The sequence below is a fragment of the Pseudochaenichthys georgianus genome, chromosome 17, assembly GCF_902827115.2.
Source record: "Pseudochaenichthys georgianus chromosome 17, fPseGeo1.2, whole genome shotgun sequence".
Taxonomy (NCBI): Eukaryota; Metazoa; Chordata; class Actinopteri; order Perciformes; family Channichthyidae; genus Pseudochaenichthys; species Pseudochaenichthys georgianus.
In genome coordinates, this window is record NC_047519.1 from 41,048,391 (window position 1) to 41,178,319 (window position 129,929).

The following is a 129,929-nucleotide window of genomic DNA, read 5'->3' on the forward strand; positions in this document are numbered from 1 at the left end:
CACTTTGAGCATCATTTATCCATCAAAAAGTACAATTATTAAATAACTTTAAATAATTATTTTCCCCAACACACTATGTTTAGATCAGATATGTGGGCAGGCAGTCAAGCAACGTCTAAAAGAACCTCAACCCCAAGTGAGCTTGTAGTCTTAATGTTAGCGTGTGTGCTAGCTGTAAACACAGTCGGATGGGGGACCAAAACATCCCTGTTTTCCGGGCAGAGTCCCTGTTTCCGGTGGCCGGTACCCGGTTGAAACACCCGAAAATGTTCTCGTTTTTGAACGTGCGTTAAAAAAAATAGAGCGAGGTGAAATCAAATGTTATATGTCAGTAAAAACAGAGTAACAGTGTTTCTGTTTCTTCTTCTTCTTCTTCTTCTTCTTCTTCTTCTTCTTCAATGGCGAATCGCTTCCACTTGGAGCATATATCGCCACCTACTGTTGATTTATTAAATGTTTATATTAAATGCTTGTCCTCAGATCAGTGTTTTTGAGGAACTTGAAAATCAGCTTGTTTACTTCATTTCTTGATTTACTTTCGTATATTGACTTGAAATCCATGTCCTTGATGTTATGTTGTTCCAGTGCAGTTTTCAGAATGAGTCTTTGTCTGTTATAATCCAGGCAGCTAAAAAATACATGATGTAATTTTTCTCCCCAATTTTCGGCGCCCCCGATGGCTTGATGCCCTTAGCATTTGCCTATACTGCCTATGCCAAGGGCCGGCCCTGGTGAAAACAATATGACAACAAAAAATAAGACAGACAACTACAGATAGCACCACACATGATGGTTACTTGTTATTATTTAGGGCTGCCTGTATGGATCAGGTTTTTGTCAAAGCGAGCCCTTTCACTATAGTAATAATATGTTATGTATTATATCAACCGTATTGGTACAATGAGCGACATCTAGTGACGGATTTTGGAACATTAATTTGATATTTCTCATGGCAGTTAGACTCCAGAGACAAACCAAGGCAAGGCAATTTTATTTATATAGCACTTTTCAGCACGTGGCGATTCAAAGTGCTTTACAGATTAAAAGCAAAATACATTTAAGAACAAATACAGCATGAATACATTATTAAAAAGGCATTTCAAAACAGGCATAATAAGCAAAGGTAATAAAATAATTTAAATAAATAAACACAGCAGGTACAGAATACATGACTAAAAAGGCATAGGCTACTGTAGTGTGAGTATGGGCAGCTCAATTGAAAGCAGCGGCAAATAGGTGCGTTTTTAGTCGGGATTTTAAAATAGGAAGTGTTTCGGTGGACGTGCACGATTTGGGCAGTTTGTTCCAAATTGTTGGGGCATAATAACTCAAAGCTGCTTTTCCATGTTTAGTGGTTATTCTCGGAACAGAGAGCAGACCCGACCAGGGGACTTTATTTTTATGTTGAATCTGTGTCTGTCCATTTGGTGCAGTATTTGATCCAATATCACATTTGGTTTATATATTAGTCACTTTCTTATGGAATGCCAGGTTTCAGGCCTTGATTTGAACATTCAATCCTGAAAATAAAAAATGAACCAGATTAATGTTTATTTAATCCTGACCTGACTAGAGGTAAGTAAATCTGTATAGGAAGAGGAGTTAAGGGATAGAGGAGAAAAGGTTATGGTATAATTACAGAGCCTGTCAATTTATGAATTGAGGAAATCAAAGTTAGTCTGTTAACCAAAGTGCAGCCATCTAATAATGTACTATCTATTATTAAAGACCAGAGGAAAAGAACGGAATGAGAGGGGTCAATCCGGAATAAAAATAAAGAAGCAAAGAGATTGTAGAGCAGTGAGAAGGAAAAAAGCTTGGTGTGTCAATTCATTACATTGCCAGTATTTTTCGTTGTTGTGAAAAAAAATAGTCCCCCTCGGATTTTTTAACAGCCCCCTCAGTCATTTCATCCTGGAGCCGGGCCTGCTTTGGATGCATTACATTTAGCTGACTTACAAAAAGTGCATTTAACCCCTAAGGAACAAACTCAAAAAGCAAGAATCCTGCAGGTACTTTTCCTATTTATAAAGGACAAATGTTATTAATTATAGCAGTGGTTCCCAACATGGGGGGCGGGGGGGGACGCCAAATATCACAGGGGGGACGCCAAAGAGCCTCGTCTCTACATTACAATAAAAAAAAAAAAAAATGGACTAATTAATTTTAATAAAAATTCAAGTTAGTATTAAAGGCATAACAAGACAGAAATGTATAATTCTTTTTTTTTTTAATAGAAATGTTTCTTCTGTCCGTAAAGTGTCCAAACCAGGCTTGTCTGGATAAGCGCATGTTTTAAACATAGTCATTGTCCATGCCGGTTTCAGGTGGATTATTTGTCACAGTTGCTCCGATCAGATCGGTCTCCTCCATTTTGTAGATTATTTACGACTTTTGAATCCACAAACACATCGGCAAAATCCGGCTTACTTTTTAACAGTTTAATCCCGTTGGGAATTGTTTCCACTTCCGCCGTCCTTTAATTTCTTCATACAGCGGGAATCCAAATGAATGAATCCTGAGTCCGATAACCATCAAAGTCACTCCAATAGTGCTCCTTAATTACGCTTTCATCCTCCTTTAACAAAACACTTCACATTCATCCAGTTTGTGGCAGCAGTTGCAGCATTTGTGAGACGTTTAAACTTTAATTACCGCTGTTGGTATTTATAAATGCTTTTCATTAACTTGTTTACCTTTTGAATGTGGTGACAGATTAGTTTTTGTATGTGTTTATATATTTGCAGAAGGTGTTTTACATGTACACAGAGATTGTTGATCTTTTCACACAAATAATATTGAGAAAAATGTACCTCCATAAGGAGAGGCAAGGGAGAGCAGGCGGAGTTTTTAAATTGGTTGCAATCCTCATTATCACCACTAGATGTCAAATCCCACAGAACGCTCCTTTAAAACAGCTTCATATTTCACACATTAAAGGCCCCCTATTATACTGTTTTTCATCAATATATTACAGGTCTCAGATATATACAGAACCTGTCTCTCCCCCAGTTTCCACCGGGTCCATCTGCGCCGCGTTACGGCTGCGCTGCGTTACGGCTGCGCTGCGTTACGGCTGCGCTGCGTTACGGCTGCGCTGCGTTACGGCTGCGGCGCGGCGGTCGTAAGGATCGCGGCCACTCTAGTCAATGCGTGCTATTCCACCACACGCACCGTGTTACGGCTCACACGCGTCCCAGATGCGGCTCGGCACAGCACTTCTCTAAAATTAGGATGAATCCTAATTGTTGCCGCTGCGCAGCCGTAACATAAGGTCGGGCAGGCAGCCCCCCCTCGCAGGAAGTGGAAAGGTGAGCATCCGGGCCAGGCCCATCCCCCACATATACTAATTTAGCAGACCCCCCTCCTTCATCACAACACCTCCACTACGATACGCACAATGGACGACGAGGTTTTCATCATGGAAGTGGACTATTACAATTACGATACGATACGATACGATATACTTTATTGTCCCCGTAAGGAAATTTGTTCTGGACTCCGTCCTGCAGTTCCGCGTACATGTACATATACAAACATAGTGGACATTAAGAGACATACACATATCATCAGTCAAACACCGTTTGAACAAACACAATACACAGACACACATACGGACAATGGCGACCTATTGCACAACACTCAGGGCCAACATTTAAAAAGTACATTTCATTACATTTGACTACATTTCATTTCATGTGAATGTTAAGAAGCAGGTAGGAATGAGTGCTTCAGCCTGCTCTTGGGAACCCTGAAGTTAGGAGCTGGAATCCTGGGTGCAGTATGTGGGTGGGATCAGACAGCATTTTGTTTGCCTGTCTGATAATGGACTGCTCGTATATGTTTTGGAGAGATGGGTGTTTTTTAACCCCCATAATTGTCATAGCAGTCTGTACCAGGCGAGCAATCTGTGACTTTGACTGCACTGTCAAGTTACCATACCAGGCAGTAATACCATACCTAATGATGCTCTCCAACACTGCATGATAGAACAGTAACATGAATTTCTGGTCGACTCCGAAAGCCCGGACGCAGAAAGTACAATCGCTGTTGAAGTCTAGAGCACAGACCTTGAACATGCGCCTTCCAGCTGAGTGTATTATCTAGATCAGGCGTGTCAAACTCAAGGCCCGGGGGCCAAATCCGGCCCGCGACTTAATTTCATGCGGCCCCTCAAGAGATTGCAAAGAATATAATATGTTTATTATACGGTTACATGCCGATTTACAGAAGCACATTGCCCATAAACTACATTTATCTCAAATTTGACTTTTTTCTCAGAATTTGACTTTTTTTCTCAGAATTAGATTTTTTTTAAATCATTTTGTGACATTCTCAATGAAGAGACTTGCAATGATTTGCCCTAGACTTCTGCTTTTAAACGTAGTTAATTATGAAGTTATTACCCTATCCGATAATAATCCAATGCAGAGGAAATAATGTCATATAACACATTATTTTATATATATTAAATATTTATATAGGGCCTATGTATTTTTATATAGTCTTAAAGTTACAACCGGCCCTTTGAGTGAAACCATAATGCTGATGTGGCCCGTGAAGAAATTGAGTTTGACAACCCTGATCTAGATGGACACCAAGGTACTTATAGGAGCTGAGTTATGGGTTCATTGTGGATAACCACCGGCTTAAGGTCACCCACTGCCTTTGGGTCCCACACCATCTCCTCAGTCTTCTTCACATTCAGCACTAGATGGTTAAAATCACACCACTGCACAAATCTCTCTATTTCAGAGTGATAAGCAGATGAAGGATGGCTGTGTCATCTGAGAATTTGATGATATAATTCTCTCCTAAATTATTATTAACTGTGTCTGTAGACTACAACACAACAAAATAGGACATTTATAACAACAATAAACACAATTTAAACAGACACACAAATAAAACATTTAACTACGTAGCCTACTTACTTTCTAGTACAAATGTCCAGGATGCCCGAATCAATAACAAAACTGCGAGCCTGCATGCACGACGCTACGCTTCTGAAACGCTTCTGGGACGCGTCCGGTGGGTTATGGCGCTAGAGGAGGTCGGGCCATGACGCGGCGCAGACGGACCCAGTGGAAACTGGGGCTCTGATTGGCTGAAACACCAAACAGATCATTGCAGCATCCCATAATCCTCTCTGTTTCAGCCCTGTTTCAAAAGTGCTGATTCTCTGTCTGTTACTTTAGATCAGTGGTCACCAACCAGTTGATCGTGAGTGAGTGTGGTGCGGGTAGATCGTGCACCGTTAAAAAAAAAATGTTTTAAAAAGAAAGAAAAGTAAAAAACATAATAACAATGTTTTCTTTTTTAATAACGTTTTTAGATCATCCCCCGTTAGCAGGTGCCACTTGATTGACGTATCTTTGAGACATTCCTTGTCACTCCAGAAAATAATAGACTGACTTCAAGTGATGCTGCATATTTTTGAACTCACTGCACTTATGGTAGATACCAACTACAACCAAATGAACATATTTACCGTGATTTAATTGTAATACACGTTTCAAAATGATGCCAGAATGACTTGATACCGGTTAGTAGAAACCACAAATGAATGCTTTGACAAGTGTGCAGACAGACGGCAGGCGAAACACCTTTTGAAATGCGTGTTTTCTGAATGGAGATCGGATCGATCAGGCTAAACCAGTGTTTCTCAAACTTTTTCATACCAAGGACCACTTAACCAATAAAAAAATACCCCCGGACCACCTAACTCCAAATATCCAAAAACACATCATTTTTTACAAATCGCCTGAAAATGGTACAAACAAGTGGCCACATGTGTGATGAAGGTGTTTATCTAGGCTATATCATGCAATCGAAAGTGAAACTTAAGCTCGCTCCATTGCGGAGATATTCCCGCGAGAGTGCGGAAAACTTTAATGTATTTATTTATTTCAAATGTGAAATTGTACCAATATACTCACGGACCACTAGGGGGCGCTCACGGACCGCGGACCACACTTTGGCTAAACTAACGTTGTTGCTGCTCCGTCCACACTCACAACAACATGATACAGACACAGATACAACAGCGACTGTATTCACCATGACACAGACAGTCTGTGTTTTGACATTATTACATGTGCATTTCTAGATGTAGGAATGGAAACGTTTGCTTAACTTATTTAGTCCTGACTTAATTGCTTCGTATAGTAAGTAGTGATTTCATTCATTCATGGTTTTTAAAGGGGGTTGTATCCTAAATGAACCTCTCCTAGTGAGAAAGCAGCAGTACAACTTGTATATGTTGCTGTGTGTCCTTTTTATCATATTATTACAATTACATGAGTAGAGAGGAGTCAAGGCATCAGGTGTCATCAATCATCCTTTCCTTAGCGCCATCTTTTGAAATCAATGTCAGTAAAATAGGATTTGGAGCATCAGCTGTTCGTTGCTTTTTGATTCCGCCACATTTTATGATCTCTGTCGATGAGAAAAGTGTTTATGACAATTTATAGCCCCATATTTACTCCTAATTTAATTCACAAAGGCTTCGGATGTGATGAAGGCTAACGGATATCCAGCTGTGTCCTCGCAGCTCTTCCTGCAGACCTCCAACAGAAGCCAGTTAAATATAGGCTGTTTTATTCATTTATGCTGAAACATCTTTAAAATAAAAAGTGCTTGTGTTGGTAGAGAAGTTAGTAAAGTAATGAATCTAGTTTAATCTCCTGAAACTCTTTTTTCATAAGAACCAGCTTGTTTCCTTCTGTTTGCTCGCTTGCGAACATAATATGTATAATTTGTAAAGGTCAGTGTTGCTTTTTAACGAGCCACCAGTGTATACTTGAAACAAGAAAATCCATGTTATGATTCATTTCTTTGATACTTAACGGTACAGTAAATGCCCCTATTTGTATTTTGCAGATACAATTTGGATTATTTGTATATTTGGACTAAATTGCATTTGTGGTAACGTTCAAATATCGACCTAGAAGACGCATGTGACACAATTATGTAATGTCTCCCAGACTATTGGAACAACATTCAAATCGATGTTATTTTATATAACCGTGGAGGCGTGTGGCGCGTGCGGATCAGGGGAGCACAGGTTCAAACCCCACTGCAGGCAGCATGTCGTTGTGTCCCTGAGACCCTTCACCCTAAATTGCTCCTGTGGGGATTGTCCACAGTATTGAGTATAGATAGATAGAACTTTATTTGTCATTGTACAAGTACAACAAAATTATAACAGACTCAAGGTGCCAACACGCAACAACAAGACAATATAAAAACAACGAGACACTATAAAAACAATAAATGGGACTTAAAAAAAGGGAATATGTACATACATAAATAATAGAACAATTAAAATTGCACGATTCCCCTCGTATTACACGGAAGGTTTATGTAAGTCGCTTTGGATAAAAGTGTCTAACATGTAATGTAATAATTTTAAAGATCCGAACCATCTACTTCATCAGCTGACATGATTAATCCTGAGGGAACATCCACTGAGACTTCTGTGCATCTCCTGTTGCATTTATAATTCAATTATGTTGACTTTAATAATAATAATAAACAATAATGTGATTTATATAGCGTATTTCCTGGTGCGCTTAACTTTGCAATAGTTCATTGCTTCTCAACTTTAAAGGGCACCGATTGTGCAAAATCCAATTGTTCATGTATTTTATACATAAATAATATAATCATATGGCGCATGTATAAATAGATGTTCTTTAAGCATAACGGAAGTCTTTAATGATTGAAAAGCTATTGGGCACGAGTCCTGGAGAAACTAAAGAAGTGTCTCTAACTGTGAACGTTTCTCTAAGGTCGTAGTGGACCTACTTTCTTGCTAAAATGTGGTTTAATGTATTGAGTGTGACCTTTGTGTTTTCCGGCAGCCTCCTCCTCCCTCAGCCTCCTCTCACACTCGGCCTCGTCTCGCTCCACCTCCAGCAGGAAGTTACAGGTGGGATGTCGTCCATCAACCTGCAGAAGAAGAGAGGGAAATGTATCACTCGTCCCCGGCTTGAGCTTCAGTCCCAGGATCCATGTATCTGTGATCCTCTCCAGAAGGGAAGTAGTCCTCACATACAGAGCATCAACTAGTTCCTGAGCAGAGTCCTTCACATGCTGACTACAGGGGGGGAAAGTGGCCCGGAGATTAATTGACAGAAAGTATGTTACTTAACAAAAAACCTATGCATTTTATGTTATTTTGGACCATTATTCATATAGTAATCACATTACCTGAACCCTTGAGTTGCAGAGAGCAACATAGTTACAGCATATATTTAGTGATTTTAATGTTAACAGATCTTTGATGCAATAACATTTGGACCCAATTTGCCTGACTTGACACATGGAATAAAACATGGGCGTACTAGGAAGCATCCTCAATGTGGGTGAGACAATTTAACAGGGGGTGTGGGCAGGTGGTGGACCTCACCTCCTCTAGGGGGGTCCGGGGGCATGCTCGCCCAGGAAGATTTTTTTTTTAAATGTTGAAGTGAAATGCATCAATCTGGTGCACTTTGAGAGCAACATTAGGGACTAAATCTATGGATACATCTCTCAACACCCATATGAACAGATTTACTTTTTCTTTCAACATTTATTTGAACAGCAAGTGGAGGCAAAAGTGACTGCACCCAAAACAATAAACCTGCTAGCTAACTAGCCTAAAGTCAGTAGCAGAATGTGGGCAACACGTTCTTCTCCACAACCGCTCGACCTATGAGTCAGACGTCACTTCCCCCTTTTCTATCCTACGGGTACAGCCACTCCCCCTGAACCCTGTTTCCCTGCCAACCCCCCCCCCCCTCCCTTATGCAAGCCTGATGTGTGAAAGTGAAACTATCTGATAGATAGAACATAGGTAGCCGTAGCCTATCAAAACGGCCCAGCCCAGTGGGGTGTGGGCCACACCCCTCCAGGAAGTGGCCGGAACACTGACAAATGTGGGCCGGTACAGCACCGGCCCACCGGGAACACTCCCGGTATTCCCAATAGCCAGTCCTCCCCTGCTGATATACAAGAGAGGGAGTTACACAGTCACAAGATGGAGGAATACTGGTTCTTGTAGGTAATCATACCCTAACAGGTAATCCTGTCATGTAAAACGTTTTTTCTCAAAAAATAGTTTTTTCTCAAAATGTTGGCTTTTTTCAGTAAATCTCAAAATTCTGACTTTTTCTCAAAATCTCCAAAATCTGACTTTTTCTGAATACTTAAAATGTTTATAATCACTCGTCACCGGCTTGAGCCTCAGTCTCAAGATCCACGTATCTGTGACCCTCTCCAGAATGGAAGTAGTCATCACATACAGAGCATCCACTAGTTCCTGAGCAGTGTCCTTCACATGCTGATATCCAGGAGAGGGAGTCACACAGTCACACAGTCACAAGATGGAGGAATAGAAAGCAGTATCAATGTTTACTTCAGATCAGCTCCACGTCAGAAATGAGCATGCTTGATGTCTCTCTCCATAGAGGCTGAGTCATCATGTTCATCACATAGCTATCACCTGCCTCAAACAGGATGCTCTTCTAGGTCATCACACATCCTGTCAGGTTCACAGCTGCAGTTGGGATGCCTTTGTTATCATGTTACTCTGATATTGGAAGAGGACACTCAGTATTTTCCCAACAAGAAGAGAGGGAAATATCCGGGTCAATCTGCATGAAGTCAGGTTTATTGCTAAATTTCATTCATAACTTAAACACTCGCTGTAATCCAGCGATAACATAATGTAATGATTCATCATGCATATATTGTAAAATACACATTTCTACATGTGCATCGTTGTTATATATTGTTAAGTGGAACACATGGTACGTTAAATTATTGTATTAATATCAATATTGCTATTCTATCCTTTTATTGCCTTATTCTTATGTTTATTAAAATAGTTCAACTGTATTTAATCCTAATATAATGGAGCAAAAACAACGTGTGAACGTATTAGCTGTCCTTTAATTAACTTGAACCGCTTTAAAACACAGATTGAATCTATTTCAAAATATATTTTTGTATTAATAAAATACAATATTATAACTAATAACCAGATTAAATACACAGACATCTCACCAACTCCATTTCCTGCATAAACACTTTTGAATTAATGTGTTGATTGATACTCCTTTATCATTCAATGAAAGCAATGATCAGTATTTTTTCTTGCAAAAAACATGGAACATTATTTGATATTTTTGTGGAAATTAGCTAAAATAACCCCTTATTTGTCTGTAATCAACACAACAGGGGTCTTAACATACATGGTCCCGTAAAGCAAACATCTCATGAACCTCCCCACTCAGTCCCTCCAGACCCTTGTGTAGAAGTCCAAGGCAAGGCACGGTCAAAGTTATCCCTAGCCATATGAACTTTGACCCTAGGAGATAGAGGACAGAGGTGAAGAGGCTAGGGCTCCTCAATTAATCGTATTCTAATCGCAATTACGATTATGGCTTGCAACGATTACGAAAACAACGTAATCGAAATTAAAAAAAAAAAAATGTATTACTTTTTTTTTTTTTTAAATAAAATTTTTTTTGTAAATGGATAATCGTTTTTATCGTGATATCAATTATTGACCCAAATAATCGAGATTATGATTTTTGCCATAATCGAGCGGCCCTAGAAGAGGCACCACGTGTCTACGTCGCTGCAATCCCTTAGGGCAGGGGTGTCAAACTCCCGGGGGGCCAAATCCGGCCCCGCAAGAGCTTGCAAAGATTATAATAAGTTTATTATACCGGTTACGTTCCGCTTTACAGAAGCAGGTTGCCCATAAACTACATGTCCCACAATGCATCTCGTTTTGTGTCATGCGCACTGAAGAGACTTCTGCTTTCAGACGTAGTTAATTACTAAGTTATTATCCTATCCGATACTAATCCAATTCAGAGGCAATAATGTAATATACGTGTAATTAGCTAAAGTGTTGTTCTTTATTGTTATCAGACAATGATACTACAGATTATTCAATTATTATTTAAATATTTCGTTTAGTTATTGCATTCATTTGTATAGTACTGTATCATGTCTGTATCATCTTTTGTTTCATTTGTATTTTCTTTGGTTTTACACGCTCGAAAAAAATAAATAAACTAAACTAAACTACAGGGTTACATATATAAAAGTGCTCTCTCTCTCTCTCTCTCTCTCTCTCTCTCTCTCTCTCTCTCTCTCTCTCTCTCTCTCTCTCTCTCTCTCTCTCTCTCTCTCTCTCTCTCTCTCTCTCTCTCTCTCTCTCTCTCTCTCTCTCTCTCTCTCTCTCTCTCTACTTAGAGGCTTCTACATACTCTACTATATTGTCCATTACACTCATCTTTCGCTCTTTGAAGTAAAAGACATTGTCCTGTCACCTGTCTCAGAGCTGTGTGTGTGTCCCAGCCAATATTTTCATTTCATGCTAAAGAGCTTCTGTGTCACCCAACATAAAATCTGTTTCTTAGATTGTGTATTGGATATTTTCTTTAACTTCTTATATTTAAATGAATACTTTAGTTATTATTATTTTGTATCTCTTTATCTTTCATTTAATCCATTCTAAAATGGAGGAACTGTCAGGAAACCAAATGTCCTCCAGGATAAATATTTTTTTCTGATTCCTATATTTACTTATTTTTTTATTATTCTTATATATTTCTTTTTTGTATTTAATTTAGATTGTTTATGTTCGTACCACCAGCTACCAAAGCTAATTCTTTGTATGTGTAAACGTGCCTGGCAGTACCGTGATTCTGATATACAACATGATACCTTCAGCTAATGTCTGATGCAGAGTTGTTTCCTTGCATGTTATCCTGCTGCGTTTCATTGGCCGGCCCCCGTCACTGGATTACATATTACAGCAGAAAGTGAACTGGGATCAGGCCTGCAGAAGCTCCAGCATCACATCCAACACATAACATCTGTGTTTAGTGCCAGGACGAAACAAATGGAGTTTAAAACCGGTCACAGACATCGAGACACACCAGATACCTGCCGCCGTCTTCCTGCAGAATCCCAACATCCTACTCGTTAAAAGTCCAATGCGTTCTTCTCAGATGTACAGCACATGTACGGTCACATCCAACCTGTTTTATCGGGGATGACAAACCTCTCTGCCATATATCATACGTCATTATACACAACTCGGGAAATAAATCCTTGACATTGTCGAGGAAATAAATCCGTATTCTTCACTTTGGATGAAAACACAACTCGCCTTCAGGGAAAATGTGGCATCAATCGTCAAGGAAGAGGCGAGTGTATTTGTTTGACAGATCCCTAAAGCAAGGACTTCCCATAAAAGAGTCATTGTGTGAGCTGTGTGTGTGTGTGTGTGTGTGTGTGTGTGTGTGTGTGTGTGTGTGTGTGTGTGTGTGTGTGTGTGTGTGTGTGTGTGTGTGTGTGTGTGTGTGTGTGTGTGTGTGTGTGTGTGTGTCTATCAAATTATAGGGATGCTGTAAATGTGGTGTCCTGATTTCTTTCATCACAATAACGCTGCAGGGGATTCAGAGCGACACGAAGCTCCACTTCTTCAAACAAGCTCTCATTGTGCTTCACTTTTATAAATACACTCGAGGAAGTTCTGTGGCAACTAAATGTTTTTGCTACTGAAAGAAAGTCTTCTGTCGGGTTGACAACTTGTTATTCCAGGGACAGCTGGAGGCGTCTTGTCTTCAGCGTGTCCTTTCTTCACATGTTTGTGATTGTGCAGGAAAATATTTCAATTTGGACTCAAGGATGAACTTCTAAAGTCGCTGTGACCTCACCGCGACTTTGGTCACATCTTATTATTTATATGCTACTATTTTTGTCTTGTCTATTTTTCAGTTTTGCTAGACTTTTGCATATTGTAGTAATGTGTCAATGTCCGTTCTGATTGGTGTCCAGTAATTGGTGTCCAGTAATTGCTGATAAAGGATAGCGATTAAATGGGCTGTAATTATATTCATACAGCACTTTATCAGGACTCCTCAAAGCGCATTTGTTTTGCAGGAATGCATTGTGGGAAATTCAAAACATTTGACACAAACCTCCAATTAGACTCAAGAAAGTAAAACATGCCTTTGGTCATACCTTATAATGTATATGCTGCTTTGTTGTCTGTTTTTAGTTATTTATTGTTTTTGTTTACTTACTTTGTGCTTGTTTTGTCTATTTTTCTGTTCTGGTAGACTTTTACATATTTTAGTAATGAGTCAATGTCAATTCTGATTGGCCGCAGGATAACGATTAAATGGTCTGGAATTATATTCATACAGCAGTTTATCAGGTCTTTGCGACTCCTCCATGTACACGAGTCATCACCCAAAGCCCATTCATACAGAGCAATGTAACACTTGCTCAAGTAGGTTAACATCACACACACACACACACACACACACACACACACACACACACACACACACACACACCGATGGCCGTGCCATTCGGAGCAACTCGGGATTACGTATCTTGCCAAAGGACATGTTGACGGCTGGGATTGAACCCAAAACTTACACATATACTATCAAAGTACATTTACTGTTTGTCAACCGTACGCAATGTTATTGACTTGAATATTGCTAGCATACCGTTCATTTTCAGGCTCTTAGCTGAGCGGACAAAGGTATTTACTAGAGTAGTAAATAACGTTTCCATTCCACATTAACTTCATGGCAATGTTCCAGGTATTAGTCCAGCCCTCAGGTGTCACCAGGGACAATTTACCTACACATTATATTATGATGGGAAAATGCATGAAAATATAAATAAATGTATTTTTTTCTTTGCAAAATGATATCTGTGGGATAACGCCTGCTGAGACGGCCGTTATCAGGACAAAATGGATGATGTGGGAGGCAGAACAAAACTGAAAGTAACTGGTTTTGACTAGATTTAATGTTCTCCCCAACAATGATTGGTGCTACACTTTGGGTCTTTTCATGGGATTTATTGACAAAACCCCACCAGAACATGGTTTTGGACAATAAGCAGTGTCCTTCCCATTTAGGTCTATTTACTTGATGCATTTATATATATATATATATATATATATATATATAAATGTTATTCATTGGGATAAACCCCTTGAGATGCACCATCTCGTTTTCATAAACCTACATTCAAACCCAGAGTAAGAGAACCACAACTCCACGGATAGCTGTTAATATATCTAGCGCCTCCATTATACTCTGAGCTGCTGTGTGTACAATAGACGCGAGCATTTCGTCTCATTGTGTAAATATTCACGCTCTCGGCACAAAAGCAACTGTTGGTAAGAAAGGCACACGAGGAAACAGCGCTGTGCTTAATCATAATGGGTTATGCCTCGCTGCTTGCTGTGGCCCAAATAAAAAGACAAAACAGCTTTCCGAAATATCCTCCCTTTGAGAGAAAAGGAACCCATTGTCTCACTAACGTAAACAATATATGGGAGACTTCTGTTGTTGGATTGAAAAAACAAGAAGAGTACAGTACATGTTTGTATAGCTTTATACAGATTGATGCTGAGGTTTAGTATATCTGAGATGAACTTGATTCAATTATTTTATTTAAGTCATTTGTGGATTAGCTTGTAAAGGTACGGAGCCCCCCTAGGTGAAGTCATGTGACCGTGTAGTTCCTCTATAGCCCAACATTAGCCGCCTTTAGCTTAGCGGTGTTGAGGTGACGTCATGTGACCGTGTTCACAATAGCATCAATGAATAACTGCCTACCAATGTATCTGGTACATTTAACAACCTTGTGCTTTGTAGTTGTGGTGTCAAACTGCTGCCACAAGAAATACTGTCCATCCTATTCTACAAATGTATATTTGTTGTAGCAAGAGAAGATGTAAGACTGCTGTTTGGACATCAGTTGTGTTTGGGCAGACATCATAATTTAAAAGCCTATAAATTGGGGAGAGTAGCAGAGATACAAGTTGGTTACATAAATGATTAGGGATGCACGATATTGGTTTTTTGAAACCGATACCGATAACTTCCTGCTTCTCAAGACCGATACCCGATAATAATATAATATATATATATATATATATATTAAATGTACCTGTAGTTGTTTTTTTTTACCCAAAAAATATATTTTATATTATCGGGGCTATTAATACTTTTATCGGGTTTATCGGGATGACGTCATAATTCCTAATATCGGATTATCGTGCACCTCTATAAATGATGTCTATTTTGATAAATGTAAGCTTACAGGAGTATTTCAGTCGTGCTTTAGATCTCTTTCCCTTGTTGTCGTTTCTTGTCAAAGAAGCCTGTGTGGGTTAAATCACTTTTGCAACGATTCCTCGCATTTTAACGACAACGCTAACATCTAGTCCTCTGTTTGACAGAATTGCTGCCTGACTTCACCGCGAGCATTATAGTGTAGGTGTGTAGATTTTATGTAAATCAAAGCTTTTTGTTATTCCCTCTGGAGGTGGAAATACCTGCTCTCATCTCCATCAGCCCTGCCAGTCCTCCGTGTGGGCGCTCTTTATGATGTAATGCCACCGATTCTGGGGTTTAGACAAAAGGTAACAAACAACCCAATGACTCGGTTCTAGGTTTCAGTTATCTTTCACATGTTGTTAATTAAGACCCTGGAGAAAGTTATTCCAAGGTGTTCTTTTAGTTCTGATCTGGTTCTTGTTAACATCGTCTTGTTAAAATGAACAAGGAACTGTTGACATGAAGTCAAATGGACCAACAGGTAACACATTAATTGAATAGTACTGTTAAAGTCATCCTGCACACACGAGGGATTTCATTGAAATCCTTACTCATATATTTGGTTGTATAATTGTGTTGTTGAGCCACGGTGCTTTTTTAAAAGCTCCCAACATTTTGTCAAGATAGAAATGTTATAAGTGGTGTAAATAAATATGTATGTAAGATCATCTGGTAATCCCATTAGAGTCTTGTCCCTTTTCAATTTGACCTGTTCTAGTGAGTTGTTCCTATAAAGTTAATTCTAACATATTGTTTGCATAACAATTCTTGTTCAGCTGTGGTTTTACTCCCTTGTTAGTGCTAGTTCCAAAAAAAAACAAGAAGGTGATACAGAAACACAAAACCTAAGGCTTCAATATACAGAACAACTCAAACCAATGGTCGACGTTCTGGCGAAGAAGTCGACCTCTGACATACCGTCTAAAATAAAAAATATGTTATCTGTTTTATCATTCCTTTAGTAACATACTGAACATATGAGTCCAGTGATTCATTTCCAGTGAGGAGTACTGAGAACGGGCAGAAAGCGTTGTCCCAAGGTGCATCACCTAAAGCTCAATATCAGCAAAAACAGCATGAAACACAAAGTTGTCGTCAGTAGTAACAGTAGGCTAGGCAACGCTTCAAATATGGATGTTGCTGCAAAAAACCTACAAATTCTAAAACGTGGATGCTTCACGAACATTTTCTATGTGTGTCATGGTGGGGATCCAAGATAAGAGACACCGATTCAGTGTGCTGTCAAATGTGAAGGATACCACAATCACTCCAGCTGTGATGGGGTTGAATTGAGGTCAGGAAAGTGTTTCAGCCGAGCATTGAGATGTCAGAGCAAATATTTATCTTTGACCTTTTGGATATAAAATGTCATCATGTTTGTCTATTAGACATTCTGTCATATGAATACTTGAGTTATGGCCGACATTGTATGTTTCCGACCACCCAGAGACAGACCTCTTCCTCTCTCACGAGAATGTTTTGACCTTTCCATCAAGACATGTTCATCACTGCATCAAGACATGTTCATCACTGCATCAAGACATGTTCATCACTGCATCAAGACATGTTCATCACTGGCTGGAGAGGTGTCAAATCTGACCGTTCCCCCTCGTTACAGCACTGTGGGCCGTCTTAATCATGCCTCTCGGAAAGAAACTAGACTCCATCTCACACGCTTCTTGCAAGGATTTAGGCTACAAAGACATCCCATTAGAAATTAATGAATGCAATGTCAAGCAATTAAAATATGCTAATGACACGTCCTTTAACATGAATAATAATGTCTTTCATGTTTGCTCAGGTTTCAAAGCTTCAACTGTGGTGTAAGGTCAAATCAGCGCTGGACAAACACTTTGAATTCCCTAATTTGCAGACATTTTAACCACTTTTAATAAAACCTGTGAAGTCACCTTGACGAAGACTAACGTTGTGTCTCTATTTGTGTACTCGTGTATTTAAATTTGCTGTTTTGTGCGTTATAATGCGAAATATGCGAAGTATGATTTCTTGGATGCTGCAGTCATAACATCAACGTTTGGAAAGCCGGACACCTCTCACACTCAAAAAACGCCATCTTTGCTACGTAGTAATAATAATGGCAACGTTAATGTAATTAGAAGATTAGCCGTTAAGGTTCCTCCGGTGAACACAACAGTATACAAAGACAAATACCTGTGGATCTTGTTCACTATTTATTTAGGTAACATACTGTACCACTATACTAGAGTCAAAAACACACTGCGGTTGATTTTATATGCGGCCGTTTGAGACACTACTACACGGCCACATTTTACGCAACTACATAAATCAGTGACCACCAACTAGCGGCCCGCGAGCCACATCCGGCCCGCCAGACATTCTCATCCGGCCCGCACGACGGGGGTGACTGTGGCATTAGCTGAGTGGTTACTGCGTTCGCCTCCCACCCATTCTTTTTTTTTGTACAACGTCGTGAGTAAGGTGCAGTACCGGAGTCCAACAGAGAGGCAGGAGCTGCGGGACAGTAGCCTAGAAGCAGGGTTGGGTTGTAACCTAGACTGGTTGTAACGGAATACATGTAACGGCGTTACGCAGAATATAAAAAAATCAAGTAGGCTAACTGTATTCAGCTGGCGTTACATTTCAAAAACGAGTAATCTGATTACAGTTACTTTCATAAACCTGAAGTGAATACATTTTGGAATACTTATTGGAGTTATTGGTGGAAAAGTTTCCTCACAAAATGTAATATTCATTACCGGCAGAACTGTGAGCGTGTCTGTGAGGCCCCGCCCCCGCACGCAGTGAGAGAGAGAGATGCAGCGTGTCTGTGAGGCCCCGCCCCCGCACGCAGTGAGAGAGAGAGAGATGCAGCGTGTCTGTGAGGCCCCGCCCCCGCACGCAGTGAGAGAGAGAGAGATGCAGCGTGTCTGTGAGGCCCCGCCCCCGCACGCAGATGAGAGAGAGAGATCTCTTTTAAAATATATTGAAAGTTAGAAACGGAGATGGTTGGATAAAATGTGCAAGATAACGTTTATGTAGCATTTCTTTATTGTTGAAATTATGACATTTCATAACGGGATGAAATCAAAGTGAAAGGCCTGCTGCTGCTGAATGCATGGGGCAAGTGACTGGAACAAGTTTTAAAAGTTATTACATCGTTTCAGATAATAAATTAAAGGTCCGCAGTACCTGAGCGTGCTCCACTAGCATTGTGGACTATATAAAAATCACTGGCCCACGATAGTGTCTATTGGATACATTTTGGCCCTTGGACAAATGTAGTTGGTGATCCCTGACATAAGTGTTTAAATTGTTATATGCCATTTAGTTTGTGTTGTGTGTTTTGTGTATTCACTTGGTAAGCATTTTACTAAAGGAAGTATTCAAATTGAGACAGCACAAAATTATTAATGTAGTATGATAGTGTTTCCAATAACAAGTCTGAAGGGGCTTGCAGTAAGTCTTGACGTTTTATAAAAGTGAATGTCAGCCAGATAGAGAGCATCCTTGTGTTCAATATCTCTGTCTGCGATGGACACTTGACTGTAATAAATAGAAACCCTGTAAATCATTAATGATATAGCTCAGTTTGGTTTGCTCTCCTCAGGGCAACAGTACATAATACCACTGGCAAAGAAAAAGGTCATTTATCCCATGTGCAATTACTGCGGTCGATGTATGACATCTGTCTTTGATATGAGAGTGTAGGCTTTGAAAGGAATTGGACACAGGGTAAACTGACGAGGAACAAGATTTCCATTCAGAGATAAGCCGGTGAGTTTCTTTGGTTTCTTTTCTCATTATATCTCTCATTTCAATGGGCTTGGCTTTGATGTCTTCTTACATGGATTTTCTTTAGTTAGTGCGGGGCTATTTGAGTTGCTTCTTTATATGTTTAAAGGTGGGGTAGGTAAGTTTCAGAAACCGGCTCGAGATACACTTTAAGTTATATTCCATGGAATGCTCTTAACATCCCGATAGCAATGAATATCTGAAGTGCTTTGACAAAAAATCCATAAAAAAATGTCATCTGTCGAAGCCGTAATACTGTAAAAAGTACAACCAATCGATTGGATGGCCTACCTGCCTGTCAGCCTTCCATCGGGGCACACACTTATCTCGTGCCCTCATTGGTCATGTGCACGTTCGTGTGTGTTGGGGGAGGGGCTCTGTGAGGAAGTGGCAGATTTTCTCCGGTTGTGTATTTTCAAATTCTAGCGATCTCGAGCCGGTTTCTCAAACTTACCTACCCCACCTTTAAGTCCGTCTAGAGATGTCCCGATCCCATCACGTGATCAGGGATCGGAGCCGATCACGTGATTTTCAAAAGATCGGAATCGGGAGAAATTTTTTTTGTTTTTATAGAAAATGTTTTTTTAAAGTAGACTCTACATACTGATAAACACCTGAACATCAGCAGCAGAGGACTCTTTAAAGTAGACACTACATACTGATATACACCTGAACATCAGCAGGAGAGGACTCTTTAAAGTAGACACTACATACTGATATACACCTGAACATCAGCAGGAGAGGACTCTTTAAAGTAGACACTACATACTGATATACACCTGAACATCAGCAGGAGAGGACTCTTTAAAGTAGACACTACATACTGATAAACACCTGAACATCAGTAGCAGAGGACTCTTCAGAGTCTTATTGTGAGTCGTTTTGAGTAAAAGCATCAGCTAAATGTAATGTAATCGCTTCTTATCCCGGGTGTAAATATCATCTAACTTAAAGTAAATATTTTTTATGAAGCTATTCTCCTATCTAATATTTGTTTAGAATTTATTTTGAATCTGGACTTGAGACCCCAAGAATCCAAATGAAACTGTGAGATCCCCACATCTAACACAGACCTGTTGTGGTGTGAATGTGCTATACATCGTCTGTTGATAGATTATAAGTGGATTCTCTTTCTGCAAATCCAATGATGACGTGTTGTTTAATCATATCATGTATTATAAAATCACTCATGAACTACATCGGGATGTTCCAGCTTCTATTCTTAGCCCGGTTCTTTTTGGGAAGAGCTTTCTTCCGGCATCAAATATTTACACCAAACTCCACTGACTTTATGGTGGTCTTCATTGTCAGAATACAGCAAATAAAGGAACATTTAAATAAAGTATTTTTGAAAGAAAGCATCTGTCCAAGTTATAGCTGAAATGATTTAATGTACACATCAAAATGTTTCCTTGTGCAGTGCCATTCAGCAAAAGACAGACTTTAACTGTTACTGCACTATTATGCTTTTTGGGATTCAAAACACAGCCGGTCAGCTAACCAATCAGAGCAGACTGGATTCTGGCTTCAGACAGAGGGTGAACAGAGGTGCTGCAGCACAGGCTGTGTGAGAGAAATAAAGAGCTTTGTGAACATTAAAGCATGGAGACCTGAAGTACAGACACTACATACTGATATACACCTGAACATCAGCAGGAGAGGACTCTTTAAAGTAGAGACGCTACATACTGATACACACCTGAACATCAGCAGGAGAGGACTCTTTAAAGTAGAGACACTACATACTGATATACACCTGAACATCAGCAGGAGAGGACTCTTTAAAGTAGAGACACTATATACTGATATACACCTGAACATCAGCAGGAGAGGACTCTTTAAAGTAGAGACACTACATACTGATATACACCTGAACATCAGCAGGAGAGGACTCTTTAAAGTAGAGACACTACATACTGATATACACCTGAACATCAGCAGGAGAGGACTCTTTAAAGTAGAGACACTACATACTGATATACACCTGAACATCAGCAGGAGAGGACTCTTTAAAGTAGAGACACTAAATACTGATAAACACCTGAACATCAGCAGGAGAGGACTCTTTAAAGTAGAGACACTAAATACTGATAAACACCTGAACATCAGCAGGAGAGGACTCTTTAAAGTAGAGACACTACATACTGATATACACCTGAACATCAGCAGGAGAGGACTCTTTAAAGTAGATACACTACATACTGATATACACCTGAACATCAGCAGGAGAGGACTCTTTAAAGTAGTGACACTACATACTGATTTACACCTGAACATCAGCAGGAGAGGACTCTTTAAAGTAGAGACACCACTAAATACTGATATACACCTGAACATCAGCAGGAGAGGACTCTTTAAAGTAGAGACACTACATACTGATATACACCTGAACATCAGCAGGAGAGGACACTTTAAAGTAGAGACACTAAATACTGATATACACCTGAACATCAGCAGGAGAGGACTCTTTAAAGTAGAGACACTACATACTGATATACAGCTGAAATTAAGCAGGAGAGGACTCTTTAAAGTAGAGACACTAAATACTGATATACACCTGAACATCAGCAGGAGGGGACTCTTTAAATTAGAGACACTAAATACTGATATACACCTGAACATCAGCAGGAGAGGACTCTTTAAAGTAGAGACACTACATACTGATATACACCTGGACATCAGCAGGAGAGGACTCTTTAAAGTAGAGACACTACATACTGATATACACCTGAACATCAGCTGGAGAGGACTCTTTAAAGTAGAGACACTACATACTGATATACACCTGAACATCAGCTGGAGAGGACTCTTTAAAGTAGAGACACTACATACTGATATACACCTGGACATCAGCAGGAGAGGACACTTTAAAGTAGAGACACTACATACTGATTTACACCTGAACATCAGCAGGAGAGGACTCTTTAAAGTAGAGACACCACTAAATACTGATATACACCTGAACATCAGCAGGAGAGGACTCTTTAAAGTAGAGACACTACATACTGATATACACCTGAACATCAGCAGGAGAGGACTCTTTAAAGTAGAGACACTACATACTGATATACACCTGAAATTAAGCAGGAGAGGACTCTTTAAAGTAGAGACACTAAATACTGATATACACCTGAACATCAGCAGGAGGGGACTCTTTAAAGTAGAGACACTACATACTGATATACACCTGAACATCAGCAGGAGAGGACTCTTTAAAGTAGAGACACTAAATACTGATATACACCTGAACATCAGCAGGAGAGGACTCTTTAAAGTAGAGACATTACATACGGATATACACCTGAACACCAGCAGGAGAGGACTCTTTAAAGTAGAGACACTACATACTGACATACACTTGAACATTAGCAGGAGAGGACTCTTTAAAGTAGAGACACTACATACTGATATACACCTGAACATCAGCAGGAGAGGACTCTTTAAAGTAGAGACACTACATACTGATATACACCTGAACATCAGCAGGAGAGGACTCTTTAAAGTAGAGACACTACATACTGATAAACACCTGAACATCAGCAGGAGAGGACTCTTTAAAGTAGTGACACTACATACTGATTTACACCTGAACATCAGCAGGAGATGACTCTTTAAAGTAGAGACACCACTAAATACTGATATACACCTGAACATCAGCAGGAGAGGACTCTTTAAAGTAGAGACACTACATACTGATATACACCTGAACATCAGCAGGAGAGGACACTTTAAAGTAGAGACACTAAATACTGATATACACCTGAACATCAGCAGGAGAGGACTCTTTAAAGTAGAGACACTACATACTGATATACAGCTGAAATTAAGCAGGAGAGGACTCTTTAAAGTAGAGACACTAAATACTGATATACACCTGAACATCAGCAGGAGGGGACTCTTTAAATTAGAGACACTAAATACTGATATACACCTGAACATCAGCAGGAGAGGACTCTTTAAAGTAGAGACACTACATACTGATATACACCTGGACATCAGCAGGAGAGGACTCTTTAAAGTAGAGACACTACATACTGATATACACCTGAACATCAGCTGGAGAGGACTCTTTAAAGTAGAGACACTACATACTGATATACACCTGAACATCAGCTGGAGAGGACTCTTTAAAGTAGAGACACTACATACTGATATACACCTGGACATCAGCAGGAGAGGACACTTTAAAGTAGAGACACTACATACTGATTTACACCTGAACATCAGCAGGAGAGGACTCTTTAAAGTAGAGACACCACTAAATACTGATATACACCTGAACATCAGCAGGAGAGGACTCTTTAAAGTAGAGACACTACATACTGATATACACCTGAACATCAGCAGGAGAGGCCTCTTTAAAGTAGAGACACTACATACTGATATACACCTGAAATTAAGCAGGAGAGGACTCTTTAAAGTAGAGACACTAAATACTGATATACACCTGAACATCAGCAGGAGGGGACTCTTTAAAGTAGAGACACTACATACTGATATACACCTGAACATCAGCAGGAGAGGACTCTTTAAAGTAGAGACACTAAATACTGATATACACCTGAACATCAGCAGGAGAGGACTCTTTAAAGTAGAGACATTATATACGGATATACACCTGAACACCAGCAGGAGAGGACTCTTTAAAGTAGAGACACTACATACTGACATACACTTGAACATTAGCAGGAGAGGACTCTTTAAAGTAGAGACACTACATACTGATATACACCTGAACATCAGCAGGAGAGGACTCTTTAAAGTAGAGACACTACATACTGATATACACCTGAACATCAGCAGGAGAGGACTCTTTAAAGTAGAGACACTACATACTGATATACACCTGGACATCAGCAGGAGAGGATACTTTAAAGTAGAGACACTACATACTGATTTACACCTGAACATCAGCAGGAGAGGACTCTTTAAAGTAGAGACACCACTAAATACTGATATACACCTGAACATCAGCAGGAGAGGACTCTTTAAAGTAGAGACACTACATACTGATATACACCTGAACATCAGCAGGAGAGGACTCTTTAAAGTAGAGACACTACATACTGATATACACCTGAAATTAAGCAGGAGAGGACTCTTTAAAGTAGAGACACTAAATACTGATATACACCTGAACATCAGCAGGAGGGGACTCTTTAAAGTAGAGACACTACATACTGATATACACCTGAACATCAGCAGGAGAGGACTCTTTAAAGTAGAGACACTAAATACTGATATACACCTGAACATCAGCAGGAGAGGACTCTTTAAAGTAGAGACATTACATACGGATATACACCTGAACACCAGCAGGAGAGGACTCTTTAAAGTAGAGACACTACATACTGACATACACTTGAACATTAGCAGGAGAGGACTCTTTAAAGTAGAGACACTACATACTGATATACACCTGAACATCAGCAGGAGAGGACTCTTTAAAGTAGAGACACTACATACTGATATACACCTGAACATCAGCAGGAGAGGACTCTTTAAAGTAGAGACACTACATACTGATAAACACCTGAACATCAGCAGGAGAGGACTCTTTAAAGTAGAGACACTACATACTGATATACACCTGAACATCAGCAGGAGAGGACTCTTTAAAGTAGAGACACTACATACTGATAAACACCTGAACATCAGCAGGAGAGGACTCTTTAAAGTAGAGACACTACATACTGATATACACCTGAACATCAGCAGGAGAGGACTCTTTAAAGTAGAGACACTACATACTGATAAACACCTGAACATCAGCAGGAGAGGACTCTTTAAAGTAGAGACACTACATACTGATAAACACCTGAACATCAGCAGGAGAGGACTCTTTAAAGTAGAGACACTACATACTGATAAACACCTGAACATCAGCAGGAGAGGACTCTTTAAAGTAGACACTACATACTGATATACACCTGAACATCAGTAGCAGAGGACTCTTCAGAGTCTTATTGTGAGTCGTTTTGAGTAAAAGCATCAGCTAAATGTAATGTAATCGCTTCTTATCCCGGGTGTAAATATCATCTAACTTAAAGTAAATATTTTTTATGAAGCTATTCTCCTATCTAATATTTGTTTAGAATTTATTTTGAATCTGGACTTGAGACCCCAAGAATCCAAATGAAACTGTGAGATCCCCACATCTAACACAGACCTGTTGTGGTGTGAATGTGCTATACATCGTCTGTTGATAGATTATAAGTGGATTCTCTTTCTGCAAATCCAATGATGACGTGTTGTTTAATCATATCATGTATTATAAAATCACTCATGAACTACATCGGGATGTTCCAGCTTCTATTCTTAGCCCGGTTCTTTTTGGGAAGAGCTTTCTTCCGGCATCAAATATTTACACCAAACTCCACTGACTTTATGGTGGTCTTCATTGTCAGAATACAGCAAATAAAGGAACATTTAAATAAAGTATTTTTGAAAGAAAGCATCTGTCCAAGTTATAGCTGAACTGATTTAATGTACACATCAAAATGTTTCCTTGTGCAGTGCCATTCAGCAAAAGACAGACTTTAACTGTTACTGCACTATTATGCTTTTTGGGATTCAAAACACAGCCGGTCAGCTAACCAATCAGAGCAGACTGGATTCTGGCTTCAGACAGAGGGTGAACAGAGGTGCTGCAGCACTGGCTGTGTGAGAGAAATAAAGAGCTTTGTGAACATTAAAGCATGGAGACCTGAAGTACAGACACTACATACTGATATACACCTGAACATCAGCAGGAGAGGACTCTTTAAAGTAGAGACACTACATACTGATATGAACCTGAACATCAGCAGGAGAGGACTCTTTAAAGTAGAGACACTACACACTGATATCCACCTGAACATCAGCAGGAGAGGACTCTTTAAAGTAGAGACACTACATACTGATATACACCTGAACATCAGCAGGAGAGGACTCTTTAAAGTACATACACTACATACTGATATACACCTGAACATCAGCAGGAGAGGACTCTTTAAAGTAGAGACACTACATAATGATATACACCTGAACATCAGCAGGAGAGGACTCTTTAAAGTAGAGACACTACATAATGATATACACCTGAACATCAGCAGGAGAGGACTCTTTAAAGTAGAGACACTACATACTGATATACACCTGATTAGTGCTGCGTACCGGTACGCCGAACCGGTACTGGACTTGTAAAAAGTTTCGGTTCAAGTCCGGTTAAAACCGGAACGTCAGGAACCGGTACTTGGACTCGCAAAAAAACTAGCACTTACGTATATTCTGGTGTCTGTGGTTATTTAAACATTCCCTGATAAACGTTATTCAGCGTCAATAAATGAGTGCTAATCCCAGTGTACAACATCACATGTCATTTCACCTTCGACTCACGGTTTGAAAACGTAGCATTTCGCCACATGCTAATGCTAACCGGAAGTGAATAATTTTCAGAATAAAAGTAGTAAGTAAATAGTGTGAACTTCCGTTTTTTTCAGAATAAAACTGATTTAAATTAAATAGTGTATTTAATTCAAAATTACGCCATATCAACATTGATTTTAATTTCTAACAGTATGTATGTACATCACTATGTATGTAGTATGTACTGTATAATGTACACATGTAGAGTTGTAGAAAAGACATGGTGTACAGACAGTACAGAACAGTACACTCTGATTGTACAGTCACTACAGTGTAGCCTATACTGTATAGTAGGTGTGTAACAGTGTAATGCGTATAGTCTACTCTACACTCTACCTTTCAGCAACGTTTTATGGATTTAGGTTCAGTCAGCTCAGGGACTGTTTGGTTACTTTAGTTTGGTAAATGAAATAAATGTTTGAACTTTGTAGTAGTTCACTGTAGTTGCTGTCATAAGTCATTTGTAGACTAAGTGGCAAAAAGTGTTTTTTTTACATTTGTACTTTGTAGAGAAATGTAGACACGAGTTGGAAGGGAGCACAATAAATCTGACGAGTTTGAATTTGAGTCGATTATGAGTTAATTTTCAATTGATAATTAGCTCACAATAAGTTCACTTTAGTTACTCACACAACTTGACACAAGCCATGGGTTCAGGTCCGGACTTATAAGTCCGGACCTGAACCTGAACCTCTGGACTTGAGTCCGGACCTGAACCTGAATGTGAGTCCAGGTATGCAGCACTACACCTGATATACACCACATTTGCATTTCTCTGAGTTTCTATCTTTATTGTTTATTGCACTTATCGCAAGTTGCTTTGAGTAAAAGAATCAGCTAAATGTAATGTAATCTCTGTTCTTATCTCGACCAACCGTACCTCATTTCTTCTTCAAATTAAGTAAATAAATAAATATGTTGTATGATATCCTCCATTGTTTTATGTTGTTTTATGTTTCATGTGGAACCTAATTGCTGCAGGTCTCCCATGAAGAACAGATCCATGACCTCAATGGGACCAATCCTTAAACCCCCCCATGTGTTTTGGGTGATGTGAACATTTTGACAGCCCGGTCTGCTTTCAGTCAGAGGAGGATTCTGGGAAGAGGATCAGCACTGGGATAACAGCCTGAAGACGGCTAAACATGAACAGACCGCAGCGAGATTATTCCCACTAATTATCTTCATTACTGATACAAGAAATGTTTTCGGACAACATCAACTGCACTGATGTTTCATCCCTACAGAAACAAACCATTTCATTACGGATTCATCAGCTAATTATTCTGGAGTGTGCATTTCATCAGTATGTTGGTAAAAAAAATGGTTTTCAGAGCCCAAGAAGATGTGCACAGTTTGCTTTCTGTCATTTCAAATCACAAATATATTTAGTTTATGATCTCATAGGAGGGAAAGAGGCAACAAAACCTCACATTTTTCGAAGCTGGAATAGGGAAAATGTTGGCTATTAGTATTCACTTAACCCCCTGAGCCTGTTTTTCAGGTCTCAGGCTCGAAAATGACATTCCCAGAACAAATGACTATATCTTCAGATTGAACAACACAAATTATAGTGTCCGTCCAAAAAAAAAAACATTACTTATAGTGTAAACCACCCTTCAATGATGGGATCGGAGACTAAAAGCTTTAGGAATCCAAACTATAAACATATAATAACTACCCTGTATCAAGATTGATGCAAAAAAAGTTACATTTGACCTTTTTAGAGAGGTTTAGAACGAACTAGCCATCAAAAAATGTGCTTGGTAATTTCTATTTTTAACATAAATGCTAGGATTTCCTATATAAAGCCGGAGGTCTGTGAATGATTGCACTTGCAGTATTAACAATCGTAATCACAATTCACACTTCAATTTATTAGAGATGAAACAACCAGTCCATAATTGAGTATTCCACAGAATAAATAATTGCTAACACTTTTCATTATAATATGATGTAAGCCATTGCATTTTCTCAAATGTAAATGTATAGTATGACAGTAAATTGGTTATCTTTTGACTAAGGCTGGACTTTATGATTCATAGTTACGTTTTTAAAATGTCAGATAATAGTAAACATATATATATTATAATTCTAAACTATAAATACAAAGCCAAAGTGACATTGAGAATTCAGGTGTGGTCTGAAAGATAATAAAAAAGGCAAAGCTGACAAGTTAGGATTTATTGGCTGATCTAAAAACAAATAAATAAATACATAATACAACCAAATCACAAACATACCTTATAGGACTTAAAATACAAATAAACGACCCTAAAGTAGGACAACTCCACACATGTCCATATAATGAAAATATTATGAGCAATATAAATGTGATATTTCACCATTAGTAATGATGAAAATAACAATGTCAAATGTATCTTTCATTGTTGTCATCCAGGTGTGCAATTGAAATTAGTATCTGTGATTTACATTGTCAAGGTAGAAACCACAAATTAATAGTCAGCATAATTTCTGCTTGATATGAAATCGTCTGCATTAAAACATCCCTGTAAGTAAGTGCAGATAAAAGACTCACCATGAGCAGAAACGTGGAGAAACACAAGGTGACAAAAAGCAAACTTTTCATGTTTCCTCCTCAGGTAGAATCCTCTCACGCAGGTAATAAATCTAATCAGGAGTCCGGACTTCATTTCAAATCCACTTTAGACTTCTCCATCCCGACAACAAGGCCAGAAAACTGTTATAATTCCATGAAAGTGCAGAAAAAACGGATGAAATGCATGAGAATCCAGTGATGGTGTGTATCCCCCCTGTTTCCCTCCACTGAGTTACCGTGCAGAGAGAGATCAGTGACCTGCAGACAAGTCTCCAACGATGAATACAGAGACTTCCGGTGCTGTATTTCAAAATAAAACCTTCATTTACCTTCACTTCCGGAATTCCCCCCGCCATATTTGTTCTGGTTTACGATGGCATTTTGATTGTCATGATACAACGACAGATATTTGGAAAATACTTATAGTTGCTATTTGTGTTTGTTATCCTTTTTTCCCCTGAAACCCTTACATGTATCTTGTAAGCCTACATCCTGCATAAATAGAGACGAGATGGTATTTGTTTTTGTTCTTATTTTGGCTAGGCTATTCTTTTCTTTCTTCAGCCTAATAAAACTTAAGTACGATTTTGATGTATTGTTTCCATACCACATTTTGGAAGCAAACATTGTACTTTCTACAGTAATATTGTACTTTTACTCTACTATTAAAAATGTCACTATTGTGGTGACCACTCATTAATACACTGGGGATCATAATTCACACATGGAACTACAGTTGGGGTTTTGTTTCCACACGGACATGTTAGGTGTTGTCTATATATGTTGTGTGCCCTCCTGGCTTCTCTCTCTTGTCGACCCGGGCTGCGACCCGACAACATGTCCTTTTCTGCTCCTCATTAAAGTTCCCTTTTGCACCTTCGATGCACCGCCTCTGACTCCATATCTCTCGGCACTACACTATACAATTAATAAAGTTTCTTCATATTTACATATTTCATTCAATGCTTTGAACATTACCTAATCATTAATATTCCTTGTTCTTTTATCTTACAAAAGACATTCTTCATGGTTACAATACTGAACTGCAGTGACCCGTCCTAAAACCCGGAAGTAAGTTAGCATTTTTACCACTTCCGGTTCCTTCGACAAAAAGCAAAGCAATTTCTCCATAGGGTTTTGGAAAATAGCTCCAAATAAGGTCTGTGTTTGACACAAATTGAAGAGACAGATCACGTTTTGTTCTACAACATTAAATCCATCAGCAGGTGATTTTTGAAGAGTTGACGATGGTTGTTACCGAGTGGCTGAATAGGACTACAGAAGTTGTCGAGGCCATTTTACGTCACTACACGGAACACGTAAACACTCCCGCTAAGTTTGGTTGCCCTGTTCTGCTTGAAAGCAAGTCCCTGCCTCCTGCAGACTGTTCAAACAAAAGCTTCAACTTGTACCATTTACAATCTGTATGTTTGAATATGGATCTTAAGTTGGCGTGACATTTTGCTTCTGGCGACTAGAGTTATGATTCGAAAATTAGACATGTGGATATTATCCGGCTGAACAAAACGTGATCCGTCTCTTAAATGTGTCTCAACCACAGACCTTATTTCAAGCTATTTTCCAAAATCCTATGGAGAAATTGCATTGCATTTTTGTCGAAGGAACTGGAAGGAGTTTACTTCCAGGTTTTAGGATGCGTCACTGCGGTTCTCTATAGCCGTTAAATAGGCCCTATTATGCTTTGTGGGATTTTCCCTTTTCTGTAATGTGTCATATGGATTTCTGTGCATGTCAATGGTCTGCAAAGGATCCCTTTGTTCCCTCCAGATGGAATTTTCTTTCTCTTTTTGAACATGAAAGCATGGAGACATGTCCCAGAAGAGGCACTAAATACAAATATGAACCTGAAAATGAGCAGAATGTGGCCTCTTTAATTGGCCCATGATGCTTACCACCTGCAGTTCACAGTTTATCCACTTCTTTATTACCAAAAGACTACAGACGGCAGCGATCCAGAACTCTTTTCATCCCTGCCAAATCATTTCTGTGCGGACTATCAGAGCCAAACAGAAGCCCTGTGTTAGATGTGTTCCCACAATACACTGAGAGGGGGGGGATAACAGGGAGCTGGGGTTTGTTTGTCTACATCCAACTGTGAAGTCTGGATCCAAACACTCACTCACCCCACAACAACCCTGTTACCTTGGGTAACCCATAACGCTAACTCTAAATACATTTGAAATGATTTCACTTTTTGGTTAGACATTTGAAGAAAAAATGGTGTGATACGCAGTTATTGTGCCTATTCTTTTCTTTCTTTAAAAGAGGATAAAACCATTTTGGACGAATATGAATTTGTCGAAATAGTTTCCAAATTTGCATATTAAGCAAATGGGATTGTATGTGATGTTAAATGGAGTTCATGTGGAAGCCATGGAAGTACATTTATTGAACAAATATATCATATTTTTTGTTGTATTGAGTTTGCTTCTTCATTTCATAATATGGTGGAGGAAAATGTTGATATATTCATATCATTTCATGTTTTCCCTCGTCATTATACTTTTGTGGTTCCTAAATTGCATTATTTGTATTCCACATTTGACATTTGCAGCATGAAAAGTGTTAAGTGCGAAGGCTAAATGCTAACGAATATGGATTAAAGGAGACTTTTTGGTAGCAATAGTGTATGTGCATTAAAAAGCCATCCTAATCTGGTTAATGTTCCCTTCAAATAGCAGGAAAATATGGTGCCCTTGGCTTTAGACCAGGTTTTTTTTGGTTACTGGTGATCAAGCTAGCAATATGCAAAAAGACTGCCTGAACATATCTCATTTTAACATCAACACTACCATGTGCACATACATGGGCACAAATATATATACAGTGATACTTACACAATGTTGGCACTTAGTGTTAAAAGGACAAATGCGTCATTCTGAAACTAGCTTTGACTGCTGTACTGCGCGGATGTGAGAAAGGGCGCTCTAACATAAATAAATATCCACTTCAATGAGTCTTTCAGATTTACAGCTCGATTATGAAAGTCTTTCTTTGAAATCTAGTAAAGTCGGGGAAACACACAGTTTATCAGCTAAAGTCACCTAAGATCCGAGTGGAAACTTTATGATTCAGTAGGAGCTCTCAGGACATTAATACATGCTCCCGTCTCTTTTTATAAATGCACATATCTCAGTACATGGTTTCTGTCCTGGCAGCTACCAGCTGTGGGTGAAAGTATCAACAAGGCATTAATATGAGCAGACAGAAAACATAAAGCAGTCCCAGTACTTTATGACTTGTGTATAAACCCAGATTTAAACAGTGTGATGTGTTAAAAAAAAAAATTAAACATAGTAAACCCTGAGCCAGATAAGGGCAATAACTTATCTTTAAGTTTCTCAACTCTTATTTATTTCTTATTTATGATTTTTTGTTGGCTAATTTTTTATTCCTGGGGAAAATTGGGTTTGCGAAAGTTGCTTCATTTAAGAAAAATAAATATTTTAATTTTCTTTTGAAAAAGGTGTACAAAAAATTCAAAAAAGTATAAAAGATTACAAATAAATATAAATAAAAAAGATAAAACATAACAAATATTTTTACATATTATATAAACATAAAAAGTGAAAGATACGCTTATTTAATAAATATATTTATATTTACATAAGACGTTTACAATTGTACACATTGCAATACAAATATATAACTCAAATAAACTTTAAGGACATTTATTTTTCCTCAAATGGTCTAATGAATTTAAATTCAATTCAAAGTGGCTGTATTGGTAAACATTTCAAGAAAATGTTTTGCTAAAGCATCGGAGTACACAACACTTTTTTTCCCTGTGTCTCGGTACCCACATGCATTAACACTGATTGGACATTCATGCTAAATTAATGTTTTGTTAGTTTTGAAGTGGTTTCTGGGGAGCTCTGTAAAGAGGAAGGGCGTTGTTAGTTCCAGTCATTTCCCTTATAAGGTTTTCTGTTGCTTGTCATTTTTTTCTTTTTAAATTATTGTTTTGCTCAGATTTTAATGTATTCACCTCCTGGAAAAATACACTGTAGTGAACAGCTTAACAAATGCGAGATAAAAATAAAAGTTTTTATATTTTAAAAATTGCTCACATTTCAGTTTCGAGTTGGAAAAGAAAATTAAATTGGTACCTAATTATCCTTTTTGCTGAGTTGAGTTTCTTGCAGTATACTATGTGGAGATTTACTTTCCAGTTAATTAAGTGTGATAATGCATCCATGTAACTCATTGATTATTTGTGTCGTGCCTAGAATACTCCTTAACGGCACTCCACCATGAACAAGGTATGCAAATGTATCTTTCAATAAACAATTACATTACATTACATGCTACTTGTTAGACGCTTTTATCCAAAGCGACAAAGCGACTTACATACTAAATACTCAATACATCAACTGTCTCTGCAGACTCCGCCCTTTTCTCCAGAATGTATTTTATAGTCTTGATGTGGATTCAGGGCCGTTTCTAGCTTTTTGGGGGCCCTATGCAAGATGATGTTTGGGGGCCCTAATTTTGACAGTTTTTTAACTACAATGCCCCCCATTGATTCCGAAGCCTTTAAGATGATCTGTGGAGATGCATCACTCTTTTACACTTTAATAGGAAAACAGACTAATTTCACGAAAACCAAGCAATTGCAAATGACAAAAAAGTATATTAAAAAGGTAAACAATACGGCTCCTCTATGTCAATAAATGCAAGAGATGCAGCATTTTCTCAACCATGTTTAATTTACATTTTTCATCTTTCTCAGATTTGGACTTTATTACCCCAAAAACCCAAGCCACAGCTTTGCTACCATTGCAGTTCAGTCATGTTTATATTCATACATTGGATTTGTAAGCATATAATGCTTCACCGAACACACAGTGGCGACTGGTCATTTGGGGCACAGCCCCACCTAGTGTCAGCAGAAAGTATTACAAATAATGATTACAAAAAAATGCAAAAAATAAATAACAAAATATATAAAATATATTTTAAGATCATGTTTAATCATCTGATTCGTCTGTACATTGCTGTTTTAGTCTGTGTTTCTTCTAATTAATCATTAATAATTCCTTACATTTATTATAGCGCTTTTTCAATGACTCAAAGCGCTTTACATAGTGTCTACAGTGTGTGCCTATTGAGCTGTTTAGAGCCATGCAGTGGCGTTTTCTCCTGGAGGCCAAGGGAAGCCAGGCTTCCCCTGTTTTTTCGGATTGTAGTTATAATGTTAATAAATAAATAAAAACCCTTCGTTTAGTTTCGGAAATTCTTTGTTGTGTGTTGCGGCCCGTCTCTCCCCCATTCTCATTGAGTGTTTTACAAAGAGTGAAACAGCGCCCCTCTATATGTTATGGTGAAACAGTAGATTGCACTCTCTGTTGCGAGAGGAGGCCAGCCGAATCTGGCTTCCCTTGGTGAAAACAAATGGAGGGATTGACCAATCAGACAAGGCTCACGTCATGCCCCTGCCAACCTGTGATTAGTCAGGGCCATGCCAAGGGAAGCCAGAGGCGGCTGGCTTCCCTTGCCTCACAATCCAATCAAATCGCATCAACTTAGTGTTGCAGTGACGAGTCCTAAAACCCGGAAGTAAGCTGCGCTCGGTTTCCCTCGACAGAAAGCAATGGGATTTCTCCATAGGATTTTGGAAAATAGCTCGAAATAAGGTCAGTGGAAAACGAACCTGTTAGATAAATGCACGTTTTGTTCAGCCGGATAATATCCACATGTCTACCCTACTTTTATTATTTTCGAATCTTAAATTAAATTGATAGAAGATAGATAGCGCCACTGCACCACTCTCATCGCCGTTAGAAAGTAGCAAGCAAGTGCAATTATGGAGGGTGGAGATTTGGAGTATTTAATCAAAAATAATTGTACTAAACTTCCGCTACAGCAGCAACTAAAAATAAAATCTGATGACAGGCCAATGCCCAAACTGGAGCTGTGTACAGCGAGGAAAAAAGGAGTGAATCTAACGTAAAACGTTAAAGGTCTCCTGATTTAGTTTGTGAATGAATGCTTATTAGAGTTTCGTCTGGAGAGTGCGTGCGGACCTGTCGATTAGATAACAGGCGTGTGTAAGTCCTGCATCTGTATGATACAAATGTGTGTAAAATGATACAGGGTGCTGTAATCACTCATCTGGTTACGTTATTACATTGACTACCAACACACCCCCGACCCAAAAGAAAGGACGTATTATTGGCTTCCGCTAATTTTCTCCCCACGCCACGCTACTGGAGCCATGTGGGACAAAACCTTATTCTGACCCTCACTGTCTAAGTGAACGGTGACTATAAAAACTACACTACTCATGCTCAGAGTATTGTCCTATTTAATGTGTGTGGCAAAAAAATAATGACCATAGGGGCACTGAGCTGCCATCCCCATCATACGTCATCTCACATAATTCAGAGCTGATTGGCTGTAAGTACATGTGCCGCGAAAAGTGTGGTGTCTGAAGAGGAGGAGAGACTCGTCCTAAAACCAGGAAGTAAGCTGCGCATGGCTTCCCTCCAAAGCAATGAGATTTCTCCATAGGATTTTAGAAAATAGCTCCAAATAAGATCTGTGGGAAACGTACCTGTTAGATAAATGCACGTGTTGTTCAGCCGGATAATATCCACATGTCTACCCTACTTTTATAATTTTCTAATCATAAATCTATCGATTATATTTATGATAGACTTTTGAAACTACAAGAAGATAAGGAGGACTGTTACAAAAAAGTAATAGAGATTTTTGGATAGGAAGGATGGACTTCATCTTCAAGTCAAGGTAAGACCGCAATTTTATTGAAAATGGGATCTTACTAAGAGAGAACAATTCAATATTTAAATTATAAAATTACATTTTTTGGGTATCCTTTTGTTGAACTGTCTGTTTAAAATTAATCGAAGCATCAGACAAAAAAAGCTTTTTAAAATAATATTATATTTTGATTTAGGTCAAAATATTTGTAAACCTGAAGAGTCAGAGTCAGTGCCTCACCAGCCATGAACCTCACTGCAGAAGCTTATATATAGACATCTACGTTTGTTGTGCCCCACCACTTTTTGTACATATAGAAACGCCACTGCGAACACAGGAGGGGGGCTTGGCTGTTTACAAATAAAGATGGCTCGTTTTAATTCTCCCCAAATATATTGAGGCTGAACCTGAACTTTGAATTCTCTGCTCCCATCATAATCTTGGCGATCTTGTTAAAATTGTGAATGCAGAATTAAAAATACTATGTAACTGGTTTGCAGTTAATAAATTATCCCTTAAAGTGGCCAAAACAAATGACATTATTCAATACAAAGTCTGAGAGTAGAAATGACTGCATTATACGGATTTGCAATACAGAGATAGAAAAAGTTGGTGCATGTACATTTTTAGGACTGCTTGTTCACGAAAAACTCAATTGGAAGCACCATAATCTATGTACAGATTAAACTGTCAAAAAAAATAGGTATTTTGTATCATACTAAGAATATTCTTGAAGAAAAGATACTCTTTATAACAGTCTATTTCTCCCTTACCTTTACTACTGCTCCGAAATATGGGGAAACACGTAGCCTACTCAACAAATCTACAAAAAATAATAACATCCCAAAAATTACGAATAGCCTGTGGTGTTGGTAAATATGAACAGACAACTCCCATATTTTATAAAAACTCAATCTATTAAAATGTGTTGACATAGTACAGCTTAAAACAGTACTGATTATGCACAACATTTTCCATAACAAAATGCCTAATAACATTCAAAAGCAGTTCCAAACCACAGCGTGAACATATGAATGTAAAAAAGTCACTTGAAAATAAGTGTTCACAATGTTTATATGCAATTATGCATATATTATTATTATTATTATTATTCATTTGCCAAGTACCTATCTATATATTTATATATAGTATTTTAATATATGCATTTATTGTTTTCCTGCCCTAACTTTTATTTAATTTGTTCTCCTGTTTTCTTTATTTCTTTGTACTCCTTCATTTCTATACATTTTTGACGCAATAATGCCGCTGTATTAGGATGATGCACGGGAGGGCTACTTTCCACAAGCTATGGTTCAGCCCTCCCGCTTCTACTAATTTTGTTCATCTTTGTGTGTATGAATTAAACTTTTTTTGTTTTTTGGATGAATAAAAAAAAAAAAATACTTTCAGCTTGGGGGCCCCCTAGTGGCCGCGGGGGCCCTATGCACCCGCATAGTCTGCATATAGGAAGAAACGGCCCTGTGTGGATTTATACTCTACAAACACTACCATGACATCTAGTGGGTAATCACGCTCTGTGCAAATTCTGCTCAAAAACTCCTCATTTACAGTCCACTTCAAGATGGTATCTTTTAATTTTACATAGAAAATTAGAGTAGGCTGTCTAATTTATACCGTAAACTAATGAGGTCAATAGTAGGCTAGTGTAAGCTCCCACATTACAGGCAGATAGGATGAAATGGTCAAAGGTCGACTCAAATGCTTGTATCCCTGATGGCATGTGTAAGGGCAGGGTTGCCAACTTTGGGTACCTGGCTGGAGTGAGATTTTGATATCATGGGTTTAATTACACATATGCGCACTAAATGACTGCTATCGTGTCAGCAGCGGGACCTTAGCATACAGGATATAGGATATATATACAATATATACAAATACACAAAATTGGACACAGACTATAAAGGGCACAAAGTTTCATTCACTAATGAAAGTCAAACACATGTTTGTTTCCACTGTTTTATTGTGTGCCTGTCGCGATAAGCAATTAATTGACTTATCGTACGATAAATAAAAATGAACTCGATACATTTCCATTTCCATGAGGATGTGACTAGCAGTTCGAAAGGATGTACTTCAATTATTATTATATATTATCATTATGTCAGGGGTCTAAAATGGTCATACAACGGTGCCGACAATATTGTTGTTTATCGCAATAATTTCCTGGAAAATGTATCCAACAAAATTAATTATCGTGAGAGGCCTATACATGAAACACACACACAAACAAATCTACAGACTTACTCCAAACTGCCAAACATATTAATTAACACACTCTATTTTGGCCTAGTAGAACAATAAGCAGCAGACTTTTACTTTGTTATCATTTCTACTGGATCTTAGATCTTCGCTTGCGCAATACGGGTCGGCAGTTGCCAGAGAGTATTTTTGTTGGGTAATCTATGGTAGGGCTAACCCATACAGTGGTGGGGTGAAGTCAGTATTTGCAATGTAATTACATACACGCTCCCCTTGACAGTGAAACGCCACGCGTGAAGTTTAGATTATTTCCCTGTCTCAATCCAAATTGAACTGTATGAAATAAAAAGGCACATTTGTCTTGTAGTAAATAAAAAGGGCAACCTGGAGCCAATCCTGCAATTTACCCACAGGTGAAAGAGCTGACATGCTGAAAGCCCAACCCCTGCAGGGGGGTCTGGGGGGATTCTCCCCCAGGAGATTTTTTGAAATACTAACATAAAATACACATTCTGGTACTCTCTTGAGAAGAAAAATAAATACATCTATTACTACACGACATATTTAAACAAATGAATGCCATTTTAGTTTTGTGTTACTTTGTTCTGAAAGCTGAACCTGCTGCTCCCCACAGAGAGAAGAGGGAAGAAGCTGTGTTAATTACTTTACATTGTGGATAAGGGTTGATAGCCCCCATTGTTTTGTGTGTCAAAATGAAAGACAGCCCACACACCTATCAATCATCAAACCGTGGGGTCTTATTTCATTACGTGTTGATTTCTAGCAACACGTAATCTTGTATCGATGTATAGATGTACTACAGCAAAAGTATTCTCCGTCGGGACTTCCTGCAACAACACCACGCCGTTATCTTGATTCTGATTGGCCAGAAGACATTATCAAAGATGTTCTATTGAGAAGACGATCACTACCTGACAAAAGTTTTCAAAACCGTTTCTAGTCTTCGGTATTCTTGTTTTTGGCGTGAGAATAGTTTGGGCAGAGTGAGAGCGTGAGATTGAGGGTGACAGCGTGTGTCACACGCCAGATGCGTGAGAGTTGGCAACCCTGTGTAAGGGATTGCTAAAGTGTGGTGGGAAAATAGTTGAAGCCTCACTAGTTGTATATTTTGACCACACCACAAACAGTTTTGCATATAATATTAATATCTGAGATATAAAAATAAGTATAGAAAGATCAATCAGGGAAACATCTTAAATAATACTCGTGGTTAGTAGTAGCCTATCGCACGGGCTGATTCCTGTAGCATTTAATTCAGATTTTATATATTTAAATTGGACTACTTTTAAGACAATAGTCCTACCAATAATTGTATTATTGTTCTACAAATTATGTGTAGGCTATAGGGAGTGGGAACAAGGCAACTGAACCAGCAGTAGAGGATCAATTAAATCCGAAATATAGCTAAAATAACATATTTACTGATACCTGACCCCTTAAATGCATTTTATAATTTGTGGGACCTTGAAGGCCTATTATTTTTGTCAAAATATAAAAATGTTAGACCATTGAGACAACTTTGTGTGTTCGGATGTTCGGATCCAAAAGAAAACCAACACAAATAAAAAACTATGGACATCCTACTATTAGGCCTATAATAAAACCACTTGTTGGACTTGATATTAACTATATTTAGGCTATTTAAAAAATAAAATGTTTTGAAACAAGGAGAGTTTGGATTTGTTATTTGAATAAGGACAGTTTGGTCTTGGATGTGTTTTGGGAGAGATTTTAAGAATACATCTAGGTCTAGGTATAACAACATATCGTCAAATGTGGACTAAATTGACCTTACAACTACGAAGACTGCTCAAATATCGTATTTGTGAAACTTTGACAGTTGGAGAAGAAGCACCATTTTCCCTCCACAAGATGGCGCCCAGGTCCGCCGTTATGTTTGTGTTTTGAAGCTCCCTCCCTGTCTGAGGCTGACCTTCTTCCCGCGATGACAGTTTCCTGCAGGCTGTCCGCCTCAGAGCGAGATGTGCTGAAGGGGAAGACGGGGTTATCTGAGTTAAAGCTGCTCGGCATGATGTGGACTTGAGAGGAGGAGTGATTTTTTACTTTATTTTTTAAAGGGAAGGACGAATGTCGATACTGGTGAGTGTGTTGTTTGATAAATAAGTAGTTTTTTTTTCCGGCTAGTGTTTGGTTTACGCAGCTCCGATACGTGTCACTTTGCGGACATAACGTCACGAAAAACTCGCTTCAAAAAATTGGGGAATTAAGAGATAATTTGCTTTATTTATAATTCTACGCACTGTAGGCAAACACGTATACACAATTTAGATTTAGTAGAATGTCATATTGTATTCGGCATATATTTAATCTAGCAAAACACAATATATTTCAGTAAAACATGTACTTTAGTTAACAAATGTACACTTTACGTTGCAGTGTGTTTTGATGGCAGAAGATTGCGGAGGCAGATGTTGAAGCACTTTTAAAAGTCAAAATCTTACAGAAAATAAATTGTGTAGGTGTATTACGTTAATGCCGAATTAAAAACGATTGTTTAACATTACGAATGATATATTACGTTCTCACTTTTGAAGTAGCTACTGCTGACTTTTTCCACAGGTAACACAAATGTGCTAATATTGCAATGGAGTTTCGTATGACGTCCTCCCAGACAAGAAGGTAGACAGTGGAATAACATGTATTAATATGCCATTTGGAAATGTTTTGGAGACTAAAAGAGTATTATTTTAATGCCGTTAGGTAATATTCGGCTCTAATGTGGGTGTTGTGTAGTCAACTTTTTACTGCATAGGCTACTTGTTGAAGGGGAGTTACTGTAACATGGAGCCTTAATCTGGGTTAGGCCCGATATCTATTGTAGCCTTTTTAATATACCAATCATTTAAATACTGTTAAATTGTATTTTCGGAACCTATAACATCTTTGGTTCACAGGAAGTGAAATATTGTATACATTCACCCCCTGGTGTGCTGTCCATACACTTCTCATCAGTATTTGCACTAATCAAATATCCAGTTAGTAAAACACAGCATCTCAATGGTACATTTATGAGCCTCAACAGTTGGCATGTTTTATTCTGTCATGCTTAATGTTGTTTTATTCCTTAGGGTATAACTACAGCATGACTGTCGTCATTTTCTGACCTTTGGAGAGAGATATCGTGCATCCTGACCAAAAGTCAAAGACAACTTTATTGTCAATTTCTCCGAGTGTGCTACAGACAGAGAAATCCAATGGCGCTTGTTACCGTCCCAAAGAATACGAATATATACACATACATACAGACCTGAACACCCAATCTAATATATACATATATATGGACACATAATTAAGAGGTATACAATAAAAAATGAATGCGTGTTGTCTACAAATGATGCTTTGACTTTGTAGGTTTCTTACAAGATTCAAAGATTCAAGATTCAAAGGTTTTATTGTCATATGCACAAAGCTACAGTGTAGAAATGGCAATGAAATTCTTCTGACCTGAGCTCCTCCAACAATGCAACATATATAATAAAATACAAAATAAAAAGTAGTGCAAAAAGTCTATATACATGTAAATAGAATATGATATGTACAAGAACAGAATATGAAATAAAATAATGTAAATTAAGACAAAATTAAATACAGTTTATTGCGTGAATAACTATTTAAATAGATAAATAAATTGCATGACAAACAGGAATGTTTATCGGGGCACTTAGCAGAGCTCAGGTGTTTTGCAGACTGTATAACTTTTCGTGTTTTTAAAATGTCGTTCCAGTGGTGAAATGACTAACAGGATGGAGGGTTCTTCAGCCCCAGGAGCCAAGGCGAACGGACCCATTGCAGCGCCCAGCAACCCAACAAGCTCCAAAATCGGTCCGCCACTGTCCCCAGAAGACCTGGACGACGGGCCTCAGTCTTCTCTGACTGATGTCACCCAAATGTGGATTACATTCGTCAAGACTTTCGCCATCATCTTGCCCATCTACGTCATGGGATACTTTGAGTTCAGCTTTAGTTGGGTTCTGATTGGACTCGCCATGTTGTTCTATTGGAGGAAACACCATGGCACTAAGGACTACAGGATAAACCGAGCCTTAGCATACCTGGACCATGAGGATAAAGTATTGAAGCAGAGTGTGCCTACTTCGGATCTACCACCATGGGTAAGTCTTCCAGTGTTGTTACAGGAGTTTCAGGCTTCACCCCTCACTTGGGCGTTCTTCCACCCTGCATGATGGGGATGTCAACATTGAGTGTTCGCCTGCCAAACTGGCTGATAGGGATAACCTGCCACAACCAAAATTAAACTAGTTAGTCTTAACTCAAATGAAATACGTGTATTTTTCTCTTAGGGAAAACCTTGGATAGCACTATCCTACTTTCTTAGTTTGAGAAAAACAGATTTCTTTAGTATGTTTCCACATTTAAAGAAATCAAAGGACGAGACAAGTACCTTGTCATTTCCTTGTTTGGGTTTGTTAGCCTTTCGAAACTCTTGCGTGTGATGTGTTGAAACTGGATTATTTAGCTGGACTTAATTAAACTCATGAGACTTGTTGTTGACTAACACTCAGCTACAAACATTTTGTTGGTGAAAAAGCAGTTTTTGGGGGAATTAAGCTGGCAACAAATAGAGAATAATTAACAGTTTTTGGCAGTTGGCTACTCCCGAATGGCCAGCAATATGAAACGATAAATTAACAACTCAATTTCTTGTCTTTGGATAATATTTCCTGGTGTTCAACCTACAAAGACCAATATGTTGGCAATCAGGGATACAAACATGCATCATTCATCTCTGATTTCATTTGAATCTACAGGACCAACCAAATGTGGTTGGTCCTTAATGATGGTCTCATTAATAGCCTCCGTAAAGGTCACCCATTTTGCACACAAGCGCCCCATCAGTTCTATGAACTAATCCTTTTTTTGCATTTCCATCGTCAGAGGCACCCGAAGGTGTTGTGAGTCTTCAATGAATAATTAACACATGGCCTCACATGGCACCATAGGGTGCCCGACGCTGGCACTGGTAAAATCAGGAGAGCCAGGAAACCTGTTTTTTAAATGTTCACTTTCCGTGTTCTTCCCCCTTGGCGTGGTTCCCTGTGACACATTTAGAAAGCTGTGTGAAAGAATAGGAGGTCGACTTGCTTCACGGCTACAACATAGCTGCCGTTCTCCGTCTCAACATGTGCAAGCTCATCCTGCAAAAAATGTTAGTTCCCAAAGTGCAAGAAGGAATGGAGAGGAGTCACAGTGAGCCACTAACATTTGCTTGCCAGAGCTTACTTTGCAAATTATCTCTTTCGGGCCGTGTTGGCTGAGAGTACAATGTTTTTCCGAAAGCCTTTTTTTTTTTTAGAGCATGGCAATAGATAGAAGACAGTAATTGTTCCATTTATGATTTTTCAAGCCTCGTTTCAAGCCCCCCTCCTGTGTTCGCAGTGGCGTTTCTATATGTACAAAAAGTGGTGGGGCACAAAAAACGTAGATGTCTATATATAAGCTTCTGCAGTGAGGTTCATGGCAGGTGAGGCACTGACTCTGACTCTTCAGGTTTACAAATATTTTGACCTAAATCAAAATATAATATTATTTTAAAAAGCTTTTTTTGTCTGATGCTTCGATTAATTTGAAACAGACAGTTCAACAAAAGGATACCCAAAAAATGTAATTTTATCATTTAAATATTGAATTGTTCTCTCTTCGTAAGATCCTATTTTCAATAAAATTGCGGTCTTACCTTGACTTGAAGATGAAGTCCATTTGCCTATCCTTCTGGACAAAAATCTCTATTACTTTTTTGTAAAAGTCCTCCTTATCTTCTTGTAGTTTCAAAAGTCTATACAATTATAAAAGTAGGGTAGACATGTGGATATTATCTGAACAAAAGGTGCATTTATCTAACAGGTACATTTCCCACAGATCTTATTTGAAGCTATTTTCTAAAATCCTATGGAGAAATCTCATTGCTTTTTTGTGGAGGGAAGCCATGCGCAGCTTACTTCCTGGTTTTAGGACGCGTCTCTCCTCCTCTTCACACACCACACTTTTCGCGGCACACGTACTGACAGCCAATCAGCTCTGAATTATGTGAGATGACGTATGGTGGGGATGGCAGCTCAGTGCCCCTATGGTCATTATTTTTTTTGCCACACACATTAAATAGGACAATACTCTGAGCATGCGCAGTGTAGTTTTTATAGTCACCGTTCACTTAGACAGTGAGGGTCAGGATCGGGTTTTGTCCCACATGGCTCCAGTAGCGTGGCGTGGGGAGAAAATTAGGGGAAGCCAATAATATGTCCTTTCTTTTGGGTCGGGGGTGTGTTGGTGGTCAATGTAATAACGTAACCAGATGAGTGATTACAGCACCCGGTATCATTTTACACACATTTGTATCATACAGATGCAGGACTTACACACGCCTGTTATCTAACCGACATGTCCGCACGCACTCTCCAGACGAAACTCTAATAAGCATTCATTCACAAACTAAATCAGGAGACCTTTAACGTTTTACGTCCGATTCGCTCCTTTTTTCCTCGCTGTACACAGCTCCAATTTGGGCATCGGCCTGTCATCGGATTGTATTTGTTGTTGCTGCTGTAGCGGAAGTTTAGTACAATTATGTTTGATTAAATACTCCAAATCTCCACCCTCCATAATTGCTCTTGCTTCAGTTGCTTGCTACTTTCTGACGGCGGTGAGAGTGGTGCAGTGACGCTATCGATCTTCTATCGATTACATTTATGATTCGAAAATTATAAAAGTAGGGTAGACATGTGGATATTATCCGACTGAACAAAACGTGCATTTATCTAACGGGTTCGTTTTCTACTGACCTTATTTCGAGCTATTTTCCATAATCCTATGGAGAAATCCCATTGCTTTCTGTCGAGGGAAACCGAGAGCAGCTTACTTCCGGGTTTTAGGACTCGTCACTGCAACACTAAGTTGATGCGATTTGATTGTGAGGCAAGGGAAGCCAGCCGCCTCTGGCTTCCCTTGGCATGGCCCTGACTAATCACAGGTTGGCAGGGGCATCACGTGGGCCTCATCTGATTGGTCAATCCCTCCATTTTTTTCACCAAGGGAAGCCAGTTTCGTCTGGCCTCCTCTCGCAGCAGAGAGTGCAATCTACTGTTTCACCATAACATATAGAGGGGTGCTGTTTCACTATTTGTAAAATACTCAATGAGAATGGGGGAGAGACGGCCGGCAGCAACACACAGCAAAGAATTTCCCAAACTAAACGAAGTGTTTTTATTTATTTATTAAAATTATAACTACAATCCGAAAAAACAGGGGAAGCCTGGCTTCCCTTGGCCTCCAGGAGAAAACGCCACTGGTTAAATACGCATAACACTTAAGTAGTTTTCAAATTGTGTTATTCTGTAGGGCCATAAAGTCAAATTGACCTGACCAATCTCTGATCTTCCTTTTTCGAGTGAAGGCCAGACGATAACACAGAATTCAGGACAAATTGTTTTCATTTTGATCCTATCTCTGCATGCATGATAGAAAACGTAATATTGTGTATTTTACCTTTACAAAACCAATGGTCTGATTGGATATTAGAGCTTTTCGCTGCACACATTTGCATTTTGAAAAAAGGCCGATATCTTTAGGACTGCAAATATTTGTTTTAGCAAATGTAATGGAACAGTTTAATCAACATAATAAAGCCGCTATTAAGTACCGGTATATGGATTTTGTTATTACTACTCTAAAAACAAGTTTATTTATATACAAGTATTATGTTGACCTTGGTACCATAATCCGTTATTTGTAAAAGTGGCACCTTTTTAAAAGCAGTAAATTGGAGCATTTTAAAGTGACCTTACTTTCCCAGTTAGTCTTAGTTTTCCTTTTGACTATTGCTGGTGTTGGTCCATATTAATTTAATAGTGTCAACAATTATGTCACAAAATGTGTAGTTGAACATCAACTACCAACAACTCACACCATCATATTTTATGTGGTCTATTTTGTAATTGTAATTATGAAGCGTTTCATACCAGACCCTTTCAGTGACTGGAGAGATTTAGACTTTAGTAATAAAGAGGTTCCCACTCTGCCATAACATTTTTAGTTTATGGCTGATGATGCTGGAAAAACTGTGGGAGGCTGAGTGGATGGCAGGCTGCCAGCAGGACTCCAACCCAGCCACAAAGCATCCCATCAACACATCCATTATCACACAGACCTTGAGAAACACAGGGCTCAGCAATAGAGTGGTGCAGTGATGATGTGTTTTTGTAGGCTGACCATAACACAAGGGCTCCCTCCATTAAAACACAATGGGATTTTCCATTGGGTTTTTGAATATATGTTTCTGATACTGATATGTTTTGTTCAGCAGGATAATCTCCACATATTAACACCACTTTGTAATTGTTGAAGTGTAAATGCAATCTCCAGAAATAAAATGCTAAACTTGGCTATAAACAAACAATACATCACGGTCACATGACACATCACCACTGCTTACCTTAAGGCGGATAATGTTCGGCGTGATGACGTTTAGTCTTTGTTTTTTCCATTGATTTTCGATAAAATTGCAGAATATAAGGTCTGTGTCCAAAAAAACGTTTATGATGCTTACACGTTTTGTTCAGCAGGATAATCTCCAAATATTAACACCACATTATGATTTCTGAAGTAAAAAGCTAACGTTATGCTATAAAGGAACTACAGCACGGTCGCATGACTTCACGTCACCACCGCTAAGCTAAAGGCGGCTAATGTTGGGCTATAAAGGAACTACAGCACGGTCACATGACTTCACATCACCACCGCTAAGCTAAAGGTGGCTAACGTTATGCTATAAAGGAACTACAGCACGGTCGCATGACTTCACGTCACCACCGCTAAGCTAAAGGTGGCTAATGTTGGGCTTTAAAGGAACTACAGTACGGTCACATGACTTCACGTCACCACCGCTAAGCTAAAGGTGGCTAATGTTGGGCTATAAAGGAACTACAGCACGGTCACATGACTTCACATCACCACCGCTAAGCTAAAGGTGGCTAATGTTGGGCTATAAAGGAACTACAGCACGGTCACATGACTTCACGTCACCACCGCTAAGCTAAAGGTGGCTAATGTTGGGCTATAAAGGAACTACAGCACGGTCACATGACTTCACATCACCACCGCTAAGCTAAAGGTGGCTAATGTTGGGCTATAAAGGAACTACAGCACGGTCACATGACTTCACGTCACCACCGCTAAGCTAAAGGTGGCTAATGTTGGGCTTGATGACGTTTAGTTGACTAATTTAGACACTTGTTAGCAACCGCTGTTTTAAATTTCACCAGTGGGGTTTTTACTGATGTATTTTAGAACAAAAACATTAAATTCTCTTCGGCTTATATTAACCACAGACCTTATTTAAGTCATCTTACCATTTCGAGGGAACTTGTAAGTGCTTAAATGCTGACTAATTTCTAGGTTTAGGACTCATTCCTGCACCAATCTAAAGCCTGGGCTCAATAGAAAACGATCAGCTATGTTTTTGTCTACAAAGTAGAATAAGGAAGAGACAGAGTGTTGGTAGAGCAGCTGTCTTTTTTGTTGTTTTATGAGTCAGCTAGCTTATCTTTTAGTCAAACATGTTTTAACCCACATCACCGTGACCAATGACGTTTGAATGTAAACCCAACAATGGTGATCGACAGCTCGTTGTTTTTGCCTGATTAAAGGGAAACTGACACACAAGCGAGTGAAAGTACGTCTGAAGGATTAACGTGTCCTACTGATTACCCATCAGCTGTGAACTTTGACCCCTGAAAGACACTCAGACGCCGTCAATCTGTCATTAATACAGTAGAAGATACTCTATCTTTTTCACCTCTGTCACACTGACCTCAGAACCCAACGATTAGAAGCAATAGAAGTCCTTGAGTCAGCGTGAAATAATCGTAGTTCGGAGCCAGTTTGTGTTACTGGCAGATTCCTCGTTGGTAAAATTAGGAAAATTATGTCAACAAATACTTTCAAATTGCAACTTCCCAGTGTGCAGGTTGAAGTCTTTAAGTTCCTTTTTTGTCCAATACTCCGAAATTCTCGCATTTCCAACAAAACATTTCCATTTTAATCTAATTTAATGTGACTAATTCCATCCAATCTAGAACACTTTCTCTAACTGTTCTGCCCTGAAGTTCTCTAAACTGAAGGTCCCTATGCATTTCTCATTTGTGGTTAATGTCCTGCCAAAGTGGCTGTTCATACTTTAGTAATCTGCTTAAACAAAAGAGCTTTTCATTGTCATTTCTAAGGATTATATAAAGACTAACGCCCCGATACCAAGAGGCATTTTCAATGGAGTGAGGTAATTGTTACCTCCTTAGGCTTTGTGTCATCAAGGCTATGAAATCACAGAAAATAGTAATCTAGTAATTTCCAGGGCCCAATTTTAAACATTTAAAAACATAGTCTGAGTGTGTACAACAACACTCTACACTTTCATGAGTAAATACAAGATATATTTGAATTATTTTACTTTTGACACGAGTTTTCAGCTGCAAATGTTTCTGCCAAATGAATACAATTTGATTCGTAATTGGTAATTTGTTTCTACCGTCTTTCTCTTTGTTTGTTTTCTAATAGATGCAACATTTCTATTTTCCTATCATGCAATTCAAGCCAGTTGTGGAAGGTTTTGTTCCCACAACAATCTCCCACTTTACCCTCATTGCGATATTCGAGTGAACGACTTTTTGATCCATATTATCGTTGAAAAATGGGGATATTTAGCAAACAAGGATTCCGTAGATCCGTAGAAAAGTAGATTACTTTTTTTTAAATGCAGAGAATAAGGCAAATTCAATTTAGATATTGCACTAGCCCACTATTCGAATTTGATAACATTTTGATTAACCGCGCGGCTCTACCAACAACTTAATTTATTTAGGGGTGCCAGTGAATTTTAATGTCCTTTTTTAAACCTCTTTATTTCCACCCCAGTTGCACACGCAATGAAAACAATGCAATACGCTGAATAGAGCCACCTACTCACTCTGTATGTTAAGTCAACAACACTGATGATCCCTGAATTATGGACTTTTGGTGGAGAGGCAGACTTCTTCTTCTTCTTCTTCTTCTTCTTCTTCTTCTTCTTCTTCTTCTTCTTCTTCTTCTTCTTCTTCTTCTTCTTCTTCTTCTTCTTCTTCTTCTTCTTCTTCTTCTTCTTCTTCTTCTTCTTCTTCTTCTTCTCGCTCTTTCAGGAAATATGCAGAGAATGAGTCAGTGTGGGCAGCAGCTCAGAGTCAACAAGCTGAGAATGCCTGAGGTAATGGTGCAGTTTTATCGCTGCTGTCCGACACAAGCAGCGTCTATAAAGGCTTTATTTCGGTTGTTGTTGCCCCGCTGGTGTTCAGGAGTATTTAAAGTTATATTGCAGAGTCTAAACGGGGACTGTGGCAACCATGGGTCAGGAACATCACTGGACACACGGAGAAACATATTATGCAAATGTATCTACTTTAAAGAGTCCTCTCCTGCTGATGTTCAGGTGTATATCAGTATGTAGTGTCTCTACTTAAAGAGTCCTCTCCTGCTGATGTTCAGGTGTATATCAGTATGTAGTGTCTCTACTTTAAAGAGTCCTCTCCTGCTGATGTTCAGGTGTATATCAGTATGTAGTGTCTCTACTTTAAAGAGTCCTCTCCTGCTGATGTTCAGGTGTATATCAGTATGTAGTGTCTCTACTTTAAAGAGTCCTCTCCTGCTGATGTTCAGGTGTATATCAGTATGTAGTGTCTCTACTTTAAAGAGTCCTCTCCTGCTGATATTCAGGTGTATATCAGTATGTAGTGTCTCTACTTTAAAGAGTCCTCTCCTGCTGATGTTCAGATGTATATCAGTATGTAGTGTCTCTACTTTAAAGAGTCCTCTCCTGCTGATGTTCAGGTGTATATCAGTATGTAGTGTCTCTACTTTAAAGAGTCCTCTCCTGCTGATGTTCAGGTGTATATCAGTATGTCGTGTCTCTACTTTAAAGAGTCCTCTCCTGCTGATGTTCAGGTGTATATCAGTATGTAGTGTCTCTACTTTAAAGAGTCCTCTCCTGCTGATGTTATCACATTTAACTTAATCAGATTAAGTAGAAATAGAGCGAAGGTGAATCGGGTGAAACCAAAACAAACAGAAGTCGTCACTGTTATGCCTTATAGATACTGTCTTTTTTCATTTGGCTCGGCTCTCTTAAAGCGCCGGCTGTTTCGGCTCTTCATGTTTCCACAGTTTACCACGGAGCCTCAGTTTCGCCGCTGCGAGGCTCCGGCGCTCGCAGCTCACGCGCATGCTCCACTAGCACCACTCATCGCGTCCAAATCGCGCATGTTCCGTGTTGTCCTGTAGCAGGCACCGCCGATGTCGGGGAAATGATCTTCAATACTCCGAAAATAATCCCAACAGACTCCTTTGCCCCTCCAACAGAGGGATCTCCTTTTTCCTTATTGTTATTTCAAGCGATAAAAACTCTCAATCTTCTCTCGAATTATTAATATTTTTGGACGCCCTCGGCTCGAGTTCAGGGCGTCCCGAGCTGAATAAGGGCGTCAAATGACGGCAAGACGCCCCCCTGGCTGAAACGCTGGTTGGTGGTCAAAACACTGATCAATGGCTGCTTCATTGATAACAATATTAACACCAATAAGTCGTTATTATTAAAGATATATCAACTAATCTAGAGATTATAGTGATTATGTCAACTCGTTAGAAAACAGCCTTAAATAATCCAAGTTTCCCAAAGTAGTATGTTTTCTTGATAATTAATAGTTAAGCCAAATACATAATTTAAACACTAGGTGATCCACTAATTCACCAATTAAAGATAATATAATAAAATAAATCTAAATTATGTACATACTGTAGCATTTAGAAAGATTTGACTGATGACTTATTTAAAGCAAATGTACTCCAGAAATTCAATTTTTGCTTTTTTTAATCGTTTAATCTGTATGTGTTGAATAGCCTTTTTGTAAGTCCCTTTTTAGATACAAGCATCAGCTTAATACATATCATGTAATCTAATATAAACTGCAGAACAAAGCAGTGTGAAATCTGTGTGTGTGATGATGTTAGTTTCTAGGTTTGGCACCCTTCAGATGAGTTATGCCAGTGTGTGTAACTATGCATAAAAACAATGTAGTTGCAACCAGTCCGACTCTTCCTTCTGCCTTTTGAATATCCTCCTCCTCCTCCTCCTCCTCCTCCTCTTCCTCCTCCTCCTCCTCCTCCGCTCTCGGATGGGTGGGGTTTCTTCTTCTGATGTGCCAAAGGGCTGGGCTCTGCTCCACACTGGAGAATGGAAACAATGTGGAGAAACAGAACAAGCCTTGTGCTGCTCTGCCCTGCTTTCACCTCCAGTCTGTGAATGGTTTCAATGGGTTTTCTCTTAAAACACTCGCCTCCAACACATTGGATTTAAAACAGTTCTCAAGGTTAACGTGTGGGGGCGTTTCAATCTAATGTGTGGGTACACTAGATCGTTGCCCTTTTCACACTACGAATAAGGAGGAAAAGGCATATTTTAGCTACAATCTTGACGTTAAATGAATATAATAACCATGGTATCCCCCCCAAACTGCCTTCAATGAAAGTCACTCCTTGTACTCAATGTTTTAAAGTAAATCCAATGTTTAGATCCAAAACCTCCAAAGACATTTCTATTTTCGAAACAGAACAAGCCCCCTGCTTTCACCTCCAGTCTGTGAATGGTTTTAATGGTTTTTCTCTTAAAACACTCGCCTCCAACACATTGGATTTAAAACCGTTGTTAAGGTTAAAGTGTTGGGGCGTTTGAATCCACATTTGTTGTCACTACAAATGAGGATAAAAAGGCTTATTCTAGCTCCAATCTTGACTTAAAAATCCATGTAATAATAACCCCCAAAGTGCCTTACATGTACGTCACTTCTAATTAGGGTTGGGTATCGTTTGAATTTCCACGATTCCGATTCCGATTCTACTTTTCGATTCCGGTTCTTAACGGTTCTCGATTCCGATTCTTTGAGGGGCAGGGTAAAAAAATGATACATGCTTCTTCCACCAAAAAAATTACATTTATTCGAGAAACTTTTACACAGGTTAGTTTAAAGTAATATTCACATTAATCAGTCTGTTTATATTCACTGCTATGTAACTTTAACCTGAGAACCCCTGAAGCTACAACAGTTCAACTTTTAAAAACAGTTCTTGTTGAGAAAAACAAGCATATCTGCCTCTCAGGCATACCGGGAAGAAATGTTTGAACATTTTGAAGTAAAATGCTTCAATCTGGTGCACACGCAGAATTACTAGAGACTAGATCTAGGGGGTACAACTCCAAACACCCATATGAAAAAGATCGGTTTACATTTGAATAATTAAATAACAAATAGCCTACATGTAATGCATTTTATTTTTGTTGTTCATTCATATCTTATTTTACTATTTTATTTATGCATATTTTTTTATCTCTCCAGTTTAAAACGATATGTCTGGTTTACTGTCCTATAGTTTACATTGGAATGATTTCAAACCTGTTTTATCCCAATAATTATAAAGGAGTGCCTTGGAAATATGTGTTTACATAAATTGTGATCAAAACGTTTGAGACCCACTGAGATAACTTAGACTAAAGTGAACTATCTAAACACTGAGAGTCCTTTACCTCACTGAGCTGAAGTTATCAGCCTCAGTCTGACTGGAGAGGACTCTCCCTCCACATCATTGTAGAAACATCTTCTTCTTCCGTAAGAGCAGCTAGCACCAGATGCTAATAACAACAGCGCCGGTTCCAGTGCACCCTCGTGAGCTGCGGTTGCCAGATAAGCCAACATCCCCCATTTTAATCACTTGCAGCGCCCATCGTACAGGGCAAATGAAAAGTGTAACCGGGATGAAAAGGGTGTTACATTTACTTAATTATGAATGTTGTTACATCAAGGCCGAAAATTAGGATGAGCACCAACGGTCAAAACATTTATTTTTTCTCCCAGAGCTGTCAGCGCAGCGCCTCCACAGATCTGGCGCCCTAGGCGAACATTTATAATGCCAGTGCGACAGGCCGGCCCTGGTCTCAGGTTACACTGTAGGAAATGTAGATATAACGCTACATTTCCCGCCCCGCTGCAGTCATGCAGTAGGCTACGGAGAGCGGCGAGAAACATTTCCTCAGGAATCGAAAAGCGGAACCGAAATTCACATTTCTAAATGATACCGTTGGAATCGAAATGTTGGAACCGGTTCCGAACCGGAACCGGTTCTCGGTACCCAACCCTACTTCTAATACTCAATGTTTGAAATAGAAATCCAATGTTCTGACGCAGAGACGAGACATTTCTACTTCATGCACTTACAGCTGGAGCAACTAGTTGTTCTCTCTCCACTCCTTCCTATTGAAAGGCTTTGCATGTTTTAGTAAATGCATTGTAAAATGTTAATACCTGTAAAGCAGGAACTGGCAGAAGACACAGGAAGAAGTCACTTAAAACATAGCAGTCTCCCTCATCTTAAATGTATACATCGTTAAGGAAAACCTTTTACTTTTAGGTTTAAAAAGAGACATGTTAGGCCGACCTCAAATGTAAATATCTTCCCAGTTTACTGCAAGATGTAAGATATCAAATAAAAAGCTATGTTTAACCCTAACCCTGATTTTGCACCCGTGATGGAAACTGTTTCCCAAAACGTAAAAACTGGAGAATGTGGAGGAAACTTCTGTTGCAATGGAGAGCCAGGACTCAGATACCCCTTTCACACCAACGCGGTTCCAGGGCCGGTTCGGAGCTGGAGCTTGAAAAGCACCGGTTTTTCCTGTTCTCACCGCAGCGGAATCCGGTTCGTTTCAAGCACCAAAAAGTTGTCGGTCGAGAAAGAAAGCAGGGGCGAGATCAACCTCTAACAATAACAAAAAGCCTAACCCTGTGTAATGTAGTTTTTATGGGCAATAATTTAAGCTTTGTTAGTTCCAGGTTTAATATGTGCAAGAAGTTCATTTCAATACGTTTTGCAATAAACTTTGAACCAGTCCGGCCCTCGACTAGTACCCATTTTTTAATTTTGGCCCACTGTGTAATAACTTTTTAATGTAGCATGTAACGACTGTAAAGTTGGTAGTAAAGTCGTCCCATTTCTTCCATTTCGTTGCGACAGAGCAAAACCAGTAGCGCTTCAATACAATCGGCCATTGTTGTTGTCGATGTGAGGGATTTCCGCGCGGTTTGGCTTTATGAAGCAGGCATGCAACCGGTTACGTCATGACGAAAACGATGACGCAATGACGCAGCACCAGTCGGGCTCTGAGCGGTGTGAACAGAACGGGAGCTGAACCGAAGAACCGGTTCTGAACCAGAAAAGCTCTAGCAAGGAGCTAGAACGGGAAAAGCCTTGGTGTGAAAGGGGTAAGAGAGACACGAGGAGAGCTGGAGCTTGACGGCAAACACTGATGGTTTATTTTGAGTTTCGGCCGGAGAATTGACAAAACATGTGGTGTGTCACGAGTTGACACAGCGGTTGCCAAACCAATTCTGAATAACTCGTTCTGTAGCTCGAGGTTTTAACTAGTTCAGAGTTTAATAATCAACATTCTTTTATTAACAATTATGGACCCTGAATCGAACTAGAGCTCTCGTCCATAGGAAAGAATGTGCGCCAGGTAACCTTCGTCCCTGAACAGTGAACTACCTCATGGCGGCTTGTGCTCCGTCTGGCAACAACAATGCGCCCAAGCTGCTGCTCCTTAAGAGAGATAGCAGCGATACCCCAGGCCGTAGACCTATGCCATTGGAAAGGAGACAGTGAGAGGAGAACATGATGAACTGTGTCGAAGGTTGGATACCTAAGCAAATTATTCCCTAACAGAGAACATTTCCAGCTTGGGGATATTGATTTAGAGAATCTTAAAAACTTTAATTTGGCTTAAGATACTCTGTTTTCAGCACTTATAAAGAAGCACTTCTGGCTGATAAGGGAACAAGATGCCGCCCATGCATTCCACCAGAATAAGCAGTTTGCACGATGATCGATGATACCTTTCTCTCGCCAAGAATTCTTGGAGAGAATCCTGCTGTAAATGAGTATGCTTATATTTTACGCTGACAAGCCACATTGACTGTTGTCAACGTTTAAAAAATAAGATTGCATAATTCCTCTGCATGTCACAACAGCACCTCGTTCTGCAGTCATTTTAGTTCCAGGAAAAGACAGTCAAATTAGAAAGATTTAGGAGGGTTCTATGTGAAATATATTGCTTTATTCTTGAACTACTTCGTTCCTACTCTCACATATGGTCATGAAAGATGACGGAAAGAACGAGATCAAGGATACAAGGGGCCAATAATGGGTTTCCTTTTCCTGGCTGGAATCCCTCTTAGGGATAAGTTAAGAAGTACAGTCATCCAGGAGGGTAGAAAGAAGCCAGTTGAGTTGGTAAGGATGCCACCTGGCCGCGTCTATTGTTTTCCAACACAGTTGAGATTTAACCACGCCCACTTATGCGTCATAAGATCTAGTAATTTCTAGGGTCAAGTGTTAGACATAGGCACACTAGATGTATGAAGGTAATGAACTGTCCCTGCTTACAAGGTTGAATTCATATCAGTTATACTCTAGCTTGGGAGAAAATAAAACCCATTTGGGGGTGACTTGAATTTTGAATTGAGCCGTCCCTTAAGTTATAGATACTATCTCTTTACAGTATCTAGAGATACTCGCCGGCAGTACACTTTCCGTCACAGGAACGCGATTTACTGGCAGCGAAAATAATCCCACCAGACTCCTTTGCCCCTCCAACAGAGGGATGTCCTTGTCCTTTTTCCTTTTCGTCATTTCAAGTAGGGGTGGGCGATATGACGATATATATCGTCGTGACGATATTAGGTCTCCACGATATGCTTTTTCAGAGATATCGTATCTATCGTGATAAAAAAAAAAAAAAAACTATAAAAAAAAAAAACTTTTCCCTTCAGTTATGCTAAAGTCTTTTATTGCACTTCAGGTCTAAAGTTTACATTTTAATTGTTTGGCACTGACTTTTCCTCATTGATGTGTTATGTTTTACTTAGTTATGGTTTACCCTCCTTTTCATGTTTATTGATGTTCACTGCTAGTGCTACCTCAGAAAGTTCATTTTTATACTGAGAAACATGAAGTCATATCAAAATGTTGAATTGTTCATTTCTGAAATAAAACCGGCTTGAAATGCTATTTTGGTCTGTTACTCCTTTTTGTTTTAGTTTCTGTTACCTTGTAGGTGCTTGTTCTGTTAAGTAACTTGAAAAATAACCATAATAACAGACATGAAAAAATATCGTGATATATATCGTCTATCGTGATACTGCTTGAAAAATATCCTGATAATATATTTTTCAATATCGCCCACCCCTAATTTCAAGCTATAAAAACTCGATCTTCTCTCGAATAATTATTTTTTTTGGACGCCCTCGGCTCGAGTTCAGGGCGTCCCGAGCTGAATAAGGGCGTTGAATTCTCCGACAGTGTTGGGAAGTAATAAAGTACATTTACATTTACTATAATATTCATAATAATAGATTACATTTTGATATTGCCTTTCGAGAGACCCCAGGCGGCTTCACATGATGTAAGGACAGACAAAAAAAACAAACAAGTAGTACTTATGTACAAATACTTTATTCTACGGTGAATTATTATTAAAAGATGAATAACTTTTACTCGGCTCAGCGTAAATAAGATCTTCTTTCACATTATGGATATTACTTTATAATGCCTGCTAAGTTTAGTTGTTTTTCTACCATTTAATTGGCAAAACTGTGCCTGAACGTCGTCTAAATTAGGACGTCAATAACATGAAAGCAAAGGTATGCGGGGAGGCGTTCCAGTTATCTAATCGCTTTTGCGAGCCATACAATGAATTGAAAACAAACATATTGCTTTATAATTAGTCCCTGTTTAACAATTGATGATGAGTTTTGTTTCTGCCTGTTAAAAGGTAAGAAATCTGCTTAAACATGAATCCACATTAGGGTATCGGTGAGATATATCAGCAAAGGTCCGCAGGAAGGAGTTGAAGTCATCGAAATAATCACGTGTGAAGGCTCGACAATGACTCTTAATCTATAAAACATCTCGTCGTGTCTTTGAACCCTCAGCACAATAGACTCCACCGATTCCTCTCATATCTCTTTCTCTCTAAATATAGACGTCAGTGCGGAGCAGCCCTCTCGTCACTGAGCTCTCCGGTTTCTGCACCTTTCAGCGCCTTCTGCAGTTTGAAGAGACGCTAATCGAGCACGTGTTCTGTTTGTTGTTGTTGTTGCCGAGTTGGATTCTTATTCGACACGCATTATAGCTGTACAATCTTTAATTTGCCGGTTTAAAACAATAAATTCCAGCAATTCGAAACATAATTATCTACGCTGTCCACACCCTTCTCTCTCTCCCACACACATGCATTGTTTTTGGGGGTGTGTCTGCAAAGGGAGGATAGGATTTCCAAACAGCTGTGACACAGTTGGAGTGTGTGTCCTTCCTTTAAACACACACATGTAACCTAAAGGGTGGGACGGGCTGTGTTTCCGGAAATGTCTTTCGTCGTTCAGCATTCCCATTTGTTATACGATATCCTCGGTCCATTGGATCGCATGGAAAAATAGCTGAGTGTTCAACAGTACGGGCAGAAATGGATACATATATCTCTGCGCAACAGTTCAATCATATTAGAAACGATTTGTGATGATTGGAAACAGAAATGGGAAGCGTAGCGTCAACAGGTGTGCAGATTTAAATACTAACAGGTTCCTGTTTTCGTGTCAGGTGCACAGAAATGTCACTAACAAGCTGGACTAAACAGGAAAGAAAGGTAGGGTTAGCACTGTTGCTAACCATCGGGGAATAATAGGTAAACAGATCAAGCCCGGTGACTTTGTTGTGTACCAATAATGAGTTACTGACAGAAAGGAAAGTCTTAAAAAATGCCATTCTTCTCTTCACTTTTCTTTGTATCTAAATGATAGATTAGGTGTCTGAATAAAGCTGTTTCCAACTCTTGTAAAAACACCAATAAAGCAGATAATTATACACTTAAAAAAAACGTTGTGTAAACATACTAAAAAAGGGAAACGCATGGTAGTACAGGTGACACTATTTGTGCCGGATCCATCACAGTATTTGACACTCTTACTCGATGCTGCCTTGAATATCTGCGGACTACATTTCTTCTTGAGACATCCTCACAGTACAGACTGTTAGTGTTGTCACGATACCAACATTTTGGTTTCGATGCCAAGTCAAGAATTGCGATTCCGATTCTTTTTCGATACTTTTCTAAAAAAAGGGAAACAGTCTTAAATGTAATTATTGTGCTTTATTTCACACCAGAACCATAACACACACTTTTAAACAATGAGAACAATAAACAAAATAAATGACAAGAATTTGTATTAAATAAAAGTAAGCATCATCTCAAACAACTTTTTTGTTTTATAAAATATAATTTTCGTACCGTTTTTAACGGCAAGGTATCGCGGTACCTTTCAAGTATCGGTACACCGTGCAACACTAGTACAGACTGAGGAGATGATCAGTGTCTCGGTTTCACAGGAAATGTTGTTGAAGCTAAAGCGCAGGCATGACTGACTTTTAAACCTCCTGGTCCTTCTTCACTCTGCACAAAAAATGACGTGGCATTGTTGCTCTTAAATGAAAGAAATGCTCCAAGTGTTTTTCTAAGGAAATGTTTCCTCACGTAAAAAAAGCTATTTTTTTAAACATGTTTTGATCTCCCTGAGACGGAGGACATAGTTCCTCTGCAGCTGCTTGTTTCATTGCATTAGTCACTCTTTCCTCCGTTTACGTGTTTTCCAACCCATTTGCTCTGTTTTTACAATGTTGAGCACGGCAGCACCGAAACATGAGTCATTCCTGCATCACTGGGAAAACCAGGAAACAGAAATCAACAGAATATTTGACAAATGATGTCGTCTGTGTGCATTTAAATCGTAGTTTTAACTCTTTCCTTCCCGTCTCTTTTCCAGGTCCATTATCCAGATGTGGAAAGAGTGGAGTGGCTGAATAAGGTACACACACACACACACACACACACACACACACACACACACACACACACACACACACACACACACACACACACACACACACACACACACACACACACACACACACACACACACACACACACACACACACACACACACACACACACACACACATACATACATACATACATACATACATACATACATACATACATACATACATACATATATACACACACACTGCTTCACTCTTACTGTACTTGTTCACAGACACGTCCGCCTCATAATGTCAGTGATGTGTTTTAAAACACGCCATTCCACCTTAAGTTCACATATATGCTAACTAGGCCACACACACACACACACACACACACACACACACACACACACACACACACACACACACACACACACACACACACACACACACACACACACACACACACACACACACACACACACACACACACACACACACACACACACACACACACACACACACACACACACACACACACACACACACACACACACACACACACACACACACTCTCTCTCTCTCTTTGCTCTCGCCCACTGGTTTGCTCTTCATTCGGCCTGTTAGCCTGTTAGCTAGCACACAGGTATATAAATAGGCTCTGGATCTGGAGCTCTGCTAGACCCTGAACCAGATCTAACATTCCCCAAAGAGAGAGAGGCCTGCACTTCCTCACATAATGCCCTACATTCCAACCTGCCTGTCAAAAATGCTGCAGTAGGAATCGAGAAATCATTAAAACTGAAAATGTAAAAGTTAGTAAACCCGTACTGTGGGAACATTTGAAAAGCAGAACAGTGTCAGGTCAATTCACACCAGATCTCTTCACTTTATATGTAATATATAGATACATTATATCCTGCACAATAATCAAGAAGTCGCCTACATCATAACTGTTGTTCTTTTCCGCGTTCCCTCACATGATGTGGTAAAGGAACGAGGCTGGGCGACTTGAATGACTTAGTTCAAGGTCAAAGAAAGGTTGTGTTTCTTGCAAAGTGAACAAATTATATTTGTATATGTCCTTATTTGTACAGTGCTTTAGCCATGCTGCATGTCATTATGCTAAAACAGCGATTTGAATTGAGAGGAAAGGGAGTGCTGAAGAAGCACTTAGTGTACATGTCCAGGTGCACTTCCAGTCAGAAGCTAACGGTGTTGACGAACAGGAAAACGCTTTTTTAATATCCGAATCGGACAAAGTGCTCTTCAGGTTTACGGTTGTTTAAAAACAGAGTCTGATTTTAAGGGGCAATAATTAAAGATTTATGCTCCTCTAAAGCAAAGGGTGTTTCTGCGTGGAGGTGATGACTCCTCTTCCTTTCTTCCTGCTTATCTACTGAAGTTGAAGTGAGCCAACGTGAGGGATTTAAAGCCTGATCATTTGTTAAATCGGCTTATTGCAAATTAATTACAATTGAAATGTGTGTGTAGCTGGCGGAGAGAGAGTCTAACTACAGCTGCACAAAAAGATCAATGAAAAGTGATAAAACAACAAATACACAATCAATCTAAATCAGAATATTTAATTTATCTCGGGGTAAATTGGGTTTCTTGACAGTTGCTCCATTTAAGAATCAAATGGGACGAAAAATGTATGAAATAAAATATAAATATTTATAAATACATGGCAAGTTCAACTAAGAATGTGAAATAAAATACAATGGAATACATATATGTATATAAACATAAGAAAATAAGGTACAATGTCTTTATAAAAGAGATCGTAAGAGAACAATATTTACATAAAAATGACAATACATATATTCAATCAAATACAATCGAATACAAATATTTATAAAAATGACAATATTTAGTATTTAAATGACAATAAATACAGTGTTGTGTTCGTAGTATTTATATATGAATGCTGAATTACAGTCAACACAATATTATCATATTTGTATTATAGAAACATATTATTAATACTCCTAACTGCAACACCCCTATTGGCAACTAAACAAAGTTACAATCATTATATTTAATAACAATTTATTTGCAAGTTGTCCCTTTTTTGGGAGACATTTGACGTTTAAAGGAATGAGGTTTCCCCCAGGACTAAAGCACCAAAACAAAACCACAAACAATGCTCGTGTTCAGTCGGATCTCCCGTCCCTTTTTTCCTGAACAGCTGAGAGCCACTCCTCAGACATCAAGTAAAGCGACGATCGGCTCTGAGAACATTCCTGCTCTCACACATTCCCGTTGTCTCGACTGTAAGAGTTCCTCCTCTCGGTCACTGAGCGGCAGAGGATGTCTTTGAGATCGAATGTGGCCTTGGCTGCGGTAACAGATACGTGACTAACTCCCATTGTATTACTATAAAACTCTCCTTGCAAGATATACTGTGTGAGAAAGTTTGTAGTGATTTTACATCGGTTACTATTCCACAAGTCCATCCAAATGTGTCCTCACTTGTCTATTTAGGCTGCGGCCACACGCGGACGAAAACGGCTAAACGCATAGGATTAACGCAAACGCAATCGCAAACGGCTTCCGTCCACACGCAATAATTATCCGGATAGTGTCTGCCCACACGAGACCGCTCCGTTTAGCTCCAACCGCTGGAGAAGCTGCAGTACATGCAGGAGCCTCTACGTGGCGCTGTAACTTCCTCCACAAAGGGCAGCGAAGAAGCATGGTTGTCATGGTTGCCCTTCTGTTTATTCTCCGCGGTGGGGGCCGAGGGAACCGGGCAGAGTTTTTCGCCAGTCAACGTGTATTAAAGTTTAAATCTTCCGGACACAATTATAAAAGTGCCGGTCAAAGGTCTTCTTTGTTATTTATTGAGCTTTAAAACAAATGAATAACGACTCTATATATTATAATAATAAAATACACGGAGCCTCTCTTTTTCCTCCCTCTCTTCGGACAGCGTCAGTGTCTGTCTCATGCTGCAGCTGATCCAGTAATGAGTGGCCCGGCCTACAGTAAAAATAAACATATTTATAACTAGTTTAGTTTGAGAGGTAATTAAAATAGCTAAGGGCGATGATCTGACTTGAAGTGTGTGTTTTGCTGCAGCGGGAGGAGCTGCAGGTGAGCAGAGCTGCGTGTCTCCGTCCTGTCAGATTAGACTTCACTCGCGTTTAGGTCCATATCGAGAGAAAGATAAATAATCTGAATTCAGTGTGCAGTTTACTTTGACGCGGCGAAACACTTCAGCAATGGCGCGGGGTAAGCGGAGGTGAGCAGAAGAGGTGGGGAGAGGCGGGGCTATTGCGCAATCACTATCAGTGTTCGGAAATGTTCGGATAGGCGTACACACGGAGCCGTTTGACCCCCCAGAGAGTTGCGTATGCCGTTCTATCCACCTTGGGACCCGTTATCGTTTCCTCAGTCGTTTAGTGCCGTATTCGGTCGTCCTCGTGTGGCCGAATGGTCTATATGACACTAAACAGTAATGCAAACGGCCGTTTTTGTCCTCGTGTGGCTGCAGCCTTACTGTTTCTCATTCGAACCCCATTCCTATATTGCAACATACTTTGGGATTTTAGCCTTTGCACACCATTTACATGCACCAAAACATACATTACATGTTAGACGCGTTTATCCAAAGCGACTTACATATTCAATACTGTGGGCAATCCCCACAGGAGCAATTTGGGGTGAAGTGTCCCAGGGACACAACGACATGCTGACTGCAGTGGGGTTTGAACCTGTGCCCTGACCCCAACACCAACGCACTAGTCCACTGCGCCACACGCCTCCGACACATAACACACTACAGGAAAGGGAAATAAACGCATAATAGGAACCCTTTGAAAGAAAGGAATTCTTACTTGGGTTGAAGTTAAGCGTGGGCAATGTATGAATAAAACATATTGATATCGTGATGTGAGACTAGATATCGCATAGATTTAAGATAAAGAAAGTATTGCATATGTTTATTTTCTTGGCTTTAAAGGCTGCTTTACAGGAAGTGATTGTCAATTTCTAAACTTAACCGACTTGTTCTATTATTATTTGCCTTTATCTGCTAAGCTAATGTCTTTAAATAACTTTTGATTAATTATCATAAATCCACTCACATATGTTGTGAAAGCCCCAATATTCAACCTTACAATATCGATATTGAGGCGTTTCATTTGAAATTGTGATTATTCTCCATATTGCCCAGACCCTAAATGAAGCGTGTAGGAAAAAAAATGGTGTTGAAAAATTATTTTATAAACACTGACAATGACACCAAGAATGTGAAATCCACAACATGTCTCCAGCTGTGCATCCACCATGTTGGATTTAGAGCTGATTAATTATTAATTTCTTCCTCTCTCTTTCTTCTTCAGACGGTGAAGCAGATGTGGCCGTTCATCAGCCAGTTTGTGGACAAGCTATTCAGAGAGACCATCGAGCCGGCAGTGAAGGCCGCAAACCCTCACCTCAGCTCCTTCTGCTTTACCAAGATCGACCTGGGCGACAAGGTGACACTGAGACAACGTTTACCACAATATAATACAGAGGTTCAGGGTTGTTAGCATCTCAAGGGCTTCCTTTACAAAAGTCAATGGGATGTGTCCTTTAGATTTTGGATTATTGCAGAAAATAATCTCTGTGGCAAACACACATTTATTTACGAGCTATGTTCAGCAAGATAATCTCCACATATTAACACCAATTTATGACGTAAGAAGTAAATGTTGGGCTATAAAGGAACTACATCACGGTCACATGACTTCACGTCACCACCGCTAAGCTAAAGGCGGCTAATGTTGGGCTATAAAGGAACTACAGCACGGTCACATGACTTCACGTCACCACCGCTAAGCTAAAGGTGGCTAATGTTGGGCTATAAAGGAACTACAGCACGGTCACATGACTTCACGTCAACACCGCTAAGCTAAAGGTGGCTAATGTTGGGCTATAAAGGAACTACAGCACGGTCACATGACTTCACGTCACCACCGCTAAGCTAAATGTGGCTATTGTTGGGCGTGATGACGTTTAGTCGTCTCATTTAGACACTTGTTAGAAACCGCTGTTTTTAAATGAACTAGTATGGTATTTACTGACGTATTTTATGTCTTAGAACAAAATGTTAAAGTTCCTCACGGTTTAACCACATACTAAACCATTATTTACTCTTTACATTATTATTTACATTTCAGACTAGAGTTAACAAACCGGTATTTTCTTTGAGATGTACTCACTTTGAGACGTTTTTATCTGTGTTTCTGCAGCCGCTAAGAGTGAACGGGGTGAAGGTTTACACAGAGAATGTGGACAAGAGGCAGGTCATCATGGATCTGCAGATCAGGTACACACACACACACACACACACACACACACACACACACACACACACACACACACACACACACACACACACACACACACACACACACACACACACACACACACACACACACACACACACACACACACACACACACACACACACACACACACACACACACACACTTACCAAACCCAAATACATTTTATTTTGTAAAGGATAAGGCTTCTGATATTCCATATTTTACCCATTGTCAACAATCCCCATGAAAAGAAAAATAACAACAATGTATCAGCAAAGTAGTGCAAATATTCTCTTTACTCTTATTTACATTTCATTTAATTTAGCTGACGCTTTTATCCAAAGCGACTTACAATGACCAATCACAGGGACATTCTCCCTGGAGTAACTCAGGGCTAAGTGCCTTGCTCAAGGGCGCACTAGCGGTGGTGTTCCAGGCGGAATTTGAACTCACAACCTTTCCGATCTTCAGCCCACCTCACTATCCATTAGACTTCCACTACTAGTTACCATTTAAATGACAAATTGTTGTACCTTAAAGGTGGGGTAGGTAAGTTTCAGAAACCGGCTCGAGATACACTTTTTGTTATATTCCATGGAATGCTCTTAACATCCCGATAGCAATGAATATCTGAAGTGCTTTGACAACAAATCCATAAAAAAATGTCGTCTGTAGAAGCCGTAATACTGTAAAAAGTACAACGATGGCCTACCTGCCTGTCAGCCTTCCGTCGGGGCACAAACTTTCCTCGTGCCCTCATTGGTCATGTGCGCGTTCGTGTGTGTTGGGGGAGGGGCTCTGTGAGGAAGTGGCAGATTTTCTCCGGTTGTGTATTTTCAAATTCTAGCGATCTCGAGCCGGTTTCTCAAACTTACCTACCCCACCTTTAAGCCGTTTATGTATATATTTGCTTTGTTTTGGTCTTTGTTTAGGATATGTTGACACTGAAGCTTTAGATTACTACGGAGGAGGATTAGGGTCGCTTTAATCTAAACAAATCTTCACTTTTGTTCAGAATTTGTCCTCCTTTTGAATCGTCTTCCGTAGAAAAACACTCAAACATGTTTCTGCTTCAGTTTATCAAGAAAAAATGCAAACCATTAAGACATGAATGTACAATTCACATTTGTATTTCCTTCTTCCTTCCCTCACAAATACCATCATTGAATCTATTTTTAATCTTTCCAGTTTTGTGGGGAATACAGAGATTGACGTGGACATCAAGAAGTACTACTGCAGAGCGGGAATCAAGAGTATTCAGGTAGGACTGCAGCCGGGAATAGATCATGTGAAGTGCTATTAAAAAAAAAAAAAAAAAAATGTCAATGCCAGGTCCGGCAGTGGCTCAGTCAGTAGGGGCTCGGACTGTGACCCGACCTAAAAATTGAGTGTGGACTGCTACTTGGAGAGGTCCCAGAGGTCCCAGTTCACCTCCTGCCCTGCTGTGGTGCCCTTGAGCAAGGCACCGGACACCCCACTCCCCCCCCCACTCCCATTGCTCCCCGGGCGCTGTGCAATAGCTGCCCACTGCTCCTAGTGCTAGACTCCTGGTGCTAGGATGCGTTAAAAGCAGAGAACACATGTCCTGTGTGCTGAGTGCTCTGCCTGGTGACCATTACAGAGGGGTTCATCCCAGTTCTTCTTCTAATTCATGACAGAATACAAATGATCCCACCAGGAAGAGGGAGGTCACGTCCTGTTCCTGTTGTGTAACGACATTTACAAAGTGTTCAAACTATTAGACGATCATCAAAATAAGACAAATAATTCACTTTTTTCCTGTTTTTAATCATTTTAAATGCAATTAATTTGGTCTTTAGGGTTGTTGTTTGTTAGAGAACACACACAGCAACCAGTAGGATCCCTGCACTTGTAATCGACTTTTTTAAAACTATTTTAAATGAACAATCAATAAATCAGAGGAACAATCAACTGATTACGTGATGATGAAAATATTCCTTGGTTGCAGCCGTAGTCAGATTTGTATTTGTGGAATAATTTCTTTAATGCCAATTACAGAGGCATCACACTACTCAGCCTCCCCGGGAAAGTTTACTCCAAGGTACTCGAAAGGAGGGTCAGGCCGATTGTCGAACCTCAGATTGAGGAGGAACAATGCGGATTCCGTCCTGGTCGTGGAACGACGGATCAGCTTTTTACTCTCGCAAGGATCCTGGAGGGGGCCTGGGAGTACGCTTATCCGGTCTACATGTGTTTTGTGGACTTGGAGAAGGCGTATGACCGGGTTCCCAGGGAGTTACTGTGGGAGGTGCTGCGGGAGTATGGGGTGCGGGGGTCTCTACTCAGGGCCATCCAATCTCTGTACTCCCAAAGCGAGAGCTGTGTCCGGGTCCTCGGCAGTAAGTCGGACCCATTTCCGGTGAGGGTTGGCCTCCGCCAGGGCTGCGCTTTGTCACCAATCCTGTTTGTAATATACATGGATCGGATTTCGAGGCGTAGTCGTGGGGGAGGGGGTCTGCAGTTCGGTGGACTAAGGATTGCACCACTGCTTTTTGCAGATGATGTGGTTCTGATGGCTTCATCGGTCTGCGACCTTCAGCACTCACTGGATCGGTTCGCAACCGAGTGTGAAGCGGCTGGGATGAGGATCAGCACCTCCAAATCTGAGGCCATGGTTCTCAGCAGGAAACTGATGGACTCTCCACTCCAAGTAGGGAATGAGTCCTTACCCCAAGTGAAGGAGTTCAAGTATCTCGGGGTCTTGTTCTCGAGTGAGGGAACAATGGAGCGTGAGATGGGCCGGAGAATCGGAGCAGCGGGAGCGGTACTGCAGTCGCTTTACCGCACCGTTGTGACGAAAAGGGAGCTGAGCCAGAAGGCAAAGCTCTCTGTCTACCGGGCTATTTGGGTTCCTCCCCTCACCTATGGTCATGAAGGATGGGTCATGACCCAAAGAACGAGATCGCGGATACAAGCGGCCGAGATGGGTTTTCTCTGCAGGGTGGCTGGCGTCTCCCTTAGAGATAAGGTGAGAAGTTCGGTCATCAGGGAGGGACTCGGAGTTGAGCCGCTCCTCCTTCGCGTCGAAAGGAGCCAGTTGAGGTGGATCGGGCACCTAGTTAGGATGCCACCTGGGCGCCTCCCTAGGGAGGTGTTCCAGGCACGTCCAGCTGGGAAGAGACCGAGGGGTAGACCTAGGACCAGGTGGAGGGATTATATCTCTTCGCTGGCCTGGGAGCGCCTTGGGACCCCCCAGTCAGAGCTGGTTGATGAGGGGAAAGGAACGTTTGGGACTTTCTGCTGGAACTGTTACCCCCGCGACCCGACCACGGATAAGAGGAGAAGATGGATGGATGGATGGAATAATTTCTTTAACATAAAATACAATAGAATAAAGAAAACTAGTAAAGTAATACTCAAAGTAATTCAGTTTGCATGCTTCTAAACTTGAACTGCACATGCATATGTATTTATGAGGCTAAATAGGTAAAGAAATGGACGGACATTCAGACTGGTTTTCCATATAATGATAAAGACAATTATCTAATTATCAATTCTAAGTTGCCTGATACTGGACAGCTTAGAAATAACAACAATCCAGCCATTAAAACAAACAAAAACACTGAATAAATTAACATATTATCCAAAAATGACCGCCTGCTGCTTCCCCTCCTCGTCTCCTCTCTCCTCGGCTCCCCTCCTCGGCTCCTCCTCTCGCATCTCCTGTGAGTGGGACTAAAACACGAGGATAGGAGTCGAGGAGGGGAAATCCCAGAAATGAGATGCGGCCTAAGACTGCGATATAATGTTTATGTAGCAATAATACATACGACATATATGTTTTAAATGTCTCCAGTACCGATAAAAAAGACCGATAACGTTGGAGCTTAACGGCGCGTAAAACACACGTGATGACGTCACCAACGAATCGACGACTCAATTAGTTGGCAATTAATTTGGTCATCGATTTAGTCGATTAGTTGTTGCACCCCTAAGTAGTAATATAATACAGTTTATTTGTATAGCGCTTTTCCCGGTGCTCAAAGAGCAGCTGCGTGTGTGTAAACCGCCCCGCCCCCTCGCACACAGACGGGGAGAGATCTCTCGTCTGGATTGGAAAGATCGAAAATACTAAATAATCATAGACGCAGATGCGTATTAGAACCGGAGTTGGCGACACTAAAACTGCAATATAACGTTTATGTAGCAATAATACATTTTTTACATGTCTCCAGTACCGATAAAAAGGCCGCTAACGTCGGAGCTTAACGGTACCACGGTCTTTAATAATTCAGCCCCGGGCCGTTTAGTACCGCGGCTCGGTACCCGTCCCTAGTTATGTGACATATTTCCCTTTATGATTTGAGAAGGAAAGCGACACAGATATCATTACAAAGCTCACCCCCCCCCCCCCCCTGTGTATAACTCTAAATCTGATCAGCTCTTTCAGACAGATGTTATCACCGACAGCAGCTCTCATTTTCGTTGACCCCTGTGTGACCTCTTGCCTTCTGCAGAAACACGTTTACATAATGTGTTGACACAGGCTGATAAAGGAGCTGTTATCCTCTCCGCTGCATCAGGCCATATTTGCTGTTCAGAGATCAGAGAAAGTGAGCGCAGTGAATATTTGCTTTTAAACTGCACAGCTGCAGCGTGTCGGCTCTTAGAGACTGCTGAAGACATACGTAGTTAGAGCTGAGCCTGAATGATGAGTCACTTTCTCTCGCCACTTGCTCCAGAACAGGGCTGCTTCTTCTGTTAAAACCATGGTGGAATATAATGAAGAACTTTCACTTATTTATATTAATTTTAGCAGGATATGAAAACAAGCTTTCTCATGTAGTTAAATATATAGCTTTTGTTTCTAGATGTGAACTTACTCCCCTCGCCTTGCCTTATTTAAGATTTTCTGCCGCTGAAACGATCTCCAACGTCCTTCATTTTATTATTTCAATTTAATGATACCTTTACTTCACATTTGTTTTTACTCTATTTACTTAAAGGGGACCTATCATGCAAAATGCACTTTGTGATGTCTTTTATACATCAACATGTGTCCCCGGTGTGTCGGGGAACTCACGCAGCGTCAGAAAATAAAACCCTCTCACTTTTCCTCTGTACCCAAATCTCTAAAAACGGGGGATACAGATTCCATCCGTTCTGACGTCAAATCGGCGGCGGACCCACAGAAAGTTGCTATCAGAAGCAATGCCTGACGTGTTTTGGACGTCTTTGTTTACATTAGCCTCGCTAACACTCAGAGCTAACCTGTACTGGAGAGCACACGTGTTTAAAAAGCAGGAAATAAAAAAAAGAACTCACCTTGTGATAAACCTTGAGCTCCATACTGTTTCAGAAATAATCCTTGACGTGGTTTAGAACAGGATGGCGTTTTATCACAGCAGAATTTAACTTTATATCCGGTAGAATTCTGATCAGGCATTAGCTCCGCCTCCTCTTTTTTATTTATTTTTTAAAGCTAAGGACCCAAAATCCGCGTTTCTCTAACAGGGCTGCAAAAGAGGGGTTTGAGCAGTTTGAGGCATGGCTACAACGGGGGATCTGTTTGGTATTTTGAAAAAAAAACTTCACAGACATGTTTTATATAGGTATGGCACTACAATATATGTTTCCAATATGGCATGATAGGTCCACTTTAATATTAATTTATTGTATTTATTATCTATTTATTTTATGTATTTATGCATGTATATTATTCATATATTATTGTTGATTTATTATTATTTATTCATGTATTTTATTATTTTAAAGTATTTATTATTATGTTTTATTTATGTATTAATTTATTTTTCTTACATTTTAGTATTACTACTTTACAGTATACATCCCGAGTACTTCTTCTACCTCGGGTTAAAATGCACCATCCTGACACACACAATCTCCTGCCCATGATTTATAAACCTTCAGGAAGGAGGTTGGTGTGTATAAACAAAATGAATCTTAAATCTCTCCACTGCGCCCATTTTGATCTGAATGTTGGTATTTGATTACTCACAGTGAGTTACGACCAAATTTGGTGCTGCAGACGGGCAGGCTGCATATCTGAGCTCTGAGTCACTGTGTGTGTGTGTGTGTGTGTGTGTGTGTGTGTGTGTGTGTGTGTGTGTGTGTGTGTGTGTGTGTGTGTGTGTGTGTGTGTGTGTGTGTGTGTGTGTGTGTGTGTGTGTGTGTGTGTGTGTGTGTGTGTGTGTGTGTGTGTGTGTGTGTGTGTGTGTGTGTGTGTGTGTGTGTGTGTGTGTGTGTGTGTGTGTGTGTGTGTGTGTGTGTGTGTGTGTGTGTGTGTGTGTGTGTGTGTGTGTGTGTGTGTGTGTGTGTGTGTGTGTGTGTGTGTGTGTGTGTGTGTGTGTGTGAGAATAAATGGCCTTACATGATATGTTATGGGACTTTTTAAAATAAATACGTTTCAGTGAGATATTAAACATCGCTAAGGACTAACTGACTAATTCATTATGTGTTGTATTCTATCCTCTGCAGCTCCATGGGACGCTGAGAGTGGTGATGGAGCCTCTGCTGGGAGACATGCCTCTGATCGGAGCGCTGTCCGTCTTCTTCCTCAAGAAACCAGTGAGTTTTCATCTTAAAGGGGACCTATCATGCAAAATGCACTTTGTGATGTCTTTTATACATCAACATGTGTCCCCCGTGTGTCGGGGAACTCACGCAGCGTCAGAAAATAAACCCTCTCCCTTTTCCTCCGTACCCAAATCTCTAAAAACGGGGGAACAACGGAGCTGATCCAGATTTGCGTCCGATATGACGTCATATCTGAAATGTGGACCCACGGCCCAATCAGAAACGTTGCTATCAGAAACAATGCCCGACTGTTTTGGACGTCATATGGTCGGTGTTTACATTAGCATCGCTAGCACTCAGAGCTAACCTGTGCTGGAGAGCATGTGTGTGAAGAAGCAGGAAGTAGAAAGGAACTCACCTTGTGGTGTAACCGGCAAGAGAGAAAGCCTTTGAGCTCCAGACTGTTTCAGATCCTTGATAATCCATGATATGGCGTTTCATCACGGCAGCATTTAGTTTAGACGGTAGCTGCCGGGTCCCGCATGAGCTCAGACCCCTCCTTTTTATTTTTATTTTTTTTAATGTGTATACATAAAATCAACATTTTTTAAACAGGAAGTGAAATAGAGGGATATGAGGAATGGGTGATCTGTTTGGTATTTTGAGCAAAACACTTCATAGACATGAAGTTATTACATCATCTTTATATATTTTTAATCTGAGAGCTCTGCTATTGCCTAAAGATAGCATGATAGGCGACCTTTAAACAACACATACAGACAAAAAACAGGTGTGCAGGTTGTAAAAATTGTTTTAACTCCCCCCCCCCTCCCCCCTACAGAATAAGACAAGATGAATGGTACAAAAACATTTAAAATGAGAGACAAACAAATCAGAATCAGAAACAGGTTTATTACCAGGTAGGGTGAGACGTACGAGGAATTTGACTTGGGGTCAGAGAACACAGAGAGAGAACTATTTTAAGAACACTGTAGTAAAAACAGAATATGGTTGAAATCACATGTTAGACATCATGGTTGACTTTAGTAAACCTGCGTTCTAATTCAGCTTAAAAATGACGAATCGGTTCGGGAAGAGTACACGGGTTCAAACTTTTCATGTACGTTGAAAATGGTTGCACTAGTGAGTAGCTTTGACCTTTGACCTCTTTCCTCTGGTCCTCTTTATCAGTGCATTCCTCGCTGACTGCTCTCTTCCTTCCTCTGATTCCGCACGTCTTCCAGATGCAGCCTGTGATACGGGAACACTAGGGCTGCACGATTACACGGTTATGCACAAAACTACTTTGCGATTATTATCTTAACTGGTTTTTCCATCAGGCCAGATTTGAGCTAGTCGCTCATTTCCATCTGCAGTCTGGATCTGTAGTAGGGCTGAACGATATACCGTGTCATGGCGATAACCGCGATATTCACACCGCAGGGACATGCGGTTTTATTCATTTTTTTTAAAATGCTAACGCACTTTAGCACAGAATTCAAAATAAAGATACCCTTATTACTTATCGAAACTGCACATACAATATATCCGATTAAAGCTGAGACTCCACAGATTATTTAAGTATAGTATCTGAGCGATCCGATCTCGCGACAGGGTAAGCAAACACAGACATCACAACACGTACCTTTACGGAGCTTTTAGGGAGATCGTCTCACTGTAGCTGTCAATCTGATCAAAAGACGTGTTCAATGGCATTACAACGAGAAAAAACGCAGCTGAATCGGTTAATCCATAGGTTGATAATGTATCTGTGGCTTTGAAGCAATTATTTATAATCCATAATTCCATTTGTATGTAAAAATCGGAGCACAACAGTTAGCTGCTAATGGTAGCCACCAGAGTGTATGCAGCTTCCGGTTTTGGCTACGCGTCACTCTCACTCCTTATTTGGTAATGTGTGTATTTCATCACTTACAGCGTCCATCGTACGGGGCAAATGAAAAGTGTAACCGGGGTGAAAAGGGTGTTTCCTTGACTTAATTATGAATGCTGTTACATCAAGGCCGAACATTAGGATGAGCGCAAACAGTCAAAATGTTTTTTTCCCCTCCCAGAGCTGCCCTGCACATGCCACCTATGTCGCCTATGCCAAGAACCGGCCCTGTACACCATGCTAAATGTATGTCTGCATAAAGCTGAGTTATGATCGGTCATAATAACACAGAATTTGGTGATGATTAAATAGTTTACAGTGAGATTTACTCTCATACTTTTGGCCATACTCACGCAGCCCTACAAATGAATTGAGATTTCCACACAAATGTTCTTTAGCAAGTGTGCAGAGCAGTGTTGATTTAAAAAGCAATTTGAAGGTTGGATATTTGTAAACCTTTTTTTGTGTATTCATAATTTAAGATGTAAATGAATTCCAGTTTATTTGCAGTACTTTCTATTTTTATTGTGACATGTGGTGGCATCAATGTCTGCATTTGATACAGATAATGGAGCAGTTGCTTTAGGGCCACAGTGTAGGCCTATATCCCTTAAGGTCAATAATGAGATCCTCGATCTCCGCCCCCCCCCCCCCCCCCCTCTCGCACCTCCACACAGAGCCCCCCCCCCCCACATATCAAATCCCAACTTAACCCCTGCTTCTAACTAATTAGGCTACCTTAAATAAACTCACTAATTAATGAAACCAGTTCAATACGCATTATTCTTATTCTTATCATTATGAGCGCAGTAACGGTAAGGTATCTAATTACTTATTTATTTAGTATTCCGTAACTTAGTAACAGAGATGGTCAAACTAAAGTGGGAGAGACATGGCAGAAATCCTACAATGAAGCGGGACATTGAAGTATTCACCCGTGAGAGGGCGATCAAGAAAAGAGAGCGAGCGGCCCGTTGAGGGAGTTTACAGATGAGAAGACACACAATCACAACAAGCAGGCTATATTTAGGTGTTTTTTGTAAACAACCGACGGTATCAAGAGGAAGTAAAGTCCCCTGGTTTGTCCCTTATACCCTAACTGCCATGAGACAACTCAAAATCAAGTTTCCAAAATCCGACACTGAGGTGGTCTTAACGCACCGGCAGATGACAGCGCTGACAAAGTGTGTTTCCCGCAGCGAGACGCTTCTAATTGTGGGCTTATCATTTTGATTCGGCCACAACAGAAACAATTCAAATAAACCCTCGCTCTCTCCAGAGGGGCAAGTCAGCCAAAAAGGCCAAACGGGCCGTTGCCCTGGCAACATTAGCCCGTACCTGTGCACGTCCCTGCCTGAGACAGTGTCGTGAAAAAAAAAAGTGAAGTACCCGCCGGGACTTTGGAGCTTAACAGGTTAAAAAAATATACCGCAAGGGGGGGGGAATTGTGATGTCAGTTTTTTTCAATATCGTTCAGCCCTAATCTGTATTAAACAAAGATATGTTCTTAAGTCTGTAGAATAGGATTTGCAGGCCAGGATGTTTATGCAATTAGTTCAGGGTCATTTATACACATATTTGGCTGTAACAAATATTGCGCTTCCTGTGATTTGAATATGAAACTAATCCATAATGAGATTTGTATTACATCTTGAATATTTGTACACTACGGCTGCACGATTACAGGAGTATGCATGAAACTACTTTGCGATTATCTTGACTGGTCTTGCCATTGAAGGGATTGATCATTTGTGCATCATTATTCTCACTTGTTTAAGAGGATCGGTATTAAACAAAGATCTGTTATTAAGTCTGTAGAAAAGGATTTGTAGACTGGGATGCAGTTAATTCACAGATATTTGAATATTACACTAGTCCATATCGCCATTTTGCAGCACTAACCGGTTCCCATATGCAAATGTGCCTTCAAGATCTTTCAGCAGACATGTGAAATAGTTTCCTCTCCTCAGAGAATTAGCATATTCTATATTTTGATCTGTCATTTGCATATGGACCGAGTAGACGTCTGTGCACAGGTCGTAGGCGAAAGCACACGTAAACAAAGAGAGAGGGTTATTATTTCTCTACAAGAAGATTATTATTTAAGGTGACATTTTTGAGTCATCATTTTTTCCGATATGAGTTGTTCTGAGAAAACCCCCGCGCTGCTTTCTTTGTCTTCCTGTGCCAGCGTGGCAGAACGGGGGATTGTGGGTAACCGTGGTCTACACGAGGTCTACACAAGACACACACACACACACACACACACACACACACACACACACACACACACACACACACACACACACACACACACACACACACACACACACACACACACACTACCATTCAAAGAAGGGAAATATTGTACCACTAAAAACACGATGTTTTGATGTGGATTAAGATATCCAAAATTATATTTGTAAGTACCTTAAATAATGGATGAACTAACAGAACATTATTGGATGCAATTTAGCTATTTATTTGTGTAAATTCATTTCACATTTGTAAATGAGTATTCTTACTCCCTAAACTATAAGTGCATATGATCCCACTTACCTAAATACCTTTAGCAACACAGCACTTCCTTATAATTGAGTATTTCTACAGTGTTGTACTTCTAAGGATCTGAATGAATGATATTTGAGGAGCTGTCTTCATTTCTGCAGTTTCATGCGTCACTTTTCCTCATCAGCTACAACTGCTCCCAGTACGTCACAATTTAAGCCTCTTTCAAAAACCTTTTTCATTCAACATTGCAGTCTCTCTTAATCCGTAACACACACACACACACACACACACACACACACACACACACACACACACACACACACACCCACACCCACACACACACCATGTTTACATCGCTTAAGGGGACATTACATTGACTTACATGTATTTCCTGGAGACTTATCCTAACCTTAACCATATCCACCAACACATGCCTCACACACACACACACACACACACACACACACACACACACACACACACACACACACACACACACACACACCCACACACACAGAGATATGTTTTAAAACCCGCGTGCCATTCCACCTTATGTTCACTATGTTAACCCTGACAGCTGGCACGAGGCTCGCGCTCCTCTCATGGTCTCTGCTGTTATTTTAAGATTCCCAACATGAGTCTGGTGACATGGACCTTACAGTTAGTGTCATGAAGATTACAACACCTCGAACAATGGGAGAAATTACAGTCACCTATCATACCTTTTTGATTAGTCAGTTTAAAAACGATGTGAACATTATTTTGGAGATTCGAGATTAAAATGAGAATTCTGAGAAACAAATAATTCCAATTTTCGTCAGAAAATCGCAGGATTCTGATTTTTCTCTCCTGAAATATTAGAATTTATTACTTGGCTTAGTTGAATACTCGATTCTGATTGGTCAATTCAGAACACGTGACACGTTGTTAATACCGAACAGACAGACCGTTGTCAAGGACTTATTGACCGTTGTTAAGGACGCTCACATCTTCAGAAAGAAGTCCGGTCGATTTAACTGTATACAGTTGGGCCGAACTGGGACATGCAAAACAGCGCAGAAGTAACGGGGCAGAAACCCTCCTTTTTACGCAGCGGTCCATAGACATCAAACTGCGACACATATTCACTTGCCGTTACTTTGTCATCAGGGCAGGGATATCTAGATACTTCCCAAGGTTTGACATCATGAATTGTGCTACTTTTAAAGGTGGGGTAGGTACGTTTGAGAAACCGGCTCGAGATCGATAGAATTTGAAAATACACAACCGGATCAGCCTGTCGGTGTTCTTTTCCCCATAATGACCGCGTCACTGCACATTGTCCCACACATATTACTTTAACAACATCTGGAACATTATTTTATACAGCCAGGTTACGTTTTCTGTATTTACTGGGTTTTTCAATTTGGTTTTTGTCCAGTCTTCTTACTGCAAGTCTTTCCCTTTTCTAGCTTTTTTCTTTCCTGCAAAGTGTGTGTTGCTAAAAAAAGGAATCCATATCACCTCCATCTATTTCAAGAAATATAAGGAGACCTAACTTTCGTTTGATAACACTTTTCTTATTTTGACTTGTCCTTATCCACTGTTGTATCTAATAGCTGTTAATTTGTTTATGCAATGCCATTTACAAAGTACCTCAGCACAGACTTCCTGTTTGTTTGAGAGCTAACCCAATCAGCTCTATTGATTAGCGGGTCGATTGAGTTACAGTCGGATCTGCAGAGTCATGGTGCAGCCCGAACCCGAGGAGCTGAGAATATGTAGAAGACAAATCATTGAGATTTAGTTCAAAAGCTAAAACCAGGGTTCGTACGGTCGTTGAAAACCTGGAGAAGTCATGGAAGTTGAAAATGCAAATTCCAGGCCCTGGAAAAGTTCTGGAAAACAATGTTTTTCCCAAAGTTTTGGAAAAGTCATGGAAATGTAACTAAAGTTGCGTCAAATATAATTTACATTTAATCTAATCGCTGAAATAATCTGCGGTCGCGAGCTGTTATGTGCCATCATGACGCGCATGGTGTTATTTTTTAATGAAGCTGTGTGCTCGAGTCTTCCTGCCTGTCGGCTGAACGCTGCTGCTCCGGGATGAGGGTCAGCTACATTATCTACAGTTCGTTAACTGTGCGGAGTGACTGTGGCACAGACTGAGCCGCTGGTGAACAGCTGTTAGAACGGGGCGTTCAGGTGTTCAGAGCGGCAGTGCGTGATGTGAACCATACTTGCCAACCCTCCCGATTTTCGCGGGAGACTCCCGATTTCATAGCCCTCTCCCGGTTTCCTCCCGGGTCATATTTCTCCCGATTTCTGACTAAATCAGATTTACTCAGGACTGTTTCCACTCGGACTTTAATACAGCTACACCATTGTTTGGTTTCCATGGTAGCGCGTCTCTTTAGTAGCGTGCGCAACTGAAAGTCTGAGAGGGTGAGGCAGATAGTCACAGAAAACAGAACAAGAATCGACTACTCGACCCTCTGCTCACTCCTTTCCTGAAAGATACAGGTCCAGCCCATATGCTCCATCAAGGATGGTGCTACAGGCCGCAAGGCAGTGCACTTACAACTACAATAAGCATGTTAATGTTAATCTAATACAGACACTAATACCCCCCCCCCCGCGGTGGTTTTGAAATGCTCCTGATTTCTGAGGTCTCAAGGTTGGCAAGTATGGATGTGAACTGAAACGTTTTTCTGTCGCAATATTATTTAAGGAATCGTTGAGCTAGCTAGCATACATTGTCACTATCTGCTAACGTTAGCTTTAGCCTTCGTTTTCTAATAGTTTTTTTATAGGCGATAAACAGAGGTGGTATAAGTATAGATCTTGTACTTGATTAAAAGTAGAAGTACTCAGATCTTATACTTTAGTAGAAGTAGGAGTACTCAGATCTTGTACTTAATAAAAGTAGAAGTACTCAGATCTTGTACTTTAGTAAAAGTAGAAGTACTCAGATCTTGTACTTGAGTAAAAGTAGAAGTACCAGAGTGTAGGAATACTCTGTTTCAATAAAAGTCCTGCATTCAAAATGTTCCTCAAGTAAAAGTAGAAAAGTATTCTCATCAAAATATAGTGAAAGTAGCGACAGTAAAAGTAGTCGTTGTGCAGATTGGTCCATTTCAGAATAACATACACTGAACAAAAATATAAACGCAACACTTTTGTTTTTGCTCCCATTTTTCACGAGATGAACTCAAAGATCTAAAACATGTTCTATATACACAAAATAACCATTTCTCTCAAATATTGTTCAAAAATCTGAAAGAATGTGTGATAGTGAGCACTTCTCCTTTGCCGAGATAATCCATCCCACCTCACAGGTGTGGCATATCAAGATGCTGATTAGACAGCATGATTATTGCACAGGTGTGCCTTAGGCTGGCCACAATAGAAGGCCACTCTAAAATGTTTTATCACACAGCCCAATGCCACAGATGTCGCAAGTTTTGAGGGAGCGTGCAATTGTCATGCTGACAGCAGGAATGTCCACCAGAGCTGTTGCCCGTGAATTGCCCAAAGGCGTTTCAGAGAATTTGGCAGTACATCCAACCGGCCTCACAACCGCAGACCACGTGTAACCACACCAGCCCAGGACCTCCACATCCAGCATGTTCACCTCCAAGATCGTCTGAGACCAGCCACTCGGACAGCTGCTGCAACAATCGGTTTGCATAACCAAAGAATTTCTGCACAAACTGTCAGAAACCGTCTCAGGGAAGCTCATCTGCATGCTCGTCGTCCTCATCGGGGTCTCGACCTGACTCCGGTTCGTCGTCGTAACCGACTTGAGTGGGCAAATGCTCACATTCGATGGCGTCTGGCACGTTGGAGAGGTGTTCTCTTCACGGATGAATCCCGGTTTTCACTGTTCAGGGCAGATGGCAGACAGCGTGTGTGGCGTCGTGTGGGTGAGCGGTTTTCTGATGTCAATGTTGTGAATCGAGTGGCCCATGGTGGTGGTGGGGTTATGGTATGGGCAGGCGTATGTTATGGACGACGAACACAGGTGCATTTTATTGATGGCATTGTGAATGCACAGAGATACCGTGATGAGATCCTGACGCCCATTGTTGTGCCATTCATCCACGACCATCGCCTCATGTTGCAGCATGATAATGCCCCATGTTGCAAGGATCTGTACATGATTCCTAGAGGCTGAAAACATCCCAGTTCTTGCATGGCCAGCATACTCACCGGACATGTCACCCATTGAGCATGTTTGGGATGCTCTGGATCGGCGTATACGACGGCGTGTTCCAGTTCCTTCCAATATCCAGCAACTTGGCAGCCATTGAAGAGGAGTGGAGCAACATTCCACCGGCCACAACCTGATCAACTCTATGCGAAGGAGATGTGTTGCACTGCGTGAGGCAAATGGTGGTCACACCAGATACTGCCTGGTTTTCGGACCCCCCCAGACCCCCCCAATAAAGCAAAACTGCACGTTTCAGAGTGGCCTTTTATGGTGGCCAGCCTAAGGCACAGCTGTGCAATAATCATGCTGTCTAATCAGCATCTTGATATGCCACACCTGTGAGGTGGGATGGATTGTCTCGGCAAAGGAGAAGTGCTCACTATCACAGACTTTTCAGATTTGTGAACAATATTTGAGAGAAATGGTTATTTTGTGTTTATAGAAAATGTTTTAGATCTTGAGAGCAAAAAAAAAGTGTTGCGTTTATATTTTTGTTCAGTGTATATGATATGTTTTATAATGATTGATCATGAAAGTGTTCTCAGAGCTGGTGAAGGTGCAGCTAGTCTGAAGTACTTTGTAGACTGCAGGGTAGCTGGTGGATTTACTCCAGGTGGAACTAAAGTCTGATTAACACTTGATTATATTTCACATCATTCATCCACATCCGTGAAGTAACTAAAGGGATTAAATACATGTAGTGGAGTAAAGGTACACCATGTACCTCTAAACTGTAGTGCAGTAGAAGTACACCATTTACCTTCAGGTTCAGGTTCAGGTTCAGGTTATTTATTTGTACCCGTAGGTAGATTCTGTTTGCAGAGAAAAAGACAAGGGTTCTTTCCTGACACTAACAAGTGTGTTGAGTTGATGAACGTAGTTACTTTACACCAGTGGCTATACAGATAGAAAGACTAAGCCTTGCACAGAGGCATGACAATACATTTTCAAAATGCTCAACAGTGCTGCCAGAATTATAAACTGACTGCTACACAATTAAAATAAATGCTTGTGAATACTGCTGAATACACAGACTTTACAGAGATGCTGTATGCGAAACCAATGTGAGTTTGGAAAATTGCACAGTATAAATCTATAAATCTATTCTAGTATCCGATTGATCCGATGAGATTAATTGTCCATATTAAATCGTAACTTTTTATATTTGAAATACTGTAAATGTAACTATTTTACTAAACAGAATATTGCACAAACAAAAATATAACGGGCCATTAAATGTGTTATAAATACTTTAAACCCTAAGTTGCCATCAGGGGAAATCCACCATTTGGTAGGTCGTGAAATGATTCATACAAATCCTCAAATATGCAAATGGGATGTTTCTTTTCCTACAAAACACCTCAAAAATAGTAATTGCTTTTTAAATTGTTGTAGCTTATATCTTTAGCTCAGCATCACCAGAACACTTAAACATTTGTGAATAATTTGTCTGCATGCAACTTCTTAATAAACCTATTTGATCGTCACGTTAACGGCTCATCTGGTGTCAAAACCAAAGTCTAAAAGTGTGTTTATGTAATTGTGATTTCCATTAATATGTTTAAGAGGTCGTGTAATATCCTGTTAAACACTTTGTGTATTTACCTAATTATTGTTTATCTTTTATCTTCATCTATTATTTCAGTTGCTGGACATCAATTGGTCGGGACTCACGAACATGCTGGATATTCCTGGTGTCAGGTGAGAAACTGGGGCCCCGTCTCAGGTCGACTATTTCATTTCCTCGCTCCTCGCTCCTCGGTCTCACCGGAAGTTGATTTGTCTGCGCCATCTTGAGTACCGTCCCATGGCGCTTATTTCTGCCGGAGGAGCGAGGAGCGATAATCGAGGAACCACCAGACCATCCTCCGATGAAATCCTCACTCGCCCCGCCCCCTTATCAAATCAAGTTTTATTTATATACCACATTATTAAACGATTATTGGTCGAGCCAAAGTGCTGTACATAAAATAACTATAGCCGACAGTGGAGACACTTTACAGCAAATACAACAGCTCAGATTGTTCAGAATATCAGTATGAGAAATACGACACCCTCTGTCCTTAGACCCTCTGTCCTTAGACCCTCTGTCCTTAGACCCTCTATCCTTAGACCCTCTGTCCTTAGACCCTCTATACTTAGACCCTCTGTCCTTAGACCCTCTGTCCTTAGACCCTCTGTCCTTAGACCCTCTGTCCTTAGACCCTCTATCCTTAGGCCCTCTGTCCTTAGACCCTCACATCGTACAAGGAAACACTTCCAGAGAAAACCCACAGTTTAAGGGAACATGGGAGAAACCTTACGACTGTGTATCGCTCACTGATTGGACGAGGCACTGATCTGATGCTTCTTGACATGAGAGCAGTTTCCCAGCGGAGTGAAGAAAACACATGAACCTCACGAGACTCATTCCTCAGTTTATACCGTGTTTTGTTTCAATTAATGTTTCGTTTAGTTACAAATATGTGATATATCTGAACAACAACGTGGTGAAAAATCATTTTATTCATTTATTGGAAACATCGCTTTTTTCGTTTTACATTTTCATTTATAGTCATTTCCATTCAGTCGGTCATTAAGTGCTATTAAAATGTTAATGTGTTACATATCCACACAAACAAACAAAGTGTGCAATCCAATGAATGTTAATCTAACTGGGTTTTGATAGATAACATATCTCTTTCTTCTCTCAATTATTTTATTTCTTTTGTGCACTCTAATCAATATTAATCCAACTAATGTTCGTTTAAACATTTTAAGAATGGCGTTTATCTTTTTTGAGAATGAGTTCTTATCTTATTTTATTTATTGGGGTCTACAACAGATGATACAAATGTTTGTGTCAGTAAATGTGTGGCGGGGGTGTGTGTGAAAACAACGGGGACAGAGCTGCTGTCAGACGAACAGCTGTGCGGCGTCATCACGTGCGTGTGTCATGTGCTGGTCTCTGAAGGTGCGAAGGATCGAAGGTGTACACACACTCTTTAGTATTTAAATAAAACCATGCTGAGCACTCGGACACACTCTCAGACTGCTGCTGAAATTACATTACTTTCACCAGCGGATCACAGAATGGATTATGACCTTTATTCATTTCCCCACTAAGTGATTATAAAAGTGGAGCCGCCGCAGACTGAGTTGTGATGTCGGATAGATTATGCACTTCCAGACGACATCAAATACATCAGTAAATACCCCACTGGTGAATACAAAAAAAATGCGGTTGCTAACAAGTGTCTAAATGAGACGACTAAACGTCATCACGACCAACATTAGCCGCCTTTAGCTTAGCAGTGGTGACGTGAAGTCATGTGACCGTGCTGTAGTTCCTTTATAGCCCAACATTAGCCGCCTTTAGCTTAGCAGTGGTGACGTGAAGTCATGTGACCGTGCTGTAGTTCCTTTATAGCCCAACATTAGCCGCCTTTAGCTTAGCGGTGGAGACGTGAAGTCATGTGACCGTGCTGTAGTTCCTTTATAGCCCAACATTAGCCGCCTTTAGCTTAGCGGTGGTGACGTGAAGTCATGTGACCGTGCTGTAGTTCCTTTAGTTTTTTTACGTCTAAAACCATAAATTGATTTTAATATAATCCTTTTGAGTATCGAATCATTCATTTGCAGCAGATCTTATTTTCTGCTATATTCCAAAATCCAATGGAAGAATCCCATTGGCTGTTTGTCAGGGAGATGCTAACTTCCATGTCGGCCTACAAAAATACATCATCACTGCATCACTCTTTTGCCAGTTAGTTAGCCAAGAAGCTAGCTCGGCTAATAACAACAGTATGTATTTTTGAAACCTGACTTTCCCCCATAGTGTTGTACTTATTGTTTTGATTTTATTGCGCTTCCACCCATTAATTTGTATCCTAAAAGAAGCCCAGAGACATATATCCTATACTCAGTGAGCTAACCCACTGCTAGCTGGTTTCCTCTGTGTTGGCCTGTTGCTGTTTCTCTGCTGATTCACTGTTTGTTTTCAGCAGAGAAACACTGCGGTTTCCAAAAGTCTCCGCCCTGTGAAATGTAGCTTTCCTTGTTTGACGAGTTTGTATGAAATCACCAGTGTGTGTGTGTGTGTGTGTGTGTGTGTGTGTGTGTGTGTGTGTGTGTGTGTGTGTGTGTGTGTGTGTGTGTGTGTGTGTGTGTGTGTGTGTGTGTGTGTGTGTGTGTGTGTGTGTGTGTGTGTGTGTGTGTGTGTGTGTGTGTGTGTGTGTGTGTGTGTGTGTGTGTGTGTGTGTGTGTGTGTGTGTGTGTGTGTGTGTGTGTGTGTGTGTGTGTGTGTGTGTGTGTGTGTGTGTGTGTGTGTGTGTGTGTGTGTGTGTGTGTGTGTGTGTGTGTGTGTCAGGGGCCCTGCCCTTACCCCACCCTCCTCTCTCTCTCTCCCTCCCTTCCTGTGAGAGCCCTCATTATTTCCTCAATGAGAATTTGCGTTTTTCGTCCTGATGCAGCAGGAAATCCTGATGTGTTTAGTGAGTCAGCAGACCAGGAATTAACTGAGATCAACTTCAGAGCATTTGCATGAACTTAGAGTCTGATCCACAGACCCAGGATCAGCTCTTCGGTGGGGGATTGATTACAGCAGTGAGGCAGAGCAGCTGTGTTTTAATGCACGGTGCTGCTGCCCTCTAGAGGGAATCAGGGGGTATCATCCATGCATACTTCCATATGAAAACAGATATCCTTTATTTTTCCACAACGGGGATTTGTACATTGTTACAACACAGAGACACATGTTAGTAAAACCACATTAAATAAAGTCACAACATATTGCAGTATTTCAAGTGAAAGTATAAAAACATGTGGATTTAAAACATGGTTTGAATATACATTTTATAAAAGTCATTACATTTCGCTGACGCTTTTATCCAAAGCGACTTACAATAAGTACATTCGACCATTAACTTTTGTTTTGTCTTTAAAATATCAGAACATTTTGGAACATTTTGGTTTCTTAATCTTATGTCTTGTCTGTCTCGAACCCAAAGAAATGCTCTTCTTTGAAATGTAAAAAATAAACAGAAAAAAGGAAATCTCAATATTTGAGTCCCAAAAAAACAGCATTTTCTGCCCTTTATGAAAAAGTACTTTGAACTTTTAATTAATCATTCTTCATAATGTTGCTCTTGTGTTTTTCTCCTCCTCCTCCTCCTCCTCCTCCTCCTCCTCCTCCTCCTCCTCCTCCTCCTCCTCTCTCAGTGGTTTGTGTGATAACATCATCCAGGACGTTATCTACAGCTTCGTCGTTCTTCCCAACCGGATCACCATTCCTCTGGTGGGAGAGGCCCAACTGGCCCAGCTCCGCTTCCCCATTCCCCAGGTAACACACACACACACACACACACACACACACACACACACACACACACACACACACACACACACACACACACACACACACACACACACACACACACACACACACACACACAGGCTCATAATATCAATACATTTAGGAACATTTAAGTTTGACACACACACACACACACACACACACACACACACACACACACACACACACACACACACTCACACATTTTACAGTCTCATAGTTTTCAGACAATAAGTAAATTAATGAATCTGTTAATTGGTTGTTTAATATGATTTTCTGTTATCTGTATTCTGTGTATTTACATTTAAATGTTCGCATATGGGTCGAAAAATCTAAATAAACTAAACCAAATGTATCAAACCTCTTATTTTTGAGTGAATTGCTTCCTGTCTCAAGAAGCAAGCAGAGAAACTGCTAAATTACAAAAAAGGTGTACTCATTCCTTCACTTTACCACTGTGTCCTTTGCACTATTTCCTTGCACTGTTCTTTTAATGTGAAGTATTCTTGTTGATTTGGAGGCGCCACCAACTCCTCTGTAACCGTTGTGTAATTGCCAATAAAGCTTTTGATTCTCTAATCCTCAGGGCGTGCTGAGGATCCACTTCATCGAGGCGCAGGAACTGCTGGGGAAAGACAAGTTTCTGGGCGGGCTGATCAAAGGGAAGTCCGACCCGTACGGTGTCATCAAGGTGGGAACGCATCTCTTCCAAAGCAAAGTCATCCACGAGACCGTCAACCCCAAGTGGAACGAAGTGTACGAGGTAAAGTCTGACGGAGGATCCCTATGGAAGGCTTCGATATGAGTTAAAATGGGAAACAATGACGTTTTATTTCATTCCCTCTCAGACCCACGGGGCCGTATACGTGCCAGAGACATGCCGTGTGTTTCCTCTTAAACTACAGAAACGGCAATAAACAAAGGCGTTTACTTATTTTCGGTGAAACGAATGTGCATAAAGTTTTAAAGGATGGTCTCACCTTGATTCTGGCGCATTGCTTATCGTTTTATAGATCTATTGTCATCCACCATCTTTGTTTGTGATGTAACGAGTGCACGTTTCTGAATCGGTCCCTCTGAGTGGATGCGGTCACAGCCAATCGGAGTCTGACTCAGTTCCGTTGTCATGTGTACTGAAACGAGAGCCGGTAAAATTCCACGTGCGAAAACAAAATAAAAGTTGGAATACGTTATTTTAGTGTCTTAAGAGTAGACTGAGGTATGGCAAGGAAGTTTACTACAGCTGAGGCTGTGGAGCGGATTTCATATTATATTGTATATAAGTCTCTAATGAGCGACATATCATCAGCTCAGGTGTGCTGATTTCTGGGATGTGTGAAAGTTGATTATACTCTAAAGCAGGGGTCTCCAACACGTCCATCGGCAGCTTTTCAGGAGCTCGCCGCTCGATTATCGATTATAGCGTAGTAACGTTGCTTCTTGATTTTTCGGCCGCACAATAAAGTGTTTTTATTTTAGAATTGTTTCTGTCACACAAATATAAAATTGTTCTGACGCAGAGATCAAGGAGCAGACGTGACAGCGGCGCAGCGACACCACACACGCACTTTCTCCAGCAGCACCAGAACCAACGGCAGAATGACCCGCTCTGAATCAGGCCGCGTCACTGCGGCTCAGAGACACACAGGGAGGGATTTGTGTTTTTGAAAAACACTCGTTATCGTCATGTCAGGTTTTTGGTGGATTTAATCAAGTCTTGGATTGCAGAGTATGAATGTCCTCTCGCTATTTTCAGTTGATAAATACGTGTGTAAAGTTTGTGAAGGCAGGAGGAAAGCTTCCGCGATCACCGTCTCCTCTCCGTTCCTCCAAGCCCCGCCCCCTCCCTGAAAATAATGAGTGACAGGCTGATAGTGATCCAATAGAAACTTTATTATTCACTTAATCACTTGAGATGATGAAGCTAACTTAGTCTCATACATTCATGGGATTCATGTAACAGTAAGACAGAGAATGTGAGTGTGCACCCACATGCACTATTTTTGTTTGTATAATGCTGTTGTAAATACTCCTGTTGTCTGCTGTGTTCAGACTTAAGTCCTGTGTGTGACGCCTCATTCAAGACATTCAGTGTCCTTTTTTTAACAGAAGACCGTGGCTAGAAGCTGCAGCTAGACTGCAGAAGCATTCTCTTTTTGAGGATGGAAAAATGTCACACACAGATATAGGGAGGCTAGACCTATAATTGTTTTTTTTTTTACCTTTATTTATACAGATAAAAACCCATTGAGATCATTGATCTCTTTTCCAAGGGAGACCTGTTCAAGTAGTTCAGATTTATTATGGTTTATAATTTCATGTCAACATGAAGAAGAAGAAAAGATGGCTGCACTGTTCAGTGTCAATCCTGTGGAGATGGAGATGGAGGTTATAAATCTCTAAAATCATGTTCAGCTGAAGTCTCAGCAAAACTCACAACATTTCTGGAGCCTTGTAGACCCAGAAAACTATAAGAACATTCACCAAGCAGCACTGAACATGTCTGCTTTATTTGGTTCTGTGTACATCCCTTTGTGAAGCAGCTTTTTCTGGCATGAATGAAATCTAAATACAGAACAAGACCGACTGATGAACATGTAAATGACTCTATTAGTGAACCTGAGTGGGTCCAGCAGACACCTCTATGGTGGACTCCATGCAGCGCCAGTCCTCTCACTGACTGTGAAAAAGAGTGAATGCACTTATTTTACACGTGCCATAAGATGCTTGCAAGGTGGTGATGAAGGCGATGTATTTACTATGTGGGCCGTAAGAAGAAGGGAAAACATTGTATTTTGCTCTTGGACATTTATGTGAATCTTCAGTGAAGTACTTACTATGAGGGCCATATTAATACGTGAGAAATTGTCGTTTTCTTGGACCTTGATGTGAAGTTAAGATTCTAGATAAGCTTGAGGTATTGATTTCACACAAAAGTAGCTTAATTCAACTGATGAGTGCTATGTGAATACATGTAAGCGATGCGATGCAAGTAGCTCTTGGCCACTGTCATGTTTTCAAAGTAGCTCTCAGGTGGAGAAAGGTTGGAGACCCCTGCGCTAAAGAAATTACAAACATATACAAAAACGGAAATGTCCTATGTGGGCCGTCAGAGGGTGAGGCAAGATGAGTCTGTTTACAGCACAAAGCAATTAAAACATTAAAAGCCAAAGTGAAAAATAAACGCATTGTAAAAGTATATGTAAATACATTTAAAGTATCATTAGGTTTATGATGTTTAATAAAGAAAGTAAAACAAACCGAGGAAGGACCATACGGTGAACAAAAAGTGTTGGCTTCTTTTATCACATTATCGACAGTATTTAACAATTATAAATATGTGTATTAGTATTTACAAAGACTCCAGATCCTTCCTATGGATCTACAGTAACAATGCAGGTTACACAGCCTCAGTATTGTCCGTTTTAAATGTAGTTGTATTCATGTTTATTTGTATTTCCAGGCCTTGATGTACGAACACGCTGGACCCAACATGCTGGAGATCGAGCTGTTCGATGAAGACACGGATAAAGACGACTTCCTCGGGAGGTACATGTTAAACTTATTAAAAACTCCGTGGAAAGTGAAACCCCTCTCCTTCCCCCCGCTCTGTTCCTCTCTCTTTAACACCTCTGATCTTTGTTAAACTCAAAGCACAAGACTTATATATTCTGTCTCTTAAAACGTTATGATATTCAAATATTTCTGCGTGAGTTAAGGAACTGTTTTTAGGGATGCTTTCGGCCAGAAAGGGTCACGGATGTGTTGTTTCTTACTGGATCTCTCCATAGATTTCCATCCACCACACATGGTCAACCTATTCTTGTCTTTGCTCCTAAAATATAAAGACGTCATGTTTCATATTATAAGATATTAATATGCTTTGGTTAACGATTGATGTTTGGACAATATGAGACTTTAAAAGCTGTTATTTTGGGCTCAGAGAACTGTGTGTGTGTGTGTGTGTGTGTGTGTGTGTGTGTGTGTGTGTGTGTGTGTGTGTGTGTGTGTGTGTGTGTGTGTGTGTGTGTGTGTGTGTGTGTGTGTGTGTGTGTGTGTGTGTGTGTGTGTGTGTGTGTGTGTGTGTGTGTGTGTGTGTGTGTGTGTGTGTGTGTGTGTGTGTGTGTGTGTGTGTGTGTGTGTGTGTGTGTGTGTGTGTGTGTGTGTGTGTGTGTGTGTGTGTGTGTGTGTGTGTGTGTGTGTGTGTGTGTGTGTGTGTGTGTGTGTGTGTGTGTGTGTGTGATTAGCCGGCACTCATAGACAGTTCGGTGTGTCTTGTTTTTCAGCCTGATGATCGACGTGGCCGAGCTGCAGAAGGAGCAGAACGTGGACGAGGTAATCTGCAGATTTTACTCTCAAATTTAAATAGGAGACTTTCAGTGAAATATTTTCTCCTCATTAGTCGTGTATCGTCCTGTCACTCAAACCCGGTGTGCAAAACCCATTAGTATGAGTTACATGCAGGTGCTCCCTCCCGTTAGCCAAATGCAGAATCAGCATTATCGTGAAAACACTGCAGACACTAGAGAGACTAAAGTCGACTCGTTGCGTCTCCACAAAGCGTCGGTAGTGAAGATACGTTTATGATGTTTAATAAACAAAGTAAAACAAACAATAACCGAGGTTTCTAACATCATCTGATAAAGGAGATTATCAACATTCTGGATGTTTTAACCATCATTTTAAAAAGAGGCATTGTATCATCAGCAACTCTTCAGACATTTCGAGCAAGACAGAAATGCATATTTTCTTTGGTGCTCAGAGGAAAACAGATCTTTAAAGGTGGGGTAGGTAAGTTTGAGAAACCGGCTCGAGATACACTTTCTGTTATATTCCATGGAATGCTCTTAACATCCCGATAGCAATGAATATCTGAAGTGCTTTGACAACAAATCCATAAAAACATGTCGTCTGTAGAAGCCGTAATACTGTAAAAAGTACAACCTGGCCTACCTGCCTGTCAGCCTTCCATCGGGGCACACACTTGTCTCGTGCCCTCATTGGTCATGTGCGCGTTCGTGTGTGTTGGGGGAGGGGCTCTGTGAGGAAGTGGCAGATTTTCTCCGGTTGTGTATTTTCAAATTCTAGCGATCTCGAGCCGGTTTCTCAAACTTACCTACCCCACCTTTAAATGCTGGATGTGTAAAAACATTACTGATGAAGAGAAGCAAGAACAGTTATTTTGATCTGTAAAAACGTTGCAAAAACAATCGCCTTCACTTCTCAAATCCATATATTGTTATCTATGAGATAGAATTGAATGCAAACGGGTGGAAATTGTCTCTGAAAAGTATTCTGATTTTAACAACAAGACCTTTTTTCTGTGTCTGCAGTGGTTTGTGATCGAAGACGTGGCGACAGGGAAGATTCACCTCAAACTGGAGTGGTTATCTCTGCTGCCCTCCCCGGAGAAACTGGACCAGGTACTTCATCTCACGAGAGGACAACTCATTTCAATTATTGATATCAAACTTTAAAAAACTGTGGAAGCAATATATGTTACAGAGACAAGCATCAACCAAAAACTACTTATTTACTTATTACTTTAGTTAGTTTGCTATTTGAGGTCATTTTGGAGTCGCTATAAAAAAGATTGAACTGTAAACTTAATACAAATACTATGTGACCCCAAATAAATAATACAAATAGTAGTCCTCACATACAGAGCATCAGCTAGTTCCTGAGCAGTGTCCTTCACATGCTGATATCCAAGAGAGGGAGTCACACAGTCTCAAGATGGAGGAGTAGAAAGCAGTCTTCAATGTTTACTTCAGATTAGCTCCACGTCAGAAATGAGCATGCTTGATGTCTCTCTCCATAGAGGCTGAATCATCATGTTCATCACATAGCTATCACCTGCCTCAAACAGTCCTGATGCTCTTCTGGGTCATCACACATCCTGTCATGTTCACAGCTACAGTTGGGATGCCTTTGTTATCATGTTACTCTGATGCTGGAAGAGGACATTCAGTGTTTTCCCAACAATAAAAACATGGACATGTAAGCTCTTCCCATGAGGCTTTGCAGGATACATTTACCCCAAAGACTAACCAGTGTCTCTTCCTCTTCCTCTCAAGGCGCTAACGAGCATTAAAGCTGATCGCAATCAGGCGAACGACGGCCTTTCGTCGGCGTTGCTCGTCGTTTTCCTGGATTCAGCAAGAAATCTGCCGGTAAGTCAGTCTGATCCAACTTCCCAGCATGCACCTGGACTAGTGATTTCCAGTTTTGACCCTCAAGTCAAGAGGCGCTTTCACACCGAGTACTTTTCCCAAGAACTAGCTCGATAGGGGGGGAGATTTGGTTTCACACCAAAAAGATCTGGAACTAGTCCCTAGTTTGCGCGAACCTTGTCACCCCCAGATCGTCCCTGCTACAGAGGGGGTACTGTCCTGGGGAGGAAATGGTTCGTGGGTGTGTCGGCCACACTAACAATTTCTGATTGGCTGGGCAAATTGTAAACCACGCCCCGTAAAACTCCGAAAAGTTTTGTGAAGCCGCCATTTTATTTGCTCGCATTAGCATGATTAGCATTAGCATTAGCCCCGCGCACCAACGGAGAGAGACTAACTTATGGCAACACAAAAGAAAACATGGGAGCGGTGGAGATGAGGAGGTGTCGGCGTTCTGGCGATTTACTCGGAAGGCTTCAGTAGAAGCTGCTGGGAGTCCCAGCAGCTTCTACTGAAGCCTTCCTCAACTCCGGGGACTTCCGGCCGGGGACTTCGGGTGGCAGTATACGCCGTGAAGTGGTTTGCGGCCTGCCAGTAAACCCAAAGCAGAAGAAGAAGAAGTGACGTCAGCGGCTTAATCTGCGTAATCTCCCTTTAGGGACTTATTCCGGTGAGAACGCGATCTACTAGTTCCAGGAACTAAAGAGTTCGGGGGGACCGGGAACTAAGTACCGCAAAGTACTTGGTGTGAAAGCGGCTAAGGAGAGAAAAAGGGCGTTCGTTGTTGATATCTTGTTGTTAAGATGTAGGGACTGTTGTGCCCCGTCTGTTATACATGTGACTCTTTCTGAACTGTATAACTTAACATGTTGATTTCTCTGCTTATTTTGTGTTATTTAGTTTTTACGCGACCCCCGTAACACTGTTGATGTTTACATCATTTTTTTAAACATTGCTGTAGGTTGCTGTCTTTGTTGCTGTGTGGTTGAATACTTGTAATGAGTATGTTCCTGTTTTCCCAACCATGAGATGCTGAAGCAGTTTTAAAACACACATTGTTGGGAACAGACGAAGAGTTTTACAAATCCAGTTTTATCTCGTTGGATCCAGTTTCTACTTCAGTCTTTCACTCATTTTCTTTTCTGAACTTCGTGTCTGTTCTTCATTTCCTCTCAATTATACCAATTAATAGTGATTGGTGTTGTCATAGTGCTTTATTATGATATGTTTACAACTCAAACTGAATTAAATAATATTATTAGTGTGTGTTCTTGAACTTTCTTTTTAAATTCGCATTATTTATTTTTTTAAATATGCTAAAATCTATATTTGCTTGAATGCTAAATATTCTTCTGTTTGATAAAATAATATAATACATTAAATATGTTACTCATGTATGAACTAGTACTGGTGCAGCAGTTATCAGTCAAGTAAGTCTACATTTGTTTCCTAATAAAAATACAAATTGTGGAAAACGGTGAAAAATATACTCATTATGTTAAAAATGTAGTCTTTTGATTAAATATTATAACGTAAAAACCGCATTAGAAATAAACCTCTTGAAATGGATTTGCCTAAAATAAAACATTATTATTATTTCATCTGGCAGTAGCTGTTCACAATTCCATTTCCTGGTTGAAATACCTTTAACCTCCGTAGTGCAGGCTTACCTTCCTCTTTTCAGCCCCTTCTTCTTCCTCTTCCTCTTCCTCCTCTCTGAAGAGCGTCTTCGAGGGGAACTTGGGTTCTGGATACTTAAAAGAGAGGCGGGCGGCGGGCCTCGTGTTTTGCGAGAACACGGCTTCTCTCTATAGGACGTTATTTGTGAGTGGGTTTGATCACTGATAGATAACATCTGCTCGAGGTCATGCTACCCTTTTTGTTACGTTTGTTAAAATAGAAAACGTTTGGAGTGTTTGCCTGATGAGCATGAATCCCGACTCGTGCATGAGAATTCATTAAATCATTTTAATCATTATTTGTTTTAGGAATAACCCGTGTTTGAAAACCATAGCAGTGGTGGGCGACAGCCACATGCTAATCATGCTAAATACAGCGCTAGCTAAGCAGCAGTTGGTCGGTAATGAACCGTTTTCTAGCTTAAAGGGGTTATGCATATCAGTATGTAGTGTCTCTACTTTAAAGAGTCCTCTCCTGCTGATGTTCAGGTGCATATCAGTATGTAGTGTCTCTACTTTAAAGAGTCCTCTCCTGCTGATGTTCAGGTGTGTATCAGTATGTAGTGTCTCTACTTTAAAGAGTCCTCTCCTGCTGATGTTCAGGTGTATATCAGTATGTAGTGTCTCTACTTTAAAGAGTCCTCTCCTGCTGATGTTCAGGTGTGTATCAGTATGTAGTGTCTCTACTTTAAAGAGTCCTCTCCTGCTGATGTTCAGGTGTATATCAGTATGTAGTGTCTCTACTTTAAAGAGTCCTCTCCTGCTGATGTTCAGGTGCATATCAGTATGTAGTGTCTCTACTTTAAAGAGTCCTCTCCTGCTGATGTTCAGGTGCATATCAGTATGTAGTGTCTCTACTTTAAAGAGTCCTCTCCTGCTGATGTTCAGGTGTGTATCAGTATGTAGTGTCTCTACTTTAAAGAGTCCTCTCCTGCTGATGTTCAGGTGTATATCAGTATGTAGTGTCTCTACTTTAAAGAGTCCTCTCCTGCTGATGTTCAGGTGTGTATCAGTATGTAGTGTCTCTACTTTAAAGAGTCCTCTCCTGCTGATGTTCAGGTGTATATCAGTATGTAGTGTCTCTACTTTAAAGAGTCCTCTCCTGCTGATGTTCAGGTGCATATCAGTATGTAGTGTCTCTACTTTAAAGAGTCCTCTCCTGCTGATGTTCAGGTGCATATCAGTATGTAGTGTCTCTACTTTAAAGAGTCCTCTCCTGCTGATGTTCAGGTGCATATCAGTATGTAGTGTCTCTACTTTAAAGAGTCCTCTCCTGCTGATGTTCAGGTGCGTATCAGTATGTAGTGTCTCTACTTTAAAGAGTCATCTCCTGCTGATGTTCAGGTGTGTATCAGTATGTAGTGTCTCTACTTTAAAGAGTCCTCTCCTGCTGATGTTCAGGTGTATATCAGTATGTAGTGTCTCTACTTTAAAGAGTCCTCTCCTGCTGATGTTCAGGTGTGTATCAGTATGTAGTGTCTCTACTTTAAAGAGTCCTCTCCTGCTGATGCTCAGGTGTATATCAGTATGTAGTGTCTCTACTTTAAAGAGTCCTCTCCTGCTGATGTTCAGGTGCATATCAGTATGTAGTGTCTCTACTTTAAAGAGTCCTCTCCTGCTGATGTTCAGGTGCATATCAGTATGTAGTGTCTCTACTTTAAAGAGTCCTCTCCTGCTGATGTTCAGGTGCATATCAGTATGTAGTGTCTCTACTTTAAAGAGTCCTCTCCTGCTGATGTTCAGGTGTATATCAGTATGTAGTGTCTCTACTTTAAAGAGTCATCTCCTGCTGATGTTCAGGCGTATATCAGTATGTAGTGTCTCTACTTTAAAGAGTCCTCTCCTGCTGATGTTCAGGCGTATATCAGTATGTAGTGTCTCTACTTTAAAGAGTCCTCTCCTGCTGATGTTCAGGTGTATATCAGTATGTAGTGTCTCTACTTTAAAGAGTCCTCTCCTGCTGATGCTCAGGTGTATATCAGTATGTAGTGTCTCTACTTTAAAGAGTCCTCTCCTGCTGATGTTCAGGTGTATATCAGTATGTAGTGGCTCTACTTTAAAGAGTCCTCTCCTGCTGATGTTCAGGTGTATATCAGTATGTAGTGGCTCTACTTTAAAGAGTCCTCTCCTGCTGATGTTCAGGTGTATATCAGTACGTAGTGTCTCTACATGTCTCCATGCTTTAATGTTCAAAAAGCTCTTTATTTTTCTCTGTGCTGCAGCACCTCTTTTCACCCTCTGTCTGAAACCAGAGCCCAGTCTGCTCTGATTGGTTAGCTGGCCGGCTCTGTTGTGATTGGTCAACCGCTTAGAGATGTCCCATACAAAGAAAAAGCGTACATCCTAAAAAAAACTAGTTGTATATCTTGTTATCTTTGAGACTCTGAGAGGGAGGCTGAATTCTCTCTGGATTGCTTTCCCTCCATCCTCCCCGAAGACACCCATTCTCTTTAGTAGCGCATGGTAACCCCTCCATGAAGAACTGTGGCTATTGTATTTCATGCATTTTAAAGTAATGCACAGACCTGTTGACAAAAAATGACCGTAACACTGAAACACATGATGCAGTTCTCACTGTTTGCCACTAGGTGTCTCCAAAGAGCACTGCTTTGATGATATGTCCCTTTAACAGTTTACTTGTCAACAAGTCTGTGTTTTCCTTTAAAATCTAACCCTAACTTCACATGTATCCATGTTACATCAAAGCTAACCTTGGGGATGATGAGGGAAATCCAATATTTAAAAAAAAATGTTAACAACATCCTCTTAAATAACGATCTGACACTATCGTTGAAATGAATGGATTTCCCGCCGTCATACACATATAAATGTCACCCAGTGCCTCTGATCCTCATTCATCAATCTCTTTCCATGTTAATCAATGACTCCCATCTAATGCTGTCTTAACTAGAGTCCAACTAATATGCTTTACATTTGGTTTATGGCAGATATTCTCGTATTAACGTAATTCAAGACAAATTAAATTGTAATGTTTTATTTCTTTTGACATTTTTTTATTTTATTTTAAACTATAGTGGATTTTTACTATAATAATAAAAATCAACAATTAAAATAATATAAATGATAATAAAACATTTTATTTTTATTTGTATTATATATTACTATTTAATATTATAAATTTAATATTTGAATTATTATAATTTTTTAGTATTATCATTATTATTACATTTCAATTTGTTCATGATTTAAAAAAAAAAAAAAGTAAATATAATTATATTTAAATGAAAAACCCCTCCTTTGCAATACATCTTGAATTGTATCCTTAAATATATATATATATTAAAACAAATATATATATATATTAATATCGGCCTGATAAATCCAGTATTGGTCGGACTCTAGTTTTTCCTCATGTCCAGGTTTTAATTGGGGAATGAAATTAACCATGTGATCATCCATGTTGTCTCTGTCTGTCCCATTGGTGTCTTCCTCCTCCTCATCCTTATCCCTGCATGCCCCTCTTTCCCCAAATAACCAACTGGTGTGTGTGTTTCCATGTGTGTGTGTGTGTGTGCTCTCTCCTGGGGAAAATCAAAGCGCAATCCGTTAGAGTTCAACCAGTCGGGGCTGAGGAAGACCTCGGTCAGTAAAGCTCTGAAGGTAACCAAGCACTCCCGTATCAACGAGACACCGAGCAACACAATTTATTATCTTTAAAGGTCCTCTATTACAGTGGTTCTCAACTGGTGGGTCGCGACCTAAAAGTGGGTCGCGAACCCGTTTCGAGTGGGTCGCAGATGTGAGTGAAGAAAACTTTTTTTTTTTTTTTTTTAAAGTCAAACTTTTATTTTGAAGGCCCGATTTTCTAATGCTGTGCATGCAGTAGGCACACACATAATGAAATATGACCACCGGTTTGATGATTGACAGGTCACAGAACAATGGGGGCTATCTACCCTTACCCACAATTTAAAGTAATTCACAGACTCTCTCCTCTTTGCTCTTCTCTCTGTGAGGAGCAGCAAGCTGTCAGAACAAAGTGAAACACAAACAATGGCATAAAATATTATTAATATGTCGGGTAGTAATAGATTTATTTATTTTCTTCTCAGTGTACCAGAATGCGTATTGATATGTTAGTATTTCTAAATATCTCCTGGGGGAGAATCCCCAAGACCCCCTTCTGGGGTTGGGTTTTCAGCATGTGGGCCTTTTTATGTTATACAGTTCAGCTTTGATTCCATCATCTCATTAAACCTTTTTTAAAAGCATTCTTTTGTTCTGTGAAGGGATATAAGCACTGTACTTCACTTTAATTAATATTGTATGCTGCAAAGCGACATATATATATATTACAGCATGATTTTGTGTTGAATAGATTTGAGTGGTTCGAAATGTTGGGTCGCGATCTATTGACAAAGGAAAAAGTGGGTCCCGAGGCCTGACCAGTTGAGAACCACTGCCCTATTATATTTCATCAATATATCACAGGTCTCAGATATATACAGAGCCTGTCTCTGATTGGCTGAAACACCAAACAGATCATTGCAGCATTACCCATAATCCCCTCTGTTTCAGCCCTGTTTCAAAAGTGCTAATTCTCTGTCTGTTACTTTAGATGAAAATACTTTATTGATCCTAATGTTGGGTTCCAGCAGCATAATTCTATCTAAACCTACCTAAACTCTTAATGGAGTAAAATGTAAGGATTGTGGGGACAGATTAGGGCTCTCAAATATCAGGGAATTATGTTTTAAGCTCATTACATCATAATATAATGTGATGTTCCTACTTACTGACTGTTGTTGTGAAGTCATTAACGAACTCCACTAATGTTTGTTTACTAAAACTTTGTCTAACAATGTAAAAAGTTTCACATTTGACTGAAATGTGGAGAGTAGCTCCGGATAGTTTGGTATCGTGGTAAACATATAAGATACCATAAGCCCAAATTGACACTGTATGAGCTCAAAATCCACATTTTGAAAACTAAAAACATACAGTTAGCGCCATCTCATGTTGACAAAATGTATTTTACACTCTAATCAATAAAAACATACATACTCAACTTACTTTTAGATTTAATTCCAGATGTTTACTTGTATTTCTTTATGTTAAGAATATGCTATATATGAGATAAATCTTTGCCAAAGCTTGTAGAGTTAAAGACTTCATATGTGTGTATTTATGAATGTTAGCATAGCTTGCTAACGCTGTTTCTTGCTTGTAAAACGTTTTTCTTCCTCTCCTGCAGTCTGGTAAAAAAGTGACCAGCGATCCCAATCCATTCGTCCAGTTCAGAGTGGGACACCAGTCCTACAATAGCAAGGTGAGGCCAAAACACGGTGTTATTTTAGGAAGTATACTCCTTAATGGGAGGCGTGTGGCGCAGTGGGCTAGTGCGTTGGTGTTCGGATCAGGCAGCACAGGTTCAAACCCCGCTGCAGTCAGCATGTCGTTGTGTCCCTGAGACCCTTCACCCCAAAGTGCTCCTGTGGGGATTGTCCACAGTATTGAGTATGTAAGTTGCTTTGGATAAAAGCGTCTAACAAGTGATGTAATGTAATAATCTTATGTATCCTCCACATTTAAAAATGCAACATTTATGTACGTTTTATCTAAAGCAGGGGTGTCAAACTCAAGGCCCGGGGGCCAAATCCGGCCCGCCACTTCATTTTATGAGGCCCACAAGAGCTTTCAAAGTATATCATTTATTTAAGTTTATTTTAAAGTTACGTGCCGCTTTACAGGAGAATGTTGCCCATAAACTACATGTCCCACAATGCATCTCATTGTGTGACATGCGCAATGAAGAGACTTGCAATGATTTTCCCTAGACTTCTGCTTTCAGACATAGTTAATTATGAAGTTATTACCCTATCCGATAATAATCCAATGCAGAGGAAATATTGTAAAATAATACATTATTTTATATTTATTATGTATTTTTATATAATCTTAAAGTTACCACCGGCCCTTTGAGTGCAACCATAATTCTAATGTGGCCCGTGATCTAAAGTAATACTTGAATTACGTCGTAGGAATAAATGGATTGAGGGTAACTTTACCTCTTAGTTAGCAGATATTGTAACATTGTGTGAATTTAAGTTGTTAACTTACTTTCTTGTGTCCGTGCATTACTGTAAGTACACATATAGAGTCAGGGTGTTGTTAGCCTAGCTTAGCATAAAGCCTGGAAACACGGTTACAAAAAGCTAGTTTAGCGTTGATATGTTTCAGGCTAGTTTCGAGTCTTTATGCTAAGCTAGGCTAACCGTGTGGTGAATTCAGCTCTGCAAGTAAAACACAAATCGTCATATCTTATGTGCGCACTTTCCCTTAGAAATACGCTGTGGTAATTTAGGAGACAATTTTCATGCAATAAGTCTGTTAATTTGTTTTAATATAATGTCACCAACGATGCTAAGATAGCTATTCTCTACTGTAAAGCCACAGCACATTTAGCGAGCAACTAACAGTGCAATACGTTTGGAATTAGCTGAATCCTCACACATTTTAATGGACAACCCGCCATTTTCAGACTTCTTCTATCATATTAAATACAAAAATACATATTATTTTGTATTTAATGGAGTTTGTGACCAGTTTACCCACATTTCCCTCTACCTCCTCTGTTGTTGTTTCGTCCTTCAGATCCGATATAAGACCAATGAGCCGGTGTGGGAGGAGGCGTTCACTTTCCTGATCCACAACCCCCGCAGCCAGGAGCTGGAGGTCGAGGTACGGACGCTCATCTTAATCTTTTATTCATATTTGATTTGCTACTGTCCAAAATATATAAGCAGTAAAGGCGAGACAGTCTGTGGAGTTATCTAAAACCCCCACTTTGTACTTTGACGTTTGACTTATTCATCAACATTTAATCAAAATTGTTAAAATGTAATGTTTGATTCTGCAAACTGTCTCAAAAAAGTCTCTCTGTGGGTCTTTTTTAATATTTCCTTTGCTGATCTAGCCTGGATTCAATAAGCAGTAAAGGCGAGACACACTCGAGACAAAAACAATGACTTCCCCTCCGTGTGTTTCCAGGTGAAAGACGAGAAACACGAGTGCACGTTGGGCGTTTTGACGGTGCCGCTGACTCGCCTTCTGGAGGCCGAAGAAATGACGTTAAATGAGCGTTTCCCCCTCAATAACTCCGGCCCGAGCTGCGCGCTGAAGATGAAGATGGCTCTGAGGGTAAGATAAGATAATAAAAAGTACTTTATTGATCCCAAATTGGGACATTTTTGGCGAAATAAAATGGCCCTAAAAAAGTTGAAAATATACATGTTGAAATACGAATGTACAGTAAACAAACTATAAAGCAGGATATTATATATACATTAGTTGTGTTAGGAAACGTACTCGTATGTGTAAGATGACATTTTGCTTTATTTGAGTGTTTGTTTACTTTTCGTTGTGTGCGTTTAACTTTGTTTTGTATTGTTGTATTTTATTATATATGTTGGAGGAGCTCAGGTCAAAGAAATGCCATTGCCATTTCTACACTGTAGCTCATGTGCATATGACTCTTTGCACTGGCTTTTAATACGAGTTGAATATAGAAATTGTACATTCATATGTGTATTTATATGTTTTTATATTGTAAGTATTCCCTGTATAGCACTTGGTTGTTTTAAATGTGCTATATAAGTAAATACAGATTGAGATTGATTGAGAAATGACAATAAAACCTTTGAAATTTGAATGTTTCTGATTCTGTTTTAATTTCAGGTGCTGAGCTTGGACAAAACCCCTTCCTCCGACCCCTCCTCCGACCCCTCCGCCGACCCCCCCTCACTGCAGGCCAACAAAAACAAGAAAACAAACCCTCAACATGCCGCCTCTTCCTCCGACTCCCCCGTTCCTCCCTCCTCCACCTTCGACATCCCTCGCTCCGCCTCAGTGTCGGCGCAGGACGCCCTGAACCGAAGGAAAGAAGCCAACGATCCGTACCGCTCTGTAGGGAGCACTGATTTGGGGCAGGGAGGAAGAGGAGGAGGAGGAGGTTTAGCTCAGAGTGGGAGGAGCTCCTCTAATCTCGCCATTTCCGGGTCGCAGCAATATCTGGCGGGAGGGAAAGAGCTGACTCCAAGCATCGCTTCTGATATCTCCAACCCTTACGCCACTCAGGAGCTCCAGCAGAGACTCGCTCTGCTGCAGAAGTAACTATCAAACTATCAAATATCCATTTCAAGTCAAGTCAACTTTATTGTCAATCTTTCAGTTTGTGTGTACAGACAGAGAGATCGGAATACTGTTTGTAAACAAATACAAATATATATTTAGAGACAAATATATACCTATATGTATACATACAAACACACCTGTATACCCACTTATGTATATGATATATATTAGGGATTTAACGATACCAAAAACTCACGGTGCGATATTTATCGCGATATTGAAAAAAAAAAAAAAAAAAAAAAATTATTTTTCTTTATTAAATAATAAATACAGTACAGCATTTTAGTAGGATAATAGTATTTTAAAGTGTCAACAATATAATAATCAGACCCTGCAATAGAATAAATCAAGTTTCACTTTAGTTTTTCAAGTAACTCAACTCTACCTCACTCGCTCACCATCGTCAAGGTTATCTTTTAGGAATATGAGCACGTCCACATTTCCAGGTAGAAGCTGGGATGTTTGGGCGTTTACAAAATCCCCTGCTGTGGAGAAAACTCTCTTGCTTGGTACTGGTGTTGCTGGGACAGAGAGATATGCTTTGGCCATGGGTACAGCAGTGGGTCAAACTGTGCATTGTCTCTCCACCACTTCAAAAACAATACAGTTTTTGCCAACAAGGTGAGGCTTATTGACAGGGCGAGATATAGATATACTGTTGGTACTTGTCAATGTCTCTAGGCGTGTACATGTAGCCCTGTAAATACGATGTCCTTTTGTGTTATCTGTTGTTTTATGTTCATGTTGTAACCTACTTGCTGCCATGTTGGACAGGTCTCCCTTGAAAAAGAGATTGATGATCTCAATGGGACCGTCTGGTTGAGTAAAGGTTTTTAAAAAAAAATTATTACAAAAAATAAAATAAAAGATTATTTAAAAGAAAGAAAAAAAAAGAATCGCGGTAGATGTTGTCAGTCTCACAGCGATATCGCGATATTCGATATATCGTTACATCCTTAATATATATATATATATGTACACACATAAATAACCAACATAGACACATATATACATCTGCACACATTAAGTCAATATATACAAAATAATTGTCACTTCAAAACCTTTTGCTCTGAATGTCTTTCATGTTTGTCTGTTTGAATTGCCTTGTGTTGAAAAGTGCTGTATAAATAAACTTGCCTTCCCTTGCACACGACACTTTAAAATGCAGGTTTTTCATTGGTTAACCCTCTTCCTCTCTCTTTCTCTGCAGTGGTTCTGGTCCCGGTCACTTCCCTCTGGGTGAGATCCAGCTCACCATCAGACACTCGTCCCAGAGGAACAAACTCATCGTGGTGGTGCACGGCTGCAGGTACGAACAACAAAGGACCGGGAGTTTTACTGACTCTATATCAGGAGAGGGTTTTTGAAGTCTTCAGTTCTATTCTGTGGTTTTCTTACTTCTTTTATTGTGAAAATACAGGAATATACAAGTGAATAAAGACAGTGATGAAGATAAATAAGTGCTGAGGAAAATGTAGAATATTAAATGGCTGAACTGTTAGTATTTTCTTATATGAAAATCAACACAAAACAGAACAGTACCTAAACGTCTTAATACATTTTTTTGTTTTAATGACATAAAATCGAAGTGAAAAGTGCTTTTAAAACACGGATAGAATTGGGGAAAAAGGACACATTAAATTGACACCAACGTGTTCCCAGTACAAATATCTTTTTGCACCAATTTTCAAATAAATAACAGCTTTTTAATGCACAAGAAGTGACGGTTACAATATTCAGTTGTCAGTTTTTCAGTTATAATCCCACGTTTCCCTTCCCTCAGAAACCTGATAGCGTTCACGGACCACGGCTCGGATCCGTACGTCCGCCTCTACCTGCTTCCCGACAAACGGAGGTCAGGGAGGAGGAAAACTCACACCTTCAAGAAAACCCTCAACCCCGTTTACGACCAGACGTGAGTCCCACCTTCACTGGACAACTTATTTTTCAATTTTCCAATATTAAAATCTCAGAAAACAACTGGATCTATGTTACGTAGTATATGGAATTTCCCAAATCTTTCCAAACATGGTCAAACCAGAGAAATATATCATTATTGGTAAGGTAGCGTTGCATTTGGTCGACTCTCATGGCATTTTATCCCCATATTTTATGGGTTCAAAAAGACTTTAAGCCACATTTTAATATGTGATAAATAACCAATGACATGATGGGATGGTGAGAGCAAATGACATCACCAAACTCTGTCTTTAGTTGATGTTCAGAGGTGGGAAGTAGCGGAGTTCAAATACTTCGTTACTGTACTTAAGTCAATTTTTCTGGTATACTTTACTCAAGTTTTTCGGACAACTTTTTACTTTGACTTCTTACATTTTGAACACAAATACCTGTACTTTCTACTTCTTACATGTTGAACACAAATACCTGTACTTTCTACTTCTTACATGTTGAACTCAAATACCTGTACTTTCTACTTCTTACATGTTGAACTCAAATACCTGTACTTTCTACTTCTTACATGTTGAACCCAAATACCTGTACTTTCTACTTCTCACATGTTGAACTCAAATACCTGTACTTTCTACTTCTTACATGTTGAACCCAAATACCTGTACTTTCTACTTCTCACATGTTGAACTCAAATACCTGTACTTTCTACTTCTTACATGTTGAACACAAATACCTGTACTTTCTACTTCTTACATGTTGAACTCAAATACCTGTACTTTCTACTTCTCTCATTTCCCAAACAGCTGGTTCCTTTAGTCTGAATGTGTGTTTGGTGGCGTGATCATTATTCTTTAGAGTCACTGCGTGCCTATTCATTTGAACACGATCCGTGTATCCATCATTTCCTGGTCTTCTCTAAAGAAGAGGGACCAATGGAAACGTTGTCATGTTGCCGTTGTTCAGCATGGAAACATTCATTAGCTAACAATGACATTATTGTTCTGTTAATATAAAGGGAGGTCAGGTACTCTTTAAAACAGCTGCTAGCTATGGGTACTTTTTACTGAAGTACATTTCAAAGCCTCTTTACTTTTACTTGAGTAAAGAAGTTTAGTCAGTACTTCTACTTGACCAGTATTTTTAAACACAAGTATCTGTACTTCTACTTGAGTACAGGATGTGTGTACTTCTGACATCTCTGTTGATGTTTTGATTGAGCGTGTGTGCTTTTAAACGTAGTATTTTAGCAGCTGATGATTGTTAATGTTTCCTCCTCCTCAGCTATGAGTTCAGTGTGTCTCTCGTGGAGCTCCACAGACGCACTCTGGACGTCGCGGTGAAGAATGGAGGAGGACTGCTCTCCAAACACAAAGGCCTTCTGGGAAAGGTACGTTCTCTCACTACAGATTCTACACGCTTCATTAAATACAGAAATGTCTTGAAATCAATCCAATTATCTATAAAGCAGTCTTTGTTTGAGGATTATGGATTTCAATCTTGAGTTTTGACAATATTCCAGTGTGTTTATCAACCTGAAATAGTGTTTAACTCACAAGAGTATCTTCAAGGATGGTAGATTATTCTGCTCATGTCATATTTCAACTGTTTACAGTCTTTTAAACACTTGATTTTGCATTTTTAAATACGCTTTGTTGTCTTTTCTCCTCAGGTTCTGGTGGATTTGACGTACGAGGACACGTCTAAGGGTTGGACACAATGGTGAGTGTTTGATTTCTCACTTATTGTTTCTAAAACTCTGATCATACAAATATGAAGACCAACAAACAGCTCAGTTTGGTGTATGGTGTTAAGAAATCTTTGAAAGATGTGACTTTAAAGTACAACAGTTTTATCAAAACGGCAGAATTTATGATTAAAGATATTTCCTTAAAGATAAAATCAATAAAGAAATATAGATTTGCCAAATATTGACACTTGGGGATATCAAACCTCAACTAGAGAATGCAATTCCTGAAGAAATTGCTAGTGGGAATGATTTATGCTGAAAAGCTGACGCTGAATTGCTATTCTGAAATGTAATGTGTAAGAAGAAAGTGAAGAATTTAGATTGAAATGATACATGAACACCGGGGGCTTGAATGTGTGATAAGAGAAGAAATTAAAGTAAAAAAGCTTGGAAAAGCAGCAGAATATTTGAACTGCAAACTAACTTGATGACAAATTATCTGTCGCCATGGCAACGGTATTTGATGACACCCCATAATACGCTTAGGTGTTTTGATGGCTGCATCGTTCCCAAACCTGTGAAGTTTTGGGCCATTTGGAGCATTTTCACAAGTTATGAGAAAACCGTGTTTCATATCGAGCATTGTGTTGCCATGGCAATGGCATTTGAAGACATTTCAAAACTGTTCCGTAGATGTCTTCACGGCTGGACTGTTGGCACACATATGAAGTTTGAGCACTTTTTGACCATTTTCATAGGAGTTATAGCAATATTGTGTTTTACGGTGAGGGATGTGTTGCAATGGCAACAGCTTTTGAGGAAAACTCACAAATGGCACATAGGCATGTTGAGGGCTGGACCATTAACTGTCATCTGAAGTTTGGTGGTGTTTTGACCATTTTCATATCAGTTACGACAACATCGTGTTTTTTGGCGAGGGATGCGTTTCCATGGAAACAGCCTATGGTGAGATCTCAGATTTGGCGAGGCATGGACCGGTGATATACAAGCGAAGTTTGGGGACGATCGGACCGTGTCCATTGGAGTTACAGTGACATTGTGTTTCATGGCGAGGGATGCGTTTCCATGGAAATGGCATATGATGACACCCCATAATTGACATTGAGCTGTTGAGGGCCGGACCATTAACGATTATCTGAAGTCTGGTCCTGTTTTAGACCATTTGCATAGGTATCACGACAACATCGTGTTTTATGGCTGTTCCATGGCAACAGCCTATGGTGAGATCTCAGATTTGGCGTAGAGCTGTTGAGGCATGGACCGGTGATATACATGCGAAGTTTGGGGGACGATCGGACCGTGTCCATAGGAGTTACAGCGACATCTTGTTTTATGGCGAGGGATGCGTTTCCATGGAAACGGCATATGATGACACCCCATAATTGATGTAGAGCTGTGTTAACCATTATCCGAAGTCTGCTGCTCTGAGCATGTCAGTTGGAGTAATGACATCATCGTGTTCCATGACACAGGTGTTTATATTTGAGCTACCGACGTATCCAGAGATCAATGGTTTCCATGGTGATGTGCAGTAATCAGTGAGAGGAGAGCATTTTCATTGTTCTGAATGAGAGATAAACCTCTTACATGTAAGAAGAACCGTAACAGATATCAGTGAAATTTCAAAGCGTCAAGCATGTCAAGGAACTTGAGCATCTGAAGTGTACTTTTTGTGTACTTTCGGGTTAATAATGTGGCCTTTTTGGCAGATTAACTAAAGGTGTGCGGCTGCTGTGGTGGGGAAAGATGGGACTGAACTTACAATGGGGTTTAATGGAGACATGTTGAACGTTTTTGTTACTTCATGCCCTCAAGAGGCATTTTGTTTAATTTTTTTTGCTTAATTTCTTTTAATTTTTCAAGCTACGAGATGTTTTCCTACGTTTCTCATGAAGAATGATGTCTCAGGAATGTAGGGTTTGGGAATTATGGCAGGTTCAAAAGAAAATATGAAGGCAAAATTAAATCTGTCCTCCACTCTAGCTGTGACAACACGCACTCTAAAATCTGAAGAAGGCCTCTTTACCAAGGTCTGAACAATGTTTAATATTTCTAAAAGTATGAATCAGATTTAAAAGTTGTTTGACATGAATAATATCAGAAAGATGTGTAACATTTTAAAGTTGGAATGAGGTTTCTGAGTGAAAGTATGAAGGAGCAGTTGAAGTTGCATGAAGATTGTTCAAGTCTGAAGAGTTTCTCCATTGACTTCTATGTTAAAAATTTGATGAATTATGAGATGTATCTCTGGAATTATGAAAGTTATGAATGAGAAAAGTAATAGCCATCGATTCCCGACCGAGCTGAACGTTTTGATGTTCGAACGGAGTTTCTGCGATGTGGGAGAAGAAGAGGCGCAAAATAACCCGGCGGAATAATAAAGAATTGCGTGCGTCGAATAACATTTAGTGGGAATGCTGTATCTTACAGATACATGCTTTTATTCCCACTAAATGAGAGACGAACACATATTTGAAGATATTTTAAAATGGATCATCTGTCAGAAAACCCAATTTTTTTTATTCTGACATCAGAGCCTGATAAAATAAAATCATGACGCTGTCAGATTTTCTAAATAAAAGCATGTATCTGTCAGATTTTCAAAATTGTATTTTTCTAAATAAAAGCATCTATCTTGCCAGATTTCCAAAATAAAAGCATGTATCTGTCAGATTTCCAAAATAAAAGCATGTATCTGTCAGATTTTCAAAAATAAAAGCATGGATCTGTCAGATTTTCAAAAAAAAAGCATGTATCTGTCCGATTTTCAAAATAAAAGCGTGGAGCTGTCAGATTTTCAGAATAAAAGTCTCTTTCTCCTCCTGCAGGTATGAGCTGAGTGAAGATGGTCTGACGAAACCTCAGCAACTATAGAGCGCAACAACCACCATCATCATCGTCACCATCATCATTACCACAATGATACAGTACATCTATTATTTTTAAGTGTACAAAGTAAAGAAGAAGCAGCTTTGATCCATTTAATCACAACAGTCGCAAGGCAGACCTCCCCTTTAAGAAGAGCCAGGCTTTAAAGGGAGTATTCCACATGTAGAATATTCAATATATCACCAATACTACCATGTACTGCTGTGGAAAATATATTCCATAGTTATAGGAGATTATATCTATATCAGTTGTAGAGGAAGACAATCTATTTTTTTTGCGGTAAAATATGTAAAAGTTTGTAAATATATAAACGATGATGCTGGACTAAAGAGGGCGTCGTGGTTGAGAGAGATTCAGGACAAATGATTGTTTGTCGTTTTCTTTGATTCATTCGTTTTTATGAATGAAAAACATTCTAGACGCCACCAAAGAGACGAGAAGTCATTTTTTTTAATTATCTTCCCTCGTTTGCTTTCCTCTGGTTTTATTCCACTTTGATAACATGTGTTTAAAACATCTTAAAGATAAGTATAAGTGAACACAGGGGCACCGCTTGCGAACAGGCAAGGCAGGCAACTGCTTGGGGCCCCGGACCAGAAGGGGGCCCCCAAAGAAGGTAGATTAAGAAGGTCCACAACATTAAACACCCTTTCATTTACTGCAACGACATGTCGGGAAACCCCCTCGAGGCGGCCCCATGCATAGCGCGCCGTAAAATGCTGCTTCTTATTTTAAGTTTCGTTGCCTTGCTCCGCTCTGGGGGAGGGTGTTGGGGCGCCACTGATGGCTTGTTTGAGGGGCCACCAGTGCATTTTTGCCTAGGGCCCCCACAGAGACTCTAGAATTGCCACCGAGTACACAAAAGGTGTGTTAAATCCACAGTTCTTGTATCCGGTAATACACCTGTTGTTATTCTAGAATAAGGCCATTGTTATTGTTTTTAAAGCTGAATATGTTGTGTTTTTTTTATCTATCTGGGTTCATCAGTAGAGTAGTTCTTATCTCAAATTAAGAGTATTTATAATTTAAAAAATGCCAAATTAAAGAGTCATGTATTGCAATTATAGAAATAACATATTTATGGAGTAGTGTTCCCTTCCTTTATGAGAAGATTATCTGTTAAATATGAAAGTTAGAAGTTGAAAAAAGACAGATTTGTCTGTATTTCCCCAAATATTAGTATTGCAATTATCACCCATATTTTCTTAATTTATCTAAAGCCACGATGTATAAAAACACATTTTATACACATTTATAGTATTGTCCCCGATTAATGTGTAGCTATCCTAAAGAAAACATCACTTCCTGTCGGTTTTTCACAATAAAAGATATCCAGTTTTGTGTTTATTTGAAAATCTTGAAAATACAGGAATAAACCAGTGAATAAAGACAGTGTTCGTGATGTTTAAATTACAGAAGAAATCTAATGAAAGTGGCTTTAAAAACTGATACAATTGGAGAAAAATGACATTAACAAAATGTACACATTAACAGTTTACACTTTAAATTTACACCAAATATATTCCTAGTGCAAATATATGTTTGCACCACTTTCCACATTAATAAAAACACTTCTGATTGCTTTTTTTTATTTTAAAAAGCTTTTAAATACACAAAAAAGTACAAATAGTGACATTTAAAAAATTCACATTGACTAACTAAAAGAAATGATCTGCAACACAAAAGAATGTCACCTTTTTGTAACATTGTCAAAAATATGCGAAAAATAAGCTTTATTTACTGAAAATAATGGCTTTAAAAATAAAGAAAATTGGAGTAAGATGACGACAAAATCTTCTGAGAAATATCAAATAATTACAAATAAATCCACAAATAACGGCTTTTAAAATTAGAAGTAAGGATTAAAAAATTAGCTTTTTTCTTTAGTTTGTCGCCATTTCAGTCAGGGTTTATATCGTCACAAGTTCCGCTATAATAAAGTTTTCCACATGTTGTTTATGAATCAACATGAGTCTTAACGTGTCAATAATACGTGTCGTTAATAGGTCTTGAAATTGTTGAAATTCACATTTACTTATTCTTTTATTTGGTGTACATATATTTGTTACCACGCATATCATGTTTAAAAACTGCATTGATTTCACAGCACTTGCTCAAAAGGGATTTATATCAAACTACAACATAAATGTTAGTATTTAAAACAGTAAATATCGCTTTTTTTTCAAATACACTCTCTTGCCATCAAGAAAGTATTTTACACACATGTATGAACGCACTGTTATGTATTTTAATGTTTTATTACGTGTATTTTGCAGCTGTCACCCATTTCTCTTCCTTGTTCCTGTTTTATTTTGAAAGGATCAAACTGTTTTCTCTTTTGGATGCGAGAGCTTCTCTGAAAGGCGGTTTTGTTGTTCCCCGTCTTCTTAATTTATCTTGTGCCTTAAGAGATATTTACGTGTATAAAAAAATAAGAAGATGCTTCAACGGTTTTTCCTCATGTGTCACAATGTCTCCTAAATGTCTTTTAAAAACAAATAAAGAGCTTTAGCTGGCTATAGCAGCATGGAGCTGTACAGCACTGTGTTTCTCATCATTCCTGTATTCATCACTGCACTGCTATTGGCTAGCGCTCCAACACATTGTGATAGGCTAAGGGGCGGGACATCTCTAAGCAGTTGACCAATCACAACAGAACATTAAAGCATGGAGACATGTCCCAGTAGAGACACGACACACTGATATACACCTGAACATCATTTCATTTCAAACCTTTATTTGTACAGATGAATCCCATTGAGATCATTGATCTCTTTTCCAAGGGAGACCTGCTCAAGTAGTTCCACATGAAACATAAAAACTAGGGCTGTCAAACGATTAAAATTTTAATCAGATTAATCACAGCTTAAAAATTAATTAATCATGATTAATCACCATTCGAACTATGTCCAAAATATGCCATTTATTTATGTATATTGTTGTGGGAATGGAAAGATAAATGAAAGAAGGCGGATATATCCATTTAACATACAGTAGGCCTATGTATGTTTATTATAACATTGTTCTGTGTGTCAAAATGAAAGACAGCCCACACACCTATCAATCATCAAACCGTGGGGTCTTAATTCATTACGTGTTGACTTCTATCAACGGGGGAGTACTTCAGGAAAGTCGACAGAGGGGGGGGGGGCTAGTGGAGTACTTCGTGCCCACAGAGTGTGAACGTTGTGATCAGCTGTTTAAGTGCAGTTCTCCAGTGAAGGGGGGGGGGGGGAAGAGAAGTCTCCCTCCGCAGCCGGTTGGCGTAGTTTTGGCACAGTTCCGTTATACAGACCGACGTTAACAGCAGCCCTGTCTGTGCACACGGAGACCGACTCTGTCGTCCGGTGATCTAACCGCCTTCTGGAAAAGCTTCACAAGTACGTCGGTACGCAAATGCGCTTTGTGACACAAGTGACGGTACGCATTTCAGATTACGCACATAACCTGCGTACCAGTTATGTGCACCCCTGTACCAGAGCCATATTATTACTATTATATGGCTCTGCCCTGTACTCCAGCAAAAGTATTCTCCGTCGGGACTTCCTGCAACAACACCACGCCGTTATCAAAGATGTTCTATTGAGAAGAAGACGATCACTAGGCCTACGTGACAAAAGTTTTCAAAACCGTGGCTACTGAAATCAGTCTTACTAACGGCTGTCTGTGCAATTTACTCCGCGCGAGTTGGCAGACTTTATTTTGCTTACTTTAACATCATTTTTCATGGTGGGGCTAAGCCATTTCTTGGTATGGGTGTAGCCTACCCCAGCCTACCTGGCGCTGCCACTGGTGGCATGTATGGGGCGGGCCATTCTGCACATGCGTTAAATGCGTTAAATATTTTAACGCAATTAATTCAAAAAAATAATTACCGCCGTTAACGCGATAATTTTGACAGCACTAATAAAAACATAAATAGAACAACAAAGGGACATCATACAGCATCATTTACATAATTATCCACATGAACAGGTACCAATAGCTTCCGATTGACTAGCATCCAACCGAGCTTTAAAAACATTTAGTGGCACGAGATTGTTCAGTTTCCATTTAATGTGCAGACTATTCCAAGACAGAGGAGCTGCGCATCTAAAAGCTGTCCTCCCTAAGACAGTCCTAGCAGTTGGCACATTTAATAAAACCACAGCATTCGATCTCAGGCAGTAGCCACTTACAATTCTCTGTGTGATCAGGGAGCAGATATAAGATGGAAGTTTCCCTAACATGGCTTTGTATATAAAAATGTACCAGTGACTGAGCCTCCGTACAGTTAGTGAAAGCAAACCAGCCCTTGCATACAGGGTACAGTGATGGGTTAATGCTTTACAGTTTGTCACAAATCTCAGAGCGCTGTGATACGCAGCATCTAACTTGACCAGGCAATAGGCAGGTGCATTCATATAGACCAGATCCCCATAGTCCAGCACAGGTCAAAAGGTCACAGAGCCTCTTCCTGGTCTCAAGCGAGAAGCAGGACTTGTTCCTGTAGAAGAACCCTAGCCTAACCCTCAGCTTTTTAAGCAGGTTAATGACCTGAAGTTTAAAAGTGAGACAATCATCAAGCCAGATACCAAGGTATTTATAACAGGTAACCACTTCAAGTGTTATTCCTTGCGTAGTTACAATATCTAAAGCAGTCACTGGAGTCTTTTTAGCTTTTGAAAATAGCATTACCTTGGTTTTATCCACATTTAAAAGAAGCTTTAGTTCAGAGAGCTGAGTCTGAATAATGTTAAAAACAGCCTGTAATTTAACACCAGCCTCCTGAATGGAGGGACAGTACATCACGGTACCTGCACAGTACATCACGGTATCATCCGCATAAAAATGTAAAGTAGCTTCATCCACATTTTCACCTAAACTGTTAATGTAGATGGAGAATAAAAGTGGACCTAAAACAGAACCTTGTGGAACACCATTAGCAATGTTTAACCACTCAGAAGACAGTCCATCGAAATGAACACATTGGGACCTTTCAGAGAGGTAGTTCACAAACCACCCACTGCAAGGCTGGATATGCCAATACTGAGTAGCCTCTGCTTTAAGATGAGATGATCAACGGTGTCAAACGCTTTGGAAAGGTCAATAAACAGAGCTGCACAACTCTGCTTATTATCTAAAATACTCGCCACATCATTTACCACTTTCATCGTGGCAGTGATGGTGCTGTGTTTCTTTCTGAATCCTGACTGATGTTTAGACAGGATGTCATTTTTACATAAAAACACCTTTACCTGTTCACTCACTAGGCGTTCAAGAACCTTAGCCAGAACTGACAATTTAGAGATTGGCCTATAATTATTTAATAAGGTGGCCTCCCCTCCTTTTAGTAAAGGCAGGACATACGCTGACTTCCACAATTTTGGAATTGTGTTAGTGCTGAGCGAGAGGTTAAAAAGAGTAGTGAGAGGAAGAGCAATAAAATCTGCAGCTAAGGGTTTTCCAACACATGTTTTTCAGAGTCACAGACTGTAGCGTTCACAGAAGCAGAGTTAGTGACAGAATCAAACAGAGAACCACAGGACACAAAATGCTCATTAAAGCAATTGAGCATAGTGGCCCTGTCCGATATAGAGCCAGATGCTGTGGTGAGGCACGGAGGTAGCTCATTACGGATATCGCCGGTGGATATCGATGTAATGGCTTTCCAAAATGTTCCAGGATTATTCAGATTCTTTGTGGAAACTGACAGATAGTACTTTGATTTAGTGCTTTTGACATGTGAAGTGCCTAAAATGCAGGCCTTCTCCCTCTGAGTCTGATTTCCTAGCCTTTGCCCAGGCCTTGTTTCTCTCATGAAGGAGACTAGACAGCTCAGCAGAAAACCAAGGATTGTCTCGTCCCTTTACTCTAAATTTACACAGGGGTGCATGTCTATCAATGATCTAAAAATGAGGAACGCTTCACGAATTTGCGTGTCATCAGCAGGAGAGGACTCTTTAAAGTAGAGACACTACATACTGATATACACCTGAACATCAGCAGGAGAGGACTCTTTAAAGTAGAGACACTACATACTGATATACACCTGAACATCAGCAGGAGAGGACTCTTTAAAGTAAAGACACTACATACTGATATACACCTGAACATCAGCAGGAGAGGACTCTTTAAAGTAGAGACACTACATACTGATATACACCTGAACACCAGCAGGAGAGGACTCTTTAAAGTAGAGACACTACATACTGATATACACCTGAACATCAGCAGGAGAGGACTCTTTAAAGTAGAGACACTGATATACACCTGAACATCAGCAGGAGAGGACTCTTTAAAGTAGAGACACTACAAACTGATATACACCTGAACATCAGCAGGAGAGGACTCTTTAAAGTAGAGACACTACAAACTGATATACACCTGAACATCAGCAGGAGAGGACTCTTTAAAGTAGAGACACTACATACTGATATACACCTGAACATCAGCAGGAGAGGACTCTTTAAAGTAGATAGACTACATACTGATATACACCTGAACATCAGCAGAGGAGTACTTACTAAATACTAGAATGAACCTGAAAATGAGCAGAATTCCTTTAAGTTATCATGAAAACTTTGTCAGGATTTATCCATTGATTTTTTATTTTTTTTTATCTCAAAGATAAGTGAAAAGGCAAAACATTATTTACTAATCCAAATTATTCAACCTGGTTCCCCTGCACCCAGTGTCATGTTTGTAATCTGGATCCAATGTTTAGTGGGTGTGAACAAAGTTTTCCAAGAACCTTGTAAATGTTTTATTCACATAGCTTATTGCCAGTGTTGGAAGAAGTACTCAGATCCTTTAATTAAATGAAAGTACAAGTACTATGGTTCTAAAATAATTAATTACAATTAAAGGACCTGAATTTAAAAAATGACTTAACCCTCCTGTTGTCTTCGTTCCCCCCCCTTACTTTGGTGTTCACGGTCAAATGTGACCGGTCCTGTTTGAACTGCTATTACATTAACACAAAAACATTAATCATCACCACATTTAAGTTAACACCCTTTCAAACTGTACATATTGTATCAGACTACTGGTATACATGAAGAACTGCAGTGAATATACAAAGAACAGACACTGAACATGTACTGCGTGCCAGGTGTGATCCATGTGGGGGGAGGGGCACATAAGAGGGGGGAAACACATTTAGTGTGTGTGTGTGTGTGTGTGTGTGTGTGTGTGTGTGTGTGTGTGTGTGTGTGTGTGTGTGTGTGTGTGTGTGTGTGTGTGTGTGTGTGTGTGTGTGTGTGTGTGTGTGTGTGTGTGTGTGTGTGTGTGTGTGTGTGTGTGTGTGTGTTTTATCTGATCCGGATGGTTACTAATTCCTTTTCTTTATGGCGGTAATTTTTTACCGGGAACACCATGGGTGTTACAAAGTTGACTAAATCATCCAAAATGCAATGAAAGTGGTGATCTGCAATTGTATATGTTCAAATGTTTTCTGTGAAGGATATCATAAAGCCTTAATGCAATCGAATGTAAAACAAAAAAGTTATGATTGATGAAAGTAGTAAATTGAAAGGACAACTTGAAAGGATATGGCGTTCCACTAAACTTGAAGAATCTCGTTTAATTTGGCATATTACTCTCAATGAATATAAGAAAGCACTGCGTAAAGCGAGAGCAGCCTACTACTCTTCATTGATAGATGAGAATAAGAATAATGCAAGATTTCTTTTCAGCACTGTAGCCAGGCTGACAGAGAGCCACAGCTCCATTGAGCCTTCTATTCCCATAGCACTCAGTAGCAATGATTTTATGTGCTTTTTTAACGATAAAATTGTTACTCTTAGAAACAAAATTAATGACCTCTTGCCTTTGACCAGTTATCAACAGCTCCCGGAAACGTAAGTTCTAATATTACACTGGATAGTAAACTAGAATGCTTTTCAGCCATAAACCTTGAACAATTAAATTCAATGATTCTCTCTTCTAAACCATCAACGTGCATGTTAGACCCAATTCCAACTAAGCTGTTGAAGGAAGTTTTTCCATTAATTAGCACTTCTTTATTAAATATTATGAATATGTCTTTATTATCAGGCTATGTTCCACAATCATTCAAAGTAGCAGTGATAAAACCGCTTCTTAAAAAGCACAACCTCGATCCAGAGGTTTTAGCCAACTATAGACCTATTTCTAATATTCCGTTCCTCTCAAAAATTCTTGAGAAAGCGGTCGCAAAACAGTTGTGTGATTACTTAAAAAACAATGATTTATTTGAAGATTTTCAGTCTGGCTTTAGAACACATCATAGCACAGAGACAGCTCTGGTTAAAGTCACAAATGACATTCTAATAGCCTCAGACAAGGGACTTGTCTCTATTCTTGTTTTGCTCGATCTCAGTGCTGCATTTGATACTATCGACCATGACATCCTATTGCAAAGACTAGAGCACTTAGTTGGCATACAGGGAACTGCTTTAGGCTGGTTTAGGTCCTATCTATCTGAACGCTCTCAGTTTGTACGTGTTAACGATGAATCTTTCGAGCAAACCAAAGTTAGCCATGGAGTGCCACAGGGCTCAGTGCTCGGACCTATTTTGTTCACATTATATATGCTTCCGTTAGGCAATATTATAAGGAATCATTCTGTAAACTTTCATTGTTATGCGGATGATACTCAACTATATTTATCAATCAAACCTGATGAAATTAATCATCTAAATACAATTCAAGACTGCCTTAAGGACTTAAACACGTGGATGACCTTAAACTTTTTGATGTTAAACACAACCAAAACTGAAGTTATTGTACTTGGCCCGAAGAATCTACGAAACAAATTATCTAAAGATATACTAACTATGGATGGCATTAATTTGGCCTCCAGTGAGACTATAAGGAATCTTGGTGTTATATTTGATCAGGATTTATCCTTTAACGCCCACATAAAATCAATTTCAAGGACCGCCTACTTCCATCTACGTAACATTGCAAAAATCAGGCATATCTTGCCTCAAAACGATGCAGAGAAACTAGTCCATGCATTTGTTACTTCTAGGCTGGATTATTGTAACTCTTTATTATCAGGGAGTACCAAGAAGTCAATCAAGTCGCTTCAGCTGATTCAAAATGCTGCGGCTCGTGTACTAACCAGAGTTAGGAAAAGGGACCACATTACTCCTGTTCTGGCTGCCTTACACTGGCTCCCTATAGAACACAGGATAGAATTTAAAATTCTTCTTCTCGCCTACAAAGCCCTTAATGGGCAGGCGCCATCTTACCTTAAATAACTCATTATACCCTACTGTCCTACTAGGGCATTGCGTTCCAAGAATGCAGGGTTGCTGGTTGTTCCTAGAGTCTCTAAAAGTACAGTGGGAGCCAGAGCCTTTTCTTATCAAGCTCCACATTTGTGGAATCAGCTTCCAGTTTGTGTTCGGGCGGCAGACACCCTATCCGTTTTTAAGAGTGCGCTTAAGACCTTCCTTTTTGATAAAGCTTATAGTTAGGGCTGATTAGATTCAGTCCCTAGTTTTGCTGATATAGGCTTAGTTTGTCGGGGGACATCTTACTTCTTCCTTCTCTCTGTCTGTACCTGTGTACTCTCATGTTCCCATTAACCCAGCTTCCCCAAATGTCTTTCTTTTTGGTGTCTATATACGCTGGGATCCGGAGTCATGGATGATCCTGCGGTCCTGTGTCCTGGAGCGTGAGCCCTGGATCTTGAGTCGTGGCTGTGGTCCTGGATCATCGGTCCTGGATGGATATCCTCGTGGATTCATCTTCCTATTATACACACATGCATTCCCAAACATTTGGACTACCTATGTTGCAAATATATTATCTTTCAATTTACACACGGCATCTATTGCAGGTCTGTCCGTCCTGGAAGAGGGATCCCTCCTCTGTGGCTCTCTCTGAGGTTTCTCCCATGTTCCCTTTAAACTGGGTTTTCTCTGGAAGTGTTTCCTTGTACGATGTGAGGGTCTGAGGACAGAGGGTCTGAGGACAGAGGGTCTAAGGACAGAGGGTCTAAGGACAGAGGGTGTCGTATTGTCATACTGATATTCTATACACACTGTGAAGACCACTGAGACAAATGTAACATTTGTGATATTGGGCTATATAAATAAACATTGATTGATTGATTGATAAATCGGTCGGATTTCACCCGAACACAACAGGAGGGTTAAGGGAAAGTACAAAGTATTAGCATCAAAATACCCTGATAGTTTAAGTAAAAATACTCATTCTGCATAATGGTAGTACAAAAGTACCATCAGGTATATCACTCGATATGCAGAATGGATCTTTTCAAAGTATTTTATTATCATTTATTTATTTTTCGAAGGATAGCCCGTTGCGATGTAGCATCTCATTCTCAAGGGTGTCCTAAAACATAAATATACAAATTATAAAACACATACAGACAGTTGCATAACATTATATATACTACAGTACATATATACAAATACAGACACGATAGTTATTATATTATCCAGTTGTTTATACATGTCAAAACATTTAGTCTTTGGTCAAGTTGGACAACATTTGCATACTGTGTGGATTAGTGGTAAAGTATTTCCTGATACCCTATCATCATGTCATGTGTTTATGCACAAAGTAAATTAAATGTACAGGAGGAAAAATAGTACATATCTGCTTCTGAAATGTAGTGGACTGTAAGTATAAAGTAGCATTAAATGGAAATACTGAAAGTATAAATATGTCGATAAATTACCGAGCTACAATACTTGAGTAAATGTACTTTCCAACTCTGCTTATATCAAAACAGCCTGACTGGAAAGATAAGATACAACGGTATATATTTAGAAAATAAATCGCTCATTAAGTCAGCCTTCAAAGCACCTTGTGTTTTCACAGTTGGGTCAGCCTGACACTGAACTCTCACTCGCACTGTCTCTTTAACAACGCTCCCCCGTATGAACTGCGTCATACTTCCTGGTCCCCTCCCCCGTAGAGCTGCAGCTGGAGGATGGGTGTAACGAGTGATGCACTGCACACACACATGCTATTCAGATCACACTCACACTCGTTTCAGCCCTCAGGAGGTGAAACTCAGACACTCGCTATCACTGAGCGGTGAGATGGCGCAGAAAGGAGTTCAGCTGGACCGGGAAACCTTCTCTTGTTCGATCTGTCTCGATCTACTGAAGGATCCGGTGACTACTTCCTGTGGACACAACTACTGCATGGACTGTATTAAAACCCACTGGGATGGAGAGGATGAGAAGGAAGTCTACAGCTGCCCTCAGTGTAGAAATAGCTTCTCACCGAGGCCTGTCCTGCTGAAGAACATCATGCTAGCAGATTTAGAGGAGGAGCTGAAGAAGACTGGACTCCAAGCGGCTCCTGCAGATCTCTGCTATGCTGGAGCTGAATACGTGGCCTGTGATATCTGCACTGGGAGGAAACGGAAAGCCTGTAAGTCCTGTCTGCAGTGTTTGGCCTCTTACTGTGAGAAACACCTCCAGCCTCATTATGACGCAGCTACTTTTAAGAAACACAAGCTGGTGGAGCCCTCCAAGAACCTCCAGGAGAACATCTGCTCTCGTCACGGCGAGGTGATGAAGCTGTTCTGCCGCACTGATCAGCAGAGTATCTGTTGTCTCTGCTCTGTGGAAGAACACAAAGGCCACGACACGGTGTCGGCTGCAGCAGAGAGGAGGCAGAGAGAGCTGGAGGGGAGTCGACTAAACATCCAGCAGAGGATCCAGGACAGAGAGAAGGAGGTGAAGCGGCTTCAGCAGGAGGTGCAGGCCGTCAATGGCTCTGCTGATAAAGCAGGTGGAGGACAGTGAGGAGACGGTCACTGAGCTGATCCGTCTCGTGCAGAAGAGAAGCTCTGATGTGAAGCGGCAGCTCAGATCCCAGCAGGAGAGAGAAGTGAGTGGAGTCAGAGAGCTCCAGGAGAAGCAGGAGCAGGAGATCTCTGAGCTGAAGAGGAGAGACGCTGAGCTGGAGCTGCTGTCTCACACAGAGGACCACAACCCGTTTCTGCTCAGCTACCCCTCCTCCTCACTGCCAGCCCCCCTCAGTGAAGCTACACACTCCTCCAGCATCAACATCCGTCCTCTGGACTACTTTGAGGACGTGACGGCGGCCCTGTCAGCAGTCAGAGACAAACTACAGGACGTCCTGAGAGAGGAATGGACAAACGTCTCATCGACTGAAGTGGATGTTTTACGGCCAGCAGCAGAGCCCACCACCAGAGCTGGGTTCGTAAGATACTCACAGGAAGTCACTCTGGATCCAAACACAGCATATGATTGGCTGGTATTATCGGAGGGGGGCAGAAAAGCAACACTCGTGGGACAACAGTGTTATTCCAGTCACCCAGACAGGTTCACTGAATGGCCGCAGGTCCTGAGCAGAGAGAGTCTGACTGGACGGTGTTACTGGGAGGTGGAGCGAGGAGGGGGGAGAGTTTGTGTAGCAGTCTCATACAAGAATATCATCAGAGAAGGGGACGGGTGTAGATTTGGATTCAATGACAAATCCTGGGCGTTAGATTGTAAACAAAACGGATATTCATTTTGTTACAACAATATCGAAACTACCGTCTCAGGTCCTTGGTCCTCCAGAGTAGGCGTGTACCTGGATCACAGAGCAGGTGTTCTGTCCTTCTACAGCGTCGTCTCTGACACCATGACTCTCCTCCACAGGGTCCAGACCACGTTCACTCGGCCGCTGCATGCTGGAGTTTGGGCTTTGTGATAAAAGAGACACAGCTGAGTTCTGTAAACTGAAATAGGCTGAAGACATTTGAGGAACTCTTGTGCTTCTTAAACTCATTGCGTCCATCATTGTTGCTGAGAGCTGAGTGTTCATGTCTTCACAGAGATCAGCTGTCAATCAAACAGTATGGGATGTGCTTTAACGTCTTCTCGTGAGTAAATGTCAACTTTGCTCTAAATATTTGTTGAATATCGATATTGATGTATTTGTATGTTGTTGTTTCTCTTGTAAAGCACGAGGCAGAGAAAGCGCCAGAGCTTCTTTCATTGAAGATATTTTATTAGAAATGTCTTTTGTTTTTGTTGTTAATGTTTTTTGTCTCAATGTGTTGAATGCATAAAGGACATTTTGAAGAAGGAAATAACACACATTAAAAGAAAAGCCAGCAGGTTGAGTTTGTAATAAATGGTGTTTCTGTTTTCAAGACGTGAGATGAGTGCCACATTTACGTGTCTGTAAAAAAATAAAATGTTGGGGTTTTTCTTGTTAATAAAAGAGCTAACAGGAAAAAATCTCTGTTTTTTTATTTGAAACAAGATATTTGCATTTTTTATTTATTTTTAGGATCAAGAAAATAATTATAAATGAATGTGTAGTGTCTCTACTTTAAAGAGTCCTCTCCTGCTGATGTTCAGGTGTATATCAGCATGTAGTGTCTCTACTTTAAAGAGTCCTCTCCTGCTGATGTTCAGGTGTATATCAGTATGTAGTGTCTCTACTTTAAAGAGTCCTCTCCTGCTGATATTCAGGTGTATATCAGTATGTAGTGTCTCTACTTTAAAGAGTCCTCTCCTGCTGATATTCAGGTGTATATCAGTATGTAGTGCCTCTACTTTAAAGAGTCCTCTCCTGCTGATGTTCAGGTGTATATCAGTATGTAGTGTCTCTACTTTAAAGAGTCCTCTCCTGCTGATATTCAGGTGTGTATCAGTATGTAGTGTCTCTACTTTAAAGAGTCCTCTCCTGCTGATATTCAGGTGTGTATCAGTATGTAGTGTCTCTACTTTAAAGAGTCCTCTCCTGCTGATATTCAGGTGTAATTGACACCATTAACTCGTGCGCACGCTTTAGTAACTCGTGCGCACGAGTTACTAAAGCGTGCGCACGAGTTACTAAAGCGTGCGCACGAGTTACTAAAGCGTGGCCACGTTTTATTTATTTTTCTCTCTATGAACCCTCCAGGGCTCCGTAGTTTTCCTACGTTTCTCATGAATAATTATGTCTCAGGAATGTAGGGTTTGGGAATTATGGCAGGTTCAAAAGAAAATATGAAGGCAAAATTAAATCTGTCCTCCACTCTAGCTGTGACAACACTCACTCTAAAATCTGAAGAAGGCCTCTTTACCAAGGTCTGAACAATGTTTAATATTTCTAAAAGTATGAATCAGATTTAAAAGTTGTTTGACATGAATAATATCAGAAAGATGTGTAACATTTTAAAGTTGGAATGAGGTTTCTGAGTGAAAGTATGAAGGAGCAGTTGAAGTTGCATGAAGATTGTTCAAGTCTGAAGAGTTTCTCCATTGACTTCTATGTTAAAAATTTGATGAATTATGAGATGTATCTCTGGAATTATGAAAGTTATGAATGAGAAAAGTAATAGCCATCGATTCCCGACCGAGCTGAACGTTTTGATGTTCGAACGGAGTTTCTGCGATGTGGGAGAAGAAGAGGCGCAAAATAACCCGGCGGAATAATAAAGAATTGCGTGCGTCGAATAACATTTAGTGGGAATGCTGTATCTTACAGATACATGCTTTTATTCCCACTAAATGAGAGACGAACACATATTTGAAGATATTTTAAAATGGATCATCTGTCAGAAAACCCAATTTTTTTTATTCTGACATCAGAGCCCGATAAAATAAAATCATGACGCTGTCAGATTTTCTAAATAAAAGCATGTATCTGTCAGATTTTCAAAATTGTATTTTTCTAAATAAAAGCATCTATCTTGCCAGATTTCCAAAATAAAAGCATGTATCTGTCAGATTTCCAAAATAAAAGCATGTATCTGTCAGATTTTCAAAAATAAAAGCATGGATCTGTCAGATTTTCAAAATAAAAGCATGTATCTGTCCGATTTTCAAAATAAAAGCGTGGAGCTGTCAGATTTTCAAAATAAAAGCATGTATCTGTCCGATTTTCAAAATAAAAGCGTGGAGCTGTCAGATTTTCAGAATAAAAGTCTCTCTTTCTCCTCCTGCAGGTATGAGCTGAGTGAAGATGGTCTGACGAAACCTCAGCAACTATAGAGCGCAACAACCACCATCATCATCGTCACCATCATCACCACAATGATACAGTACATCTATTATTTTTAAGTGTACAAAGTAAAGAAGAAGCAGCTTTGATCCATTTAATCACAACAGTCGCAAGGCAGACCTCCCCTTTAAGAAGAGCCAGGCTTTAAAGGGAGTATTCCACATGTAGAATATTCAATATATCACCAATACTACCATGTACTGCTGTGGAAAATATATTCCATAGTTATAGGAGATTATATATATATCAGTTGTAGAGGAAGACAATCTATTTTTTTGCGGTAAAATATGTAAAAGTTTGTAAATATATAAACGATGATGCTGGACTAAAGAGGGCGTCGTGGTTGAGAGAGATTCAGGACAAATGATTGTTTGTCGTTTTCTTTGATTCATTCGTTTTTATGAATGAAAAACATTCTAGACGCCACCAAAGAGACGAGAAGTCATTTTTTTTAATTATCTTCCCTCGTTTGCTTTCCTCTGGTTTTATTCCACTTTGATAACATGTGTTTAAAACATCTTAAAGATAAGTATAAGTGAACACAGGGGCACCGCTTGCGAACAGGCAAGGCAGGCAACTGCTTGGGGCCCCGGACCAGAAGGGGGCCCCCAAAGAAGGTAGATTAAGAAGGTCCACAACATTAAACACCCTTTCATTTACTGCAACGACATGTCGGGAAACCCCCTCGAGGCGGCCCCATGCATAGCGCGCCGTAAAATGCTGCTTCTTATTTTAAGTTTCGTTGCCTTGCTCCGCTCTGGGTGTTGGGGCGCCACTGATGGCTTGTTTGAGGGGCCACCAGTGCATTTTTGACTAGGGCCCCCACAGAGACTCTAGAATTGCCACCGAGTACACAAAAGGTGTGTTAAATCCACAGTTCTTGTATCCGGTAATACACCTGTTGTTATTCTAGAATAAGGCCATTGTTATTGTTTTTAAAGCTGAATATGTTGTGTTTTTTTTATCTATCTGGGTTCATCAGTAGAGGAGTTCTTATCTCAAATTAAGAGTATTTATAATTTAAAAAATGCCAAATTAAAGAGTCATGTATTGCAATTATAGAAATAACATATTTATGGAGTAGTGTTCCCTTCCTTTATGAGAAGATTGTCTGTTAAATATGAAAGTTAGAAGTTGAAAAAAGACAGATTTGTCTGTATTTCCCCAAATATTAGTATTGCAATTATCACCCATATTTTCTTAATTTATCTAAAGCCACGATGTATAAAAACACATTTTATACACATTTATAGTATTGTCCCCGATTAATGTGTAGCTATCCTAAAGAAAACATCACTTCCTGTCGGTTTTTCACAATAAAAGATATCCAGTTTTGTGTTTATTTGAAAATCTTGAAAATACAGGAATAAACCAGTGAATAAAGACAGTGTTCGTGATGTTTAAATTACAGAAGAAATCTAATGAAAGTGGCTTTAAAAACTGATACAATTGGGGGAAAATGACATTAACAAAATGTACACATTAACAGTTTACACTTTAAATTTACACCAAAAATATTCCTAGTGCAAATATATGTTTGCACCACTTTTCACGTTAATAAAAACACTTCCGATTGCTTTTTTTTATTTTAAAAAGCTTTTAAATACACAAAAAAGTACAAATAGTGACATTTAAAAAATGCACATTGGTACCCAAACTAAAAGAAATTATCTGCAACACAAAAGAATGTCACCTTTTTGTAACATTGTCAAAAATATGCGAAAATAAGCTTTATTTACTGAAAATAATGGCTTTAAAAATAAAGAAAATTGGAGTAAGATGACGACAAAATCTTCTGAGAAATATCAAAAAATTACAAATAAATCCACAAATAACGGCTTTTAAAATTGAGAACATTTGAATTAATTGACAGCTCCTAAAATTAGAAATAAGCTCTAAAAAATATGCTTTTTTCTTTAGTTTGTCGCCATTTCAGTCAGGGTTTATATCGTCACAAGTTCCTCTATAATCAAGTTTTCCACATGTTGTTTATGAATCAACATGAGTCTTAACGTGTCAATAATACGTGTCGTTAATAGGTCTTGAAATTGTTGAAATTCACATTTACTTATTCTTTTATTTGGTGTACATATATTTGTTACCATGCATATCATGTTTAAAAACTGCATTGATTTCACAGCACTTGCTCAAAAGGGATTTATATCAAACTACAACATAAATGTTAGTATTTAAAACAGTAAATATCGCTTTTTTTTCAAATACACTCTCTTGCCATCAAGAAAGTATTTTACACACATGTATGAACGCACTGTTATGTATTTTAATGTTTTATTACGTGTATTTTGCAGCTGTCACCCATTTCTCTTCCTTTTCCTGTTTTATTTTGAAAGGATCAAACTCTTTTCTCTTTTGGATGCGAGAGCTTCTCTGAAAGGCGGTTTTGTTGTTCCCCGTCTTCTTAATTTATCTTGTGCCTTAAGAGATATTTACGTGTATAAAAAAAATAAGAAGATGCTTCAACGGTTTTTCCTCATGTGTCACAATGTCTCCTAAATGTCTTTTAAAAACAAATAAAGAGCTTTAGCTGGCTATAGCAGCATGGAGCTGTACAGCACTGTGTTTCTCATCATTCCTGTATTCATCACTGCACTGCTATTGGCTAGCGCTCCAACACATTGTACGTGATAGGCTAAGGGGCGGGACATCTCTAATCGTTGACCAATCACAACAGAACATTAAAGCATGGAGACATGTCCCAGTAGAGACACGACATACTGATATACACCTGAACATCATTTCATTTCAAACCTTTATTTATACAGATAAATCCCATTGAGATCATTGATCTCTTTTTCAAGGGAGACCTGCTCAAGTAGTTCCACATGAAACATAAAAACATAAACAGAACAACAAAAGGACATCATCCAGCATCATTTACATAATTATCCACATAAACAGGTACCAACAGCTTCCGATTGACTAGCATCCAACCGAGCTTTAAAATCATTTAGTGGCACCAGATTGTTCAGTTTCCATTTAATGTGCAGACTATTCCAAGACAGAGGAGCTGCGCATCTAAAAGCTGTCCTCCCTAAGACAGTCCTAGCAGTTGGTACATTTAATAAAACCACAGCATTCGATCTCAGGCAGTAGCCACTTACAATTCTCTGTGTGATCAGGGAGCAGATGGAAGATGGAAGTTTAAAAAATAGTGACATTTAAAAAATGCACATTGGTACCCAAACTAAAAGAAATTATCTGCAACACAAAAGAATGTCACCTTTTTGTAACATTGTCAAAAATATGCGAAAATAAGCTTTATTTACTGAAAATAATGGCTTTAAAAATAAAGAAAATTGGAGTAAGATGACGACAAAATCTTCTGAGAAATATCAAAAAATTACAAATAAATCCACAAATAACGGCTTTTAAAATTGAGAACATTTGAATTAATTGACAGCTCCTAAAATTAGAAATAAGCTCTAAAAAATATGCTTTTTTCTTTAGTTTGTCGCCATTTCAGTCAGGGTTTATATCGTCACAAGTTCCGCTATAATCAAGTTTTCCACATGTTGTTTATGAATCAACATGAGTCTTAACGTGTCAATAATACGTGTCGTTAATAGGTCTTGAAATTGTTGAAATTCACATTTACTTATTCTTTTATTTGGTGTACATATATTTGTTACCAAGCATATCATGTTTAAAAACTGCATTGATTTCACAGCACTTGCTCAAAAGGGATTTATATCAAACTACAACATAAATGTTAGTATTTAAAACGGTAAATAATATCGCTTTTTTTTCAAATACACTCTCTTGCCATCAAGAAAGTATTTTACACACATGTATGAACGCACTGTTATGTATTTTAATGTTTTATTACGTGTATTTTGCAGCTGTCACCCATTTCTCTTCCTTGTTCCTGTTTTATTTTGAAAGGATCAAACTGTTTTCTCTTTTGGATGCGAGAGCTTCTCTGAAAGGCGGTTTTGTTGTTCCCCGTCTTCTTAATTTATCTTGTGCCTTAAGAGATATTTACGTGTATAAAAAAAATAAGAAGATGCTTCAACGGTTTTTCCTCATGTGTCACAATGTCTCCTAAATGTCTTTTAAAAACAAATAAAGAGCTTTAGCTGGCGACAGCAGCATGGAGCTGTACAGCACTGTGTTTCTCATCATTCCTGTATTCATCACTGCACTGCTATTGGCTAGCGCTCCAACACATTGTACGTGATAGGCTAAGGGGCGGGACATCTCTAAGCGGTTGACCAATCACAACAGAACATTAAAGCATGGAGACATGTCCCAGTAGAGACACTACATACTGATATACACCTGAACATCACTTCATTTCAAACCTTTATTTATACAGATGAATCCCATTGAGATCATTGATCTCTTTTCCAAGGGAGACCTGCTCAAGTAGTTCCACATGAAACATAAAAGCATCAACAGAACAACAAAAGGACATCATTCAGCATCATTTACATAACTATCCACATAAACAGGTACCAACAGCTTCCGATTGAGTAGCATCCAACCGAGCTTTAAAAACATTTAGTGGCACCAGATTGTTCAGTTTCCATTTAATGTGCAGACTATTCCAAGACAGAGGAGCTGCATCTAAAAGCTGCTTCCCTCAGACAGTCCTAGCAGTTGGCACATTTAATAAAACCACAGCATGCGATATCAGGCAGTAGCCACTTACAATTCTCTGTGTGATCAGGGAGCAGATGGAAGATGGAAGTTTCCCTAACATGGCTTTGTATATGAAAATGTACCAGTGACTGAGCCTCCGTACAGTTAGTGAAGGCAAACCAGCCCTTGCATACAGGGTACAGTGATGGGTTAATGCTTTACAGTTTGTCACAAATCTCAGTGCGCTGTGATACGCAGCATCTAACTTGACCAGGCAATGGGCAGGTGCATTCATATACATCAGATCCCCATAGTCCAGCACAGGTCAAAAGGTCACAGTGACTAGCCTTTTCCTGGCCTCAAGCGAGAAACAGGACTTGTTTCTGAAAAAGAACCCTAGCCTAACCCTCAGCTTTTTTAGCAGGTTAATGACCTGAAGTTTAAAAGTGAGACAATCATCAAGCCAGATACCTAGGTATTTGTAACAGGTAACCACTTCAAGTTAAAATATCTAAAACAGGCTCTGGAGTCTTTTTAGCTTTAGAAAAGAGCATTACCTTGGTTTTCTCAACATTTAAAAGAAGCTTTAGTTCAGCGAGCTGAGTCTGAATAATGTTAAAAACAGCCTGTAATTTAACACCAGCCTCCTGAATGGAGGGACCTGCACAGAACATAACGGTATCATCCGCATAAAAATGTAAAGTAGCTTCATCCACATTTTCACCTAAACTGTTGATGTAGATGGAGAATAAAAGTGGTCCTAAAACAGAACCTTGAGGAACACCATTAGCAATGTTTAACCACTCAGAAGACAGTCCATCGAAATGAACACATTGGGACCTTTCAGAGAGGTAGTTCACAAACCACCCACTGCAAGGCTGGATATGCCAATACTGAGTAGCCTCTGCTTTAAGATGAGATGATCAACGGTGTCAAACGCTTTGGAAAGGTCAATAAACAGAGCTGCACAACTCTGCTTATTATCTAAAATACTGGTAATGTCATTCACCACTTTCATTGTGGCAGTGATGGTGCTGTGTTTCTTTCTGAATCCTGACTGATGTTTAGACAGGATGTCATTTTTACATAAAAACTCCTTTACCTGTTCACTCACTAGGCGTTCGAGCACCTTCGCCAGAACTGACAACTTCGAGATTGGCCTATAATTATTTAATAAGGTGGCCGCAGAAGCAGAGTTAGTGACAGAATCAAACAGAGAACCGCAATACACAAAATAAAAAATAGTTGCCTCCCCTCCTTTTAGCAAAGGCAGGACATACGCTGACTTCCATACTTTTGGAATTGTGTTTGAGCTGAGGGAGAGGTTAAAAAGAGAAGTGAGAGGAGGAGCAATAAAATCTGCAGCTATCTTTAAAAAGAAAGGTTCTACGTTGTCCGGGCCAGCCGGTTTCTTAGGATCTAGCTTGGTTAAAGCTTCACGAACAACATCAACACTAAAAGGAGTAAAACTAAAAGGGTTTTCCAACACATGTTTTTTAGAGTCACATACTGTAGTGTTCACAGAAGCAGAGTTAGAAACAGAATCAAACAGAGAACCGCAGCACACAAAATGCTCATTAAAGCAATTGAGCATGGTAGCCCTCTCCGATATAGAGCCAGATGCTGTGGTAAGGCACGGAGGTAGCTCATTACGGATATCGCCGATGGATATCGATTTAATGGCTTTCCAAAATTGTCCAGGATTATTCAGATTCTTTGTAGAAACTGACAGATAGTACTTTGATTTAGTGCTTTTGAAATGTGAAGTGAAGCTATTTCTTAGCTGCCTAAAATGCAGCCATTCTACCTCTGAGCCTGATTTCCTAGCCTTTGCCCAGGCCTTGTTTCTCTCATGAAGGAGACTGGACAGTTCAGCAGAAAACCAAGGATTGTCTCGTCCCTTCACTCTAAATGTACGCAGGGGTGCATGTCTATCAATGATCTAAAAATGAGGAACGCTTCACGAATTTGCGTGTCATCAGCAGGAGAGGACTCTTTAAAGTAGAGACACTACATACTGATTTACACCTGAACATCAGCAGGAGAGGACTCTTTAAAGTAGAGACACTACATACTGATATACACCTGAACATCAGCAGGAGAGGACTCTTTAAAAGTAGAGACACTACATACTGATATACACCTGAACATCAGCAGGAGAGGACTCTTTAAGTAGAGACACTACTACTAATATACTGTACACCTGAACATCAGCAGGAGAGGACTCTTAAAGTAGAGACACTACATACTAATATACTGTACAACCTGAACATCAGCAGAGGAGTACTTACTAATACTAAAATGAACCTGAAAATGAGCAGAATTCGGCCCCTTTAAGTTATCATGAAAACTTTGTCAGAATGTATCCATTGATTGATTTATTTTTTTATCTCAAAGACAAGTGAAAAGGCAAAACATTATTTACTAATCCACATTATTATGTTCTATTTTGTAATCCTCTTATTCAAACCTGGTTCCCCTGCACCCAGTGTCATGTTGTAATCTGGATCCAATGTTTAGTGGGTGTGAACAAAGTTTTCCAAGAACCTTGTAAATGTTTTATTCACATAGCTTATTGCCAGTGTTGGAAGAAGTACTCAGATCCTTTAATTAAATGAAAGTACAAGTACTATGGTTCTAAAATAATTAATTACAATTAAAGGACCTGAATTAAAAAAATGACTTAACCCTCCTGTTGTCTTCGTTCCCCCCCCTTACTTTGGTGTTCACGGTCAAATTTGACCGGTCCTGTTTGAACTGCTATTACATTAACACAAAAACATTAATCATCACCACATTTAAGTTAACACCCTTTCAAACTGTACATATTGTATCAGACTACTGGTACACATGAAGAACTGCAGTGAATATACAAAGAACAGACACTGAACATGTACTGCGTGCCAGGTGTGATCCATGTGGGGGGAGGGGCACATAAGAGGGGGGAAACACATTTAGTGTGTGTGTGTGTGTGTGTGTGTGTGTGTGTGTGTGTGTGTGTGTGTGTGTGTGTGTGTGTGTGTGTGTGTGTGTGTGTGTGTGTGTGTGTGTGTGTGTGGTGTGTGTGTGTGTGTGTGTGTGTGTGTGTGTGTGTGTGTGTGTGTGTGTGTGTGTGTGTTTTATCTGATCCGGATGGTTACTAATTCCTTTTCTTTATGGCGGTAATTTTTTACCGGGAACACCATGGGTGTTACAAAGTTGACTAAATCATCCAAAATGCAATGAAAGTGGTGATCTGCAATTG

At 39.8% G+C, this 129,929-nt stretch overlaps 2 protein-coding genes and 1 pseudogene across 5 annotated transcripts in view; 2 read left to right on the forward strand and 1 right to left on the reverse strand.

Moving 5' to 3' along the window:
- LOC117462783 (vasoactive intestinal polypeptide receptor 2-like) overlaps nucleotides 1–29,102 on the reverse strand; it is a 77,279-nt gene extending 48,177 nt beyond the window's left edge. The window contains exons 1-2 of the mRNA XM_034105101.2: nucleotides 28,882–29,102; nucleotides 7,848–7,953 (exon numbers count right to left, since the gene is read on the reverse strand). Coding sequence (XP_033960992.1) covers nucleotides 7,848–7,953; nucleotides 28,882–28,932 — 157 coding nt within the window. The 5' untranslated portion in view covers nucleotides 28,933–29,102. The remainder of the gene's footprint in view (nucleotides 1–7,847; nucleotides 7,954–28,881) is intronic.
- A 10,733-nt stretch (nucleotides 29,103–39,835) lies between these two features.
- LOC117462328 (extended synaptotagmin-2-like) lies at nucleotides 39,836–108,769 on the forward strand. 4 transcript variants are annotated; one of them, XM_034104506.2, is made up of 25 exons: nucleotides 39,836–39,987; nucleotides 41,633–42,020; nucleotides 58,866–58,907; nucleotides 63,213–63,347; nucleotides 64,104–64,180; nucleotides 65,370–65,442; nucleotides 70,641–70,730; nucleotides 80,922–80,977; nucleotides 84,476–84,596; nucleotides 85,195–85,371; nucleotides 88,072–88,157; nucleotides 88,895–88,943; nucleotides 89,942–90,031; nucleotides 90,686–90,781; nucleotides 92,504–92,605; nucleotides 96,019–96,081; nucleotides 97,676–97,750; nucleotides 99,076–99,162; nucleotides 99,472–99,621; nucleotides 100,159–100,589; nucleotides 101,825–101,923; nucleotides 102,398–102,529; nucleotides 103,807–103,912; nucleotides 104,195–104,244; nucleotides 107,062–108,769. In XM_034104506.2, the coding sequence occupies exons 2-25, from the start codon at nucleotides 41,640–41,642 to the stop codon at nucleotides 107,105–107,107; spliced, it is 2,814 nt and encodes a 937-aa protein (XP_033960397.1). In that variant the 5' UTR covers nucleotides 39,836–39,987; nucleotides 41,633–41,639; the 3' UTR covers nucleotides 107,108–108,769. The 4 variants fall into 4 exon arrangements, with proteins under 4 accessions (XP_033960397.1, XP_033960398.1, XP_033960399.1 ...); XM_034104507.2 differs by lacking the exon at nucleotides 96,019–96,081; XM_034104508.2 differs by lacking the exon at nucleotides 92,504–92,605.
- Nucleotides 108,770–117,936: 9,167 nt separating this feature from the next.
- Nucleotides 117,937–120,212, forward strand: LOC117462330 (tripartite motif-containing protein 16-like; annotated as a pseudogene).
- Nucleotides 120,213–129,929: the final 9,717 nt, after the last annotated feature.

What these genes read in the sequence shown, in the direction of transcription:
- LOC117462328 (XM_034104506.2), top strand. Translation starts at nt 41,640, where the DNA reads ATGACTAACAGGATGGAGGGTTCTTCAGCCCCAGGAGCCAAGGCGAAC. An exon ending in GAGTGGAGTGGCTGAATAAG is followed by an intron (nt 58,908 to 63,212) that starts GTACACACACAC and finishes TTTCTTCTTCAG; the next exon opens with ACGGTGAAGCAGATGTGGCC. An exon ending in TCCGCTTCCCCATTCCCCAG is followed by an intron (nt 84,597 to 85,194) that starts GTAACACACACA and finishes TCTAATCCTCAG; the next exon opens with GGCGTGCTGAGGATCCACTT.